This window comes from Castor canadensis, chromosome 14, assembly GCF_047511655.1.
Source record: "Castor canadensis chromosome 14, mCasCan1.hap1v2, whole genome shotgun sequence".
Lineage (NCBI taxonomy): Eukaryota > Metazoa > Chordata > Mammalia > Rodentia > Castoridae > Castor > Castor canadensis.
The window spans coordinates 16,484,035-16,589,755 of NC_133399.1; the positions used below are offsets into that span (position 1 = coordinate 16,484,035).

Here is a 105,721-nt window from a genome sequence, read left to right on the forward strand (position 1 = left end):
AAAGAAATACAACTGATTTCTGTGTTTCAATTTTGTATTGCTCAACTTTATTGAATTTATTAGCTTTAATAATTATGTGTGTATTCTTTAGGATTTCCTACCTATAAGATCATGTCATCTGTAAATAGTTTGGATGTCTTTTATATCTTTTTCTTGACTGATTGTTCTGGCTGGAACTTTCAGTACAATGTTGGCATCCTTGTAACATTTCTTTCCTTCCTTCCTCCCTTCCCTCCCTCCCTCTCTTTCCATTCCTGTATTCAAGCAATTAGCTTGGGAGGCACACACCACTGTACTTGACCCATAACTTTTTTGGGGGGGGTAGGGGGGAAGGGGTGAGATACTGGGGATTGAACCCAGGGCCTCACACATGGTATGCGAGTGCACTATAACTGAGCTATATCCCCAGCCCTCAACGTGTTTTCCTTTTGTTTTGTTTTGTGGTATTGGAGTTTGAACTCAGGGCCTCCTCCTTACTAGGAGGCACTCTACCACTTGAGCCACACCACCAGCCCAGCTTGCCTTTTTAAAGTATAAATTTACATCCCCAGTAATCTTTCTCCTGACTAAATCCCATTACGTTCGTGTGGAAGAACATTTATTCCTGAAAATACAATAATTGCAGCCATAGATTGAAGCTGGAGGTTTTGAATAAAGAACATAAAGTGCGGGGGGGGGGGGGGCGTAGCTCATTGGCACAGCACATTCGATCAGCATGAGTAAGGCCCTGGGTTCAGTCCCCACACCAAATAAATCAAGTAAATACTATGTCCTTTGGGTACTAAGGTTATGAGTCACAGCTCAGCATGGTGGGTATTTTAGTGCCTGTAGGGAACAGTCCACAGCTACTCACTCAGGACAAATCCTGAACTTGCCCTATGGGAAATGCCTGTAGATTTTAGCTTTTCAGATGCCAACAAGGACTTGGGAACATTTAAATAGATACGAAGATACAGAGTTCATAGATACATGCAAATTTCCCTTATTTGCTGCCAAGAAAAGATCTCTGAAAGAACTACTGAGTACAAGTGGTGTCATTTCTAGAGATAACCCTCATGGGCCAGTGACTAACTGTGAACTCCCTTTTGCATTGGTGTCCTAAAGGAAGTGTGGCCTCCTTAGAGAGACACAATTCCTCCCTGATAGCCCTCCACTAGAGGACAAGAATGATGGTTCTGGTGATTATCTCAAGTGAACTAAGACTACAACAGTTCAATTCCAGTGTTTGGAATACACTTTGTCTAGTTCAACAATGGCAAAAGCAAGACACTAAAGGATAGGGAAGAATGTTCTTGCTGCCATTCATCAACTCAACTTTGCTAAGGGAAGGGGGTATTTGATCCTAAGAAGTATGTCCTCCCCTCCTTCCTCTTTCCTCCCTTTCATTCTCTCCTTTCTATTCCTTTCTGCCTGCCCTCTTCTCTCCCTCCCTCCTTCCTTCTCTTCTACTTCTCCCCTCCCTCCCTCCCTCTCTCCCTTCCTTCCTTTCTTCTCTCCTTTCTATTCCTTCGTTCCCACCTCCTTCTTCGTTCTTCTTCTTGACAGAGCCCAAGATGTTCTTCTTCTTGACAGAGCCCAAGATGACCTCCTAACTCAGCCCCTTGAGTGTTGGGATTATAGATAGGAACCATGACCCCCAGTTATATTGTTAGTTTTCCATTGATGCTTAACAAGTTATTCCAAAAGTTTAAAATAATACACATTTATCACTCACTCTTTCTGTGGACAAAGAATCTGGGTACATCTTAGCTGGGTCCTTAGCTTTAATTACAAGGCTGCAATCAAAGTGTTGTTCAAAGTTGTGGTTTCATTTAAATGCTCAATTGTAGCCTCGAGTGGTGGTGCACACCTATAGTCCTAACACTGAGGCTGAGGCAGGAGGATCATGAGTTTAAGGCCAGCCTGGGCTACATAGGAATAGTCTGTCTTAAAATTTATAATAATAAGCAAATAAATGCTCAATTGTAGAAAGATCTATATTCCAAGGTTGCTCATATGGTTGTTGGCAGAACTAAGTTCCCTGCAGCTATTGGATCAGGGGCTTCCGTTCCGTAGCTATTGGTCAAAAGCCATCCTTGGTTCCTTGTCACATGTGCCTCCCGTACATGGCAGCTTTCTTCATCAAAATGCGCAAGCTGCCAGGCACCAGTGGCTCATGCCTGTAATCCTAGCTATTCAAGAGGCAGAGATCAGGAGGATCACAGTTTGAAGTCAGCCCTAGGCAAATAGTTCTAGAGACCTTAATCTCGAAAATACCAACACAATAAAAGGGGCCAGTGCCTGTAATCCTAGCTACTCAGTAGGCAGAGATCAGGAGGATCATGGTTCGAAGCCAGCAAGGGCAAATACTTCTCAAGACTAAATCTCAAAATACACATCACAAAAAGGGCTGGTGGAGTGGCTCATGGTGAAGGCCCTGAATTCAAGCCCTAGTACTGCACACACATAGAAGGCTGTGGAGTGGTTCAAATGGTAGAGCATCTGCTCTGAGATCAAACCTCAGTATCACTTAAAAAAAAAATGTGCAAGCTGACCTTGGATGTAGTGATCACATGTCTGTGATCACAGCACTCAGAAGGTTGAGACAAATGGATTTCAAGTTCAAAGCCAATCTGATTAAATTGTGGATGTTGATCAATGAGCAGAGTAAATGCTACCAAAAAGATGACTAGAGCAGGGCTTGGGGGTGTAACTCAAGTGGTAGAGCCTACCAAGTGTGAGCCCTTAGTTCAAACCCCAGTACTGAAAAAAAATCAAACTGGAGCAGTCTCCATCCTGGATGTGATACACTGAGGCTACTTCAGAGTGCTGGGGAAGGAAAAACCCCCAAGGCAGCCTGTCACCTTGAATACCAAATTTGTAGAAGAGATATGTAGAAGACAGCTGTCTCCTGGTGGCCTGAAGCCACATGGAGAGAGTTTCATTAAGCTCTAACAAATGCTTTAAAAGATGTGAGAGTAGGGCTGGGGGGAGTGACTCAAGTGGTAACACTCCTGCCTAGCAAATGTGAGGCCCTGGGTTCAAACCCCAATATCACCGCCAAAAAAAAGAAAAATTTTTAAATGAAAGTATAGCAAATGTGATGGGCTATTACTTTCATGATTAGGTTACTAAAGATTTGGCATGCATCCAGGGGTCTCTTTGTTTTCTTAATTTGCACATTTATTTATTTAGGTTTTTTAGAGATTGGGTTTTGTTGTGTATCACAGGCTGACTTTGTACCTGAAATCCACCTGTCTCAACCTCTTGAGTGCTGGAATTGAAGACAAATATCACTACATTCAACCTCAGCTTACACTTTTTTCTTTTTTGGTGGTACTGGAGTTTGGACTCAAGAGCCTCACACTTGCTAGGCAGGTGCTCTACCACATGAGTTACTTGGCCAGCCCTGTTTTGTGTTTGGTATTTCCAAGATAAGGTCTCTGGAACTATTTGCCCCAGGCTGGCTTCCAACCATGATCCTCCTGATCTCTGCCTCCTGAGTAGCTAGGATTACAGGAATGTACCCATGTTCTGGTTCCTTTTTAAATGATAATGTCTAAGCTGGGCATGGTGGCTCACACCTGTAATTCCAGCTCCTAGGGAGGTAGAGAGGATCATAGTATCACGGGTTCAAGGCCAGCCAAGACAAGAAGTTAGCAAGGCCCCATCTCAACAAATAAACTGTGTGTAGTGGGACATGCTTGTCATCCTAGCTACTCCAGAGGCCTAGGTAGGGCTGAGGCTGGTCCTGGGTTTTGAAAAAAAAAAAAAATGCGTGAAATCCTTTTCAAAAAATGACTAAAGCAAAAAAGGCTGAGAATATGGTTCAAGTGGGAGAGCACCTGCCTAACAAGTGTGAGATCCTGAGTTCAAATCCCAATACCAGCCCAAAAAAATGGTAATGCCTCATATTAGTTTACCAAAGTAACCTGGGTGACAACTTGTTGAAGTTGATTCTGTGGTGACAGATGTCACCAGCATTACCCTGGCCTCCTGGGTACTTCCAGTGCTTGGCATGTGGCCATGGGCATGGCTCATGTAGTTCTAAAGTTATGGTCTTCTGCTGTCCAGATAGCCTGAAACTGAAAAAGTGATTTTTGTATTTGAGACAGGAATGTATAGTCCAAGCGGGCCTCTAACTTTCCCTTCAGCCTCCCAAGCACTTGGATTAGAGATGAGGACCACTGCATCAGGGTACTTATCAGCACCTAGACTCCATTTGTCAGAAGCAAGTCACTATGTCAAGGCCATAGTCAAGGGAAGGAAAGCTAGGATTAGTTCAAACCCCAAGACCACACACACACACACACACAGCAAAATGAGTGTGTAAAGCAGGTGCTCTGCTGCTTGACCCAGAATTCCAGTCCATTTTCTTGTTGCTATTTTTGTTTTGAGACAGGGTTTCTCTATAAACTAGATGTTCATTTATTTTTTGGGCATTATGGAATTTGAACTCAGGGCCTCACACATGCTAGGCAGGCACTCTACCACTTGAGCCATTCTATCAGCCTTCTTTATGTGAGGTATTTTTGAGATAGAGTCACAGACTATTTTGCCTGGCCTGGTTTGGAACCACAATCCTCCTGATCTCTGTCTCCTGAGTAGGTAGGATTACAAGCGTGAGCCACTAGTACCCCGCTGCAGCCCGGATCTTGAGATTCTCCTGTTTCAGTCTCCTGAGTGCTGGGATTACAGATATGTACCACCATGCCCAGCTTGCTTGCTTTTAAAGTTTTACTTCCCTATTTTTGTCTGTTTTAGACATCAACACAAAAATGCAATCACCATATATGCACATGTGGCTTATTTATTTGGCCTCTCCTTGGGTGTGTAAGAATCCCCCATGGTGTGGTGTGTACCTGTGGTTTGTTCAGCTGCATTACAGTACAATTTATTCATGCTACCACAGATGGACATTTTGGGTAGATTCCAGTGTGCGTTCTTTTGCTTTTTTATTCTGTTGGGATTAGGGTTTGAATTTAGGGTTTTGCACTTGCAAAGCAGGTGCTCTTTTGCTTGAGCCACTCCTCCAGTCCATTTTGCTCTGGTTATTTTGGAGATGGGGGCTCTTGCTATTTGCCTGAGCTGGCCTTCAACAGCGATCCTCCTGATCTCATCCTCCCAAATATCTAGGATTACAGGCATGAATCAACAGTGTCTGACTGAAGGATATGTTTGTTCCTGGTAGTTCTAGTTTATAAATTAAAAATCAGCAAGCTGGAGGGCAGGGGTGAAGCCACTGGTAGAGCATGCGCAAAGCCCCGGGTTTGATCCCAGCACTGCCCAAAACAAACAAATGAACACAATAACCCAGTATATATAATACAAAGACTGAACCCTAATGTAAGCTATGGAACTTTGACTTATCAATATTGGCTATTCAAAAAAATTATTTTTTGGTGCAGCTGGGGTTTGGACTCAGCTTTGAGCTTCCTAGGCAAGTGCTCTACCACCTGAGCCATACCCCCAGCCTTTTTGTTTTGTTAGTTTTCAGATGGGGTTCTGAGTAGCTAGGATTACAGTTATGTACCACCATACTTCCACTTACTTTTATGTATATCTAAAACTGCTAAAAAAAGATGGCCCATTATATATGGCTGCCTTTGTGCTAACGAGGTAGAAAGTTTGGCACAGAGATCACATAGCCCACTAAGCCCAAGATTGACAATCTGGCTCTTTTAAAAGTTTTGTCAATCCCTGGGCTCTAAATTGTTATGGAATCAAGAGATTTGGGTTCCTAACTATAAATTCTAAAATGTAATTTCATGGGCAAGTTCCCTTTGTGAAATGGGCATTGATTCAGGCCACAAAAAATAAACACCTCCAGTTTTTCTATAGCTGGCCATGCTATATAAATTTATCCTTGCTTTTAAAAAAGCATACATTGTGTATATATGTATATGTTATAGGCACGAACTACTGGCACCTGAATTTTTTTTTTTAACTTGGAAAAACACTTGAAAATGTGAAATGAAAATAAGAAATGTTGGCCAGGTGCCAGTGGCTCACACCTGTAATCCTAGCTACTCAGAAAGCAGAGATCAGGAGGATGGTGGTTCAAGCCAGCCCAGGCAAATAGTGTGTGACTGTATTTTGAAAATACCCCACATAAAGAAAAAAGGCCAGTGGAATGGCTCAAGTGGAAGAGCACTTGCTTAGCAAGCGTGAGGCTCTCAGTTAAAAAACCAGAAACTCCCCCCAAAAAAGTGCAGATGAAAATGAGAAATGTTAAGGATAGTCATTATAATACTATTAGTATGATGAAAAAAGTGGGAAATAACTGTATATAATAGGAAAATAAGTAAGTCATATGCATTCCAGATAACATACCAAATGTTACCTCAATAAGGCAGATCTCAGATGGTATTACTCCCAATATGTATTTAATTCTTTTTTTGTTTTGGTGGGACTGAGGTTTGAATTCAGGGCTCTGTCTGCACTTATGAGTCAGGTACACTATGGCTTGAGCCATGCCCCTAGTCCCCAAGATGCATTTAAAGAAAAAAGCATGATACAATGTTATGAAACAAAAGGAAACTTTCTGTTTCTGTTACTTTGTAGCACACCTTTTTTTTTTTTTTTTTTTGTGGTACTTGGTTTTCAACTCAGGGCCTCACACTTGTTAAGGCAGGTGCTCTACCACTTGAGCTAGTCCAACAGCCCTTTTGTGTGTTGGGTTTTTTTCAAGATAGGGTCTCTTTTTGCCTGGGCCAGTCTTGAACCAGGATTGTGTAGATTCTCTGCCTCCTGAGTAGTATTACAGGTGTGCCACAGACACCAGGCCCACACTTTCTTTTTTAGATGCATTTATATGTAACATATTGATACCTATAGTAAAAAATTTAGGCCATCACTGCCCAGTAGGAATATAATGCAATGATTTAGGAGTGTAGCTCAGTCAGTGGTAGAATGCATGCTTAGCATGTATGATGTCCAGGGTTAAAAAAAGAAAAAGAGCTGGGTGCTGGCTCATGCCTATAATCCTAGATAGTTGGAACGCTGAGATTGGGAGGCTCTTGGTTGGAATCCAGTTCAGGAAAACAGTTCAAGATACCACCATCTTCAAAATAACCAGAGTAAAATGGGCTGGAGGTTTGATTTAAGCAGTACAGTGCCTACTTTGTAAGCACAAAACCCTGAGTTCAAAACCCAGTCCCATAAAAAAAAATTAAATGCATCTTGGACATCATACTATGTGAATACTTAGAGAGCTGCTTTATTGAGGTAACATTCGGCATGTTATCTGGAATGCATATGACTTATTTTCTGGTAGTCACATTAAAAAGTATTAAGTTTTAGAATATATTTTATTTAATCCAATATATAACAAAATCATTATTTCAACAGGTAATGAATATGAGAACTGCTAATGAGAGATTTTATATTTGTTTTTTCTCCTAAGTCTTTGAAAGAAAGTGTGTATTTTATATTCACAGCAATTCTCAACTTGAGGCACTCAGTGGCCTCCTGTATCCAGTAGCATATTAGCCAGCATAAGACTAAAAGTAAACATATCAAAGTCATAACCAGGGTTATTATGGTGGGGGAGGGGAAGAGAGATAGGAAACAATTTCTTTTTTTTTAGCAGTATAGGGGTTTGAACTCAGGGCTTTGCACTTGCAACACAGGCACTTTACCACCTGATCCATAACTCCAGTCCATGTATTACTTTATTAAAAATGAATAATAAACCCAGAAGCCAGTAGCTCAGGCCTGTAATAGTAGCCACTCAGGAGGCTGAGATCTGGAGGATCAAGGTTCGAGGCTGGCTGGGAAAATAGTTCATGAGACACCCATCTTCAAAATGACCAGAGCAAAATATTTGGACTGGAGGTATAACTTGAGCTATAGAGCAACTGCTTTGCAAGCATGAAGACCTGAGTTCAAACCCCACTTCTCCCCATACACAAAAATTGGTCAATGTACCTCTCAATAGCATACTATTTTCTTCAAATAATTCATTAAGAAATGACAGATTTTCTATGACTTGCAAACTGGCATCTCTGAATTACTTTCAAAGACATTAGTTGTATGTAACAATACATTAATTGGAAAATATAAGACAACTGGGGAAGGGTAGCTTAAAAATGGATACATTTTGTTTTCCTTAACAACTCAGTTGTTATTCTGTATTTACACAGAAAAAACCTTCCTAGTTTTCTCCATTTCTGATAGTCTTCTGCAAAACACTGAATGTGCAAAATTAAGAGCCAGAAGATATTCATAAGTTTCAATATTCTGCAGTACAAACTTAGAAGGAAGCTTTAAGGAATTAGTTACAATTACATCCTTTATTACTTGCAACGAAACATTTATCTCACACTTTGTTAAGATAAAGGATGAAGTTTAATTTTAACCTTGCTAGTCCATCAATGATGTATGATTGGTTAATCATGAGCAAATATGATAGGAAATAAATTCTTTTACTGTTGTCTAATTTTTATCGATGTATTCTGAAATAACGTGCCATCCAGAAGAAAAAATTCTCATCCTTGAAAACTCTGGATCATCCTACCTCAGCCTCCTGAATGATGGGATTACGGCATGCCCAGCATGAAATTATTCGGCAGTCCTGGGGTTTGAACTCAGGGCCTTGTGCTTGCTAGGCCTCTTGAACCACACCCCCAGTTCTGAGAGTTTTTTTGTTTTGTTTTGTTTTGTGGTACTGGGGTTTGAACCCAGGGCCTCATGCTTGCTAGGCGGTATTCTATCACTGGAACCACTCCTCCAGGCCTATTTTGTGTGTGTGCTTTTTTTTTCTTTCCGAGATCGGGTCTTTCAAACTATTAGCCAGAACAGGCCTAGAACCGTGATCCCCTGATCTTTGCCTCCGAAGTAGCTAGAATTATAGCCGTGAGCCACTGGCGCCCGGCACGTGCTCAGTCTTGGGGGTGAAAAGGAAGTTAATCAGGGAATATCAAGACAGAGGTGCCCCTAGGCCTGGAGACCTCTATGGAGGCCAGCCTAGAAAGATGCAACCTCAGCCTCGTGACAGCCTCTCTCACCTCCCTTCCTTCACTTCACCGGAGCCCCAGGATCCCCTTCACAGCTCTGGCGTACCGTCTCTGCATCATCCGACTCCAGCCCCCAACCTTCCCTGCTTCCTTTAGACAGGAGTCTCTCCGTGGCCTCTCCCATTAGTCCTTTTTTGGGGAGAGGGGTGTCACCCTTCTCAAGAGGGTCGATCGTCAGACCTTTCTCAAAATTTTGGTCAGCCTCAGCCTTTAGGTCTTTTTCTCTCACTCTGTATGGGTCTCCCTCGGTCCCTCGGCTTCGTCTGAGGGTCCCCTCTCTAATCCGCAAGGTCCACTCTCTCCAACTGTGGGGTTCCCTTTCTTTGCCTGAAAAGTACCCTCACTCAGTTATCCGGGTCCCCTCGGTCTCCTTCCTCGGTCTTGCAGATTCTCCCAGCCTCGCACGCCGGCCTCCGGCACTCACCGCACCTCCACCCGCCGGCTGTCTACAGCTCGCTCGCTCCGGGGGCGGGGGCGGAACGCGCACGCCGGGCGGCGGCGACGGCGAGGGGCCGCGCACGCTGCGTGCGCGGTGACGTCAGTGCGCTGGCGGCGGCGGCGGCAGGGCTGTTTGTTCTGCTCTCCCGCAGCCGAGGAGCTGAAGCAGTGGCGGCGGCGGCAGCTGCCGGCGGTGCCCGCAGGCGAGCGGGGCCTGTGTGCGCGGCGGAGCAGCGGGCACGGCGGGCGGGCCCCGACGCCGCGCAGGCAGCTCGGAGAGGGGGCGGCGGCAGCGGGCGACTGGCGGGGGCGGTGTGCGGCCTAGCGTCTCAGGTGAGGACTGGTGCCCTTCGGGGCGACGGGAGGCGCGGGGCGGGCAGCCGGAGCTCGCGGCGCGGTCCGCGTAATCTGCATTGCGTAATGGGGCCGGTGCGCCACCACCTACGCCATCGGCGCGGCGCGGGGGCGGGGAGGCCGGGACTACGCGGGCTCGGGCCTGCCGGCCGGCCGGCCACCCACCCGCCCGTCCGCCGCGCTGCTCGCTCCGGGCCGGGGGCGCTTGCGCCCTTGGCGTCCGGGTGGCTCGCTGGTGTTCCGGCGTTGGCGCCGCCGCTCCTCGGCTCGGACCGGCTGGCTGGGCGGGAGTGCGAACTGGGGGCGCGGGCGCCGCGGCGGGGCGGGCGGCTGGGGGCGGACGGGGGGCGGGCCGAGGCGCCCGGCACTTCCTGCCGCCGCCATTTTGTCAAGTGAGGAGGAGGAGGAGGAAGAGGAGGAAGCGGCTGCTGCCGCGGAAGCCGCGGCGCGCCCGGCCCGGGTAAGTCCAGGCCCGGGGTGGTGGCCGCGGGTACTGCTGTCCCCGACTGAGGTCTCCTGGGGCGGGCCGGGCCTGGGCGCGCTCACGTGGGCTGTGCCCCGCGCGCTCCTTCCGGCACCTGGATTCTGCACGGACTGGGGCAGAACGCCCCCGCCCCCATTTTCTCACCTTCCTGGCTATCCCGGAGCTCTGCGGACAGACGGGTTTTCTCTTGAGGAAGGGGATTGTCTCTTCTCGCCTGTCCGAAGATCGGACCCGAGAGACCGGAGCGGCGACCTGGGGGCAAGGGGGGCCCTCTTGACCCACCCATTCCTAGCCTGGAAGCCCCTCTCTGGGTGCTTTGTTTTGCTCGGTCTGTGCTCACTGGCGTCCTTGCAACTGCTCTTTTATTTGCGGCGTTGTGTGTGTGTGTGTGTGTGTGTGTGTTGGTTTGGGGTGGGGAGTTGTGATTCAGCGAAATAAAATGACCCCCCCCCCCTCAGCTACACACCCTACACATACACACGCGCACACAGGGAAATAACACAACTTCATTCGAGTGTAATGCTCTCCAGACCCAGCCTTGGGTGAAGATGGGAAATCCCAGTTCGGTATAGTGGACGGTGTAATACTTCTGTTCAGGACCGGGAATGAGTCATGTGCTTCTCCTGAGTAGCTGACCTCCCTTTTACTCAAGAAAACGCTTGTTCTTGTTTTTTTCTTTTTTAAAGTGTTATTTTAATCTGATTGTTTACTTGTTTGGGGTTTGTGCAATCTGATGAGGTTTATCGTCTGGATCCTTGGGTTTCCTTTCGTAAGTGTATGTTGGATGCAAGTGATCTCTTGGTCTCGTGAAAATTGAAATGTCTTTGCTTACTTTCGAGAGGCTCTATTTGTTCTTGGTTATAAACAAAAAAACCCAACCAAGTCGCAGTGTACCTCTAAGCCAGTGGCTCTTTGGTGCTGAACTAATGGTTGGGACGTTTTTATGAATGGAGCTGTCAAGTTTCCTAAATTGTTAGTCCTTGGAATTTGTAGACCTTGGAAGTTGTAAAGAAATCCATGCTCGAAAAGATTTATGAATGTGTTTCCAATTTCAAGGCGGCTTTGGATGGCACAGTCTGTTTCATAACCTTGCCAGTAATATGATAGAACATTCTTTTTGGTTTAATTTGGATAGGGATTATCTTTCCACCACAGTGTTGTAGATAACCAACCCCTTCTCCCACCAAAACTTCAACCAGAAGAAAAACGTTTCAAATGGTTTCCATTGCTCAAATGGACAAGGAAGAGTCTTAATCTGGTACAAAATACATTGCTGCCTGGTTAGCCACTGTAACTCTTACTTGGATAGGCAACATTGTATCTAAAGGCTCAAACTGGAGTAAATCAGTCTCTTAAGATGGTTTTAGTTGGTCTTAACTGGACAGAACCCACCTCCTTGTATCTTGCTAGCATTCTGCACATGCAAATTGCTGAAGATAAGGACCTGTCTACTGATGAAAATTAGAATACAAAAGTGGCAAAGGATAGTTTGGATGTTCTGGGGTGTTTATGTCTAGCTTGGAGGGCAGGGAGGGAAAAAAATAAGCTAAGAATTGTAGGACAGGCTTTGGCCACTTGGTAACATTTTCACCGAATTATTGAATTGTTTAAAGGAATTTAGACTTTGTTTCCAGAAGTCACCTTTTCAAGCCAGTTTTTGTGATCTTTGTACAAAATTGCAGTTTTGCTTTTGGAGGTGGGGGGAGAATGCAGTATTTTCAAGTTACACAATTCAGGTTATTGAATGACTTCGTATCTACAGATTCTGGAAAGATTAGAGCTGTTCTTTTTTTTAAACAAAAGCCATTTGATGTCTCAGTGATTTAAAGATCCTGGCTGTTAAATTTGCTTCCAGTAACTCACTGTAATCATGTGTCAACATTGTGTGGATGTAAAATATTTTGAGTTGTAATTTTGAATAATCTTGTTGTAGACTATTGGTTTTATAAAAAGGAAAGACGCTGTAATCCCAACACTTGGTAGGTGAAGGCAGGAGAATTATAAGTTGAAAGCCTTCCTGGGCTACATAGTAAGACACCCCCCCCCAAAAAAAAAAAAAAGTAAAGCTTGAAGCTTGTCATTGGAGACTGCTACTGATAAATCATGGTGATTTTTAGTGTTTAGAAAAGACTGGACACACTTGCAAGTGAGAATTGTGGGGAATTCCTTGCTGATAGCAGTATTTCATTTAGTACTTAAAGACATGCATTTCTAAAACATAAAATTTCCTTACTCTTATCTTTTTGGCATCAGTAGGGATTGAACTCTGGCCTTGCAAGCAGTTGTCCTACCACTTGAGCCAAGCCTCCATCCCTTAAAACCAGAATGTAAGTTCCACGGGTACAGTTTTGTTTGACTTTTCTTTATTAATGTGTGTCCTCATTGCCTCTTTAAATAAAGGCAATATCTCTGAATAAAGGCAGTATCTCTTTAAATAAAGAGATAATTGAGTTTGGTATGTCCATAATACTAAATGCAAATAACTCCTTTTAAAAAAGTAGTGTTAGCAGTGGACATAATTGGTCAGTAGTGACTTCTAAGAAATTTGAGTTTTAACAAGGTAACGTTGAGGTCCTTAGGAATTGTGGTAAACTTACTAATAGTTCTGGCAGCATGGCATATGATTGCTTCCATGCACTGTCTATTGTATGTTTTCCACTTAGTAGTTTGCAATATGGTGAGTAGATTTGGGCTGTGGTTCAACCCTGACCTGCAAGAAGTATTTTAAAATATACTTCTTAAGAAGGAGATGAAGTGGGTAATAAACACTTGGGTAGCATTTCTTAATGTAAAGCTCATGTTGTCAATAAAAACTTTCACTTAAAAAAATTAACACATTGTTTTGAATATTACAATTTCATGATCAGCTTGTCTATCTCTGTAATTTGTCCCTGACCTCTATGTATGAGAGAAGACAAAAATATTTTGTATAATGACTTTATTTTGGCATGTGTAGTCTTTATTAATATGTTTATTCCCAACATGTTTATTGACTGTTAATTACATACAGTTTGAGGATGACATTGTAAAATCCTATCTGGTATCTTTTTTGTGTTTTTAATAACAGCTTTGAGATACAGTGCACACATGACAGAATTATCAAGCACAGTCTCAAAATTGTGCCATCCATCACAATCACCAATTTTAGGACATTTTCATCCCCCCCCCCAAATCCTTGGAAACTGGTAATCTACTCTGTCAGTATAGATTTGTCATTACCTGTTATTTCAGTAAGTATATAGTATATGACCTTTTGAGATATATATATAGATATATATATATATATCTATATATATAGGCTTCTTTCACTCAGCATAATATTTTCAAAAGGTTCATGCTGTGTAGTATGAAGCAGTACTTTATTCCTTTTTGTGACTGAAAAATTATTATGGATATACTGTATTTTTTGTTTTTCCTTTTTGAAGGGATTGAACCCAGGGTCTCTTGCATGCTATGTAAGTTCTCCCACTTGATCCATGCCTCCAGCCCTGATACACATGCAGTTTATCCATTCATCAATGATGAATGTTTGGGCCGTTTTCATTTTTTGTCTGTTGTGAATAGTGCTGTTATAAATATTTGTATAGACATTATTAATTTTTCTGGAGCAGATATCTAGAAGTGGAATTGGCTAGATCATAGAGTGATTGTGTTTAATCTTTTGAGGATGCAGTGACTAACTGCATTGACTTTCTAGTGCTTTTACAGAGGGTTAAAAGGAAAGCTTGATGGAATGCAGGGTGACTATCCAAACAGATGAGGAAATGAAAGCCTAACAGTGTTAGCTTGCTGACATGTTGTAGTATGGCCTGCCTTTTGGGGGGGGGCGGGGCTGGGGAGGAGGGCAGTACTGGGATTTGATCTCAGGGCCTACACCTTGAGTCACTTCACCAGCCCTTTTTTGCCATGGGTCTTTTTCAAGATAGGGTCTCACAAACTATTTTGCATAGACTGACTTTAAACCTCTATCCTCCTGATTTCTGCCTCCTGGGTAGCTAGGATTAGAGGCGGAAGCTAACAGTGCCTATTGTTTTCTTTTTTTCTTGTGGTACTGGTTTTTGAACTCAGGGCCTCATGCTTGCTAGGCAGGTGCTCTACCACTTGAGCCACTCCACCAGCTGGCCTGCATGTTTTGATTCTTTTTTTTTATTGTTAGTGCTTACACAACAATTTGAAATGCTGGTGCATAGGAGACAGTCTGGTAGTTGTCCCTCAAATTTGTACTGCTGTTATTGTAAAGGGTGTTTTTAACCCCCCGCCCCTTTTTTTTTTCAGTCTGAATAGGCTGCTAACCTTCTATTAAAATTGCATGGAGGGGGACAGATGGAACAACATATAAACTGTATCCCTATGTTCTAGCAGAAGTCCTAGGATGATTTAATGTATTCCATTCAGAAGAAATGAAGAGTAAGACCAGTGTTGGAGTTAGGGCAAAGCAGCTATCTGTGCTACAAGTCCATCTTACCTACCTACTGCAACCCTCTCCCCCCAAAAGAAAAAAGGCCTCATTTGTGCTAGGCAAAAGAGCCTCTACTACTCAGGTACACATGCAGTCTTGACCTGTTCCATTTCTTGTATGTGCCCTGGAAGGAAACAGCATTAGCTGATCCATGTAGCTTGAAAATGAGATTGTAAGGGTTTGTTGGTGGTGGAGGTATGATGTTTGAACTTAGGGCCTGGTGTTTGCTAGGCAGGCACTCTACCACTTGAGCCTGCCATATCACCAGCCCTTTTTGTTTTAGTTATTTTTCACATAGAATCTTGTATTTTTTTGCCTGTTGACTGATCTCAGACTGAGGTCCTCCTACCTATGTCTCCCATGTAGTTGGGATTACAGGATTGCACCATCATGACCTGGCCTTTGTTTTTGTTTTCTCTCTCTTTAAACAAAAGTAATGTGGTTATTTATTGTAAAGAATTTGGAAAGTAAGCACAGAATGTTAAAATGATGTTAAAAGTTATCTCCGAATCCTGTTTATGATGCTTCTGTTTTATACTTTTGGTGAGTCTAAGGTTTGAATTTGGTGCTTTGCAAGGGCAAAGCAGAAGCTCTACTGCTTGAGCCACATCTCCAGTCAGTATGGCCTCAAACAGCGGTCCTCCTGATCTCAACCTCCCAAGTAGCTAGCATTTTTTTTTTTTCTTTTTCATAGTACTGAGGTTTGAACTCAGGGCCTCATGCTTGCTGTGCAGGTGCTTTACACTTGAGCCACTCTACCCTCTCTTTACCAGCTCTGTTTTATTAATATAGTGCATTATGAACATCTGTGCATTTCTGAAAGTGAATGCCCACCTATTATATGAGTGTACCATAATTTCTGTTTTTGGACATTAAATTGTCTCTCTTTTTCATCTCCAAAAAATAGACCATTAGATCAAAAGATGCGGTTTTCTTGTTTTTTGTTTTGTTTTTTTTTTTTTTTTTTGACAGTACTGGGGTTTGAATTCAAGCTCTACCACTTGAGTTACTCCACCAGCCCAAAAGATGGTATTTTGAAAGCTTGGTATAAATTGTTTTTTCTAGAATGATTGCATGAATTTCTGTTTCTTTATGTGCACTGTTTTTATTTTTTGGCAGTACTGGGGTTTGAACTCAGGGCCTCATGCTGGCAGGCGCTCTACCACTTGAGCAGAATTTCTGTTTCTTTAATCAGAGCTTAACAGTGTGTGGTTTTTATGGGTGGGGTTTTAACATTCCCCCCCACACACACACATGACTGTGTGAAAACAATTTTTTTTTTCCCTTGAATGTGTTTTGAAGAATTCTGAGAAGCAAGTGTTTCTGGAGCTTGATCTTTGACCTTTCTCTTCTCTCCTGCCCAGAGTTGGACTTTGTTTCCTGAAGTCAAGTCTTCTGGTGCTGGGATAGGAAGGAATCCAGTGTTATCTGAGTGCTCTAGGGAAGGTAACTGGAGGACCTGAGCAGCCTCTGAGCATCCAGTCTTGTCTCATTTTTACTAAAAAATCGATATTACTTCTCTGCACAGTCAGATCCCAGTTTGATTCCTATGACCTTTGGTCACTCTCTCATCCTTCCCTGAGCTTCGCTTGCTCCTCTTTCAGAAGAAGGTAGAATGAGTGTCTCAGAGGGCACACAGCACAGGTCTTGGCACCTGTGCAGTGCCCTCTCAAGGTTAAGTGTTTGTTGTCATTGTCCAGGGTGAAGAGTAGAAGTGGGAAGAGGATACCCAGGCATGAGAGTAGAGCCACTGTCAGCCAGGGATATGTACAGCTGATGTGGGGCTTGTTTTCCAAGCATATAACTGGGTACCTTCCAAGGATGTTTGTGTTCTTCTAAGCAGGTTGTGAGTAGAGTCCAGTAGAGCAGGTGATAATAAAGAAGGATTCCCTTTGCTTTATCTGATGAGATTAAAAGTGGTGATAATGGAATTAGTAGAAATGTGGTACCTCTGAGGGCATCCACCCTGGGATGTTTGCTGCAGAGTTTGGGAAAGTGATCTGGCAGGGGCAGGCCTAACATGTAATCCACTTTATGAAAACCTGGTTTTCAGAACATTGGTGTGACCAGGGAGCCAGCCAGTGCTGGTGGAATGAAGGTTAACTAGAGTACTGGTACAACATCGCTCTTGTACCTTCCTTGGCTCCCGCTTGAATTGTATTAACTAGGGTTGGTGAAGGTTTTCTGGTTCTTGGGAAGGGTTTGATAGGGTGAACCAGGCAGCTGGATGGAGCAGGGAAGTAGATTTCCTGACTGGGAGGCTGGGGATTGGATTTTGGGCCTTTTGACTGGAAGAGCCAGTTTGGTTCTGGTTCACTGTTACTAGGGACTTTTGGGATCCAGTTTCATTAGAGGTACATTTTGCTTATGAGAAGTACTGTAGGAATATGTATTTCTTTCAGAATTTTCAGATTATCATCTGAGCATTAACTGCAAATTAAGACAATTTGAATAAATTTGCCATTTATATTTGATCTATGACATAGATGTATTTTACTTTACCCTAGGTATAGGTTATTCTGTGATCTTTTCTTTGACATGTACTAGCCTGTTCTGCCTATTGTGGGAGGGCTCTGGGACTTTGGGCTGTAGTAAGCAGGGTTGATTGGACTTGGGTGGAGCTGTGCACCAGAAAGGAAGAGTTGTGGACTTCACTGTCAGGGTTGAGGTCCAGCCCCTCCCCCTTCTGTCTTTGACCTCAGGCAAGTTATGTAATCTTCATATCCCTTAGTTCTATCCTTTGTAAAATGAGATCAGTATTCCTAAGCATTAATGGTAGATAAAAGGTAGCATCTTGTGGGTGCTGATCTAGGCCACACTTCTTAATGTACTTACTAAGATGCCTTGGAAGTGGGAAAGGTAGAGACCAGGAGTGCTTGCTTTGCCGAAAGGACTGTGAGAACAGTTCTCCAGTCTCTTCCTACTTTGCAATGGCCACCCTTCTGGTCTCCGCTCAAGGCTGAAATTCCTTATTTGTTTCTAGCTTCTGTTTCATCAAGCCACATGGGCACAGTGTGGAGCCAGTGCCAAGGGAGAAGTGTTGTTGGGCTTGGTATTATGCAATTTCCAGAAACACCAATTAGTAATTCCTATGTTCTGACTATGGCTAATTCTCCCAGTTGCTGTACCTCAGGCAATAACATATACATGCCTGTGGGTGGTTTGGTCTTTGATGTTGTTTTGAGTGAAAGAATAGGAAGGTAAGTTAAATTCGAAGACTACATTTGAAATATTTTCCATACAGTTTGAGGAAATTTATATTTTGTGGGAGTAGATATTATGGTAAGGGTTGAAATAAAAGAACTACATGGAGTATAGAAGCAGTCAATGCTTAGTGGTAGGTATCAGCCTGAGCAGTTGCACTTAGGCTGCTGGGGGCAGACTTCATCTGCCTTGTGGCTTTGAACCAGAGCCTTGGTTCCTCATATGTAAAGTGAGGTAGATTTGAGTTCCAGAGAATTTTGGAGTGTGGATTTTAAGAGAAAATGTTTTTCAAATTGTGGATCATAAAATGAATTCAGTGGGTTGTAAGTGCTGTTCAGACAGATGTGGGGAAGTGGTTGAAGAAGCATATAGTGGTGAAGGTCTAGACATTGTTTTGGAGCAGGTATTCATTTTTAATTTTTTGGTGGTACTGGGGTTTTCACACAGGGCTTCACACTTGCTAAGCAGGCGCTCTGCCACTTGAGCCACTCTGCCAGCCCTGGGTATTTTCAAAATAGGGTCTTGAGTATTATTTGCCCGGGCTGGCTTTGGACTAAGATCCTCCTGATTTCTGTGTCCTGAGTAGTAGGATTACAGGCATGAGCCACTGGTGCCCAGATCTCAAACGAGTATATATATGAGTGTCTTGTTTGTGTGAGCCATGTGTGTTATGTGGTAAGGTATTTGTCCTTTATTTTCAGGCGCTTTCTTCCCACTTTTAAAAATTATTATTATTAAAACGACTGTTCTGGTAGGAAATGGCTACATTAGTTAGGGCTCTTGGGTGTAAGTAATGAACTAGTTATAGCAAAAGGAAATTTGTTAGTGTGGTGTGGTGGTGCTTACTTATAATCTCAGCACTCAGGAGGTTGAAACCTGAGGATTTCAGCATTAAGGCCAGCATGGACTAAATAGGAAGAACTTCCTTCCTCCCTCCTCCCCCCCAAAGGGGGGGGCACGTACGGGATGTGATTCTGGTGTGAGACTTAGACACACCTGAATCCGGGGGCTCAAATGGTGGCTTCAGAGCTTGTTCTCTATCTTGATAGACCTTGACCCTCAAAGTCAAGATTGTGTATACTCCCAGTAGAGTTCTCTGATGGTAGAGGATTCTGGGTTGGATAATTGCCCATTCCACTTTATAAGCTACCTTGGGTCAGGCAGGCACCTTTGGGTAGTCTTCTGTTCTCTACTCAGTCATCCCAAGTAGTAACTGTAGCCTGCGTTGGTGGTATAGTGGTGAGCATAGCTGCCTTCCAAGTAGTAACTGTGGCAACATATTTCTTCATTAGTCCTATGAGGCATACAAGATGGATACTTGTTGAACAGAGATTATGGAAGTACAGTGTATCTACCTCCTTGAAGCAAGAAATTTTGTATGGCTGAACAAGGGAAGCTCATTTTCCATACTAGATCACAAAGTAGAAGTAGTTGGAATCAGTTTTAAAATGAGTTGTTCATGAAGAGAGTAAAGTACACATCTGTAATTGCTGTGCTTGGGAGGCTGAGGCAGGATTGAGTTTGAGGCCAGCCTGGGCTATATAAGTGAGGCTTTGTCTCAAAAAAATAAATAAATAAAGTGAAGACAGTAATGGATCTGTATTCCAAATCTGGTAGAAGAAATGCAAGACATGGTTTATTTTGCCTTGTGTCCAGCACAGAAATATGCTGTAGGGGCTCTGGAAGGAGTCATTTGGGTGGGCAAGTGGACCTAGGCTGCCTTAGGACTCAGTTTGGCAGGAAATAGCACTGAGGGAGCACAAGGATGAGATTATCTAAGAAATTTCAGGAAAGTCTTGGATTAGAAGCCAGGTGGGTAAGAAGTTTCAGTAAAGGCTTCCATGAATGACAATGTAATGGAGGACGTTTCACTACACTACCTTCAGCTTTTTCCATGCTTTTGAAAGCTACAGTTGTAATTTTGCTATTTGTTGTTTCCATAGTCAAGACCTTGTAAAATCTGCTACTTGGCATTCCTTTAGTATTACGAAAGACCTACTTAGATTTCCATAATCAAAAACAAGTGTTAAAGTTCTGTTATAATTTTCCTAGAGTTCTATTAGAGTAATTTTCCTATGGGTCTCACTGTTGGAAATATTCAGTCTTTAAGGGGCTCAAAATTGAGAGTCCAATGGCCAAGAATGAGACTCAGCCCTGCTTCTCATTAGCGTATCAGTTCTTTTATTTTTTTGGTGGGACTGAGGTTTGAACTCGCCCTTTGTGAAGCAAGAGCATCAGTTCTTAACTTAAGGGGAGGTCATGGATCCCTTGAGAATGTGTAGAATGTTGTGGATCCTTTCCAGAAAAATGCACACATGCATGAACATTGAACCCTAAGTACCAAGGAGCATGTTTCTGAATTAATTTTCTGGATTTTACTCTTAGGTTTGGAGATTTGTGATGTTAATTAAGACTCTTGATTTTGAAGACTTTAACATGCATCCTGCTTTTGTAGATATTTACAAATTTATGACTCAAAACCAGTCTTTAGCACCTATTTGGCTTTGTCCTTATAAAACTTCACCAGAGATTTTTACAAATGTCCTCAGGTTACCTTTGTGTCAGTGTTGTAAACCTGCTCAGAGACCCTGTTTTTTTCCCCCACCTTTTCAGTTTATGCTCTTTCACGGGGATGAGGAATTTCAGAATGGGTGTATTGAAACTTCTGCGGATAAGAATGGTCTTTATTCTCAGACTCCTCCCTAAGCTGCTCTCTTCATAAAACTGTTCCCAGGATTTGGTGTCTACTGGAGCCTCTGCTGCACAGGTAACCCATTGGGCCCCTGACAGCCTGATCATGTATTTGCAGAGTTGCATGTGGGTAAGCCTAGAAACTAAGATTTACGGCCGTGGTCTCTTAGTTTGTTCAGCCATACAATTGAACTTGCAGGCTGAAGAAGACTGTTTATGGGAAAGTGTCGTTCTTTAGCATAACATGCCTACCTTCAGGAATATCAACATACTGCAGCAGGCCATGTGGGAAATGCCACTCTTCCTCCCCACATCCCTGCCTAGTAAGAGGAGTAGAAATATAATACCATAAATCTGAGTAATTTGTACTTCTGTAATTGGGGCAGAATGGAGTCAGGATGGAAAAGAACTCTATTACTCTAATAGTGCCTATTACAAACTCACTCACCTCTCCCTAATCTCTAATATTTGAAGATTAAATCTGTTTACACTAGTGGGTATCTCCCCTATTCATTGATGAGTTTTAATTAATCCCATTTCTCTACTCAGTTGAATTGTAGTCTTATTATACAAGCATGACTTCTGTTAACTTAAGCACTTTCCCCTTTCTGTTCTGTAATTAAGAGAGATCAAGTACATAACAGAGTTTTGTAAAAGGTGCTATCTGTGTGTAGGTTGCTTTCATTTATAATCTTTCATAAAAATTACTTGGCTTTGAAGCAGTGTTATATAAAGCTGCTAAATAATAAGAGTTGCGTATGTGACTCTTCATTTGTATCCCTTTGACACTTTGAGGGGAGAGGTTTTTTTTTTTGTCTTTTCTTTTTTGGTGCTGGGATCGAACCCAGGGCCTCACGCATGCTAGGCAAGCACTGTACCACCAAGCTACATCCCAGCCCTCCCTTTGACACTTTGAAACCATTGAGCTGACAGATTATCTGCCTGGAAATAACACCACCTTCATACTCATCTATTTCAAGACGATCACTTACATGCCTCCATAATTCCAGAAATGCATTTTGACTTACAGTGTTGGAGTAGATTTTTTGTTGGGCCATTTGGAGTTGTACCACATACTGCCTGCACCTTGCATATCCTTGTCTTCTCATAGGACATCTCCTGGCCTGTTTGCTCTGGTGACCGCATTCTCTCCTTTGTATGTCTGAGAGCCAGTTACCCCCTCTGGTTGGTTGTTCTTCCCCTCTGCCCCTAGTATTCACCTTAATGCAGGTTTGTCTTTAGGTATAGAGTTTGGGACTAGGGTTTAAATGGTAGAGTGCCTGCTTTGCAAGTCTGAAGTCCTGAGTTCAAACCCAGTCCCACCCAAAAAAAAAAAAAAAAAGCTGCTTTAGAAGTGCTTATCTTTGACTGTAGCCTTTGAAAAGTTCAGGGCTTAGAATGGACACCTCCCCCTCCCCAAAGTTTGGAGCTTCATTTTCCAAATGGATGCTTGATAACTCCCCTTATTCTTCTATTGCTTACTTCATGACTATTCTGAAATGGCAGTGCCAAGCATCAGACATTCTTCTGAGTTAGCCTTAATGTGTGGAGCTACAGTGCTTTCCCAAACTGCGAGCTTGAACACACCATTGCTGATTGCTCCATTTTAGTGAATATTTGAGTGATTACTGTGCCTATATTTGTAAGTTGCTGTATATCCCTTAAATCCTCAGTAGTATCATCCCCATGTCTGGAGAGCTCAGTCATTTGGAATGGTTTGTAAGGTTACAGATCTGGGTAGTGACAGCACCTGGTTCCAGAGTATACAAACTCAATTGCTGTTCTGCACACTGTGGCAGGAAGGAATCCATTACTGGCAGCTTTGTTCTTGGGGAACTCAGATGGTTTGGATGATACATAACATGAATGTCCTCAAGGTAGACCTCAGTCTGAGAAAGAAGAGAGACCTTGCAGCTCTGAATGGAGGAAAGGAGCTAGCTTATAAACTGGTCTTCTAGTGCTTACCAGGGAGAGGTCAGAAAAAGGATGACTAACTCTGTCTGGCAGATCTTTCATTCAGGCATCTGGTCAGTAAAAGCAGTGTCTTCCAGCTGAATGTCCCATGAAGACATTCATGTGAGTGGAACTTAACTCATCTTGAAAACGTTTGCACTGGTGCACCAGCCACCTTGATTTGGTTCCTTTCCATGTTTTCCTTTGATACTCTAGTGAAAGTCTGTGAGTAAAGATGGGATTTGGTGGAAGTCAGTAAACTAGAGGTGCCTAGGTATATTTAAATCAGGGGTGAACTGGATGATTTCTAAGGCTCCTGGGGAGCCTATTAGCCTCAAAACACTACTTGTTGTGGAGTGGAACTGAGTTTCACTTTGTGAGTGCTTTTTCCCCCCCCCACCTAGGGATTCCTATTCAAATGGAATTTCATGTCTAAGGACCTATGTCCAGTGTGTGTGTGTTGAATTTAGTAAGTAATTAGATACTGTGCTGTATTCTGCATATGCAGTGGATATTTGATGGTGAATAAAGTAGCTGTCTTTGTGTCTTGTGTATAGACTATTGGTAGAGTGAGGCAGGTGTTTCAGGGATCCTGACATCTAGAGATGGGCAGCTTCTCAAAGCTACATAGGTGTAATTCATTTTACAGCTATGCTGTAAAGACTTCTTTGACTTTGTAAAATGACAAATGATCTCATTCAGCAGGAATGTGATCTGAGTATGTGTGAGAATATACCATTCCATAGAAAATGAAAGGAATGGTTAAATAAGTTCTATACAAACTAATAAACTAGTTGAAAAGCTCGTGATCAAAATATAATAGGTTTATTGTTGCATAATTATTCTCTTGTTCTAAAACCTGGCACCCTGGGTTCTTGGGTTCTGTGACACACCTACTGTCTTATTTCACATCAGTGATTCCCAGTTTCTTCCACACACCTCACAGCCACATTTTCTTGCAGGATCTAGTTTGGGCCTAACTTACTTTGCAGTGACCTACCTCATTTCTGAAGCAGCTCTGGCTGGTCGGTGGTGGCTCATGCCTGTAATCCTAGCTGCTCAGACCGAGTTCCTAGGCAGAGATCAGTAGGATCATGGTTCAAAGCCAGCCTCCCGCAAATAGTTTGCAAGACCCTATCTCAAAAAAGCCCATTACAAAAAAAGGATGGTGGAGTGGCTCAAGTGATAAGAGTGCCTGTCTAGCAAGCTTGAGGCCCTAAGTTCAATCCCCCATGCTGCATCAATAAAGAAAGAAAGAAAGCAGTTCTGCCAGTGAAACTTCCTGCAGTGATGGAAACATTCTGCATCTAGTTAGTGGCATGGTAGCTGCTGCCCCATGTGGTAAGTTAACTTTTGAAGGGGACTGGAATGTTCAACAGTGCTGTTAGCAACTTGCTTTGATAGGTTTTAGAGAAAATGGGGTCACTTTAGTCCTGTGATAACACATTACTGTGTGACTTCCTGTGGAAGTATACAGTATCCTGTAGGCAGGATAGAGCTACATGTCCAGAATGCAAGGGCAGATCTAGTGCAGACTTGGGGGGTGTTGATTGAGCCTTGCCTAGAAGATGTGTGAACTGGGGGAGGGTCAAGCGTTTGGGATGACGAGATAGTCAAGGACTGAATCATGATGTTGACCTCCCAAAGGTTGGAAATGTGGTCCCAGCTCGAGAAGACCAGGCACCTGTAGGGGTGAGAACATTGGTGGTGATTTCTCCTTCATCAGGGGAAGTGCTTTCCTGGAATAAATGCCACGTACCTACGTAAGTATCACATTCTCTAGTTTTGTTCTCTCTCTCTCTCTCTCTCTCTCTCTCTCTCTCTCGTCTCTCGTCTCTCGTCTCTCATCTCTTGGTGGTGCTGGGGCTTGAACTCAGGGTCTACACCTTGAGCCACTCCACCAGCCCTATTTTTGTGATGGGTGTTTTTGAGATAGGATCTCGTGAACTGTTTGCCTGGGCTGGCTTTGAATGTCAATCCTCCTGATCTCTTCCTCCTGAGTAGCTAGGATTACAGGCATGTGCCACTGATGCCCAGCTAGTTTTATCCTTTATTTGGAAAAAATTTCTCACTTCTCTTTGGAATTTGCTTTATCTGATACCATTCCTTTCATTCTTTCCATGCCTACCCTATCCCCCGCCCACCACCATTTTACAAACAGCTTTGGCAGCAGGACTTGCCCATTTTGGCCCATTTTCTTAAAGGTTCAAGCACAGACTGAAGACTGAGCAATGGTTCTAAAAGATGCTGGTGATAGGTCCACCTGGAGTGAGCCACCTGGAGGTCAAGATGACACAAAAGTGTTAACCTGATGGTTCAGAGAGGATGGCTTCTGAGCTCCTAATGCAGAGGTTCAAATGTATTTGACCCTTGTACTTAGTCCTCTGTATCCTTTATTATGGGGTTTTTCCTAGTATAAACACTTGATCCTTCTCCCGACTGTTTAAAGTCCTGGGGACCCTCTGAATGCTGGATGTCATGTAAGCAAGTACAGAGCCTGCCTGTTCACTGAGCTCATTATGAAAAATAAAAAGTTATTTTACATAATTACTTTTAGTGGTACTAGAGTTTGGCAATGCTAGAGTTTTGTTTTTGTTTTTTCTTTGGCAGTACTGGGGTTTGAACTCCGCCTCATGCTTGCAAGGCAGATGCTCTACCACTTGACCCACTCCCATCAACCCTGGTGCTGGAGTTTGAACTCAGAGCCTCATGCTTGCTAAAAGGTGCTCTTGAGCCATGCCCCCCCGAAGCCCATTTTCTGTTGCTGTGTGTTTTGGGGGGGGGGGTCGTTTTGGCCACACTGGAGTTTACAATAGTCAGGGCTTCATGCTTGCAAAGCAGGTTTTTTGCCACTTGAGCCACTCCTCCATTCCATTTTGCCCTAGTTATTGTGGCGATGGGGTCTCTTGAAGTGTTTGCCTGGACTGGCCTCAAACCTGGATACTCCTTATCTCATTCTCCCAATTAGCTAGGATTATAGGTGTGAGCCAGCAGTGCCTGACATGCATTCGCAGTATGTATCCAAAGCTGGATGCCTCTGCCTCCCAAGTGCTGGGATTATAAATATTTTAAAGTTACTACAGGATTGTGACATTCATTGTTTTTAAATTTAGCTGTTTATTGAACATTTATTTTGTGTAGCATTTCCTTTGACCCAGCTCTGTGAGGGTCCTATCTTCATTTTAGAGTTGAGGAATCTGGGGTGAAGCTACATGTCTGTATATCCAGATACATGTAACATAAAATTTACCATCTTAAACAGTTGTAAATGTTGATGAGTTTTAACTATATGCACATTGTGCGGCAGATCTTGAACTTTTTCATCTTGTAAAACTGAAACTATCCATTGAACATCTCCTGTTCTCCCACCACATTGTGGTAATTACCCTTTTCCTTTCTGTTTTTGTGAATTTGACTGTTCTGATACCTCAAAGTGGAGTCAACAGTATTTTTTATTAGTGTATAGTATTTGTACAAAGGGGTTTCGTGGTGATAGTTCCATACATACAATGTACTTTGGTCAAATTCACTCCCTCTATTAATCTTTCATTTCTCCCCTTCTCCCTTTTAAAACAGTTAATAGGTTTCATTTTCTGTATTCATGCATGTGAAATACGCACGCACGCACACACACACGCACACACACACACACCCCTTAACCTTCTCCTTTCACCTCCCCTCCACTGGTCCCTATCCTCAAACAGTCCCCTCATTTTATGTAATCCTTCCCTTTTTTTTTTTTAGATGCTGGTACTCACGTTTGAACCAGGGCCTCAGGCTTGCTAGGTGGGCACTGAGAGATTAAGCCACTCCACCATCCTGAGAATTTTAGTCCTTTTATTTAAAAAACAAAAAAGATTGCATGTGTAACTGGGGTTTAGACTTAGGGCTTCATGCTTGCAAAGCAGGTGCTCTACCACTGAGCCATACCTCTCGTCCATTTTGTTCTGGTTATTTTGGAGATGTGGGTCTCATGAACTATTTGCCCTGTATGCCTTGAACCATAATCCTCCCTATCTCAGGCTCCCAAGTAGCTAGGAGTACAGTCTCTTCTGGCTTAATTTCATGCCTTTTAAAGGCTGACTAATGTTCCATTGTGTGACTGTAGACCACATTGTCTTTATCCACTGATCTGCTGGTGGACTCTTGGGTTGCTTCCACTTCTTGGCTGTTGTGAATAATGCTGCAGTGAACATGGGAAATAGTCTACTATGTGAACGCAGGCTGGAACTAAGAGCTTGATTGCAGAGACTACTGTGGCTACAAACCTTCCTGGCCCTTGGGTCCACTTTTCACAGGTGCCCAAATAAGATCTCCCAACCCCACATCAGTGTTGGGCAACATTTTTTTTTTTTTTTTTTGGAGCTGGGGTTTGAGCTTAGGGCTTTGGGCTTGCAAAGCAGGTGCTCTGTGTCTTAAGCTACATCTCCAGCCCCTGTTTTCATTTTTCTTGGGTATATACCTGGGGTGGAACATAGGTTATATGGTACCTATGTTTGAGCACCTTTCAAGGAACTGCCAGACTTTTCTAAAGTGACTGCTCCATTTTACATTCTCATCAGCAATGTATGAGGTTTCCAGTTTTTGCACATCTTTGCCAGTACTTGTCTTTTTGATCACAGTAGAAATTCTTTTTAAACCTGCCAAAAGATGAGGAGTCTCTGCTCAGACTTTTTGTGTTGGGATAGGGTCTTACTGTGTTGCCCAGGTAGGTTCCGTATTCCTGGGCTCAGGTGATCCTCTGGACTCAGCTTCTTAAGTGCACCACCACACCCAGCTAGTAGTTGTGATTTCTCAGTGTGAGAGGACACTTCTGCTCAGGAGAGTCTTGCCATGTGACTTACCAGTTGCTGCAAGGTGGGCCTGTGCAGCTTGAATGTGTGGTATAGTCAAAATGTTGAATTTTAAGTTTGTGTCATGTGATACACTTTTTTCTAATAATGTGTTAATCTTTTTAGGCATGTACTTCTAAACAGTACATCACTTAGTTTCTTTTGTGTTTGAACTTTGTATCAATGGTAGTTTACCATTTCCATACTTGTGCCACTTCCTTATTTTAAGGTTCAGCCATGTTTTGATACATATAACTCATTTGTTTTCATTGAAATGTGAGTGTAGCACAGTTTATTCATTTTTGTGTTAGTGGACGTTTGAGTAACTAGAGTTGTTTTTATTGGGGGGGGTGGACGAGGTACCATTATCAGAGCAGTATTGGTATGAGCAGTCTGTGTGCGTGTGTATGCGAGACATGCAACTTTCTTGGCAAATGTCCAGGAATGGCATTACTGGGCCAGCAGGGATGCTGTAACATCAAGTTACTTTCAAAACAGTTGTAGCAGTTTACTGTACCACATTCTAAAATGTTGAACTACATTTTCACTATCATTAGATTAATGGACTTAACTTTTTTGCTAGTCTTAATAGATACAAAGTGTCATTGTGAGTTAAGTTCTATGGAAATGCACATTAATGAGGCTGGGCATCTTTTTTTTTTTTTTGCTTGTGCCCACCTTTTGCTTATTTTAGGTTGTCTTTTTCTTTTTCTCCCCCCTCAATTCTGGAATTTGAACTCATGGCTTCGTGCTTGTGAGGAAGGTAGGTGCACTACTGCTTGAGTCACACCTCTAGCCCTGTCTTTTAAAACTGATTTGTAGTTACTTTGTACAATCTATGTACCAGATTTTTGTGGCTAATACATTTTACCAATACCTTCCCCTAGTTTGGTGTCATTTTCTCCTCCCCCCTTCCCCTTATGGTATTTTCTGATAAACAGAAGATAGGGTCTCTCCCAGGCTGGCCTGGAACTTGAGATCCTACTGCCTGGGCCTCCTGATTGCTGGGATTAAAGTTCTTAATTTTAATGTACGTGAATTCATGAATGTTTGCTTTGAGGTTGGTGAGAAGAATACTGCCTTGAAATCAAATTCAAATAATATTCTGTATTCTAAAAGTTGTAAAGTTTTGTCTTTCCACTTTATGCCCTTGATCCATCCAGAAATGATTTTAAAGTATAGGGGGAGGAGTCATTCAGACTCCCAAATCTCTTATGGACTTTGTGACCTCAGATAAATACTGTTTTCTTCTACATCCTCTTGCTAGGCTATAAAACCAAGATCCTAGACCCTACCTGTATGCTGAAATACAGCATACAAATACGTTGAGCATTGAGCTCCACCCTCAGAAGATAATAGTTTGCTCCTTGGTCTGAGTCCAACTGAGTTCCCTAAGCACTCAGGGACAGTTGGAGCTTAACTGGGAAAATTGCTGTTACTACATTGCCTGCCAATGACTATGGGAATCACTGCTAGACTGGTTTGGCTGCTTAGTGAATTCCCTGGCAGGACACTGGTAGTTTGGAGAATATATATGACTGCACGCAGAGCTTGCCTGATACAGGCAGGTGCTCACTCAGTCCTAGAGCTGATATCATGGAATAGGTGATGCGTTCTAGAAATGAAGCGCAAGAACATCTTCTGACTACTTCCAAGGCTAAATCCAGACACTGCTTACTTACTTACCATGTTACGGAGCTACAAAGCATTGAGTAGAGTTCAGCCTCCAGGGTGTGAACTGCCAGTTACCACATGTGCAGACACATAGGGTGTGCACCTGTGGGCAAACACAGATGGCTGGGGATCTGGTGGTTGTCTGGCATTTGTGTCACAGCATGTCTTCTCTGAACACTCATGAGGGGATAGAAAAGCTTGTGGTTGTGTGATAGGCTTAAAAATGTAGGCAATTAGAGAGGCTTTTGGTCTACGTCTGGAGGAGAGTAGTGACTATGAAGGATGAGAGGACATACTTTTGTGTACTTTGAGCTCTTTCATCCTACCCTTGGTAGTGAGATGTCAGAATGAGAGCTTCAGATGTCAAAAGGGCATCAACTGCAAGTGTCACTAACGGAGTCTTTTGTACTTGCTATTCTTGCTGGTATTTATTTATTTACCTATTTATTATTCAAGATGGACTCTTGCTGTGTTGCTCTGGTTGGTCTTGCAGTCATGATTTGTCTGCTTCAGCCTCCTGAATAGCTAGTACTACTGGTGTATGCCACTGTGCTTGAACTTGTGGTATTTTGATCAGGGACTTTGTTCAGTACCTTTCACAGTGGGGATTATTGAGGAGGACATGTAATAAGTAACCATCAAATGCTTGTCGGTCCCTTTCTTCTTCCTGTAATGAGCATTTCTGAAAAACTGGAAGCGTCCTGACAAAATAGTTGGGGTGTGGTTATGTGAGCTTCGGCCTTTAGCAGTGGGGTAGCAGCTATAACATCACAGTTAAAAGTGTCAGATGGGGTATCATACAGTGTCCCATCAGAAACAGAACACAGGCTATGAGGCGAATTTTGATTGTAATGACAACTGCACATTTTACAGGATCAATTCACAGGCAGAATTGTTATGCTTAAAGCTGCTTTTTTTACTCTGAACCTGAAGATGGTATATTGTTGAATCCCTGCAATTAAAAGTATCTTTGCTAATTCAGAGTTGATTTTTTTTTTTTTTTTTTTTTTTTGGCAGTACTGGGGTTTGAATTCAGGGCCTCATGCTTGCTAGGCAGGCTCTACTGCTTGAACCATTCCGCCAGCCTGGTAGTTCAAAATTTAATCAAAACTTAAAAATTGGATCAAGGTCTTCCAGGAAACATTAGTATGAAAAATATTCTAAACAGCAGCTTTGCTCTATCAATACAATTGAGCTTTGTCAAAGGATAGACTGTACATTAAACACTCTTGAATAGCTGTGTATCGCTTTCCCCTCCTCTGAGCCATTTCTCCAGCGAATATGAGGGTCATGCAGCTCATGCCGGGTTTTGGGTTTTTTTTTAATTACTCTCAAGATTTTGATGTTGCCACTTTGCTTTCTCAAGTGTAAAGCATAGTGTCACCAGGACCCATTCTTTACCTTAACAAGAGCCCTCCTTTCAGAAAAGCACTCTGTGATTTTTAGTTGTTCACCAAGAAGTGTTTCCATAGCTCTTGTTTGTTCATCTCCCCCCAACACACACACACACACACACACACACACAATTGAACCCAGGGTATGGTGCTAGATAGGCACCAAACCGCTAAGCTACAGTCCCAGTCCCCAGCGTTCTTGGAGGAGCTCCCAGTCTACACAGGGTAGATGGATCATTACAGAGAGAAGAATAGTTTGCGTTTTCCCCCCCTCAGTCTCTGATTGAACACGTGTTGAGCACTTCATATACATCAGGAACCATTTGTAAGCCTTGGCGTTTGGGAGTTTTTTGTATATTCTGGATACAAAGCTTTTGTTTGGTAATTTAAAAATATTTGCTCTCTCTCCCAGACATTTTTGTCTAACAAACTATAATTATCTTACTTTCTGTTTTTGCATTTGTTTGTGTGCATCTTTTTGTTTTGACTTCAGGTGATGCATCCCCTCTCCACACATGGATTTTTAAAATGAGCCCCCAAGTGATTCTCTGAAGCTAGGGATGAGAATTCTCTGAAGCAAGCTCTCTTTGTGTAGCAGCTAAGTCATCCTTTTTCCTTACAAGCCTTAAAAAGACCTGAGTGGGTAAGAAGCAAAAGCGGGTAGCCCCTTACTGTCAGACTAGAATGTCAGGCTCTGCTCCCAAGTGATGGGGGCTGATTGCTGCAGCCTTGCCCTGGGAGGAGGAATCAGGGACATTATGTCCCTCTTTTGTGGGCCTCTCAACAGTTGTTCATATTTGAGAGTTCTGCCCGAGACTGGAGAATCATAAACTGCAAATTGTGTGAACCAGCTTCTTAGCTGGAATTGGCAGCTAAGCTTGGACACCCTAGGTCTTAACCACATGCCTCTTCATCCCATCCCCCACCCCACCAAGGGGGACACATGTTGATTACTATGCTGACTGGGCACCTTTATTACCACAAAAGAATTATATGGCTTTCTGTGAAAGTGAAAGGACTCTATCAATTATTAGTCTGAATTAGGGGAGAATTCTTTTTAAAATGTGGGAATGGGGACTGGCTGGGTAGCTGAAGTGGTAGAGGACCTTTTTCCTAGCAAGCGTGAGGCGGAGAGTTCAAACCCAAATACCAAATAAACAAACAAATGTGGGAAGGGAACTATTCATTACATAGTGCTTGCCTTCTAATGCTGGATCACAAACAAGCAGTTTCTGACCAGAAGAGTTCCCTGCCTAGTATGGAAGGTACTGCCTATTTCTGTGAAGTGGGTGCCTACCACTTAGGCTGGCAATCATGATAACCTAGTATCCGCTTCTGCAAGTATTGATGCCCCTGAACTGGGGACGGGCTCTGGGCCAACAGAAGCAGACAATTGCTATAATGCTCTTAGGTCATGACCCTCAAAGATGATACCAGTTACCTAAGTTCTGGGATCCCAGGAAATAGGCTGCTTCAGGATCTAGTTGTGTGAAACCTATTTCTTTTTTTTTTTAGTTCGCAGATGGAGTTGGACTGATTATTTCAGTTATGAATGGTTGATTTTCTGATTGTAGGAAGTAGATTGTTGTAATTTTGGTTTTGTTAACAAGTTGTTAGGGAAGCTATTCTAGAAGTTCTTTAATTCCTTTTTAGGATGGGATGGGGACAGAAGCAGTGTGAATACAAGGAAAGCATTTTGCAGTTCTTTTTTTTTTTTTTTGGTGGGACTGGGGTTTGACCTCAGGGCCTCACATTTGCTAGGCAGGTGCTCTTACCACATGAGCCACTCTGCCAGCCCTTTTTGTGTTGGGTAGTTTCACAGTAGAGTCTCAAGAACTAGTTGTCCAGGCTGACTTTGAACCACGATCCTGATCGCTGCCTCAAGTAGCTAGGATTATAGGCGTGAGCCACTGGCTCCTGGCTTGAAGTTCTTTTCTTGAATGTCAGTTGACTTAACCCTAGGTTTTTTGGGGGGGGTTGTTGTTTTTTATTTATTTATTTATTTTAATTTTTATTTTATTCGTATGTGCATACAATGTTTGGGTCATTTCTCCCCCCTTCCCCCACCCCTTCAAACTTAGTTGTTTTTTTTGTGGGACTGCAGAACTCAAGGCCTCACACTTGCTAGGCAGGCGCTCTTGAGCCACTCTACCAGCCCTGCTCTGGTTATTTTGGAGGTGGGATCTCATGAACTATTTGCCTGGGCTGGGCTGGAGCAGTGATCCTTCCAAGTATCTAGGATTACAAGTATGTGCCGCCAGCTCCTGATTATTAACCTCAGTTTTGTACAGACTTAGTTGCAAATGCTTGGTTTAGGCTAAAACAAGCTAAATGTTCCAGCACTGGCTTACCGTTGGTGTTTCTGTTTATGGACAAATACCTGTTTGTGTCTTTTGCAGCGTCCGTCAATAAGCCACTCCTTGGTAATGAAGTCTGAGTTAAGTGGGTCTGCATGGGACAGGCACAGAGTGATCTTTCTCACAGATGTCTGTTGCATGACTTGATGTCAGACAGCCCATCCTGGGAGAACTTAGTGGTTCTCCCAGTCAGGGACATCTCTGGTAGTAACTGAACTTCCTCCAATGCTTCCCTTCTCCCTTGCAAGATAAGGAGTACAGAAATATCTGAGGTAGGGGATGGGAGCACACACAAGCAGCCCCTCTGACTCCTTGGTCCCTTGTGAGCCCAGGGTGCTTGGGTTACCTGGGCTGAGTCCTTGTATTTTACTGTTACCATTTCACCTGCTGCTTTCTTCCTCTTACATCATCTCTTGGTCTCAAACAGAGGAAACATGACTCCCCTAGCTGGAGTCTACAACTGCGTTCCCTTTGTGGGCAGATGGGTACCCCCCTACATCAGATGTGACCCCTGTACAAAGATAAATCCAAAGTAGACCAAATGTCAACATACTCTGAAACAGACCCATTAACTATGCAAATTTAAAGTTTCTTGTACTCATCCAGTAAACACAACAAAGAAAAGTATTAGGAATATGTTAGGCCTTGATGAATAAAAGACTTGAAAAGCAACTGAAGCTCTCCAAGGCAATTTAAAAACTTTGTGAAGGTACGTATGGTGACCCTTAGTGCTTCTCTTTCTAGTTTGTAGGTTGTTTATTCTGGAAGGTAAGGAAGCACTTTATCTGGTATTTTCTTAGCAGAGAGGGAAACTCTCAGTAAGTTTAGGCCTATAGAAAGAACAGCTTGGGAAGCTTTACAGTTTGTGCAGTCTGGTCAACAGGAGAGCTCAGATCTGCCAGGCCCTTCTGACATTTGAGGGGTGAGATAAAGGAGACCATGCTAGACCTGGTTGGCCTGCTGTTTCTATTGTCCAGATGGTGAAAATGCAGCTGAGGGCTGCTATTGTTTCACATCCTGTGATTACTTTTGTGTGTGTGTGTGTGTGTGTGTGTCTCTGCGGTTTGAACTCAGGGGTTTGCTCTGGCAAAGTAGACACTCTACTACTTAAGCCACACTTCCAGTTATTTTGTTCTGGTTATTTTGGAGATGAACTGTTTGCCCAGGCTGGCCTTGAACCAAAATCATCTCAGTCTGCCTCCCAAGTAGCTAGGATTATAAGCATGAGCCTCCAGCAACTAGCCTGTGATTACTTTTTTGTGTGTATGAGAGCAAGAGAGGGACTTTACATTTTGCTTTATATCATCTGCTAGAAGCTATGTTGACTGCTTTACATTTTTTTTTGTGTGTGTGTGAATTTAGTCTTTATAAAAATACAAGATAGAAGTTACAAAACGCCTCTTTGGACTGAGGTAACTGCCCAGGACCACAGGGTTGGCGTCTTAACCAGGGTTTTGTTGGTTCTGAAGTATGTTTCACCTGGGGGGAGGGGTCCACTGTCAGAGATCATCCTGACACAAGTGGGAGAGGGCGACTGCAGTAGGGTTAGATGCTTAGCAAACCAGAGAAACACATTGATCTTCAGAATAGAGACGTCTCCATTAATACCTTTGTTCATTAATACCTGTGTTAAGTAGATTTTCAGATGTTTTAGAGTTGATTTGTCTCCTTATATGCCTCAGAATTTTCACTCAAAGGTCTGTGCTTAAGCGGAATGGTGCTTCAGAAGTTAAGTGTGATTGGGAGACTTGGTACGTTAGGGTGCCATTCATACCTCATATTGGTACTCCACTCATTTTAGAAGTCATCACATACTGTGTCACTGCTGTTTAAAGACACTGGCTGGTCTGCAGACATCCTGTTCTAGGCATGGGGGGGCCTCTGTTCCATACTTTGGGCTTTGTGTGGCTGTCAGTTGTGATTAATTTCTTTAAACATACATTGGGGCCTTTCAGCCTGCCAGGCATTCACACAGTGCAGTCCATACCCATATGAACTTGGAAGAGGAGAGAGAGTAAACACTATCACAGGATCACAGTGTGAAATATACTCTAGTTGCTTTTAATTTCAAATTTTAATTGTTCACTCTTGTTATATAAGCAGCTAGCCTTTGTGAATTAACCTTGTATCTGTGACCTGCTTCTAGGATTTTGTTGTTGTTGCTGTTAGTTTTTTGGTATCCTCTACTTAGGTAATCATGTCCACTGTAAATAAAGATAGTTTTATTTCTTGACAAGTTGTATCCTTCTAATTTAATTTTGTTACTGCACTAGTTAGGACTTCTAGAATAATTTAAAGGACATCTTTGTATTGTTCCAGATCATAGGAGCAAAGCGTCTAATTTCTTAGTATTAAGTAGATGTTGTGATGACAGAACAGAATGTGGAACAGTTGGAATGGCCACTTAAGATGGGCAGATAGGGTGCATCCTTGTAATATAGGGTATTCTAGGGAGAGGAGGCCTAGTGTGTTCAAAGGAAGAGCCAGATGTGGTGACTCATGCCTGCATTCCCAGCTACTCATGAGGGGCAGGATTTGATGCCAGTCTAGGCAAAAAAGTGTGACATACTATCCAAAAATTAACTGAAGCAAAAAAGAAAGAAAGAGAAGTGGGCTACGGTGTGGCTTGTGGAGCACTTGCTTGTCAAGCTCAAGTTTGAGTTCAAACCCCTCTACAACCAAAATAAAATAATAATCAAAGAATACAGCCAGGGCTCAAGTCCTTGTGCTCCTGCCATGTGCTGGGTGCCCTGAGGTGCCAGGGATATAGTCTACAAAGACACTAGGCATGTGGCCTGACTGGCATCTTCAGGTTGCAGTGGAATGTTACATAGCTTCGTTCAGAAAGCTGGTTCTCTGGAGTGGACAGGCTCTATCAAGGTTCAACTTTAACCAAAGGGTTTACTCCCTGGGCTGCTGTCCCCTTTCATGGAACCTCTAATTGGTGGTAGACTATGAAATTATAAACAGCAGAAAGTAGTTATATGATATTGAGTGTTAAGGCAGTTGGGGGAACAATCATAGCTGAAGGATGATTTTACCTCCTTTTTGGAGCTAGGCATGCTAGTTTGCTCTCTGAATGACCTTTCAGGAATGGAGTTTAGACTGCCATGCCACTTTACTGCCCCAGGCCCCAAATGCCCAACAATGGCTCAGCCTCCCAGGGATCTTGGATGTCAACCAGACTCTAAGGGGATCAGTGAATCTGTTCATTTTGGGTTAGTTCTGGCACCCAGCCATCATTTGTAGCATTCTTCCCTGGGAACTCAGCAGAGAAGTTCCAAGAATTGGCTTAGTAAGCCTTTGGAAACATGAGCCTGCCCTTGGTTGCTTGCTGACTATGGTATATTGAGAAGAAGACTGCAAAAACAGTAGAAAAGGGGGAAGAGATTAGCTTTGGATTTCTAGGCCAATTCTTTCTATGTCATTTTGCCTGCCCCTGCCCCCAAATGACAAGTAGCCAAGTTTTAGTTATGTTCAGTGCTGGCAGCAAAAGTCACAGACCATCTTTCCTCTTCTTTTGCCCCTGGCTTTTAGAGGGGAGAGGAAATTTGCATGTGTGTTTCCACCTAGGTGCATAGTGATGGGGTCAAAGTCTAGCTCCTCCACTCTAAACTGTACATCCAGACCTTTATCATTTACAGCTGAAGAAATGCAGGGAACTAGAGCATTCTACTTTGGAATTTCCAATTACGTTTTACTTAATACAGAAATGTTTAGCTTCAGATTATGAGAAAATTGCTGAGTTATTCATGTGAAAATACATAGATTTCTTGTATGTCCTGCTAAGGCTCTCTGTTTCTTGATTGTGCAGGGTTCAAAATCATGGCTTGAATGTTAGGATTACCTGGGAGGACTTTTGAAAACTCCAGTACTTGGGCACCTCCCAGAGACCCATTTTGTTGCAGTCTCTGTGGTTAAGGGCTTGGGTGTTGATATTTTTTGAAGTTATCCATCCTGTATGTTGTCAGCTGTGTGGTTCTGCATATCACTCCTTTGTACCCTGGATCATGCATAGTCTTGTGAGAGCCATATACTGGGCAAGTTGCAGATTCATTTGGACTTGTTTGGTTAAATGCTTTTTTTTTTTTTTTTGCGGTGCTGATGTTTGAACTCAGGTCCTACACCTTGAGCCACTCCACCAGCCCCATTTTGTGTTGGATATTTTTGAGACAGGGTCTCTCGGTACTATTTGCCTCAGCTAGCTTTGAACCTCGATTCTCCTGAGTAGCTAGGGTTATAGGCGTGAGCCAGTGGTGCCTAGCTCAGTTAAATACTTTATACCTGCTCCTGGATTTTCTTCATTGTAAAGCACCTCCTGTTCATCTGAGGATGGAGAGAATGGTAGCCTGTTTTTTTATGGCCCATTTGACTCTTGGCAAATGGGCCATAAAATCTGGGATGTGGGATACTGACTGTGTCAAGTGCTGGAACTGTTTCTGCTAGTCATTTGAGATGGAAAATTTTCTGGAATGAATAAATGAATTGCCAGACTCTTTTTGCTTTAAGGTAAAAATGAGTGTGCCTTCACCAATACTGATAGTAGCACTGTTCACAGTGGCTGAAGGGAGGTGGGTATAGGTGGGCATTGTGGCGTACACCTGTAATCCCAGGTACTGGGAGGCCAGCCCTGGCAAAAGGAATGAAAGCGTGACTTAAGTCCCTGAGTCCAATCTCCAGTATTGCAAAACAGAAACAAAAACCCAAATGATAAACAACCCGAAATGCCCCTACAAAATGGGTGAATGAATAAGCAAGCCATAGTATATCCATACAGTAGAGTATTATTCACCCTTAAAAAGGAAGAAAACTGACATGTGGCTACAACAACTCAGATGAATTTTGAACACACTATGCCAAGTGAAAGTGGCTAGACACAAATAGATACACTTGCAGGAGATAATTGAAATAGTCAAATTCATAGAATAGAGACAGAAAATAGGATCATGGTTACCAAGATCAGGAGTGAGGAGTTACTGTTTCTGTTTGGAATGATGAAAAAGTTCTGGAGAAGAATAAGGGGTGATAATTGCACAATAGTGTAAATGTCAGACTGGAGGAGTGGCTCAAGATGTAGAACACCTGCTTTGCAAGCCTAAGTCAAACCCCTGTCCTACCAAAAACAAATAGTGTAAATGTCACTGATAGTACTGAATTTTGTACACTTAAAAATTGTTAAAATGGTAAATTTCATGTCCTCTATGTTTTGCCACGGGTTAAAAAAAATAATAAGCATTTTAAAAATGGGTGTGTCCCATTTCTTTGAGGATACTTTTCCTGGTCTCTGATCATACTCAGCAAAGACTAATAAGTGGTACCTGCATAGATTAGCTCAGCCTGTTGTCTTCTGCCATGGCAGTTAAATTTTTGGCTGGTTTTTCTTTCGTTGAAATGGCATAGCTGTCTCCTTGATGCTATCTAATTGCTGGCTGTTGCTTCCTCCTTCTATACCTTTAACAGCTTTATTCCCTCTCAATGAACTGCTTCTAATTTGGTATTCTGGGAAGTGAGATAAGTTTGCCTTCTCTGTGGTGTGGGGCTTTGTAGTGGTCTTACCTTATGCTACCTCCTGGGACCCCTGGTTTGGGGCTACATTGTGAGGCAAAAGTGGCCAGGAATTCCTTAACCACCCACTCTGGTGTAATTATCAAGTTAAACTGTACAGTTTCAGGTCTGCTTTTTAGTTTGTTTTGACATGGGCACCTGAGGGTTAGCTGGTCTCATTTTGAGGTAAAAATATCTATTATTTATTTTTTGTTTGATACAAGGGTTTTGCTAAATTGCCCAGGCTGGCCTCAAATTCTCAGTCTCCCTGTCTCGGCCTTCCAAGTAGCCAGGATTACAGGCATGTACCTCTGTGCTTGGCTTGGTCTTTCAGACTGTATGTCACTGTTTTTGTAGCTGCGCTGGGGCTCAAACCCAGGGCCTTAATATGCATAGCAAGCAGCTGTACCATTGGGCTACAGCCCCAGTCTAGCCTACATGTCACTGTTTTGAGTGTGCTTCTGTTGGCTTCCTTGACCTGTTAGCATTGATAGTAAACAGCTGATATGATGGGTTCCTAGGCTTGTACACAGCACAGGGGTCTTGGCTGGAGTCATCTCTGAGAGCACTTACCTTCAGGAGAGGGTCCTTGTCCTCGGATCTACCTAGTAATGAACTTTACCTGGAGTCCTCTCAGGTCCAAAGCTGAGGAACTCTACCTAGAACACTTTCAGGTTGGGGATGTTTGAGCTTCCAGAGAAACATTTATAGATATGTACTTACGGTGCCTTTTTAGGCAAAGCAGTTTTCTCCATAGTCCATTGTATAATCCAAATAATGCCAGTGGCTTCTGGGTCCAGCATTTCCAGCAACAAAGAGATCTTTTGGGATGTAGGTAAGTCATCCTGGAATCTGCAGCCATGGGAAGACACTGCCTCATGGTTATAAAGTGAAGCACTTGCCTTGGACTCCTAGTGTTACCCTGTGTACTGCCTCAGTGACCTATCTGAATTTCTGCCCACCCATATCTTGTTTTATCTTTGAGGACAGGATGCCTATAAGCCTGAGTGAGTCCCCACATAACCTCTATCTATCTTAAGTACAATCCCATCTGCATGCAAAATGAGACACTCTTCAGTGCCATGACAGTTGACAGTTGCCATGGTGACAACTGGAAAGAACCATAAAGGAGGTTCCCAAATTCCCAGAAAATTTATTTCCATTTCTAGAATAGACATGAATATTCCTCTCCCTTTACTTATCTCCCCCCCCCCCCCCAATTTCTTTTACTTTATATCTATAAGCTCTTGGGTACTACTGGTTTAAAAGTTGAGTTTCTCTCCCTCCTTGGTCAAGAATAAAAGCCCCCTGAACTGTGCAGTTGGTGTTCCCATCTTAATGGTTCCACAGTTTTGGGTGGATAAATGGACCCAGTTTGGAGTAAAAAACTGGTAACAATAGAACCTGTGAATCGTCTGAGAACTCCAGCCTAGAGAGGAAACCATATTAGGGTCTGTTGAAGCAGACTGGCTTGTTATAACCAGTTCTCTCTCTTTGGCTTGCTTTCCTGGTGAAAGATGGATCATATATGTGTGATAAATTCTGACTGGCTAGCTGAATAGCCATCACCTAGCAGTGCTTAAAATTGTTTATTTGGAAGATTCTTTGTTTGTTTTGGTTTAGTTCTTTGTGGTACTGGGGAGGAATTAACGTGTTTGTGACTGTGTAACAGTGTGCATCTAAGGGTTGCTGTTGCTGTAACATGGTCAGGATAATTGACTCGCACTTGACTGACAGAATAATCAATATTTAGGCAAAATAGCAAAGCATGGAAACCACTGAAGTAGTAATATGGGATTGGTTTAATGAGCTGCATTGTGTTATACATAAATGAAATCCCAAAGGTAAACAAATTCAGTACTCTTTCATTAGCCTTAAAGATGATAGTATAGCTATTAGAGAATGGAAGCTGTGATTTTAAGTAAGCCACAAATCCCAGTATTCAAAATAGATAGGTGTCTGTGAAACACTTTAGAATAATTTGTACCTGAATGAGATGTTCTAGTGGAAAAAGTTTCTTCTCTGGGTGGATTGTCACCCCCATTTAATGCCTAATACGGAGGAAATGAGAGGAGATCAGGTACCACAGAACTTCAATTACAAAAGTAGGAAGTACAAAAGCACTGTTCCACCTGGTCCCCTCCCTTTCCTTTTCTTTTCCTTCCTCCCCTTCCTTTCTTTTCCATTCTTCATCTTCCTCTCTCCCTCCCTTTCCTTCCTTCCCTTCCTTTTTTCTTTTTCATAGCATCAGTACATCATGTAATTTTAGGTGTTTTTTATTTTTTTTTTAAACCATACTGGGAATTTTAACTGAGGGCCTCATGCTTGCTAGGCAGGCATTGTATCACTTGAGTCACTTGCCAGCCCTTTTTTTGTATGTGTGTGTTGGGTATTTTTGAGATAAGGTCTTATAAACTATTTGCCCAGACTGGCCTCAAACTGCGGTCCTCCTGATCTCTGCCTCCCAGGTAGCTAGGATTACAGGTGTGATTACAGATGCCCAACATTTTTGTTTTTGATTGTCTGTTCCTGTGAACCTATGAGGGCAAGTGTCTTTGTGCTGAATGCCAAGAGCCTACAGTATAGCAAAACAGGTTGTTGGTTTATTGTTAATGAATCTGAAATCCTAAGTTTTCACTTACCTAGGAACAAGCAGAGAGGGTAACCTGTCATCTCCACGGAGGCAATTGCTGCTTGGCCAGAACTTGTTTGCTGCCTGTTTTTTACCTTTGTCTTTTTACCAAGTCCTTATAAGGGAGGAGGCATCAAAAGTCAGAGGCAGACCCAGTTAGATACATGGTTAGTGAGCAGGGGGTGGTAAACAGTAATTGGATCACAGGAGCAAAGTTAATGAAAGGAGGAAGCTGAGTCCTTATATAGCCCATTGATTTGGGATTTTGTAGGGTCTGAAATGCCATCTTGCCTACTTCACATGTGGGTCCTGCTGGGATCTATCAGTTAGGCTATCTACCTCTGTAACTCAGTAGACTTTTTTCTTTATAAAGAACACTTTATTTTTCAACTTAGTGAAAAATAAATTGCAGTACTGGGGGTAGAACCCAGGACCTTGTGCATAGATAAACACCCTACCCCGGAGCTGCATCCCTTGTCCAAGAACACATTAAAACCTCAAATCATACCCTGGGTTGAAATCAAATCTGTAATAGGGTGGTTCTCTATCATCATCAATTAGAGATAGTGAACCTAATCCATGAGGGAGTGGTGGGGGGAGCACACTTGTATTTTCAAAATATGGATTTGGATGAGAGTGGGACAAGCCAAAAACATGAAAACCTATAGACTTGGAGAGGGGAGGAGTGTGTGTGTGTGTTCTGTAGTTCAGTCTATCTGGGGCAGAGCAGAAGCCTGGAGGGGAGGGCAGCCCAGTGAGTCACTTGTTTGCCTAAAGACTTCCATGGGTTGTTGTTCTGTACATTAAGATGATTGGGTGAGATTCCTTTCTCTGCCAGACCTGGAACACCCATTTGGGTGGGTGTTACAGGTTGTATTTACACATATTTATTATTAAAAGAGTTTGAGTTTGTATTGAATTTGTTAAGGGTTTTCTTCCTCACACCCATGATGCCATTTCTGTGGCCACCATTGAATTCCAAGGGAACAAATTCTATTTTTGTGTCTAACATGGTAACAGGATTAGTGAAGATACATTGAAAATTACATTACCAGTCAGTGCTGCTTTTTGAAGAGAATTGAACTGGTCCAGTGCTGAATTTTTAATATTACTCCATTTGTGTACCTGTCTAGTAATCTACGTGTCCCTCAACTTAGTGTTGATTTTAAATGTCGTTAGGGTTTTGCCATGGTGGGAGAGTCTTTTTCATTTCAAATAGATAGTTAGTGAAGTCATTAGTGACTTTTCTGGGTTTCAAAAGCTTATACATCTCAGAGCATCAGAAGTGCTGATGCATGCCTATAATCCCAACACTCAAGATAGAGGTAGGGGGAGAGTTCCAGGCACAGGGGGCTGGGGATGTAGCTCATTGGTAGAACACTTGCCTAGCATGCACAAGACCCTGTATTCCATTCCCAACTCAGGAAGAAGAAAGAAAAAAAGTCACATACATCTCTGTCATTGTGGATTCATGTGCTCCTAAAGAAAACTCTGAAACTTTAGAGGTCGAGTGCCTGATGTTTTGGTTTATAAAGAGTCTCACTAAGAAGCTGAGACTGACCTAACTTGATATCCTCCTGCTTCAGCTTCAGGTGCTGAGATTATAGACTTGGCACCACCATGTCTGGCTCAAGAAGTCGGGTGATTTAAAATTTGTTTGTTTTGGTTTGTGAAACCAAACCTTTTCAAGAACTAAAACAAAAATGTGAGTTCCTTCTTGCCCTTCATTAACTTCATCAGGAAGCCTTCCCTGACCTGAGCAGTTTGTGCCTGTGGCACCCTTTGAGGAGGCCTCCTTTGCCTTCCTATCTATGCAGGCAGGGCCCCAGCTGTTGGTGGTGCTCTAGGAACTGGGGGCTTCATTATCCCTGTGTGGACCATACCTCACCTAGCTTCTGTCTCCCAAGCTCGTTAGATTTAGTTACAAGAGCGAATTTGAGTCAGCAAAGATGCTCATCTGTTTCCCAGTTTTAAGTATATAAGAATTACAGTTTGCTGCTGCAGTCATTTGGAGGTAACACCCAGTCTCTGCCTAGATTCTGTCTTTGGGGCCTCGCTGTCTTCAGGCTCAGGCACTAGTCATTCAAACCCAGAATGCAAGCAACAGAAGCATGGTGGGAGTGCTGGGGAGGCAAGGGATAGCTAAACAGAAGCAGCCTGAGGTAGAAGACAGGAAGCATTTCTGGTGTGGTTCTTCACTTTGCTTTCCCCCTGTTACGAACACAGGGACTGGGCTATAGATCAGTTTGTTTAGCTTCTCATGGGGAGCAGGGAAGCTTGCCTCCTGTTGCAGTGGCTTTGGCAAAGGTGGAACTTGGTCAGTTGCTTTTGTCTGGCTGTGAAGGCCCAGAGAGTCAGTGCCTATTTCTGTGACCCTTCCATCCCTCAGCAGATGGTGCTGGAGCGGGTTTCTCAGCAGTGAAAGAGCTCATTCATGCCATTCACGGAGCAGTGTGCTCAGCACTCTGCTCTCCTCCCATCTGCTGGGGAAGCACCCACCTCCCTGCTCTTTCTGGACGCCCTGGGATGTTGACTTCCTCCTGTCAGTGTGTCCTCCCTGTCATGACTCAGCACTGGTTTAGGGTACACTAGCTGCTTGGCTGCTGTGGCAAGAAGGAGATGCTATAAACTTGGGCTGTGCTTGGTACTCTGTAGGAAAAGTCATCCAAAGCATGGCAGGCTTAAAGCAGTGTCAGTAGTTCAGGTAAATTCTAGTTGTTGTCTCTCATAAACAGCTAGGGGGTACTTAAGTTTTGATTGGAGAAACCATCCAATTTGTAAGTGCATTCTGCATGCCAATCTCCTCCTTCTAGTAATGGGGAAACTGGGGGCCCAGCAACGTCTTTGTCCAGACTCTGAAATCTTTGGAGGCTAATTACTCATCTCTCTTCCTCCTCAGTGGATTTATCTTGGTCCAAAACCCTTCTTTAGTCGCTGATGTTTAAAAGCCTTTATGTACCTCCCTTTTAATATTTTATATTAATTGTGGCTTTTGGGAGAACAACCCCCCCCCTTTAAGTTCCAACAACCTGATGACACTTCTCAGCCTACCTCCCACCCAGCAGGCACTTCATTAAATATTTTTCTGGATGCTCTCCTCTCTGGGCTTGTATTTTCCTGGGTAGTCCCATTCAACCCCTTTATTCAGCTGCTACTCTGCTTTGTAAGAGCCCCAAATAACCAGCTTTCTACCAGAAACCCTAGAGAGACAGCTATTGCATGCAGTTGATGGACTCGAGGTCTCTTTGGGCTTGACAATTGCAAGTCCCATTAGTTCAGCCTGATCTCATCCTTTTATTTATTTATTTATTTATTTATTATTTATTTATTTATTTTAACCTAACCCGTGCACGTGCTTAAGTGCACACTCTTCTGCTAACCTTCACCTTCAGCCCATTCCTCCTTTTTTTGGTCTGGTTTTGTTCTTGCAGGAGCCTCCATGCTAAACTTGTTCTACATTTCCTTAGTGTTCATAAAGCATCTGATGCCTCACCCCTAAATAAGGTGACTTTAGTTCATATAAGACTGCCATCCCCATGAGAGCAGTCTTCTCTTTTTAGTTTTCTCACTTTTGAGGAGAAAGTCTCATCAGGTGCTGATCCCATTCCCTTTGTTCAAATCAAGTACAGCTCTCAGAACCTAGGGTCAGTGGCCAGGGCTGTTTTCGCTGTGGTGATTTTTATACTGGCTTTGTTCATAGCAACTGTTGTTGGATTTTAAGTTAGTTTTCAAATCCACAAAAAAGTAGATTCACCAGCTAAACTTTTGCACATTTGCTTTCTTCTCTTTTTTTTCCATACAGGGTTCCACTTTGTTGTCTAGGCTCGCCTTGAACTCTTGGGCTCAAATGATTCTCCTTCCTTAGCCTCTGGAGTAGCTGGGACTACAGATGTGCACCGCCATGCCTGGTTGCTTTATTTCTTTATTAGTGCAACTCCCTCCCTCACCCACTTTTTGGAAAGAAAGTTTTAAATGTGATATTTCATTTCTATGTACTTCAGCAAACATCTCTGTAAGAATAAAGGCATTCTCCATAAAAAATAGAATTATGTTGGGCTGGGGCATGGCTCAAGTGGTCTCTGAGTTCAAACTCTACTGCTACAAAAAGAAAAAAAAGATAAGAAATTATGTGGGTGTGGATGTGTGTGTGTTGCCGGGGGAAGAACATGAAAGTAAAAGGGGGAAGTATATGGAACCGAAAAAGGAAAGGGAGAATAAGGAAGGGTAATAGAGGGGCAAATACTGTCAACATACATTATATGCATGTATGGAAGTGTTAAAATGAAACCCATTACCTTATCCAAGTAATATATGCTAATAAGAAAATTTTAAACTGAATAAGAGCATTCTCTTGTAAGGAGGGAGCTGAACAAATATTTATATATCTATGTTCATACCAGCATAATTTATAATAACTGAGATACTGTAAGCAACTCAAGTATCTGGTAATGGATGAATGGGTAAGTAAAATGTGGTATATGCATACAATCAGACCTAAGAAAGAAAGGAATTCTGACACATGCTATAATGTGGATCAACCTTGAAGATACTATGGTACGTGAAATAAGCCAGTCTTAAAAGGACAAACACCATGGGTTCTACTGAAGTGCGTTCCCTAGAGTAGTCAAATTCATAGAAACAGAAAGGAGAATGGTGGTCATTAGGGGCTGGGAAGGGGAGAAATGGGTAATTAATGTCTAATGGACAAAATTACACAGTATCAATTTTGCAGGATAAAAGAAGTTCCAGAGATGTATGGTAGGGATGGTTATATAGTAACGTGAATATACCTAAAAGTTCTTAATGTTTCCTTAGAAAGAGGAGTGAAATGGGTATCCTGGCATAGGCCTAAAATCCTAGCATTTGAGAGGCTGAGGCCGTAGGATCACAAGTTAGAGGCTAACCTGAGCTACCAGGGGACACCCTGTCTCACAAAAAAGGTGGACGGTGCGGCATTGTTCTCTGAAACCACAGTGAACAGTTACATATGGGAAAATGTACATTAACTGTATTGCATATTGCCATAGCCTCATGTCGTCTTCAAAAATTTCTCCTTCATTTGCATAGTTCACATGTCATACGTGATATATTGATTTTTAAATTTTTATTTATTTCGCTGTGCTGGGACCTGAGCTCAGGCTCCAAGCTTGCTAGGCAGGCACTCTACTGCTTGAGCCATACTTCTGGTCCCTTAAGTTTAATATTTAAAACTGATGCCATTTCTGAGAGTTGGAAAACAGAAATGTATCAACTAGAAAAATAAAAATGAGCCAAAGATAAATACCTTTCACTTGCAGTGTGCATGTGCACGTATTTTTCTTTTTTAAGTCATTCTTTTATTCTAGGTAGGTGCTCTACCATTTGAGCCACACACCCCCAACTGTGGCCATCCTTTACTCTTAGACCCTGATCTAAAGCTTCACATGTGATGAATATTATTTCTACATATTTTTTGGTGAAACTGGGGTTTGAACTCAGAGTTTTGTGTTTGCAAAATAGGCAATCTACTACTTGAGCCACAGCTCCAGTCTATTTTGCTCTGTTTTTTGGTTTGTTGTTGTTGTTTGTTTTGGAGATGGGGGTCTTGCAAACTATTTGCCTGGACTGGTCTTGAACCACAATCCTCCCGATCTCAGCCTCCCACATAGCTAGGATTACAGGTTTGAGCCACCATGCTTTGGTAACAGTTTTTGAGTTTTTATTACAAAGGCAGTAAGGAGTTCTAGGGAATGCTGCAAGTTCAGTTGGAGTGTGATAGTCTGTACTGGGTTTTGGTTTTCTTTGAACCAAAATCTCCTATCAGTGAGTGAGTTACCTCCTAATTGGACAAGAAAGACAAGGGTAGTCTTGAAGGGAGTGTATTTAGGCTGTGTGATGGACTCTTGGGTCTGTGATATAGCAACCTGTCTGCCTCTGGAGCTCCCCTGGGGTATAGCATCTGAGAGACTGGCTGTGCCTCTGCCTGCATGCAAAAGTTGGAGACAGGAGGAAGAGGATGGAGGATAGTAAGTAAGCCCTGTGAAGAGGTGGAGACATGCTTTGTGACATTTTCCTTCTCTCTGGCCCCCCCATCCTTCTTCTTGTCAGTGTTAGAGTGCTTAACTTTTGTGGAAGGTACATGGGATTAGTGACAAACATCAACATCAGTTCTTTTCAACAGAATTCTGTTGAAAGAATGAATAGCCAGAAGTGTAGAAGACAGGTAAAGGAGTTGGGTAACATCTTCAAAAGAGACAACCAGAAGAAATTGTCACTCTTATCTGTGAAAGACACAATCGAAGACACACTCAGGACACAGCGTAAATCAGTGAGGATTCATTCAGTTTGAATTAATGACATTCTATTTCTACCAGCCTCTAATTTTGGATTTTAGCCAGACATAGCTGTCTTGAGAACCAGTGCCTGGAGGGCATCTCACTAGGTGGAGAGAACAGACAGGTGCCTGGTGGGAAGCTTATGAAAGAAGTCAGGTAGCAAAGAGGCTGGGCTGTTTATAAATATGTGTGTGGGGGTTGGATTTTCAATATAAATAGTTGTAGTCATTCACAGATCTGCCACTATATCCAACTTCATTCTGTGGTTCCATGCACTCACCCACATGAGCATCCTTACCTAATTTCACCTGATAGTTTACCTTTGTAATGTAATATTTTATTGTATACATTTTCCTGTCCTCCATAAAGTCTGGAAGTCTATGGAAAAGGGCCTGCTAACCATGACACTCAAGAATCAAAGTTTTATTGGCCTATAGCTAGACTTAACTGTTTTTGGTTGCTTTCATTTTGTGGTGACAACAGAATAGATTATTTTGACAGGCTGTATGTCCTGCACAGCTGACAGGATTTACTCTCTGGCCCTTTATAGGAAAAGCTAACCTACCTGTCCCTGCTAGAATATGTTTTAGCTCAACAGTCTTGATCTTGTCCACGTCAGTGTTTGGTTTGGTTTGGTTTTTACTGTATGTTCCTCATAGGAACATTTTAAATTCACAAACCCACCTGTCCACATTTAGCAGTCAGCCCTGCTGTGAGAATGAAGCCTGTATGTAATAGTGGAACCTTTGCCTGTATTTGAGCTGCTCATCCCTCCAGCTGCTGACATCTTCCACAGGGAAGAGGAGAAAAGTGCAGCATTCTCATACAAGCTCTGTAATTGACCTGCTGATTGCTTTCTAAATGAAAAGGACTGGAATTTTGGCTGGTGGAGTTGTGGCCAGTCCAGGCCTGGCTCCTGGTCTTCCTGGCTGCAAGATCCTTGTTGGCCTATTTTGGGGGGGGGGGGAGGGGCAGATACGTTGAGTATGTCTCACAGTGCCCGGCAGGAAGACCAGCTTATCTCCACCTTGGCTTATCTCCACCTTGGCTTATCTGGCTCAAGGCAAACTGCAGGGTCTATGACATTGAAGAGTCTGAGGTGATGGGGTCCCACTTGGCAGGCCCAGGAGGCGGGGTTGGGGGTGCAGGGTATGTACAAGCTGTTGGAGGATTAAGGCTTCTAAGAGCTGCCTCGGTGCATGGCCACTGGCCTGGCTCCAAGCAGTGCAGTCTGGCTGATGACATGAGCACTGTTCTCACCAGCTGCCTGAGCCAGTCAAATGGAAAAGTAATCCTGTTTATGCTTCCCCACTGACCAGATTGCACAATTAAACCGGGCCATCGTCATGAATGTGAAGTAGCCATTGCACTACAGACCAGGAAGGGAACAGGCCTTCTGATACTCGTGTTGTGTAACCAGTATTTCACAAAGATGTTTGTAGCACAGGATAAAATATGCTGCAAATTGACTAGTATTGAGAAATGACCAGGTTTTTAACCAATGTTAGAGTGCGGGCCCCCACCCCTATTCCTGACTCTCTACTCTTGGTCCTTGGGTAGAATTTCTTATTGCCCAAAATGTTTTTTTTGTTTTGTTTTGTTTGGTGGTGGTGGTGGTGGTTTTTTGGCATTACTGGGCATTGAACTCAGAGTCTTAAACTTGCTAGGTAGGTGCTCTACCACTTGAGCCACACCTGCAGCCCCCAAATGATTCTTTTATACAAGAACCTTGTGGGGGTGGGTATGGAATTCTCTCTGAAGGGTATGTGCAAATGTGATCTTGTATTTTACTGTGGGCTGGAGCCAGCCAACATTGATGCAGGAAACAACTTCAAGTCTCATCCTCCCAGTCCACTTCCTGCACCCCACAGCTTCAGGGATCTAACTGTGCTTCAGATTTCACCTGTGATGTGGGCCAAGTCTCACTGTAAACAGATGGCAGGTACTGCAAGAGTTGTCTCAGCTCTGATTTCTTTGTGCGAGTGAAATAACACTAGTAGAAATCTTACTTGAGCCTCAGCTCATGAGCCACGTGGCATTCAGATACCTCTGCAGTGAGGGCAGGTCTGCTGATGGATACACAAAAGTGTGGTGCCAGAGACCTACTGGGCCCAGAGGTGCTGGTCCATGGGCTCTCAGCCCCCTTTGTTGTTATACCTATGCCTGATGAGGAGGTAACTGGAGCACAGTGTACCAAGGACACCCTATTCAAGTGCCACCAGCCGACCAGACTATCATCTTCCTTCTGTATTGCCATGATGACAATAGTAAAAATGAAGATGATGATGCCACTGTCTGCTTTGTAGTGTTCCTGTGAGGGTTAGGCAGGTAGAGGCCAAGTGCTCAGTACTGGCTCAGGATGTGGCAGGTGAGCTTTCAAGGCACTTGTGCAGGTGTGTGTGCTGACGGCTTGCATAAGTCTCTGCTCAGCATGGCCACCATACTTGCGAGAGGATTCAGAAAACTTCCAGTTAACTAACTTTTTCTTTTTCTTTTTTGCATGGTACTGGGGATTGAACTGATGGCCTAGTGCTCAACTAGCGTTCATCATTACAACTGCTCCTGTCTTCCCTGGCATCTTGCCTGTGTGCTATCACTTGAGGAAGGAGGTGGGGTCACTGGCTTCAGTAGACCAGAGACTGGGACTTCAACTAGTACAAAGTGTACCTGGTCAAAACCTATTTGGCTAGGTGCTGGTGGCTCACGCCTGTAATCCTAGCTACCCTGGAGGTAGAGATCAGGAGAATCGAGGGTTGAAGCCAGTCTAAGACAAATAATTCAAGCTTGGAAATACCCAACACTAAAAAGGGGTGGTAGAGTGCCTGCCTAGCAAGCATGAAGCCCTGAATTCAAACCCCACTACCACCCCCAAAAAAAACAACCAGAACCGCTTGGATTGCTCTGCTTCTTGAAATGGATGAAACTAGGAACTGAATCTCCAGAAATCAGCTGATTTCTGGGCAGTTGGTGTGTGTTCTCTTTTCCTCTCTTGATTGCTTGCCCTCAACATCCCAGAACTAAGCTGGCCCTGCATATCTATTTATCTGTCTTGTACTCCTTTCCTCCCACTCCTTTTCTCAGAACAAAGCCTTCTAAAGTTCCTAAAAGTCCTGTCAAGGGATGAGAACAGGTGGTGATGGTGGTGGTGATGAGAGGGTAAGAACCATGAATCAATGGAGGAAGTCAGAGGAAAGAGCTCTCTGCCACCTAGTTTACAAGTAAGGATTGTATTGTGGAAAATATTCAAACTTTCTAAATTGTGTGCTTTTGGCTAGACTACAAATAAGATTTAACACTATCAGGGCTGGTGGAGTGGCACCTGCCTAGCAAGCATGAGGCCCTGAGTTCAAATCCCAGTGCTTCCCCCCCCCAAAAAAAATGCTCTGGAATAAGAGTATCAAAGAAAAATGTTTCCACATTTATGTTGTCCACTATTCTTAAAATAGTCTCATCACATAGATGAGCAAAGTATATCTTGAAAACAGGCATGCTTAATCAGAGGTCTGTGACATAAAATAGTTTTATTTTCATTAATAAATAAATAGTTTTATTTTCACTGATCCAGAGGTTCCCAGATTTTTCTGATTCACAGCATTCTTATGCATCTCAGTTTTTTCACAGTGTTCCTAGACCAAAGGAAATAGCAATAGTTCTATTTGGTAATTAAGGTAATTCTGTCCTTACAGAATTTACTTCCTAATGGGATGTGTGTGCTTTTTGAACACTACATAACACAACTTCACAAATCTTAGAACCAACTTGGACATGGTTCCCTGCATTCCCTGTTTACATTGATTTTTATATAGTATTTGCTCTTCATTACAGCAACTGCTAAACACAAAGCTTTATAAGCTATGGCATTGTTGAAAGGAATATAGTGGATTGTAACATTAAAATGATTGATTGCTTTATACTAATAATAGCTGCAGTGCCCCTCTGGGTTTACCATGGCATCCTGGGGCAGCTTGGCACTAATCACCACATGGTTACCCTTACACCCTCTTTTTCTTAATTCTCTAAATTGGGAACATGTGTTGTTGGATTTCTTTGGGAATAGATCCAGAAGTAGGACATCCAGTTGAGTCATGCAGCTTTTTGGATTGGAAACGATAAGGTGAAATTCTTCCTCTTTTTGGTGGGGGGTTCTGGGGTTTCAACTCAAGGCATCGAATTCTCTCTTGCAAGGCAGATGCCATACTGCTTGAGCTATTTTCGGCCCTTTTTGCTTTGTTTTTTCTGAAGATTAGAGTCTTGCTTTTTGCCCAGGCCAGCCTGGATCATGATCCTCCTGCCATCACTGGGATGACAGGCTTGTGCCACCACACCTGCCTTTTTTCCACTAATGGGGTCTCACAAACATTTTCTTTCTTTCTTTTTTTTTCCCCTCTGGAATCATGATCTTCAAAGCCTTCTGTGTAGCTTGGGGTGGCAGGCACACCACATCAACTATTGGTTGAGATGGGGTCTTGAGAACTTTTTTTTGCCTGACTGACCTTGAACTGTGATCCTCCCTATCGCAGCCTCCCAAGTAGCTAGGATTATGCACTTAGCTTTTACTCTTTTGGGGGGAGGGGCAGCACTTGATATTGGTGTTTGATCTCACGTTTGCATGCTTGCTAAGCAGGAACTCTACCTCTTGGCCACAGGTCAGAATGAACCTGGAAAGGAAGCAAGCAAGTATTTTAAAATCTTTTAGATGGAAAGCTTTGGTTGAAAACGTTGTCTTAACTGTGTGGAGAATACATTCTATCCTCCTGTCAGCTTCACATGCTGATAATCCTTCTTGCCTAGACTGTTGCCTGTGCTGTCACTGCTTTGTCTCACTACCAGTGCACGCACCATATTCCCTTCAGGTGAGCCTGGAACCCTCCCTCCTTAACCATGGACAGAGCAGCCCTGCCCTTGTTCATGGTATTGACCCAAGTATTGCTTAATCACTCAGGAGGCTGTCATGTCAACAACTGCTGAGTTCCCAGGGCTGACATGTAGCTATTGCTGGACGCATTGGATGCGCTGGTGACTGAACCTGGCAGTCACCACATTGTCCATGTGAGAACAGCTTTTCCAGTGTTGCGATTCACCTGGAAGCCCCAGTAACAATCTGGGTGTGGTTGCTACTATAGGGTACACTTGGTTGTGCTAGGAGGACATGAGAGAAGTCAGGATAGGCCTGCTTTCAGGTTCCCAGATGTGTGCACTTGGGGTTGACTGGAAGTCTCAAAGTGGAGAGCAGGGTGCTGGGTGGAGGTTGGCACCTACCTGTGTGTCCTAGCAGGGATAGCAAGTGAAAGGCTCAAAGGTGCTAGGTATAGCAGAGGCCATGTTCTTTGGAGCACAGATGAAAGGGCCTGGGGCAGTAGGGGGTAAGGGTGACCATTGTGGTAAAAAATTTACCCAAGGAGACTGTGCCTTAGAAAAGTTGTTTTGTGTCTTCCATAGAACTGCTCAGTAGGCTTTGCTCCCTTGCCCCATAACAGACAAGATGTTCTGGTTGATTATCCTCCTGTTACTTGTCACTGCAATAGGAGGGGGTTCTTAAAGTTTTCCGTACTTTACTCTCCTTTGGTTATATGCAAGAAGGTTGAGCCACAAAATTCAGCTGTCTGGGCATAGCAGCTTTATGATGGGTAAGAAGGTGGTCTCATGAGGTGTGGATGCTGCCTAGACTGGGAATGGGTGCAGAATAGGAGTACCAGCATCTTGTGGAGACCTTCTGGCTCAATCCTTATTATTTAGTGATCTCCCTCCCAGCAGCCATAACTATAACCTGTTGCTGATTCTAGCTCAGAGCATCCTAAAAAAAACTTTGAGGTATTTGTGGCTCTCAGGCTATCTAACTTGTTGAATGTCATACCATCACATTTGGATTGACAGCTTCCAGCAGTTTCTTTTCTTTTTTAAATCTTGATTGATTGATTGATTGATTGATTGATTGATTTTTATGTTATAACTGGGGTTTGAACTCAGGGTTTTACAATTGGTAGGCAGGAGCTTACTACTTGAACTATACTTCTAGCCCCTAGCAGTTTCTTTCCTTGTGGAGTTGACCTTAAACATTATGAGTGTGTAGCTCTTATAACTAGTTTTCATGTTAAAGAGATCTCAGCCTTTGCTGACCGTTTGTGTTTGACCCTCTGGGGTGTGTGTGCAACTCACCTGCAGGTACTTCTTTGGTTCAAAGGCCAGTTTAAACTGCCCAGGAGTCAGATGTCAGGTTCTGCTTGTTCAGATGTGATCACATCCTTGGTAAGTTAGTTAATTTATTCTTTCTGCCTCAGTTTCCATTTCTTTCCTGTGAAGTTGGAATGAGATCAGTAGTATTAAGAATCGTGAGGACTTAAGTGTTACTATGCATCAAATGTGAGTTACTTAGCTAGGATTGGTGCTTTGATTTTTGCTTTCTCTTAAAACACTAAAAGGCAACGTTCAGGTTTTCTGTATTTAAAAAAAGCTTCAGCTGGGCTGGGTGCTGGTGGCTCACACCTATAATCCTAACTACTCAGGAGGATCACAGTTCAAAGCCAGCCTGGGCAAATAGTTCACAGGATCCTGTCTCGAAAAAACCCCTCACAAAAATAGGACTGGTGGAATGGCTCAAGGTGAAGGCCCAGAGTTCCCAGTACTGCAAAAAAAAGAAAGAAAAAACTTCAGCCAGGTGACTTACACCTGTAGTCCTAGTTACTTGGATGGCAGAGAGATCCTGGAGCCTTGGGCAAATAGTTCTCAAGACCCCGTCTCCAAAATGGGCTGGAGATGTGACTCAGGCGGTAGAGTGCCTGCTTTCCTAGCAGGAAGCCCTGAGTTCAAACCCCAGTTTCGCCCAAAAAAAAAAAAAATTTTTTTTTTTTTTTAAACCATCTTGTAAACAGAAAATTAACTTCCTGGGCCTTTCTGGGCCTGGTGGGAAGATGATTTTGTTTTCTGAGACAGGGTCTCCCTATGTATCCCAAGCTTTCCTTGAACTTAAAATTCTCCTTCCTCACTTTTCCAAATGCTGAGTTTAAAGATGTGTGCCAGCCACCATGCCCAGCTCTCAGCTGTTTTTCCAGAGCTGCTCTGTGTCTTAGTTTTCTCTCCTACTTCATCCTTGGGCTACCTTGAGATTTGTATGCTTAGCAGTGTTTCTTCTTTAAATCAGTTTGCTTTTTTGCTTATAGTACATTTATTTTTAAAGGAAACTGAATTAAAGCCACACATGGAAATCAAATAAATTTAAATACCATGAGAACAAAATGGCATTGTTTAATACTGTTTGTATAAATAATTGTCTACTAACACCTCACTAAATCTGCTTCTTGTTTTTCTTCTCTGTCACCTCATGAGTGAGAATATGTCTTTTCTGTAAGGCTGCACACAGCTTCTGGGGGTGTTGCCTCCCTCCAACCATCCTGAGGCTGCCCCGTTGTGCTTTGGTCAGCAGTGTGATGTGCCAATGGCCAGATACACACACTATTTGCACTTGCAGTCTTCCATGTGTTTAGGCCCAGGCCCTAGAGCTCTCATCCCTCTGTATTTTCCTCTGAACAAGCTCTTCCTGACACTTCATACCTTACCCCAACCTTTGGGTGCACCTCTCTCTAGTTCTTACACTTGGGACTAACTGCTTCAGCAACCAGAATACCTAGGCATAAAGCTGCTGCTTTATGCTTGAAGTATGTTCCATAATGAAAGCCTCAAATCTCATCAGAACTACCCTCTGCCACTCTGTGGTCCTAAAACCCCTTTTCCTAAAGCTCTTGCCTAACTTTCTCAGTCAGAGGTTTTCTTGCCTTCACTGAACTCCCTGTTCTGACCTACAGATGTTTATTAGATGCAGGTAGCCCCTAGTTTAGAGTTTTACTATTGAAACTGGGATTAAAGATTGTGTGCCTTTTTCTTGCCAATAGAAAAGTGCCACAAACAGGCGAGGTATAGTGGTATGCGCCTGTCATCCCAGCTACTTGGGAGGTATAGGTAGGAGGATTGCAATCTGAGGCACTATCTGAAAAATAAAACAGAAAAGGGCTGGTGGTGTGGCTGAAGTGGTCGAGCACCCACCTGATAAGCATGAGGCTCTGAGTTCAGATCCCAGTAACCCTCTCCACTTTGCCAAAAAAAAAAAAAAAAGTCCATAAATAGGCAGTGCACAAAAAGGGTGCAAATGGTTACTCCACATTTGAGCAGATTTTTTTTTCTCATTAATGGCACAGGGACTCTCAGCATTGAGTAAGGGGCAGGTTGCTGTGTTTCTTGGGCATTTTGCAAAAAATAACATGTACCCCTGACCCGCGATTGTACATTTTGGAATTTGTTCCATTAGGATAACTGAACAGGGCACAAAGTCATGCTTTTGAGAATGCATGTGGCAGGATATGCAGAGTTGACATGCCTTTCAGCAGGGGTCATTTGGGGGGAGGGGACAGGAAGGTACCAGATGGGGTGCTTGTCCTGACAGCCAAGCAAGGAATTGTTACAGGAATGCTCCATTCTGGTGGGTCAGGAACAGATTTTTTTTTTTTTTTTAAACAAATAACCTTTTCTGGGATTTCTTTTATCATTAAACCTGCATTACTTGAGTTAACCTGGAAAATGTTTTGGGAATGAGGCTGTGCCCTGAGCACTCAGCACTGGGCTGTGTGGCCCATCCAGGGGCAGGTGGGCTGGCTTGGCCTTCTTGCTTATCTTTGCCCAGCCCTGGCTCACCAATTGGAATTACTGACTTGGCTTGATGCTTAATGAACCACAAATACTAACAAGAACTTGAATGTAAATGCCAAATTTGGGGCCTTGCAAATCATCCTCTTCTCCATTACAGGCAGCATCCTCTAAAAGCTTGCAGGTGGAAAGGGACCATGCAGGTTTGTAAAACATCTTTATTGAACCTTCTCTCCTGGGAACTCTAGTGCTCAGTGCCCCCACTGATTTCTGGCTTGTTATAACTCCATAGCTCTGCCCCTGGCTACTGGTAAGTGATTTCTCATTCCTTCTGGATGGTGAGTCTTGGAGGAAAGCAGACATTGGAACCCTTTTAGTCAGGGCATGGATTGCCTCTGCCAGCCGACCTAACTAGTTCCTACCAGGGGAGGTCAGTCCTTGAAGGCTACAGCCAAAGTGATGAGTCATTTTAAATGGTGCCCATGTGCTGCCTGTCTCTTATGGGACTTTTCTCTCCCCTTGTAGAGTGTCTGGTGAAGAATGTGATGGGATCACTAGTATGTCTGCGGAGAGCGGCCCTGGGACGAGATTGAGAAATCTGCCAGTAATGGGGGATGGACTTGAAACTTCCCAAATGTCTACAACACAGGCCCAGGCCCAACCCCAGCCAGCCAACACAGCCAGCACCAACCCCCCACCCCCAGAGACCTCCAACCCCAATAAGCCCAAGAGGCAGACCAACCAACTGCAATATCTGCTCAGAGTGGTGCTCAAGACATTATGGAAACACCAGTTTGCGTGGCCTTTCCAACAGCCTGTGGATGCCGTCAAGCTGAACCTTCCTGTGAGTAGCTTGGGCAGGGCCGGGGGTCATTGTCCACCCTCTCAGTCTCCTTTGTGTTTGCTAGTGAGATCATATTCTGAGGGAGGGAATAGAGGTGGTTTTGGAGTCATGGCTGAGCTTTGAACACTAGTACCTATGGGGCCTTTCAGTGTGTGATTTCAGCAGTCCTAATGAACCAAACTGGTAAAGGAGAAACAAGCTAACTGGCTTCAACACTTAGTTGGTTTTTCTTAGATATTAGGATCCTGGGGAAAGTTGTGTAGAAAGAGGTTGAAACAATGGGAAAAGGGTTGCTTACTGATTTCCTTCCAGTTCCAAAGTAAGTTCAAGTTGGATCACTTCCTGGTCCTGGCCTCCTTCCCCTCTCAACTGTTGTGGGCCAGGCCAGTAGAAATAAATGTGGTCTTTCAGACTATGCAAGAAAGGGACAGATTTTCTGTAGCAGCAGTCAATAGCATTGTCACCCAAGGCAGGTTGGAAAGCTAGGATGGGTAAGTACAGGGAGGTGGCCTCCAGGGGAGAGAGGTTTATAGTTGGAGCTCCATAGGCTGTGTCCTTCCTTCAGAAAGCAGTTTTGTCTCCCTTCTCTGTGTGGCCACAGTGCACTTGTTCTTGTTTTATTTTTTGTTTTTGTTGTTTTGGGGCTTTTATTTTATTTATTTATTGCATCACTGGGGTTAGCATTCAGAGCCTTACATTTGCTAGGTAGGGCTCTTGCTGCTTGAGTCACTCCATCAGTCCTGAACCTCAGGAGCTGGTCTCTAAATTGTCCTCTGTTTTGTGCCAAGTCCTATGCCCTCTTGCGAGTGGATTAGGTGAGTGACAGTGGTAACTGATGCAGGATGGGTCTGCAAGTGATGGAACTGCTCATGTGGAGGAGTGACCTTAGTCTGCCAGGGTGTACAGATTCTTGAAGGAGGGAAACCCCAGTCTAACCTGCCTGGCTTGAAAACTATGTGTGTATTACAGCTACCCCTTGCTTATGTGCCCAGCAAATACAGGTCCTTGGGAGGAAAGAGAGTTAAGAGGGGGCACCTCAGGTGTGGATCATGAACTGGCTCAGGAAAGTGGTAGAGGCAAGAAGGGGACCACACAAATCATTGATCAAGACAAGAAGTGGAGGCACTTGCTGTGATAGACTGCAAGTCACTCAGGGGAGGCTGTTGGGTGAGTTACTACACCAGTCTCTAGCTGGGCTCTGTAGGTCCACAGTTGAGGGTGGACATTTTTAGAGCAAAAGCAAAGAATCTTGGCACAGAAGGAGCTGCTAGGGGCGTCGAAGCCAGGGGCCTCTGAGGCTTTCCTGGGAGGAGGATGGCATGGAAGGTAGCAGATACAGAAAAGAGACAGGAAAATTACTGACAGATAGCAGTTCCCCAGATTTCCACATCAAAGGCTTCAAGGCTACAGGAGGTCAAGGACACAAGGATTCCAACGTGATCATCCTCTTGGCCTTTGACCTTAGGAAGATGTGGCACAGAAGTAGAAATCAGATTTGTAACAGACTGAATGAGAAGTTATGGGTATGAGGCCACCATTTGAAGAAACTTGGCTTCGAAAGGATGAGTCAAAGCCAGAATAGATGAGGGGTTAGTTTGTTACAGAAAAATGTAGTGAGAGTGTGGGAGAGGTGCAGGGGCATGGAGGGCTGAGAGGGTAAGGACCAAGAACAGGGAGGCCTGAGGTCTCTATAAAGAGGTAGCATCCCAGGTTACGCTGAGAGAACATAATGGTCAGTGGGACAAACAGGTGCATGTGGCCAGTGAGGCCACGGGGTCAGTTTCTGGAGACTGGACTCCTGAGAGTGGCCAAGATTCCCTTGCTCTGGAAACCTACCTCTGTGACTGTTGATGTCACTTTCAGCAGCTCTGATGTGGGAAAAAGTCTAATTGCTGGTGACACTGATCCAATGTCTTTAGAGATGGGAGAGTGAGGAGCCAAGAGGAAGGAGGTTGCTGGGTCAGCATGTGCTGACCCAGAGGGGCTAGTCTGCTGGCAGGATCATCACACTAACAGTATCTTTTGGAAACTGAAAAGAAGAGCTTCCTCTTCAGAAGCTATTGTATAGAGCCACCTTCCCCCAAATCTCCCCTCATTTCTGTTTTCTGATGCCATCCCTATCTTCACCTGTGTTTTGGCCTCTTATTGTGCTTTAAACCAAGTGCCCCAGCTGTCAGTCTCTCCCCTAGTTCTCTGTTCTCATCCTGCATCCTTCCTGCATGACCTTCTACTGTTGTCCTCTTTATCCTTGAGCCACTTGACTCTGTGTGGCCAATGCTCATAATGAACACTATTCTTGGAGACCTTTGGCCATAGACTAAAATCTAGATTTCCACTGAGCTTGATGTATTTGTGCTTGGTTCTCTTTGGGAAAGGAGGGCAGAGCAGAACAGAGCATAGCAAGTCTGGGGTTTGAGTGCCCCTCTTGGCTTCGAGCCTGGGTGTGTATATTGCAGTCCATAGCAAGGTAGGGCACGGATCTGTGTCAGCAAGCAGTAGCTTTTGTTCCTTTTTCAGTGTCAGAGAAACTCAAAACCCCACTGCACATCACTGTTTTTAGGTAAGACATTAACTAATGATCTGCGCTCTCCTCTCTGTAACAGACTCTTTGCCCCCAGCTGCCCCATTTGATACCCTACCCATGCCTAATGACTGGAGTGTTCATTCTTGGTGGGGGAGGTAGCCTTAGAATATGTGGCTCTTAATGGATCTAGCCAAGATGCTGTCTTGCCGTCTCTTAGCTCCCTGCCTGGCCTTCTCTGGTCATCCCTCCTGGAACCGCAGGCATTGCTTGTTTTGTTTCCAAATTCCTCATGTGTTTTTGAAAATCAGCTTTTGGTTTTAGAATAATTTAGATTCAGAAAAGCTGTGAGAGTAGCTCAGTTTGATTTTCAGGGCTTTAAGGCCCTCAAAGACTTGTCTGGCTTGTGTTTGGCACTTGAGACTAAGATCTGAAGGCATAAAGATTGGGTCCACTGAATTTTTTCATTGAGGATTGTGAAGGATGTCCAGACTCCTCATTTGGACAACTAATCTGGTTAGTTGCTCAACCACATCATGTACTAATGAATCCTTAATGGTATGCTGTGTGTAAGTGGAAGAGATGGAAGTCTGGTGCAGTTGATTGAGGGTGGAGGTTTGTGCCTCAGAGTTCTTCCAAATGACAGGAAGCTGGGAGTGCAGTTGTTAAGGGAGGGTTGTGACACTGGTGTAATGGGAATTTGGACTTTATGGGTGAGTAAAATCAATCACAAAGGAGAACCTACTGTGATTGTTTTTCTGGGTACAAACTACTTTTTAAAAGGCTATTTTCTCCCCTTAAACTGAAAGGATACTTTAACAACAAAAAAAAAAAGAAAAGAAAAAACATAAATTCCAGTAAGGAGCACCTGTTCCAAGATAGGGCAGTTGGCAGTCACACACATTTTTCTCTCCAAATTGCCACCCAACATTTTGGAATCCTACTCTGATCCACTTTATCATGGGTTTCCCTTGAGGTCACTCACTGACAGAATGGAAGAATTTCAGCTTTCCAGGAGTAAGACCCAGAGGCCAACACAAACACATACCCCACCCCCACTATTCCAGTGTGGGTACTCAATGTGACACTGGCCTTCTTTGCTTTTTCTGCTCCCTAGGATTACTATAAGATCATTAAAACACCTATGGATATGGGAACAATAAAGAAGCGCTTGGAAAACAACTATTACTGGAATGCTCAGGAATGTATCCAGGACTTCAACACTATGTTTACAAATTGTTACATCTACAACAAGGTGAGATGTGGGGACAGGTATCTACCTTCCCTGGAGGAGGGGGAGGAGTTTGAGGAGATAGGGGGCTTGGGTAAACCAGCTTGACAGCAGGAGACCACTGAAGGTAGAGGTGTTGGGACCTGTGGTTGTGCCTGGGATTGGGTGTGTTTGTTTCAGGGGGAGGAGGGCACTGGCCATGGTAAGCTATCCTTGTTAGCCTGAAGCATGTGCTTCTGGTGCCCTTGGGATTTTAGTTACTGAGCATGTCTAGGAAAAAAGGTATGAGGACAGTCCATTGGGATGGTATAAATTGTCAGGGATGTGACTACTCAAATGGAGTTGTGCAGAGGTGTGCTCAGACAGAAACCTCGGTTTGAGAGAGGGTACAAAGGGGCCGGCCGCAGAGCCCAACTATTCTGTGGGTCACAGTCTCCTGGAACTGTGGACATGACCATTGATAAATCCTGGCCATAATATTGAGTGTCCCCCTGATCTTACATGTAGATCCAAGGGTCACTTCCTAACCCCGTAGCCAAACCTTTCGGCTCGGCTGTGCCATGAAGCCAGATCATTTGTTTACAGTTCAGACCACAGATGTGATTAAAACCAACCCTTTCAAATAGAACGACTCTGGAGGGAGACACTATACAGAACTCAGCTTTTGACCTCTGCTGGTGTAGTGGGTAAAATTGCCCAGAAGAGATGGGTAGGTGAGTTTCTTGAAGTTTACTGTGTTTCGTAAAGTCTTAGCTCTCACTACCTAGGTGGAAGTGAAATGTTCAGATCAGGCCCTCAGTTTAGACTGAGTGGGTTCAGCATGTTCTGGACAAGGTGTCAGAGTGGGGACCCATAAGGCAGTGTGAGATGGGCCTTGTCCAAATCCCACCAAGCTGCCTTGGGGATATGTTGGGGAGCACTGTTGGAGCCCTGCTAAAGGGTTCATTGCAAGAAATTCTGTGTAATTTGAGTATTTCTAACGAATTCATTTGCATTCGAGGAGGCCATACTGCAAGGAGGGTCCCTGTCAGGGATTGGCTGAATTTGGTAGATGCTTAGGATCTAGAAAACTAAGGATGGTTTCTCAAACAGTGGAACTTAAACAATGAGAGAGGGAGGTGCAGATAGGCCCTGTAGGGACACCTTGTAGCATAATCCCTGAGGCCCCTTAGGATGCAGGTCAGGAAAGGAACCTGAATATGATGTTCCATTCATTGGGGCAGGGGGTGGACTAGGTGATCTGTCCACAGAGGCAGGGAGTGGTGGGCTTCCAGCTCTACCCCACCTGTCTTCTCATCCAGCCTGGAGATGACATCGTCTTAATGGCAGAAGCTCTGGAGAAGCTCTTCTTGCAAAAAATCAATGAACTGCCAACAGAAGAGACTGAAATCATGATAGTCCAAGCAAAAGGAAGAGGACGTGGGAGGAAAGAAGCAGGTAGAGTACTGAAATAGCAAGGAAATCAGCTTCATTTCTCCCTATTCTTTTACTCTCTGAGGTTAGTAGAAGACTCCAGATGGTGACGTAATGTACTGAAGTGCTGCCATTTGAATGGGGTGGTCAGTTTCAGTATTGGATCTCCCTCACAGGGTCCCATAACCCTGCAGCCTCTTTTAAGTAAAAATCGTTGGGCTATGGGTTGTTCATGAGCTTAGATGGAAAAGAATGTGTAGCTTTTTTAAGCACATTGACATTGTTTGACTTCTTGTAAGGGCTATAGATGTTTTTTATTCTTTTGGGGGTGTGTGTCTGTGTGAGTCTCTGGTGCTGGGGATTGAACCCAGCACACATACTGAGCAAGGGCTACACCCCCAGTTACGCTTTTCCATTTTTAGAGTAAAAAAATTAATCTGAGCAGAAACAATTCTAACCAGTGTCCCAGTCATAAAGCCTTGAGGTTTGTAATTTACCTTAATGCACTTGTGTCATAGCCCCCTTTGATGCTCAGTCAGTTCTGCCCTCATGTATCTCTGTGTCTTGTCCTTCGTGGCTCTGTGCTTCACAAGGGCAATGTTTTCGATGTGGCTCCTAGATATGAGAATGTTTGCTTATCTTGAGGAGAAATCTTCAGCCTGGCCTCCCACCCTGCTCTGAAGTGGCAGTGACACAGAGGGCAGCCAGTTCCCTTGTAGTGCCTGGAATAACCAAGGAAAACTTCATCTTGCTGGTCACCTTTTTGGCTTTGTACAACCCTTTGACTGTTGTACATACCAAGTCATGTCCTTTTCTTTAGAGGAGCCTGGTCCTTGCTTTCCAGGACCAGGGGATTGGTTTGTACACAGATCATAGTGACATCTTTTCTCTTCCAGTCCTGGGAGAAGCCCAAGCATGGTGCCTGGGGAAGAATTGGGAAAGTCCTCAGACCTTACCCTTATCCTTCACAGGAAGCCTGGACACTGCCCAAGAACAGCCTGAAGATCAAGGCTGTTATGTGCATGCAAAGATTGTGGCAATCTGAGCCATGCTTGTAGGCATGCTCCCTGGCCCACCTGCTCAAGTTAGAGCCCTGGTCATAATGACTTGGTTTTGGAGCAGATTGGGTATACTATGTGACTGTTTCATGTTTGGACTCACCTGCATAGCTGCAGGGAGGTAGCCTGATGGAGTCACAAAGGACAGAAGCTGTCCACCTATCCCTAGTGGTTTCCGGTAGGTGGGTTCATGCCAGTTTCCAGAAACCTTGGTGAGGGTGGCTACTGTTTGCTCCTGTCAGAAGCATTGGCACTTCTGGGAATGAGGACAGCTCCAGTTGAATGCTCCAAGGCACATTTCTTTTGATCTCTTGTCCATAGTCCTGGTGCTAGCACTTAGCATGGGTTTTCTGCTCCTTCTGCCCAAGCCTTTCTTCTCATAAAGGGGTCTTTGTGCCCAAGTGGGGAATTGCATCCAGGTGTATAGTATGATATGCTACTGCTTTCTGATCCCTGGGGACGGGGATGGTTTGACATGGATGGGTTTGACACAGTGATGTCTGGGGTGTGTGAAACACTGTCTTGGAGGCAAATACACCACATAGATATGTGGTGGTATCCTGGCAAGGTCAGCCAGCATGTGTCAGCACTTTTAACTCTATTCTTTTTATAATTGGTAGGGACATCAAAGCCTGGTGTCTCCACGGTACCAAATACAACTCAAGCATCAACTCCTCCACAGACCCAGACCCCTCAGCAGAACCCTCCGCCTGTGCAGGCCATGCCTCCCCCCTTCCCTGCTGTCACCCCAGACCTCATCGTCCAGACCCCTGTCATGACAGTGGTGCCCCCACAGCCACTGCAGACGCCCCCGCCGGTGCCCCCTCAGCCACCACCTCCACCTGTTCCAGCTCCCCAGCCTGTGCAGAGTCACCCACCCATCATCGCAGCCACCCCGCAGCCTGTGAAGGTAAGCATCTTGGGCACAGGCAGGCTGCTACCACCAGGGATGGAGCGTTGCAAGATACAGGTGGTCCGGGCCTTATTGGTGGTTTGTGTAGAGCCTGTCCTAGCTCCTGGGTACCGTCATGTGTTTCCTGGGATATCTTGGCACATCTGATTCATAGCCCAGAAGATGTTGACCCAAAGATTTCATATCCAAGTTACACCTTCCCATGATTCCTACTCCCTTCGTCTGTCTCTTAATTCGAATAGTGCCTGTTCTCAGGTGTTGTCTAAACAGTCCCTGAGTTGTTTCTCTCAGGGGCTCTGTGGGAGAAGTCTCTGGCATTAAGCAGGAAATGGTTTTGAATTCTCAGTAAGCAAATCCTGTGCTTTCTCCTGCTGTTGATGATTCTATCCCAGCTACAGAGCAGAGTACTGAGTCCGTCTCCCTTGCCTTGGTCCTTTGCCTGTGCAGTTACCTTTGGACCCAGTCCCAGGAGTTTTGGGACCCTAGACAGGGCCTGGTTTCATGTTGATCCTAAGAGCAGCTGTATTAGCTGGCGTCTCTGACCCAAGTCTGTTGTGCCTATGTTTCTGGCAGACAAAGAAGGGGGTGAAGAGGAAAGCTGACACCACCACCCCCACCACCATCGACCCCATTCACGAGCCACCTTCACTAGCCCCAGAACCCAAGGCCACCAAGCTGGGCCCCCGACGGGAGAGCAGCCGACCTGTGAAGCCCCCAAAGAAGGATGTGCCCGACTCACAGCAGCACCCAGTGCCAGAGAAGAGCAGCAAGGTCTCAGAGCAGCTTAAGTGCTGCAGTGGCATCCTCAAAGAGATGTTTGCCAAAAAGCACGCTGCCTATGCCTGGCCTTTCTACAAGCCCGTGGATGTGGAGGCGCTGGGCCTGCATGACTACTGTGACATCATCAAGCACCCCATGGACATGAGCACAATCAAGGTGGGGCAGGACCTCCCTTCCCATGTTTCTTCCTAGATCGATCCAAGAAGGCCCTGGCCTACTAGTCTTTGGACTTTCTCCACCAGTCCAAAGAAACCTCATGCCCCCTGCTGGGAGCTGTGTGCAATTAATGGGGGGGATGGACCATGTACTAACACAATGTACTTGGCCATTTTTGTTGTAGACAGCATTGCTGTGAGGCCTTCCCAATGACTTGGGGCACCTTATACCTGATAGATACTCGAAGAGAGCTTGGGGGTTGTTTTTCCTCTGCCAGGCTGTATGTGATGGAGAGGGTTTTACCATCTCCTCTTCACAGTGTAAATGCTGATGTTTTAAGATTTTTTGCATTTTTCTCTTTCTGGAAGTGAAATAAGGCTACCTAAACATGAAACAGGCAAAAGGGAGAACAGTGCTCTGTTCCTTTGACCAGTGTCCTGTTTTCTGTCCCCACGACAAATATGTGCAAGATCAGAACTGGACCTAACCTTACTTTTGTCTTCCCTTCTTCAGTTGTAGCTTCAGCTCTGCTTCCTGTGTCCTGTTGCTCTTTAGCCAGTCATAGTGCTCCCAGTGAATAAGCTTGGATGCTAACAGGATAGTTTCCAACACTGAAACTTGCTCCTTGTCCATCTCATGCTGAGAACTGGGGTGATTCTGTCCCATGTTTGTCCCCCGACCCCCCACTGCTGCCCCCCCTTAATTTAGGGTCTGGATTAAGCTAAGCCACTAAGAAGCCAACTTGCTCCTACAGGTAGCCCTCAGTACTGCCGCTGCCACTGTCATCCACCACCACCACCACTCCTTTAGAAAACAAGTAGCATAGTGAACTGGGACATGTTTTGTTTTTTCCAGTCTAAACTAGAGTCCCGTGAGTACCGAGATGCTCAGGAATTTGGTGCTGATGTCCGACTGATGTTCTCCAACTGCTATAAGTACAACCCTCCTGACCATGAAGTGGTTGCCATGGCCCGAAAACTCCAGGTGAGGATCTGGGTAGGGTAGGCCAGTGTATTTCTGTCACTGCCTTTGGGATAATGCCATGTGACTTTGAAGAGTGGAGTCTACTGAGGTTAATGCATTATTTAGGTTGGGGTTATTAAAGCTGGGTGGCCAGCTTTATTTTGAGGTATCCCACTGAAAGCCCCTCCCCTATTCCCTCATTCTCCATCTGCATTCTCTTGCCCTTTGCTAGAAGAGTGCACACGATGCAAGGGTCAGTCTCTTTTCCAAAGCACAAATGTTTCAAGTCAGTGGGGGACACACTTGTCAGAGAATTTTGTCACAGTGGTGAGCCAAAGTAACTGCTCACCTGTGGGTATTTCTTCACCAGAGCCTTGAAAGCCTTTGTTTACCTTCTGGCTGTCAGGGAGGAGGGATTTGTAGACATTTGATGTGACCATGATTCCTACTCTGATCCCTGATGGGTGGAGTTTGCAGCTCCTCTCCTTCAAGTTGAGAGTTCTGGGTGATCAACACTGTAAAATGCACATATGGAGGTGTGGTGGGGGGAGCCTTATAGCATGGATGTATACATTTAACTCCACTTTATTTTAAAGAAAGACGATTGTATATATAAATTTAAATGGGCTAAAGTGGTAGTAAGATCAGGGGTTTAAAAAGTCTGGAGAATAATAAAGTCAATATATAATACCTTGGTAATTTGCTTTTTTAAATTCTTTGAAAAGAAACGTAACATTATTAAAATTCCCAGCCAATTCTCCCCAAGGCCAGGAGTTGCTGCTTCTCTCAGGAGTCTGAGCAGGCTATGAGCTGAGCTACCTGCCTTCACAAGATGCAGGTGTCTTAATTGTGGGCCTCAAGGCTTCCTCGCACCTGGTTCTCACAGCAGGTACTTACAGGGCAGAGGTGAGGACTTGCAAAGATTTTGGTGACCCCTGGGTCTGTGCCACATTGAGGCCACATGAATCCTGTTGCCTACCTGTCTGCCTCCTAGTTCTGCTAGCTTCACACTTGTTCCATACTTAACACCATAACAGCTCCTCTCTAACTCCCCCTGTTTTGTCATTCAGCCTTTTGTGTGATTAGGAGCTGTCTTTGGTTCAAAGGACATGTCCTGAAATTTCTGGGGTAGAAGAAACACTTCCCTTATGAGATTGGGTGGACTCTTAGTGTGGGCATGGCTCTTGTTCACATGTATGCTCAGACTGAGCGTGGCTCAAATGGTATAGTGCATGCCTGAGACCCTGCATTTAATTCCCAGTACCTGCCTCCCCCCCAAAAAAAAAAAAAAAAACGAAAGAAAAAAGAAATAACCAATGCATGATCATACTTTCAAAGTTTTTATTTCTAGGACTTACTCATTTTCTGTAGTTTTGACTGGGGAAAGGGGCTCCCTCTTTAGTTTAGTATTACCTGATGTCTTCACAAAGACTACCCCTTCACCATTTATGTTTTCACCTTTCCCATCCTTAAAAAGTTCAAACTACAGTTTTACTGTAATTCTTGCATAGGGTCACTCGTGTTAGTAGTGCCTTCACATTTGTGCCTTAGATGCTTGCCTGCCACCATCCTTTCCTCCCATTCTCTAGAGAAGATGGGGTAGCTTTTGCCCCCACTCCCCAAGATTTGATACCCATGCACCTTATTTGCCTTCATGGAACTTGTGAAACCTAAACAAGTTCTTTGCAATGACCAAAGGATGCTTTTTTGCTCTTTTCTTTTTTCTTCCTTTTGTGGGACTGGGGTTTGAATTCAAGGTTTTATGCTTGCAAAGCAGGCAATCTACACTTGAGCTGCACCTCCAGTGCATTTTGCACTGGTTAATTAGGAGATGGGATCCTGCAAACTATTTGCCCATTCTAGCTTTGAACCACAATCCTCCCAATTTGAGCTATTTTCTTGAAGAAAGAAAAGAAGCACTCTCTACTCATTTTTGCATCTGATATTTCCTGTCCTTCCCTGGCACTCTGGAATCATTACCTCTTTACAACCTCTGCTTCTCCAACAAAGATTTTATAGTTTTATGTAAGATTTTTCTCTTTGCATCTTTCTCCTCATTGTAGGTGAACCTGCACAGACATGTCATTTTCACCCATAGCATGGTCACCGAGATGTTTGCCACACAGTAGTAGTTTTTTTTGGGAGGGAGGTTGTAGCTGTGGTTTGAACTCAGAGCCTACACCTTAAGCCACTTCACCAGCTCTTTTTTGTAATGGGTGTTTTCAAGATAGGGTCTCTTGCAGTATTTGCCCAGGACTTGATTTGAATGGTGATTCTCCTGATCTCTGCCCCCTGAGTAGCTAACAGTAATCTCTTAAACTGAGGAGTTCTCCTAGATGTTGACCTGGTGTCATGCTGGACTAGATGAGGCTTGCCCTTGAGGAGGGTACAGTTCAGGTAGAAGTGGAAGAGTGTATTGTGGGAGTGGGGGACTCTGCCTTCAGGTGTGGTCACCTGTCTTTGCCAGGGTAACTTCTCTTTTTCTGGAAGGCATTTGTGGTGATTGTTGCATCTTGTTTGTTTTTGTTTTGTTTTTCTCTCCAAGGTCTCCCACATCATTGTGGTTTGGCTACCTAGAATATTAATGGGGTGTCAACTCAAAGCCCTCAGCCTTGCTCACCTCTTTTAAGATGTGTTGGGACCTGCTTAGTTAAAATTAGGTTGTGCCCAAGGAATGGCATTTATCTGAATTCTAGTCTCTTGATTCCAGGCCTTTAGGAAATCTCCCTACAGCCTGAAGCCATGGTGGGGAGTTGGGGGAGTAGGGGCAACTGGCTGTAGGTTTGAAGTTTCCTCAGAAGCCCAAGGGTGGCTTGGACTGAAAGCCACCAGTATAGCTAGTGGGCCCCAAAACTGCTGATGGTCCTGCCCTCTCTCTTCTTTTGTTGTGAAATGTGGCTACCAGAGTTCTGTGGGGCAGGGGATTGGATCACATTCAAAGTGGTATGCAGTTGTTTTTACAGCAAGGAAAAATAAACTGAAAAATATGTTGGGATCCTGTGTTAGATCCCAGAGCCAGATAGGTTTCAAGATAGGTTGTGCATGTGTCTTTGTGTCTTCACTCAAGTTTCATCCAACACCTGGAACCTAGTGGGCCTCCCACTTCCTGTGTCCTACACCTCCACTGAGGATCTCTTACTCCTTGCCTCCAGGGACTGGTTCACCTAGGGATGTTTGGGCACTTTGGCCACCTAGCATGTGAGCATGTCTATTTCATTAGATGGAGGGACATGTTTTCTCTGCTGTTCAGATGCATACCACAGGTAAGTGAGGCTGATCAGCTTTGAAACCAGCACACTGGTGAGGTTGAGAAGCACACTGTGAAGCATATTCATAGAGGAGTAGGGAGGATATGGTATGGTGGGATGCTGTCAGCCCAGCAGCAGAAGGCTCAAGCCCCATTTTTCCCTGGTGAGTGCCAGTGTTGTCCTTGTAATCACTGTCTTCCCTCACAAGACGCTTGCCGTCAGTGCATCTTAGTTGGGTTTTCTTGGTCTTCTTGCTGGCCCCACAGCAGTCCTATCTACATTCTTGCTCCCTGCTCCTTTTTCTCCTTGGCATCATTCTCCCTGGTTTCTGCAGCAGCGTTTGTCTTCCGGCCTTGGCCTGGTTTACTCCTGAGGTCCAGCACACCCTTTCTGGTTACTCCTAGTTCATTGCAACTCCTTGCTCTTTCCTCCTTAGTGCTTTTTTAGAAAAGTTCACAGCTGCATTCACTCCTTCTGCTTCCTGCTAGACCCTGAATTCCTTAAAGGTAGGGAGAGCATCATTTCTCTTTAGCACACAATAGGATGTTAGTGGATATGTGCTGTCATAGCCACTCAGCAAGGTGTCCTCCTGCCCCTCACTCACACTCAAGCAGGGTTCAGGAGAAGGGGGGGGTCACATAGCTGGACACAGCCATGAATCCAGCAGCCCCAACCCTGCCTGATGTTAGTTTCTCATTCCAACTGACTTTCTGTATTATGCTTCTTGATCTTGGCTTCGGGTAAGCCAGGACCATGAGCACCAAGGGAATAGGAGGAGGCCACAGAGAGTGTCACCTTCCTCACCTCCATGGCCACAGTAGCCACAGTGGTCATGGAAGTAGCACAGGGAAGAGGAACAGGGATGTACTTTGGCAAGGATAGTGATGTGAATGCTGGACCAGGAAGGCTAGATACAGATAAGAGACCTGAAGCAGCTCTCTCTTTTGCTGGACTTTGCTTCTGTCCTAGGAAGGAGAGCTGGTCACCCCTTTTTAATGTCCTGACACTTCCCATTACCCTTCTCTCCCCTCTGTTATTCGGGTATAAACCTGGCTCTTACAGAAGCTAGCTGACTCTTTGGGAACCTAAGCCTACCCACATCTAAGGCACTGTGACTAGGTGGTCGGTGCTTCCAGCACGTGGCTAAGTGCTGGAAGTCTAGGGCTCTTGGTTGTTGCCTCGCTGTGAAGCCGTTTCTTTTCCTGCCTGGTTCTCTTTCAGTTCTCTTTTCTTGGGAGACTCTAGTTATCCCCTCCTGTGTATGTTTCTCCTTGTCATGATAACTGCTGAGGATTTATGTCTGAATAACTCAGAAAGTTATTGCCTATTTCGTATTGGCCAGTCAGAATCCCAGGGCAGGCCTTTGTAGAAAAATGAAGCTGTGCTGTAGGTGGTCGGAAGGGAAGGGAAGGGAAACCATACCACAGTTATGCAGGATGTATATCCTGCTGCAGAGGGCACTCCCTCCCCAGCTGCCTGGGTTTCCTGAGACTTCAGGAGAGGCTCCTGGGTCAGGCTCCATCCAGTATGCTGCGAATTGTTCAGCCCCTGCACTGCTGTCTGAAGCATCTACACACACTCAGGGGAAGTTACCTTTCGTTGTGTGAGTTGCTGCGTTGATGATTTTATTCCTTCTCCCTCTGTCCTTTGAGTCATCATTGGATTGATCATGGAGTACTCAGAGTAGAGGCCCTGCCATTTGGTTGACAGTGTGGCTTGACTCCCAGGAGCACAGGCAGGGTTGCTGTTCACTGAGTTCTGTGACCCCACATGGTTCCAGCTGATTCCTGGATCTTAGAGTTAAGAGGTATTGGGGTCTTCTAGGGTGGGTTCCTGTACCCAGAATCCTTGGAGCCTCTGCTCAACTCCGTAACTCACAAGGTGACTCCCTCCCTGAATCCTTAGCATCCCCCACATTCCTGACCTTGTTCCCTAGAGATGCCTTAGACTTGGGGCCTGTTCCAGTGCTGTTCCCTCTATCAGAAAGGTCTCAGACTGTTTGTGAGGCTCTTGCTTTCTTCCTGTCATTTGTGGAGCAGCCTCAGACTAATGTCAGTGATCACCTGCCTACCTGCTTTACTGTGTCCCTCTGGGAGTAAGTGCCCAGCTATGTCAGGACCACCTGGTTCTTCAAAGTGAGATTTGAAAGGCCTGTCAGAGGGCCTTATCTGGCCCCTTGCCACCCCTCCACCCTTCCTGTTAGTGACAGGGAGGGGTCTCCATCCTTACAGCACTCTTCAACCTCTTGCTTGCTTCCTGTTGATTTGGCTCCAGCAGCTGGTAAGGCCGAGGTGACCCTCAACGGGTACGGCTTTCCCTCCCCCAGGATGTATTTGAAATGCGTTTTGCCAAGATGCCGGACGAGCCTGAGGAGCCAGTGGTGGCTGTGTCCTCCCCAGCAGTACCACCCCCCACTAAGGTGGTGGCCCCGCCCTCATCCAGTGACAGCAGCAGCGATAGCTCCTCCGACAGTGACAGTTCCACTGACGACTCTGAGGAAGAGCGAGCCCAGCGGCTGGCTGAGCTCCAGGAGCAGGTGAGGGCACCCTTGGGCCAGGGCATTCTCCCCAGAGGTTTCAATAGATGTGCTTGCTCTACCTTCCTGTTGGGTCCTTTGTGTCCTTTCCCCTCTTGTCAGGTCTAGTGCATGTTGATCATATACACATACATATGTATGTGTTGTATATATGTATATATTGTTGTGTGTAGGGTGGGGGACCTGGTCATTTTCTGAGGCTCAGTATCTAGAAGAGGCTGAGCCAGATGTCCCTCTCCTGGGGCTGCCTGCTTGCTCCTCTTCTTCCAAGCTAGTCTTCGGGCACTTACTGCCCAGTGTCTGTACACTTTTACCAAGATTCTTAAGAACCCTTCTTAAGAATATCCTGGGACCAGGGTGACCAAGGGCTTAGCAACTGTCAGCTTACGCACTTTCTCTGGTCTGGAGGATGCTGACAATCTTTGGAGTTAGGGAACAAGTGTGTGCGGTTACTTTGGGTCTGTGGCTAATGTGGGAGGTCAGTGGCCTTCCCTCTACCTCCTCCTCAGCCAGGCCCTGATGCCTGGGCTTGGTGCTGAGCCAATACCCAGGTCTGGTGATAGGGACATTCCCCAGGATGTATATCTTGCCTGTCTTTTACACAGCTTAAAGCCGTGCATGAGCAGCTTGCAGCCCTCTCACAGCCCCAGCAGAACAAACCAAAGAAAAAGGAGAAAGACAAGAAGGAAAAAAAAAAGGAAAAGCACAAAAAGAAAGAGGAAGTGGAGGAGAACAAGAAAAGCAAAGCCAAGGAGCTTCCTCCCAAAAAGACAAAGAAGAACAACAGCACTAACAGCAGTGCGAGGTCTGTGTTTTAGATTTTGCCGTGGGTGGGGAGGGAGGAGACTGTGCTGCCACAGCTGGCAGGCCAGGTCAGTGGGCCGCTACAGCACTCTGCCTCCTCACCTTTGCTGAGCTCTGGGAGCCCACCGCGTGTGCTTGATTCTGGCAGAGCTCCAGCTCTCATAGCGCCTTGCGTGTTACCGTCCATCTCTTTGTAGTGCGTCTGGGGAATGGGTTGCCTTGAGTACCCATGTTATCTGAAGGCCAACTGGGCTTTTCCTTCCATACACACACACACACAAATGTACATGGAGGAATGAGTAAGTGCTAGCTTCCTCAGGGCACCCGTTCTTGACAGTGCATCATCCCTTCATAGCAAGAAGGAGCCAGCACCCATGAAGAGCAAGCCACCTCCCACGTATGAGTCGGAGGAAGAGGACAAATGCAAGCCCATGTCCTATGAGGAGAAGCGGCAACTGAGCCTGGACATCAACAAGCTTCCTGGGGAGAAGTTGGGCCGCGTGGTGCACATCATCCAATCACGGGAGCCCTCACTCAAGAACTCCAACCCTGATGAGATCGAGATTGACTTTGAGACCTTGAAGCCGTCCACACTGCGCGAGTTGGAGCGCTACGTCACCTCCTGTTTGCGAAAGAAAAGGAAACCTCAAGGTTCGCCTGGACCCTCTTGTTGCAGAGGTCCTTCCTTTGGACACCCTCAGTTAATTTTCCCTTCCTAGCTCAACCCTTTTCTTCTTTAGGCTTCTTCCCCTCAATTATAAAATCCATGTCTTTGACTTAGAAACCCTCAGAAATATATGACCCTGATTGTCACTGCCTTTCTAAACCTCTCTGGCTGGTGACTGGCCGGGCCCACCTGCACCTGTGCTTTGAACCTTGCTTTAAACAGCAGCTGCTTTCCTCCTCAGCTGCTTGCTAGGGAGTGAGGACAGGAGGAAAAGTCTGATCTTGCAGGGTCCTGGGGCACTGATGTTAGGTCACAACTAAGCCTACCCCTGTCCTTCTCTAGTAGGGGTGGTGAGGTCCCCTCTGGTGACAGTCTCCCCAGGCATCTCTTTTGTGTTACATGCCTCACCGTGGAGCATGACTTTGCTCTTAGGAGCGTGGGACTTAGGATCTATGTCAGAATATTTTTGCACATTGCCTTTTTTCTAGCCCAGGCTGGTTCCTGGGGTTCTGAGCCCCAAGTTAAGGTATGCTGTGGTAGTAATCCACTTGGGCTTTAGTCTGCATACTTAGCAAGAGTGCTGGGAGACCCTTGGGTCTCTTTCCTTGTCTGGGTTCATCTCTGGATATAATGTCCCCTTCATGCAAGGCCAGCAGTACTTCATGCTGGGAAATTAGTCTGTGCTGGTCTCTTGAGTTGTTGAGAAAACCCTTGAAAAGGTGTTCTGAGAGACTGGAGGGGTCTTAAAATTCCAGTATGAGCCATGTTTTGTCCTGAGCACAGGTTTACAGTTGGTCCTTCCTCCAGGCATTTGGGGTGCCTCCTGAGTTGGGGTCTTGCCTGACACAGTTTCTGTTGCTTGGTTATAGCGGAGAAAGTTGATGTGATTGCTGGCTCCTCCAAGATGAAGGGCTTCTCATCTTCTGAGTCGGAGAGTACCAGTGAGTCCAGCTCCTCTGACAGCGAAGACTCCGAAACAGGTTAGGTGACTCATGTTTAAGGTCTTATCTATCAGACTCCAATCTGTGCCTGGCACCAGCTTAGTCCTTTGCCCAGGCTGCTCAAGAGTCCAAAGACTTGAGAATTTCCTGGGCCCTCTTTTGTCTGCTCACCTGCAGTGTTACCTTTTTCTTGGGGACAGTAAGTAGTCCTGTGTAGCAGTAGTACATTCTCTCCATGTGACTCTCACATTGTCACCACTAAGCCCTGGGCTGGGGAGGCTGAGTGGCTATGGGCAGTGACACTGCAAAGCCCCAGGTGGGAGGCAGCCTAGTAGCTGAGAGCCTTGAGAAATGCCATTGACCTTAGTGTGACCCCATCTAGCCTCTAGGGAGATTCTGCATCCCCTTGGTCTTACCCACACCACAGTCAAATGCAGAGCCATGTTTCAGGGAGCTGCTTGGCTGGCTCACTCCATGAGAGTGTTGTTGAGCCTCCTGCAGCTGTTATCCTGCATAGCCTATTTGCTGTTGAGCCTACCATCCATCACCTGGGCTCAGAACTATGGCAACTGCCTGTTCCTTCTCAGAGTGTGCTCATTGCTGTGCTGGCTGCTCCTGCCTCTGCTTTTACTGTGCATATACCTGGACATACGGGACCTGGACTGGTGCTCCATTAGGGCCCAACTTCTAAGCAGCAGTTGCAGAGCTGGAGGGTGGTCCAGGTGGGGGGGAGGGGTTCCCCAGGTGTGCACTTTTCTTCATTGTTCCCAGGAGAGCAAGTGCTCAGACTGGCCTGAAGAGGAGGATAGGGAAAAGGCCTAGCATACTGCTCATGCATATGGGATTGCCACTGGGCAGGTCAGGCTCCCATCAACTGAGGAGACAAGCTGCAGACCACCTGGGAGCCAGCCCTGGGATCTTAGACCCAATCTACCAGGTGGGCTGGGGTGTGCCAGATCCATAGTGGGAAATACCTGTTTGGGCAGAATAATTCCTGGTATATTCTTCACTGGATCTCTCCCACTTTCCGGATTTTATTCTAACTAGAAATAAATTTCCACATGATAGTGTATGGAAGAAATGGCCTAATGGTTCCAAGAAGGGTTGCAGCAGCTGGGAAAGAACCATGTTGCTCTGGGTGTACACCCCATCTCTTTCCAGGAAACTTGGGTTGAGAGGAGAAGCACTTCTGCTATATCCTTTTTTTTTTTTTTTTTTTTAATTTTTTGGCAGTACTGGGATTTGGACTAGAGTCTCCACATTGCCAGGCAGGCACTCTGCCACCTGAGCCTTCCCCCCAGCCCAAAGAAGAAGCACTTTTGGACCTTGGGAGGGCCGGGGCTTCTCCAGATCTCTAGTGCCTTGACTGCCTTTCTCCCTCCCCTCAGTATCGGGTTTTGAACTCAGAGCCTCATGCTTGCTGGATAGGTGCTCTGCCTCTTGAGCCACACCTCCAATCCATTTTGCTCTTGTTATTTTAGAGGTGGTTAGCCTTGAACCACCATCCTCCCAATCTCAGCCTCCCAAGTAGCTAGGATTATAGGCATGAGCCACTGATACCCAGCTTGTTTTCATTATTTTTGAGATAGGGTTTCACATTTTTGCCCCAGTCAGCCTGGATTGCAATATTCATATTTACAATTCTGTAGCAGGGATGACAGGTGTGGATCACCACTCCTAGTTTTTATTGGTTGAGACAGGGTCTTGAACTTTCTGCGCAGACTGGCCTCGATCTGTGATCCTCCTGCTCTCAGCCTCCCAAATTGCTAGGATCACAGGCATGAGCCACCACGTCCCGCAACTGCCTAGATTTTGATGGGTCCAAATGAGATGCACGTTTATTCTCCATTTTCTCAGCAGTCTCACTCAGAGACTACAGGAGGCAGTTTGCTGGTCTCCCTGTCTCTCCTGTCTCCTGTCCTTTTCCCCTTTCTAACCTGTACACACCGCCTTGCTTTTTTAATTCTATCAACCAGCAGGGGGTGCTGCACACTAGGCTTGCCAGGAAGGGCTGGCCCTGAGCCTTGGTTAGCTGGGGCCCCGCCCTCAGCAGGGTGAATTGGGTGAATAGCTGTATTCTTGGCCCCATTAGCATTCCTGGTGGCCATTGACTTTTCACTTGCACTGCCAGCCAAGTTTCAGATTTGCCTTTCCTCTGGGTTTTTGCACCTCCTGTGTTCTGGAGCAGATTGCTCCTACTGGGGTTTTGTAACTTTTTTTTCTAAGGATCCAAGTGACCAAAACAAAACCACAGAAACTGACCTGGGTAAGGGGACCTGATCACTTAAGCAGCTTGGCTTGGTTATGGGGAGTTGGTGGGGGAGGGAAGGCTGCTCTGGCCCTTATGCAGTATCTTAGGTGCCTGAGACTTTTACCCTTGACTGTGAATCCGTGGCTGTGGCCTTTGTCGCTGGCCCCACAGCCCTCTTCTAGCACATTTACTGTAGGCAGGAAACCACTTGAGTGCCTCCAAACCCTCCCTGCCTGCCACTGTGACAGCATTTCCAGCAGCTCTGTGCTGCTGCTTCTGTTGCTGCCACTGAGAGATTTTTAGGGTTTTTTTTATGCGCACATACCCCCTTTTTTAAAAAGTGGAAAGATTGTGCAACAAGTAATCTGAGAATCCTGGGAACAGCTGTCCTGGCGGGAAGGAGGATGAGATTTACAGTCTCAGAGCTGCCAGCTCCCAGGCTCCCAGGCTCCTGTAATCCAGCATTGGCTACTCGCTCAGCTGCCAAGGCTCAGGCTTGTCTCTTCCCAGATGCCCTCCTTACCTTGGGTTTTGCCTGGTTCCAATTTGCCTTCGTACTGGCTGGCCACCAGTGCTGTCCATGAAGCTGTGGCTTTTGGGTATGTGCTGGTAGGCTCGGTTGTGAGATAGCTGGGCACTTCTGCTTGGGAAGGGCCTACTAAAAGGGGGTTTTACTGCAGATCCCTAAGTGGGAACCCACATGTACACCACTGAATGTGCTGCCTCCTCTTCCTGGTAGGTGGGGGAGTTGCAGGATGGGCTGCTCTTCTGGGTCCAGAAAGCCTTGCAGCCTCAGTTTCTGTATCAGGTTTCAGACAGGTTCTGCCTTAGAGTGGGGGGGTAGGCACTGAGTTAGGGGCATATTTCCCTTTGGTCTTTTGGGGCTTAATTGTTTTGCCTTCCTTGTTCTTATGTTTCCACTTGAATCGGAGCCGACATTCCTCAAAGGGCCTATTTTTGTTCCTTGTACTAAGAGTTAGTTCTGCTGACAAGGCCCCAGGACATGAATCACCAAAAGAAATTGAAGAGATGCACTAAATTGGGGTTGAAAGGATGATAGAAGAAGCCCTCCTGGCAGCCATACATGATGAGAATGCCAAGAGCCATTCAGGGCACAGGACTGGACCTCTGGACCTCTGGGACCAAGGTGCAGTTTAGGGAGGCTGTGCCCAGATAAGGGGATGAAGGGCTGCTTTCCCAGTTGGGTCCTAGCTATTATGTATTCTCCATGCCCTCCAGCACTCAGTGTTGATGGTGGTCCCACCACTTCCTCTGAGCACGACTATTACTTGGGTTGTGTGATCTTTCATTGAACTTCCATTCCAGCCAGAGTGTAGAACTGCTCAAGGGTTGTATGTTGGGACAGGCAACAGCCCAGGTGCCACCTTTCCCCCACCACTAGTGCATCTGCAGACCTGGGCTGGACAGGCTGAGGAGGGCGCCATGGTTCTCTCCTTCTCACTGCTGTCACGAGTGCAGCGCTGTGGCCTGTCACCGGCACTTGGGAATGGATCTGTCTGGCGTGTGGTGTAGGGGATGTCCTAGGACGTCCTTCGCTTCTGAACTTTCTTGCAGTTCTATCCTCACATTGCTGATGTCTGGCTCTTCCCAAATGCCATTTGCAGGTTTTTGTGGTCAAGGATGCCCACACAGCTTATAGGAGTCAAGCTCCTTCCCCCATCTTCCCCTCCTCAGCTGCATGGGCTGCTGAGGGAGGTATGAGGAGGTTCTCTCAGATTTTGGCCCGCTCTTCTATTCACACAGAAGCACAGTCCAGCTATTTCAGTCTCCTGTTTCCTTTTCCCAGGATTGGAGCCTGTGGGCGTTCCTTAATTGCTCCAGGGGAAAGAGGAATGCTTCATGTTTTGGAAGGATTTGGGCTGGGAAGTGCAAATAGAGGCCATGGGATGATGCTGTAACCATGCAGCCAGCCTCAGCTCCCTGGCCTCCCTGGGTCTTTAATGGGACTCACTTCAGTCCCATCTCAGGGTTATGGCTTGACTGCTCCTGTAGTGTAGCATGCCCTTGAGAAGGTGTGTGATCCCTGGAGGGAGTGGGGATCTGCACAGCCAGGTGACACACCCAGGAGTTAGATTGGAGGAATTGGGGCTTTCCTGGGGCTAGAGCCAGCCTTGTGGAATGTGGCCCACAGTAAGAGGAGGGGTGGGTGGATTTTTCCCAGGCATGTTCTAGGGGCCAGAGTAAATTACATCTGTGACTCCAGCAGAGACACTGCTCTTCTACATGGGAATGAGCTCAACACCCCTCCCTAATCCATAAGCCATGTTGGATGCCCTCAAAAAGGAAGGAAAAAACACAACTTGCCCCCTTGGCCTCTTTTTTCTTTTTGTTCCTCTTTCCTCAATAACTTTGTATGTCAGTGATTCCTCCTTTTGCAGTATATGTTTTTTGTTTGGGGGTGTGAAAGAATGCAGAGGCTCTGCTCTGCTTTTTGCCTCCTTCTGCAGAAGTCCTCCATTCCATCACCTGCTTTGTCAGAGGCCTTTGTTCCCCTACCATCCGATGAGGAAGGGCTGGCATTGCCTCTTTGACACCAGAGTCAGCAGGCAGACCTGAGGAGCTTGGCGTATCTGGCTGGTGTGACTGGGCAAGGGAGAGAAGGAGGGACTTGAGTGGTAAAGAAAACACCAGTGAACTCGGGTAGCGCACACATGGATCTCGTTAGTAGAAGCAGTTATTCTGTCTAGAAGTGTGAACAGGCTCGAGGAAGTTTTGGAGATGTCTGCACATGCTGGATTCACAGCCTTTCTAAGGGGAAGGTGGGTCTATCCCCTCCTGAGGCAGACCAGGCAAGGGCAGAACTCCTGATCTCCAGTGCCATTCTCATGTCCTTTGGGCCACCAAGGCACAGAAGCTGACTCAGTCTGCAATTCTTCTGTTCTTGTGACTTGAATGGTACATTCCACACCATTTCTCTCACACTGGTTTCTCTCTCCCTCTATGTAGGTCCTGCCTAATCATTGGACACGGACTCTTAATAAAACGGTCTTCAGTTCCAGATTCCTTCCCAGCAAGCTATAGCTTAAGTTCATTTTCTTCTGTGAAAGGGACAGGACTCCATCAAGTTATGGAATTTCTCAGAGCCCTGGGCCTGTCCCCGGGGGTGGATTAGTCATATCCAGCAGCACACGCCTAGTCCCGCCTTTGGGAAGGCTGCCTGCCTGGCCGGCTGCCTGGGCCTCTCTGTGCAAAGACTGCCTGGCTGTTCCACCCAGCCTTCCTGGTCGCCTGGGGTCCTCTGGGTGGGTGACATCTCCTAGAGGGTGACGACAATCCTATCACACACACACACACACACACACACACACACACACACACTTACATGTGGTGCTGCTTGGTGTGCAAAGCCCAATCAGTGTATTTCCTCTCTTGGTCCCTTCCCTCTTTTTCTGAGACTCCGGACCCTAACTGTGCTTCCCTTTGGGACCTCATGGTGGTTTTAGCCCAGGAAAGATTCTGATTCAGCCTAAGGAAGAGTGCTCTGACCTCTTGAACGTTCCCAAATGAGGATTGGGAGCTTTAGAAGTGAGGCCAATTGGACCCTTGAAGGCTCAGTGGTGCCATCCTTGCTGACTTGATTAGCTGGAGGCTATTACCAGCCACAGCTGCTGTCAGCCTCCTGAAGTCCTGCTTCTGTCCCCATTGTTCCCTACGTTTCTGAATGCTTAATTTACCCTGGTGCACATTTTACCAACTTCTTTGGCTTCTTCCTTCAAGTCACATAAGAAATGTACCTTTCCTTGCTGCTGTCAAGGGGCACTTAGGCCCATCAGCCCCACTCCCAGCAGGGTTAGGATCTGGGGATTGAGCAAGAGAGTGTCACAGTCCCTTGTGGACCACCACAGTGCACCTCTGAGGGCATAATCAGCATGGACATCCTGTGTGTCTCCAGTCCTCCAGATGACGTCAGCAGCTGGGGCTGGGGCAGGCAGGGGTGGCCACATTGTCCAAGTCCTTCCAGAGGCACCAAATAGGCTTTTTTTGCTCTAAAAATAAGCATCAGCCCTTTTTTGGTCATGAATCCAGCATCTCAGCAGAAAACTGCCTGGTGTGAAAAGAAAGTCTCCTGAGGAACTGCATCTGCAATTCAGGAGGGTTCTCGCCCTCTCCCCCCAACCCTTTTAATGTATTTTATATGTACTACTGAGAGGCCTGTGTCTCTCAGGCCTGGCACCTTGGTGTCTTATCCTGAGGCTGCCACCACCTCTCCTGCCTGAGGAAGCCCAATAATCTCCCTAATGTCTTGAGTCTCTGAACCAGACCTGCTGTGGTCCCAGCCTTCCCAGAACTTCACAGGACCCTGCAGTGATGTTCCTGAGTTTGTAGGCTGCTCCTGATCCTCTCTCTGGGTATCCAGCTTCCAGTCAGCTCCATTTGCCAAACAGACTATTTTGAGCTGCCCTTTGCCCTGCGCCCAATGTGATCCCAGTGAACTTGGCTTGGCTGGGATGTGGGGGACTGGGGGAGACTTTCATGCCCAGAGATTCCTATAGGACAGTTGGGAAGCTGCTGGCATTGTCTTTCTGGTAAGATTCTGGTATCTTGAACCAAATGGCAGCCGAGATTCCCACAGTATCTCAGCCACATGTTACCCCTGCTCCTGCCCCTCCCCCCCACACAGGCATGCACACGGGCTGTGGCCACATGCCAGCTCTTCTGCAGGGGCCTCTGATTTTTGCTATTCAGGGAACCCATCCTTATTGCCAGTGGGGCTTCCATCTGGTACAGAATGCTCAAGACCTGTTGAACTTGAAAACTCTTTAGACTTAAATTGTCATTTATACTTGGTGCCCTGGAAACACATCAGAAAGGACAGTGGCCACCCACTCTTCCTTGTCAACAACCTCCTGGGCAACAGGAGGTGCCATTTGAGGGCCTCAGTACACCAGCTGGCTGTGGGTCCTGTGGAGGAGCTGGCCAGGGCAGTGGAGGGCTCCTCCCCTTCCCTCCTGCCTTCTTCCCATCCCCTCTCCTTTGCACCACACTGCCCTGCCTTTAACTCACCTTTCTGCCTCCTTCACTGGAGTGGGGCCAGGTGGCGGGGGGAGGGTGGAAGAAATCAGTGTTTAATCAGATTTTACAAAAAACATTTTATTTCTTTGTACAATTTCTATCCTATGTAAAGATGAAATTTGTGTTGAGTTAAAGATTGTCATGGAATAAAGATCTCACAGTATTTGAGGCCATCTCCATGTAACCCTTTCTAGAGAGTTTTGTGTGGGGGTGTCTGGGTCTGGTGTATTGTAAAGCTGTGCACTTCCTGTCTTGTCTTCTCACCGGTAACTCCAGCACAGGGTATGGGCCACAGGAGCCTGATGGGGCTGTCCCCCAACACACTCAAGCTGCCTGTCTGGGCCCAGGGACCTGCCTTGTGGTTGCACCTTCTCTCCTCTGGAGACAAGTTCCAGGATACTCCTCATGATCTTTCCAAAATGGCAGAGACTTACTCCCTGGAACCCCACAGGCCCACTGCACTTGATCTCATGCCTGTTCTTGTGGGCTTCTGCTCACAGCCTCCAGGGAGACAGTGAGTAGCTGGAGCCACTATCCCTCTTATGTAAGTGGAAAAAGCAATTCTCTGTTCAAGGTTGCCAGACAACAGGCCACCCCAGCCTCACGTAGACACCTTACCACCACTCCGCTCAGCATCTGGGCATGCCCCTTAGGCTTCTCCAATCCAGACTTCACATGACCTGGCTGCTTTCCCTAGCTTCCCTTCTCAGTGCCCACCCACGTCCCCTCAAAGGTGCACCCAGCATTTGAGCAGCCACCCTGGTATGCCACTTCTTACACTAGAAGCCCTGGCCTCTTCCTCCCACTCCCTTGACTCAGTGGCCTCTACTGCTGAAACATCAGGTCTCTGCAAGACCTCACCTCCTCTGCCATGCAGGGCCCTCTGGTTTTCAGCTATTCCACAGCAGCCAGATGCCCTGTTGACCTGATCCACAAATCTTCCCAAACCATCCCCTTTTGCATCTCACCCACAAGAGCGTTCTCTCACCAGGTTTCTTACTGAGTCTTGGCATCCACATCTCAGGCCTTGTCTTTGGTTCACATATCCTAGATATCCTCACTTTCAGTACTTGGCCATTTGTATGAGGATGTGTGTCTGCTGCTGAGGTCTCTGTCTGTGTCTTGTCTCTTGCATGGAGTGGTGAGCTCTTGCAGGGTACAAGGTCTCTTCTCATCCTGTTGGTGCATGCTGCACCTCAAGGACTACGCATCTCACTGGAGCTTAGCATGGCTCTCATAAAGCAGCTTTAAGCAGAGAGGTAGCCTTGCCTTGGGCAAAACATTGTCCTCTTGACACCAGTGGCAAAGAGCTCAAGGGAAGCCAGGCAAAGCCACAAGGTGCCTCTTGATGACAGAATCAGAAAGGCCTTACATCATGTGTGCAACCTTCCACCTGTTGATTGCAAGCCCTGGAACACTGGTTAGAGTCGTCTCCTCTAGGGCTTGTACACCATCCATATTTGTCCAGGTGCCATCCAGCTGGCAAAAGATATTCATTGGCCTAAACCTCTGGAATGGTAGCACAGGTGAACACCTCGTGGAGTCAGGCACACCCTGGCCACAACACATATGTAGCACTAAGCCTTTGGCCCCTGAGCAGCCAGGGCACTGCCTTGTCTCTGCAGCATGTTGACTGACCTGGAGAGGGGACTTCACTGAGATCTGTCTCCCCAAGGAAGGGGAAGGCCTGTGTCCTCTGATGGCAGTGAGCACTTGTCCCATTTAATCCTGGTCACTCTGGGGGAGCCAACCCACTTCCTTCCCTCACACTGGGAGTCCTCTGCATTCCCACTTGCCCATCCATCCCATAGCTCAGTGGCCAAGGTATTCCCCGTGCCAACTGCATTGGTGTTACTCAGTCCCAACCTGAGCCACTCTGTTTTCCCTAGGAGGATGGAAAGGCAGGGTGTGGGGCGGGTTCTGAGAACTGTGCTTGAAGACGCCCAGGTTGCTGTGTCTGAGTTTTGTGACCATGAACAAGTCCCCTCACTTCTCAAGAGTTCTGCTTTTTTGAACTTTCCAATAAATGGGATCATTTCAAATATTCCAGGTTTCACAACAGCAGGTTGGAGTCCAGACTGTGCTGACACTTGTTCACACCAAAGTTTTACCATGAAATGGGGAGGTGTCTCAATAGCTTAGCTTCCCAGGTATCCAGAGGATTATACTTTAATGGCATCCGTGGTCTGAAGCTTGGCAGGGGAGGCTTTTTTCAGTCACAGCCCCCTGAAAAAGAAGCAGGCAGTGGGGTAGGTGACACCCCACGTATCATTCCCTCCCCATGGTGACCAACTTGGTCCTGGACCCAACCTGGATGTCGTTGGTCAGTGTCACTGGCCCTTGTCCTTAACACTCTCGTGCCTTCTTTTTTTCTCTTCTGCTTCCAAGACCAGGTCGTTAGCTCCCTCAGAGCCTCACTACCTTCTCTTTTCTCTGCAGAGATGGCTCCGAAGTCAAAAAAGAAGGGGCACCCTGGGAGGGACCAGAAGAAGGTATGTGGCTTGGGTGTGTCCCTCTTTAGGTGAAAACTGACCACTCAGCTCTGGGGGGCCCTGGGTCTGTCTCAGGCTGGTTCTGCCTTCTTGGCATCAGCCTGTGTGTCTTTCTGTCTGCCTGCAGCACCATCACCACCACCATCAGCCGATGCAGCCAGCCCCAGCTCCTGTGACCCAGCAGCCACCCCCACCACCCCAACAGCCTCCGCCACCCCCACCTCCGCAGCAGCAACAGCAACAGCAGCCCCCGCCCCCGCCGCCCCCACCCTCCATGCCGCAGCAGGCTGCCCCAGCTATGAAGTCCTCACCCCCACCCTTCATCGCCGCCCAGGTGCCTGTCCTAGAGCCGCAGCTCCCAGGCAGCGTCTTTGACCCCATCGGCCACTTCACCCAGCCCATCCTGCACCTGCCGCAGCCTGAGCTGCCCCCTCACCTGCCCCAGCCACCCGAGCACAGCACTCCGCCCCATCTCAACCAGCACGCAGTAGTCTCGCCTCCAGGTGAGCCGTGGCTACCGACCCCTTTCCCACCTTGGTTCTACCATACCAGACTGGGTGCTCTGGTCAACTGCTGAGGTCAGCAGCTTCTTGGGGCCATCTAGGAAATGAAAGCTGTTCGGGAGCATGGCTGGCATGGAGTTAACACTTTGGGTCAGAAGATACCAATCTGACTTTGGGTCAGGGCCAGGCATGTTAGATCAAAAGGATGGGACACCTCTACAGGTGGTGGGAGCACACTAGTCCTAAAGGATTTAGTCCTGTGGAGCCAGTATGTAGCATACAGGGCTGCTCACCCTCTTGGTGGGCTGGCAAAGATCTGTGAATTAGTAATTGAGGCCTGCAGTGAGACTTCAAGGGCTGTTTGAGAATAACTGAGATTGTGGCAGAGCACGACCAGGATAATGAGCAAGGAGCCTGCTTCTGTAGGCCTCACTAGTAGCTGTCTATATACTGAAATTTGTGAAAGGCCAAGAAGGTAGCCAGGTCACTGAAGCCAGCCAGACAAGGTCAGGGTGGAGCAGAAAGGGCAGGCCAAGGCTTTAGGACACTCAGGCCTCATGACCACACTGTTGTGTTTTTCCAGCTTTGCACAATGCGCTGCCCCAGCAGCCGTCTCGGCCCAGCAACAGAGCTGCTGCCCTGCCCCCCAAGCCTGCCCGGCCCCCAGCAGTATCTCCTGCCCTGGCCCAGCCACCCCTGCTCCCACAGCCCCCCATGGCTCAGCCCCCCCAAGTGCTGCTGGAAGATGAAGAGCCACCTGCCCCACCCCTCACCTCCATGCAGATGCAGCTGTACCTGCAGCAGCTGCAGAAGGTACAGCCCCCCACACCACTACTCCCTTCCGTGAAGGTGCAGTCCCAGCCCCCTCCTCCCCTGCCACCCCCGCCCCATCCCTCCGTGCAGCAGCAGCAGCTCCAGCAGCAGCCTCCACCGCCCCCACCACCCCAGCCCCAGCCACCACCCCAGCAGCAGCACCAGCCACCACCCCGGCCTGTGCACTTGCAGCCCATGCAGTTCTCCGCCCACATCCAGCAGCCCCCACCAGCCCCTGGCCAACAGCCTCCCCATCCAGCCCCAGGCCAGCAGCCACCCCCACCACAGCCCGCCAAGCCACAGCAGGTCATCCAGCATCACCCCTCACCCCGGCATCACAAGTCGGATCCCTACTCAACAAGTAAGTGGGAAAAGCCATGTGATTAGCTGTGCTTCAGGCTGCGGTGGACTCAGCTGAGTCCCAAAAGCCCTGGGTAGTTGGTGAGAAGGGCTGCACCCAGGGAACATTGGCACTCCCTGTAGTAACTTTATTATGAGTCAGGCTTGTAAGCAGAGATTACTCAAGAGTAAGGCTTTTCTTGACCTTCTCTTAGACTGTGTAGTCAGTAGCCTCATAGTACATCTTTATTCGTGCTAGATGGAGAAGCCCAGAACTGGGGGAGGCTCCCAGGTTACCTCCAAAATTTTGGTTACCCCAAAAATTGAGTGACAAATAGGGCCATGACTGCCCTAAACCCAGCACAAACTGCCAGGTGCTGTGGATTCCTGCATACCCTGAGCTGAGAGCAGCTGTCTGTCCTCCCTGGAAAAAGCTGGAGTTGGGCCCGGCCACCGCACAGCTGTGCTGGTCTCGCCCCAGAGCACACTGAGCTTCCCTGTGTGGGAGGAAGGTGATGAACAGGTGATGGAAGAGCTGGTGCTCAGCAGCCTGTGCCAGCAGCCCAGGGAGGGCCTCAGGCCTCCTCTGCTTCAAGTTCTCAGGCTCTGCCCAAGCTCCTGACGCCTAGGGCATGAGGAGCCCTATGGGTTGGAACCCTGCTGGAGTCTTTGAGACACCTCAGGCATCCCTGGGGACCCAACTAGCTTTTCACTGTCGGCCCTGAGCCGCTGGGCCATGAGGGCTACCCAACAAGCAGACAGTTCTGAAGCCACAAGCCTGAGAGCCTTCTGTTGTCTAGCTCAGCCTCAGCAGGTGCTCCTGAGTGCATGGCCCCAGACAGATGCTGTAATAGTTGTGTGCCTGTGGACCACTGGCAAGCTGGAACAAAGGCCAGTGCAACAAGATGGCAGTGTCCGTGGGAGTCCTGATAAGCTGGCATGAGAGCAAAGTTTGTGCCAGCAAAACCCACTCCATCCTTTAGGCCCCAAGAAGCTGTGGTGTCTTTTGGGGTTAGTCTTGACTCTAAATGATGGATAGAAGGATCTGCCACACTTGGGACATTATAGTCTGCTTCAGGCCCACCAAAATTGGTACCTCCAGCCTGGGGGGCCCATGGAGAACCCAAAGGGGCCTGTGCTGCAGACAGTTTGTACATGGAAGGCTGGGACATGGGAACCAAGTTAGGTTGCTCAGCATGAAGGAAGAGGCAAGGCCTGGAGCAAAGGTGCTGTGAAGAGGTACTTTCTTGTGGACAGCATTTTGTCCGCAAGAGAAAGCTAGCTGAACTAGCTAGCAGGAAGTGGACTGTCTGTGAACCCCACTACCTGCTCTGCCCAGTCAGTCCTAAGCATCCCTGCGTCCTGCAGGATGAGCAGACAGAGTTAGGGAACAAGACTGTGGGGAGGACTCCAAGGATCCTCACTCTCGCCCCCAGGTACTGGCCCTACTTCCTTTTCAAAGGGAGAACCTGGAATGTCTTTTTCTTTCTGTTTTTGCTTTTTTATTGCGGTACTGGCATTTGAACTCAGAGCCTCACACTTGCTGGGCAGATGCTCTAGCACTTGAGCCACTCCACCAGCCTAGAATGTCTTAAGGTTCTGTTGGTGTCCCTTGCATTTAAATCAGGTCACACTTCAGGAGCTTCGGGAGATGTTCCAATCCCACCCGAGACCCCTATATCTATACGTGTGTTTTTCAAAGCTTTCCAGATAATTCTGATATGTAGAAGCGTGACATGGGACTCCAGAAAGCCCTGTGCATACCCATCTTGGTGGCATGACTGAGCAGGCCCCATATGCAGGGGGTTAGGGGACACTTAACCCTAACCAGGCCCAGGAGATTCTGTGGATCTTTAGTCTTTAAAGCCTAGCTGGGGCACATGCTGGCTCTGCATTCAGTCTGTCCCTTCCCCCATTACAATTCTCTCAAGTCCTAAGTAATCCAGTCCTTGTGGCCTCCACAACAGCTCCCTGACACCATCCTTGTCCCTTCTCCTAGGTCACCTCCGTGAAGCCCCCTCCCCGCTTATGATACATTCCCCTCAGATGTCACAGTTCCAGAGCCTGACCCACCAGTCTCCACCACAGCAAAATGTCCAGCCTAAGAAGCAGGTAAAGGCCAGGGCTGGGCCATGGACCCCAGGGCCAAGTGTGGGCCAAGGCCCAGGCTGCCTGCCCACCTCACCAGCCACTGTGCCTATGCCATCCCAGGAGCTGCGCCCGCCCTCAGTGGTCCAGCCCCAGCCTCTGGTGGTGGTGAAGGAGGAGAAGATCCACTCACCCATCATCCGCAGCGAGCCCTTCAGCCCCTCACTGCGGCCGGAACCCCCCAAGCACTCGGAGAGCATCAAGGCCCCAGTCCACCTGCCCCAGCGTGAGTGGCCTCCCTGCCCACAGCTGGGGCTTGGGCTCCAGGCCAGTGCTGGCCATGAGCATGACCTGTGCCATGGACCATGCCCCACCAAGGCAAGGCATGCCCAGGCCCACAGGCTCTTTGTTTCCCAGGGCCCGAGATGAAGCCTGTGGATGTTGGGAGGCCTGTGATCCGGCCTCCTGAGCAAAATGCACCTCCACCAGGGACCGCTGACAAAGACAAGCAGAAACAGGAGCCGAAGACACCAGTGGCACCCAAAAAGGTAGAGCCCATGAGTACCCTGCAGCCCTCACCCCAATGGGGTACCTTGTTGGGCATGAGCTCCCTGTAATGCATGGCAAGTGCAGTAGGCTCTTCACTTGTCCCCTGCCTTCTGCCCTCTGCCGTACAGGACCTGAAAATCAAGAATATGGGTTCCTGGGCCAGCCTGGTACAGAAGCATCCGACCACCCCATCCTCCACAGCGAAGTCATCAAGTGACAGCTTTGAGCAGTTCCGCCGTGCTGCTCGAGAGAAGGAGGAGAGGGAGAAGGCCCTGAAGGCACAGGCTGAGCATGCAGAGAAGGAGAAGGAGCGGCTTCGCCAGGAGCGCATGAGGTGGGCTGGGATCTGGGTGGGGCACAGGGGCCCTCAGGGACACATCAGGCTTTAGGCTTACCCGGGGCCCTGCTGTGCCCAGGAGCAGAGAGGATGAGGATGCCATGGAGCAGGCACGACGAGTCCACGAGGAGGCCCGGCGACGCCAGGAGCAGCAGCAGCAGCAGCAGGCAGCCGCTGTCGCCGCTGCCACCGCCCCCCAGGCCCAGAGCTCCCAGCCCCAATCCATGCTGGACCAACAGAGGGAGTTGGCCCGGAAACGGGAGCAGGAGCGAAGGCGCCGGGAAGCGGTGAGTGTTGTGCAGAAATCCATCTGGGGACCTAGCAAAGGGGTCCTCGAATCAGCAGAGGGAAGGACAGACAGTGAGCCCAGGCCTGCTGCTCTGCACCCAGCTGGCCTCTGAGCTTTCAGGTGGCTTATTTCCAGCATAAATGGCCCAGGTGATCTGACGCCCCAGGGCAGGCAACTGAGGGAATCAACCTCGGGAGCTGAGCGCAGGCCTTGTGAGCAGAGGGTGAAGGAGGTCTTGAAGGCACAGCTGGTAGGGGCAGAGCAGCCCAGCTCACTCCCACCCATGTTTCTTTTCTCTTACAGATGGCAGCTACGATTGACATGAATTTTCAGAGTGATCTATTGTCAATATTTGAAGAAAATCTTTTCTGAGAGCACCTATGTGACTTCTGACTTTGATTTTCTGGCAAAACATTGACTCTCCATAGTGTTAAGGGGCGGCAGCGGAGGCGGTAGTAGCAGCCAGGGGTGTCTCCAGGCCTGGTCCTCCTGCATGCTATGCCCGAGGCAGGCCTGACGGGCAGCTGAGGATCGCAGAGCCCATCTGCCTTACAGCCAGCCGGAGGGATGTCCTGCCAACCCACCACCCCCTCATAGGACGTCAACTCAGAGCACGGCTCGCAAGTGCCGGCTGGACCCAAAGCCTGTGTCCCCGCGTGCGGGGCAGAGGCCCTTCTCTCCGCCAAATGTCTACACAGTATACACAGGACATTGTTGCCGCCACCGTGACTGGTTTTCTGTCCCTGAGAACGTGACGTTTGTGACGTCCTACCGGTTGGGAGTGCTTCCCCACACCCCAGCCATTGCCGCCTGCTCCCAGGAGGCTAGGGCAGGCCTGTGTGGGCTGGAGCAGCAAGGCGCCAGCCCACCCCCTTGCTGGCACTGACTTTGCCTTGAACAGACCCCCCTCCCCTCCCCCACAAGCCTTTAATTGAGAGCCACTCTCTATAAGTGTTCGCTTGTGCAAAAGGGAATAGTGCCGTGGAGGTGTGTGTGTGTCCATGGCAATTCAGATCCAAGTGACCGTCCACGTGTGTGGGCGGGCCTTGCCTGGGGAGTGAGGCCACCAACCAAAGTCAGTCCCTTCCCACCTGTGTTTCTGGGGTTTTTTTGTTTGTTTGTTTTTTTCTATATATATATTTTTTGTTGAATTCTATTTTATTTTTAATTTTCTCTTCTCCAGACACAATGGCACTGCTTATCTCTGAAATGGTGTGATCGTCTCCTCATTGAGCGGCGGCTCCCACCGCACTGTGGGTAGTGTGTGACCGTGGCTGTACTGTATAGTGAAACATAGTTGGCATATCTTTGTTTGAAGTTTGTTGGTGACTCCACCAAACTGGTGTAAAAAAAAATCAAAAACTCCACAAAAAAAACAAAACACAAAACACAAAAAAATCCTGCCTATATTTTATTCAGTTTCAAACTTTTATTAGTCTATTTTTAATTATAAAACCAGAAAGCTGCAATTTCTTTTCCTCCCTCCCATTCGTTGGCTTGTTTTTTTAATGTCAAATCTGTTGTGGGTTTTTTTTTTTTTTTTTTAAACCATGAAAGGAAAAGCCTGGGGACTGGTGGGCCTGGGGGGCTACTGACGGGGGCAGAGGCTCCCCCACTCAGTGCCCAGTGACTGGTCTGACCAGCCAGCTGCTCCTTTCCATCCTTTTTTTTTTTCCTTTATTTTTATAGTCAGAGCCCTTGGTGAGGTTATGCGTGCCATGAGTTCCCACTCTACACCACAACGCTGGTGCCTCGGTGTTGGCCAAACTCTGGAGTCACTGACTGGTTTGACTTTCATACGGTGAATATGCATTTGGTCTGTACTGATCATGGAATAAACACATCTCTCTTTTTTAATGCTGGCGTCTCCCTGACATTTCTTTGTGAATCAACTGTTGCCTAGACTAGGCATAGGACCCCAGACCATCTCTGCACAAAAACTATGGACAGTGGCCATGGAGCGCCTGTCCCATGAACAGGGGACCTGCCTTTTCCGGGCAGGAGCCATTCTGACTCATGGCTGCCACCCCAAGCTATAGGTGTGACAGGGAACCCTGTGACCCTGGCCTAGGTGGGTGACATGCCCCAGCAGAACCCTGACCAAACTCCGGACCATGTTCTTCCTGTTAATCCTCCTCCACCTTGGTCCTCCACTCACCAAAGGATTTGGGACACTTAATCCCATCTCGCTTGCCCCTACCTAGCCCCTTATTTCATTTAAGCTCAGGGTTAACCAGATATTCTTAGGTAAGTGTGCATTCCCCTAAATGGGATCCTCGCCGCCCCCCTCGCACACACACATTTCCACAGAGAAAACCTGCAGGGAGCTTCCCTGTCTGTGTACCCTCCTGTACACACTTGCCCTAGCCACAGGCATGGGTGGTACCCAAGAACAGCCACTAGGATGTAACATAACAAGTATATAATGTATATGTATGCAGAGACAAACTGAAACCTTTCTAGCACTGTTTTATTAACCCACATCCCCCTTTTTCAACCATAAAGGCCCTTTACTGTCTTGTGTTTAGGATTTGCCAAGCCTCCCAGAGGGTATAGTTAAGGCACCCAGCCAGTGCCCTCCCACGTCCTGAAGTCCCAGCCCACTCTAGATACTTTCAGTATACCACTGTGCAGGAACAATGTGACATGTTTGGGTTTTTGTTTTTGTTTTTTAGGGGGGTGGGGAGGATTTTCTTTGGTCTCATCCTACCCTCTCATTTTTGCTCCTTTTGTTCAGAAATTTACCTGGGCTGGTCTGACAGACTGGAGATGGTTTTGTCTGCACTTTCCTCCTAAAGACTTAATTCTGCCATGGCCTTCTCCACACCTGATAGGTGTTTCTGTAATTGGGTTGTAATTAGAACAGAATCTTTTTCATTTCTCTGGCCATTTCCAAGTTCCTCCCACAGTACTAGAACCCTTAGTCCTATACAAGAGTAAGAGGTGTGTACAAGCCCCCACTGTACTGTATGCACGGATCGCTTGGCCAATAATTATGTCAGTGAATCTGAGACTTGTATTAAAACACTTTAGATATTTGTAGAAGGGAATTCATAGACTTTTCACTTATATACTAAAGGTTCTTTTTTTTGTGCAGTTCTCATTGCAAAAATAAACATTTGTATTGAATATAAAGTTACCTCCTGTGACGACTGTTGTCTTTTTGAGGGTTGAGTTGAAAGGGGGGAGGGTTGGGGGCAGTGTTACGTACTGGAGTTCAAAGAAGGGCAATTCCCAGGCACCCTGTGCAGCCAAACTAGAACACTGAGAAATCCCGGGAACAAAGCGTTATTATACCGGTCAATCATGCAAAAACAGACAGATGGTTACATCTAGGGAGAACAAAAGTTAGTACAATACAGGCAATGGTAATCATAGTCCAATCATGTAATTTTGACTCAGGCATTGTTTACTGAGGCAGACCCCGTGGGCTTAAGTACTAACCTGAGAGTATAATACAAGGCACATATAGAACAGTGAAAGGACAGGTGGGAGGTGACGGAGATGAGTCTTAGAAGGGCACTGGTGGCTCATGCCTGTAATCCTAGCTACTCGGGAGGCAGAGATCAGGAGGATCCCTGTTGGAAGGCAGCCCGGGCAAAAAGCGAGACCCAGTCGAGAAAATACTCAAAAAGCTGGCGAAGTGTCTCAAGTGGTAAGAGCTCCTGCCTAGCAAGCATGAGGTCCTGAGTTCAAACCCCAGTACCGCAAAAATAAAAAATAGCTACAGAAGCACATTTAGATAGACCTATACCTAGGTAACCAGCTGAAAGCTTCCAGGGGCTGCGGTTAGGGGCAGAGGTGCAGGGGGGAGGGGGGCAAAGAGCGAGAGAGAAGCCACTGATGGCTGTTTTTTTCAGTAAATCCTCCTAGATTGCTGATCAGCCAGATGTAGGATTTCAGATGAATGACTTCATCCCTGAAATTCAGGTTCATGTCTGTAATAGAAGGATGTATGCTACCTACACTTAATAAGGTTGCTATAATGACAGGTGTCTCTAAAATGGTCAAGGATCTTGGCGGAAGATTGCAAAATAGGGAGCTGGCTCCTTGCAGAGACCGGGATCTATGACTCAGTGCCCCACCATGCCCGGCCCTGCCCTGCTTCCTCTTTCAGCTAGAGCCCCAGTGATTCCATCTGCGGGGTCCTCCTGCTACTCCCAAATCGGGCCAACCCTCCAGGAGTCAGGATCTCCCTTACAGTTTGCAGTCACCCGCGAAGCCCGGCCTCAACACTTGCCAATGCGCTTCCCCGTGGGATCTGTCGTTTGGCCATCAATGGCCGCCGCTGTCCAATCATAGACTTGAAGGGCGGGCCGACGGGCCCATTAGGCCAACCAACGGGAAGACCCCGCGGGGCCAAAACCTCTGGACTCGCCGTTGGAAGCAGGGCTGGGTAAAGGGTGCTGCTGCGTCTCACGGAGCCAGGCTGAAGGGAGGGTCGCGCGCTCCAGAACGGGAGGCACTAAAAGGCGGGAGGGTGGACAGGACTCCGGAAGTCTCCTTGGGCCGCTGCGACTGACCTCGCCTCTTCCAGGTCCCAACGGTAACATTGTCTGTCCTTCCGCTTCCGGGCCCGTCCGACCCTCCATATTAGGTTCCGGCCCCGCCCCTTTATCATTGGCCCGGCCTCAGTTTTCTCCGCCCAATGCTCCGCCCACTCCCCCCTCCGTCTGGCTGCATAAGCCACGCCCCCATCCCAAATGATCCTCCTGGACCAAGTTGGGTCCACCGTTCCGGCTCGCGGGCCACACACACCCTGCGTATGTCCCTGCCTTGAGGCTCCTCCCACTTCCCACCTAAGCACGCTGTCCTTCGATTTGTCTCGGCTCCACATCTCCCGCTTGTCTTTATTTATTGTTGGTGGTATTAGAGTTCGAACTCATGCTTGCAAAGCAGGCTCTCTCCTGCTTGAGCCACCCCTCCAATTCATTTTGTGCTCCAGTTATTTTGGAGATGGGGGGAGGTCTCGCGAACTATTTGCCCCGGCTGGTCTTGAACCTCGATCTTCCCGATCTCAGCTTCCCAAGTGGCTAGGATTACAGACGTGAGCCACTGGCGCCCGGCTCCCTTTTGTCTTTACAGCTTTCCTGCTGCAGGTGTCCTGTTGGGCCCAGGTCCTCGTTTTCAGCTCCGCCCGTGCCTTTCTAGGCCCCACCCTCTATTCCTTTTTCCCCAAGCCCTTTTCCAGCCGCAGAAGCCAGGTAGTCTCAAGCTCCGCCCCCTCCCCCCTGGATTTATATTCCCCGTCCCTGTCGCGCCCAGGTGTTTACCTGTCACTTTAAGTGAGTCATGTGCGCTGGCAGTTTCTGTCTGAGCCGCCCATCTGTTCCCTCAGCGCGTCCCGCGAGCCCCGACAGCACGGAGGGCCACCAGGCCAAAGGTGGCGGTGGGCTCCCGGGGACGGATCCCGTCTCGCCGCTGCAGCCACCGCCCCCGGTGCACTCTCCCGACCACAGCGCTGTCATTGTCCCGGAACGCCGAGGCGACATGCCCGAGTTGGTGGTGACTGCGCTGCTGGCGCCATCGCGCCTCACGCTGAAGTTGCTGCGCGCCTTCATGTGGAGCTTCGTGTACTGCGCCGCGGGGCTGACCGCGGCCGTCTATGGCTGCATCGCACTCACCAATGTGCTGTGCCGGCCTCGGCGGGGCTGCTGCGGGCAGCCCCGGTGCGCGGCTCCCGCCTGCCTAAAAGACCCCACGCTGGGCGAGCACGACTTCTTGAGCCTCAGGGTGAGCGCGCTGGGGCAGCATCCAGGCTGCTGGGGGTTTCATATGGTTGTGGGTGGGATAAGCCAAGAGGAGATGGTTGAATCCAAATCCCGGCTGGCACAGAACCCTAGGGCTGCAAGCTAGGCAAGAAGGGTTCCCAGGCCTTACATAAACTCTACCCTCCTGCAGAGTTCCGGCCTGCGTCTGCACAGTGTCTCTGCTGGTCGTGGCAATGGGCCTCTCATGCTGTTCCTGCATGGCTTCCCTGAGAACTGGTAGGTCTGGGATCCAGGGGCTGTCCAGGAGATGGAGACAGGGCTGAGTAGTCCTGAGGGTGCAGAGCATATAGGGCCCAGATAGTGTGCAAAGTGGGCAGGGAGACTGAACCAGGAGACTGGAATCTGTAGGGACAGGATGTGGGTATTTAGGTAGAGCCTGCCCTGGATTCCCTTCCCTCTCCTCCCTCCCCTCCTCCCGGGTACATCCGCGCCCTGCCCGGTATTCCCCCGTCCTCTCTTCTGGGAAGTCCAGAGCAAGAAGGTGGGGTAGCCAAAGGTCTCTGCAGGGCGTAGGTTGGAGGCGCAGCCTGGGGGCTCTGACTCAACTTCCCCCCACACTCCTACCCACTGGGCAGGTTCTCCTGGCGCTACCAGCTGCGGGAGTTCCAGACCCGTTTCCATGTTGTCGCTGTGGATCTGCGTGGCTATGGCCCCTCCGATGCTCCAAAGGATGTGGACTGCTACACCACTGACCTGTTGATGGCCGACATCCAGGATATCATCCTGGGCTTGGGTACAAAGCAACCCCCCCCCAACCCTGGCGAGGCCTCCACCATGTGCACACTCCCCATGTCTTCACTCACTTCCCCCACCTCAGCCTCACCCCTCCCTGGCATCTTAGCTCAGCACATCTGTCTCCCAGGTTATTCCAAGTGCATCCTTGTGGGCCACGACTGGGGCGCCGTCCTCGCCTGGAATTTCTCCATCTACTTTCCATCTCTGGTTGAGCGGATGGTTGTGGTCAGCGGTCCCCCCATGTCTGTGTACCAAGGTGTGTTGGGGATGCTGGGATGTTTCTGGGTGCAGGCGCAGGCATCTGTGTTTTCATGTGGACGGGTTGTCAACATGCCAGGAGCAAAGCAGTGAACTTGGAGCTCTTCCCTTAGTGGCGCTCAATCTAAAATAAATGACAAAGCCAGGTGCTGGTTAGTTCATGCCTGTGATCCTAACTACTTGGGAGGCTGCGATCAGGAGGATGGAGGTTCAAAGCCAGTCTAGGCAAATAGTTCAAGAGACCCCCCCCCATCTCCAAGATAACCAGAGCAAAAATGGACCCAGTAGTGTAGCTCAAGCAGTGGAGCACCTGTTTTGCAAGTGCGAATCCATGAGTTCAAACCCTAGTCCCATCAAAAAGAAAAGCCAGGCACCATTGTCTCAAGCCTGTACTCCTAGCTACTCAGGAGGATCACAGGTTCCAGCCAGCCCAGGCAAATAGTTCGCAGAACCCCATCTCGAAAAACCCACCACAAAAAATGGACTGGTGGAGTGGCTCAAGGTGTAGGCCCTGAGTTCAAGCCTCCATACTTCAAAAAAAAAAAGAACAATTGGGATGAGGGATGCTCAGCCTGTGACGATCACCTCTAACAAGGAGCCTCATGTTCCAATTGGGGGAAACTGAGGTAAGGGAGGTAAAATGGTTTTCTTTTGACAGCAAAGATGTAAACAGTTAAGCCACCACAAACTTCAGTAGAATCAGTTGCCGTCTCTGGCATCCAGTTTCTATTATATCACTTGACTTGTACGTTTTTGTTTTTGGCAGTAGTGGGATTCAAACTCAGGGCTATGTGCTTTCCAGGCAGGCAGTCTACCTCTTGAGCCATGCCTGCAGCCCTTTTTGCTCTGGTTTTGGAGATAGAATCTCACTTTTTGCCTGGACTAGCCTGGGATCCTACTAATCTCAGCCTCCCACGTGGTATAGGATGACAGGCATAAGCCACCATTTTCCAACTGTATGTTTTTGGGTGCTGGGGATGGAATTCAAAGCCTCAAGCAAGCTAAGTACCTGTTCTACCACTGAGCTATATCCCCATCCTCACCTGATACCTTACATTTATCTCCAGTATTGTAATCACAATTGTGTTCTCTCTTTGTGTTCATTCTCTCTCTCTCTCTCTCTCTCTCTCTCTTTCTCTCTCTCTCAGCTGTCTCTCCCTCTAGACTATCAGCTCCATGAGGTCAGGGTTCACCCATTCTCCAGGGTCTACAACAGGGCCTAGGACAAAATACTTGCTCAATAAATGTTTGTTGAATGAAGCAGAGAAAATGCATCCAGACCTGGGCAGGGGAAACTCATCACTGGCTGTGGGGGCTCTCAGGAGCTGCAGAGGGAGGCACCCCCCATCCTATGGATACAGTGACCACCCAGCAGTGAGGGACACTTAGGGAGTTGAGTGTCTTCACAGACAGACAGGGGGCAGTAGCGTTCCTGAGGCCTGTGTGCCTGACCTGGCTGCAGGGTCAACACAGACCCAGGCCTCACTTCTACTTCCTCTCACCCCACCCCTCCCAAGACTACTCAATTCGCCACATCGGACAGTTCTTCCGCTCGAACTACATGTTCCTGTTCCAGCTTCCCTGGCTGCCGGAGAAGCTGCTGTCCATGTCTGACTTCCAGGTATATTGAGGTGAAGAGCCAGGGGTGGGGGTTAGTGGTGGGGGCTGGGCAGGCTGGACACTGAAGCCAGAGCCCTACTGTGTGCCCAGATCCTGAAGACCACTCTCACACATCGCAAGAGGGGCATCCCACACCTGACCCCTGATGAGCTTGAGGCTTTCCTTTATGACTTCTCACAGCCCAGGGGCCTCTCCGGGCCCATCAACTACTATCGGAACATCTTCAGGTGAGAGCAGATCTAGGAGAGTTTGCAGGGGTAGGGAATGAGAGGGCCGTCCTTCTGCCTGTCTGACTTTCTTTCTGTCTTGGCCACAGGAACTTTCCCCTGGAGCCCCAGGAGCTGGCCACACCCACGTTGCTGTTATGGGGGGAGAAGGACCCCTACTTCGAGCTAGGGCTGGTGAGAGCCATCGGCAGCCGCTTTGTGCCAGGCCGACTGGAGACCCACATCCTGCCTGATGCAGGGCACTGGATCCCACAGACTCACCCCAAGGAGATGCACCAGTACATGTGGGCTTTCTTGCAGGACCTGCTGGACTAGTGGTCCTGGCTTTCCTGCCTACACAGGTGCACGGATACTCAGGGACACACATCCGCCGTCTGCATGTGCCTGGGAGTCCATACAGACACCTACATGGATGGACTCCTGGATGGCACACAGATGCATCTGGGGATGTTCTAAGGCACACCATCCCCTAAGCTCACACACAAGTCTGTGTGTGCAGATGTGACTAAGCACTCTGACCTTGGGAACCAAGTATGCCTCTCTGTGGTGGAGCTAAGTGCTAGGACTAAGTGTTTTACCCCTCCTTGTCAGAGTTGCTCTCCTCCCCATCCAACCCCCGTGTCTACACAATCATAACTCTGACCTTCCTGGCTTTGGTTTCCACCTCCAGTGTGCATCTTAAGTCTTCTCTGATATCAAAGCCAATATGGTATTGCTAGCCACCTGTGGCTGCTTTGATTTAAATGTGAATTAATTAAAATGAAATACAATGTAAAATGCACTGCTTCTGTCACAGTAGCTGTATTTAAAGTGTTCAATTGTCATATCAGTACAGGAAGTTCCAGTAGTATTCTTAATTTAAGAGTGGGAGGCCTTGCTGGGCATGGTAGTGCACGCCTGTAATTCCAGCAATTGGGAAGCTGAAGCAAAGGGGGATTGACAGTTCAAGACCATCCTGGGTTACATAGGAAGACCCTATCTCAAAATAATAATTATAATAATAAAAGTAAAAAATTAAAGCCAAGTGCTGGTGGCTCATGCCTGAAATTGTAGCTAATTTGGGAGGCTGAGATTGGAAGAATTGTGGTTCAAGACCATCTGGGGCAAACAGTTTTTGAGACCCCATCTCCAAAATAACTAGAACAAAATGAACTGGAGGTGTGGCTCAAGCAGTAGAGAGCCTGCTTTGCAAGTGCAAAGCCTGAGTTCAAACCCCAGTCCCAAAAAAAAAAAAAAAAGAGGAAGGGGTCTCCTGCCTGCCTCCTGGCCAATTCATTAAGGCAGGACCCTTGTGGGAAGGCAGAGCAGGTGTTCAGATTCCTCTCCTGCCTGGCTCAGGGCAGCTACCATAACTCCCATCCCCATCACGACCAAGTTCAAGTCAAGGTGAGGTTCTCACTGCAGCCTGGGCTGGCCTGTCTCAGGTCCTTGAGTAAACAGCTCTGGGCTCTGTTAGGATCCATGAAATTCTGGACTCAGCACAGGAAGGGACCAGCTTCCTGAATGGCTATCTGGGGTCTAAGGCCTGCCCCTCTGGCTTCTAAACTTTTCTCTTTTTGGCAGTACTGAGATTTGAACTCAGGGCCTCATGCTTGCTAGGCAGGTGCTCTACTACTTGAGCCACTCCACCAGCCCTTCCACTGGCTTCTAGGATTTTCTGCTTCAAATTATCCAGAGTTTCTGCTGACTCTTTCTGGAGGCTCTGAATCCAGCCTCTAAACAAGGGGGTTACATGTGGTGGGTGGAAGCCTGTAAATCCCAGCACTCGGGAGGCTGAGGCAGGAGGATCTTGATTTTGAGGCCAGCCTGGGCTACATTGTGAGAACATGTCTCAAAAAAACATTGTGAGAACATGGCCCAAACAAAGCTGTTCACAACATTAACGTCTACCTCTATGGATCTTACTCGACCTGTAACATGAGGACTCAGGGGTCCTGAGAAACACATTGTAATTTTGGGAGGGTCTTCCTGGCCAAAGCCTGCTCTTTGGACCAACCCTCTCTGTCTTCCCTTGTCCCCAGAGGTACATGCTTTCACTCAACAGAAGTGCCAGCCATTGTCCTAAGTCCTGGATAGAGCACAAACCAGGAGGCAGTCTTGGAGCTGCGGAGTTCAGAGAGAACAGCAAAGGCTAGGCAAGCGAGTGACAGAGCTCGGATAAGGTGGGACCTTGGGGTGGGCTATTTCCCGGGCTCTGGCTATTGGAATAATAACTTGGAGGCCAGTGGCTGCGAGGAGTTTGCATTCGGGTTTTCAAGGGAAGCCAGGGTTGGTTTTCAGCAGGGGAGGGACATGGCTTGCATTTTGAAGAGCTCCCTGTAGTGGTTGGACAGTCCCATGCAAGAGTGCGAGTGGAGAGACAGGCACGGGACGGTCCCTTAGCCTCCACAGCACAGGGACCTCCCGGGTCCCCCTGCATGGAAGGAGCAAGGCCTGGCTCCCTAGGGTCTAGGAGAAGGGAGCCCCAGGACCTCAGAGCCTGGGGTGGAGGGTTTGGGGCGAGAAAGCCTTGCGAGCAGGATGAAGACGGTGTCCAGGGGCCTGTGGGTCTGGAGATGGTTGCCAGGGTGATGGAGGAAGGGTTGATGGTTGACCAGAACGGGTATCTGTTGTCTGGGCGACTGGAGGGGCCCAGGCAAAGGCTGACGGGAGGACAGTTGCCCGGGGCGACTCGGGTCGCTGACGGTTGCCTGGGTAACCAGGAGGCGCCTTCTTCCGCCTTCTGGGTCACGAGCTGGAGGAAAGCGAGAGGGAGGGGGCCTTGAAGGAAGCGTTACCGCTGATTGGACAGAGTCCTGGCGAGTCAGCCATCAGGAACTCGGAGTTAGGGATAGGCCCGCCCCCCCACACACCCTGAACCAATCAGGATTCGCCTTTCTTCAACCCTAAGGGCTGGGGGTGTATCACTTTGGGCCAGAGTGGGGACCTTGCGGTTTCTGGTTGGGGTCTTCTCAGGCTCGCCCTCACGCGCTCCCTTCTCAAAACTCCCACCTCCAGACCGCTTTCCATTATCCACTCGTTCATTCATTTCCTCCCTCATCCATCCATTCATTCATTTACTACTCGCCCATTCTTCATTCCCTCCCTCACCCATTCATTCATTCCCTCCTTCATTCATTCGCCACTCCTTCATCCACAGCATTCATTCATTCATTCACTCATCATCCATTCATTCATTCACCACTCATCTATGGGAGCCACCCACTCTACTACATCGCTGGCCCAGCACTAAGGAAGGGCGGAGGAGACAGAGACAGATACAGGGACTGAGACACTGCCAGCCCCTGGGGTGTGCTCAGTCCTGGGTGGAATGAGGAACTGGAGAGGGGCAGTAACCTGGAAGGAAGAAGGGAGGGGGAAGACGGGAGGGAAGGCTGCCTGGAAGAGGCAGTCTTGGAGGTGAACCTTTGGGAAAAAAAAATGTGCTGTAACCTATAGAAGCCGCCTAGACATGGATGATTTATCATTTCCTGAGACTGGAAGAAAAGGATGGGATAGTAAAGATGTGGGATTGTAAAGAATTCAAATGCCAGCGAGGGAGGGTCCTGAACAAATCTGTGTATCTGGAATATTACTTGGGGGCTAGTGAGGGGGCCGAACCAGGAGGGGAAGGCCTGGAAGGAGGGAGACATTGAAGCTGGGAGAGAGGTGAAGTCTACCCAGAACAGAGTGGAGACTGAGGCCCCGGGGACCCCCAGCATCTGAGGGACAAGCAGAAGAGAGAGGCCTTAGAAGTTGGAGGTGAAGCTGGCAAGTGTAGCACCCCAGCAACAGAAAAAGGGGAAGCATCAAGGAGCAGGGTATAGACCATGGTTTCAAAACCTGCTGAGAGAGGGCTGGTGGAGGGGCTCCAGTGGTAGGGCACCTGCCTAGGAAGCAGGAGGCCTTGAGTTCAAACCCCTGTATCTCATAAAGAAAGAGAAGAGGAAGAGGAGGAGGAGCAGAAGAAGAAGGAAGAAGAAGGAGGAAGAAGGAGGAGAAAGAAGGAGGAAGAAGAAAGAAGAAGAAGAAGCAGCTGAGAAGTCAGAAAGGCAGATGTTGGGAGGATCAAGGTTCAAGACCAGCCCAGGCAAAAAAGTTAGCAGGACTCCATCTCAATCAGTGGGCTGGGCATGGTGGCACATACCTATTATCCCAGCTATAGTGGGAGGCCTTAGGTAGGAGAATTCCAGTCTGAGGCCTGTCCTGGGAAAAATTGCAAGACCCTACCTGAAAAAATATCTCCTGAGAGATCAAGTATGAGGACTGAGCCATGCAGACCCAGGAGAGATGTTTCCCTGAAAATAACAAGGGAGGAAAGTAGGGAGAAGGGGTTGAGGACAGAAGGCTTGGCTGCTGTTCTGAGTGTGGTTAAGCAAGGATGAGGGAAGGGGAGATAGGGAACCTGGTTGGGGACACAACTGATTCCTTCAAACTGGAATTTTTTTGTTTTTTCATAGACTGGGGTTTGGACTCAGTGCCTACACCTTAAGCCACTCCACTAGCCCTTTTTTGTGATGGGTTTTTTCAAGATAGGCTCTCATGAACTATTTGCCTAGGCTGGATTGGAACCTGGGATCCTCCTCCTGATCTCTGCCTCCTGAGTAGCTAGGATTACAGGCATGAGCCACCAGTGCCTGGCTTACTTGTTTATTTACTCATTCATTTATTTCTGTGTAGTACTGGGGGGTTTAACTCAGGGGCCTCATGCTTGCTAGGCACACCCTAGTCCTTTGGCTTTTTTTTTTTTTCAGATAGCATCTTGTACTAACTTTGCCCAGGCTGGTCTTGAACTTAGATCTTCCTACCTCTGTCTCCTGAATAAGTGGGATTACAGGTGTGCACCACCATGTCAGGCTTAGGTGCTCAATTGAAGTGAGTTCACTTCCCTCCACTTCCTTTTTTCCCCCACATACTCTTAAATTCCCTCCATCAGAAATCCCTGCCAGCCCCTATCTGACCCAGCCCCTGATGTGATGGGGCTGAATGTGTCTGCACCCAGAGGGATCTGGGATCTGTGGGGGTTGGGGGGAAGATGGCCCTAGACACATTCAGGTCTCAACTCCTGTTTCATTCATTCAAGTAACAGTTATCTCAGTGGTGGAGCACTTGCCTAGCACGTGTGTTGTCCTGAGTTCCATCCCCAGCACCGCAAAAAAAAAAAAAAAAAAAAAGACAATTATTTCACCTCCTGTACACCAGGCTTGATGCTAGGCATTGAGGATTCAGCATTGAGCCAGGCAGGATCACAGGAGTGGTTCAGAGCCCCACTAAAGGAGGCTGTGGGAGCCCAGAGGAGGCTTGGCAGTGAGGCCCCAGAGACAGGAAGGCAGGACATTTTTAGAGTGATCGTTTACAAACTAATCAGATCAGCTTCCTCTGCTAGCATTCTCCAGTGGCTTCCACTGCCCTTGGGATAAAATCCCAGACCCTTTGGGCCCGTGGGACTCAACTGGCCAGCTTTCCCTGACCTCTTCTTTTTTTTTTTGGCAGGACCAGGGTTTGAATTCAGGGCTTCACATTTTCAGCCCTTTTTATTTTAGTTTGAAAAAGGGTCTCACTAAGTTTTCCAGGTTGGTCTTGAACTCTCCACCCTACTGCTTCAACCCCCTATTGAATTATAGGCAGGCCTGGTCTCAATAGTTCTTGTATCATTGTCTTCTTTCTTTCTTTCTTTTTTTTTTTTTTTTTTTTTAGTGGTACTGGGGTTTGAACTTCTTGCTAGGCAGGTGCTCTGTCTTGGGTCACCTCTCTCTACCACAGAGCATGACACTGAGTACATATTCAATGTTTGTTGAATGAATGAAGATGAGAAGAGTTGCAGAGTTAGAATGAGCGGCCAGGCAACAAAGAGCCTTTTGGGGTATGAGAACCCTGCTTCTGGTGGTGGGAACAGCTCTGGGGTCACTCTGGACAGTAGGGAGTCACAGAGGGTTCACGCATAGAAGAGTGCAACAGATCTACTAGGACCCCAGACTACATGCCCCAGGGTCCAGCCTCCCCATATATGTCCAGACAGCTCTTGCCCTGGCGGATCCCAATGGACTCCCACGGCCCAGTGCCTGGACGACAGGACCCAGCCCCAGCTTCCGCACAGAGGGTGGGATTGCGGTCCTGGGAGGGCACGTTCTCAGGTTCCTGGTCAGCGTGCTGGCAGCTGCGTCTTGGCCAGACCCCAGGTCCTGCATCCCCAGGGACTGAGCTCATAGAGGACAAATGTCATCCTTGGCCAAGGCGGCCAGTAGAAGCAGGGGAGGGGGCTTTCGCCCGTCCCTACCACATGGGGAACGTGGGAACGGCTGTTCTGACTGACTGTCCTGTCCCCTGGGGATCTGGACACCTTGGCCAGACCCTCCACCAGGGCTGAGGGCAGCAGCAGGAACCTGGAGCCGGGTGGGACTCCACCTTCTGCTGAGTAAGCACTTTATAGATCTTTCTTTAGTCTTTCCTTCCTTCCTTCCTTCCTTCCTTCCTTCCTTCCTTCCTTCCTTCCTTCCTTCCTTCCTTCCTTCCTCCCTCCCTCCCTTCCTCCTTCCTTTCCTTTCTTCCTCCCCTTCCTGCCTCCCTCTCTTCCCTCCCTCCCTCCTTCTGTCCTCACTCTTCTCTCTCTCTCTTTCTTCTTTCTATTTTTTATTTTTTGGCAGTACTGGAGATGGAACCCAGGGCCTCTTACATGCTAGGCAAGCTTTCTACCACTTCAGTCATGCCCTCAGCCCTTCTGTTTCAATTTTCTTTTTGAGATAGTCTCCCTAACTTTGTCTGGGTGGCCTCAGACTTGTGATCCTCCTGCCTCTGCTTCCCGAGTAGCTGTGATTACAGATGTGCACAGCCACGTTCGCTCAGCTTGTGTTTTCCTCATTACTGTTTCCTCTCCTAGAAGCCATGGGTGGTGGCCTCTTCAACAGTCACAGACTCTGGACTTCCTACCTGGGGAAATGTGTGTTCAGGCTGTTGGTTGCTTCTTGTTGATGGGGAGCTCAGTGCCACTTAGAGTTCTGGAAGAAAGTCCCTTCTCAGATAGCTCAGAGGAGGATCTAGCCTTCCCTGGGAGCTCTAGATTGCTCCCTCCAGCCACAGATCCTTTTCTGGACCCCAGAATGGTGTGAACTCCAGCAAATAGTACCTGAGACCCTATCTCGAAAATACCCAACACAAAAAAGGGCTGGTGGTGTGGCTCAAGTGATAGAGCATCTGCCTAGCAAGCATGAAGCCCTGAGTTCAAACCCCAGTGCTGCTTAAAAAAACCCCTCAAAACCAGAATGGTAAAGAAAACAAAACCAGAATGGTGCTGAAAGAGGCTCCCTAAGGCAATTGCTCTGGGGTGGGCATCCCAACTCTTCCAGTTATTTTGTGAGTTACCAAATCCTGCCATATTGACCCCTCTGTGCCCATTCCATGCTGGGGGATCCTGGGACTTCCTCTTCCATCTGGTTCTCAAGGAACCCCCAGTTTCCCTGGGGGAGGGGAATGACAGAACAGAATTAGACACCTCCAACAAGGCTGAGAAGGAGGCACTGGGAGAGCCCTGGTGTGGGGGAGAGCAGGCAGAGGGCTTGGCCTCCAGGGTGGGAGTGCTTCCTGGGATAGGACCCTTGATAAAAGAATAGGTACAGGAATGGGGGGACATACAGCACTTGCTAGGCAGGTGCTCTGTCACTTGAACCATGCTCCCAGTCCTGAAAGTGTATTTTTTTTTTTTTTGTGGGACTGGGGTTTGAAGTCAAGGCTTTTGCACTTGCAAAGCAGGAGCTCTACCACTGAGCCACCCCTCCAGTCCATTTTGCTCTGGTTATTTTGGAGATGGGGATCTTATGAACTATTTGCCCAGGCTGGCCTTGAACCTCAGTCTTCCAGGTCTGTCTCCCAAGTAGGATTACAGGAGCGAGCCACTGGCGCCCAGGTGAAAGTGCATTTTTGAAGAGAATACATCTGCAGTCAGTGGGGGGGGGGACACCAAAAGGAAGGGGTAAACCTGGCAAAGGCTGTGAAATCACAGGCCTGCTAGGTGAAGATAGAGCTTGATACACGGTGATGATAGCGGGCTATAAGAGCCTAGAGAGGGGCCCTTCCATGCCCAAGGAGCCTGAGAGCCAGGCTTGCAGGAATGGGGTGGGGGGTGACTTGGATTTCCTCCTGGGGTGATGGACTTTACAGCCTGTCTGATGGCCAGTTGACTCAGCACACTCACAGTGAATCAGTCCCCCTTCTTATGCAACTTTGTCTTTTTTTTTTCTCTGCCCAACCTTTACCCTCCTTCTCCACCCTCCCTGCACTCCACATGGCTTAGAGTCACTTGCCTAGCATGCATGAGGCCCTGGGTTCCATCTTCAACACTGCAAAACCAACCAAACCAACCAACTCCCTGCTCTGCTGGGACCAGTGGTTCAGGCCTGTAATCCTA

General features: G+C 46.9%; 2 protein-coding genes and 1 long non-coding RNA gene across 6 annotated transcripts; 2 read left to right on the forward strand and 1 right to left on the reverse strand.

Annotated features, from left to right (window-relative positions):
• The first annotated feature begins 10,149 nt into the window (after nt 1–10,149).
• Nucleotides 10,150–90,587, forward strand: Brd4 (bromodomain containing 4). 3 transcript variants are annotated; one of them, XM_020156128.2, is made up of 19 exons: nt 10,150–10,248; nt 56,486–56,804; nt 60,443–60,580; nt 61,858–61,993; nt 63,648–63,937; nt 64,514–64,876; nt 65,732–65,860; nt 71,414–71,623; nt 72,229–72,428; nt 72,783–73,078; nt 73,964–74,074; nt 83,760–83,812; nt 83,940–84,315; nt 84,899–85,489; nt 87,467–87,841; nt 87,973–88,103; nt 88,233–88,438; nt 88,521–88,728; nt 89,034–90,587. In XM_020156128.2, exons 2-19 carry the CDS (start codon nt 56,520–56,522, stop codon nt 89,100–89,102), a joined length of 4,167 nt encoding a protein of 1,388 aa, XP_020011717.2. In that variant the 5' UTR covers nt 10,150–10,248; nt 56,486–56,519; the 3' UTR covers nt 89,103–90,587. The 3 variants fall into 3 exon arrangements, with proteins under 3 accessions (XP_020011717.2, XP_020011719.2, XP_020011720.2); XM_020156130.2 differs by lacking the exons at nt 10,150–10,248; nt 56,486–56,804 and adding an exon at nt 61,142–61,269; XM_020156131.2 differs by lacking the exons at nt 10,150–10,248; nt 56,486–56,804 and adding an exon at nt 61,183–61,269.
• A 798-nt stretch (nt 90,588–91,385) lies between these two features.
• Nucleotides 91,386–94,129, reverse strand: LOC141416690 (uncharacterized). The gene is made up of 2 exons (XR_012441303.1): nt 94,004–94,129; nt 91,386–93,834 (listed from the first exon to the last, which is right to left on the reverse strand). It is a non-coding gene; the product is annotated as an uncharacterized lncRNA (long non-coding RNA).
• On the forward strand, nt 93,089–98,118 carry Ephx3 (epoxide hydrolase 3). 2 transcript variants are annotated; one of them, XM_074053893.1, is made up of 8 exons: nt 93,089–93,276; nt 94,069–94,463; nt 94,632–94,717; nt 95,077–95,234; nt 95,364–95,492; nt 97,012–97,115; nt 97,205–97,341; nt 97,431–98,118. In XM_074053893.1, the coding sequence occupies exons 2-8, from the start codon at nt 94,221–94,223 to the stop codon at nt 97,654–97,656; spliced, it is 1,083 nt and encodes a 360-aa protein (XP_073909994.1). In that variant the 5' UTR covers nt 93,089–93,276; nt 94,069–94,220; the 3' UTR covers nt 97,657–98,118. The 2 variants fall into 2 exon arrangements, with proteins under 2 accessions (XP_073909994.1, XP_020011702.2); XM_020156113.2 differs by lacking the exon at nt 93,089–93,276 and having other exon boundaries at nt 93,824–94,463.
• Nucleotides 98,119–105,721: the final 7,603 nt, after the last annotated feature.

Coding starts and splice junctions, on each gene's coding strand:
- Brd4 (XM_020156128.2), top strand. CDS start 56,520: ATGTCTGCGGAGAGCGGCCCTGGGACGAGATTGAGAAATCTGCCAGTA. Junction 85,490..87,466: donor GTCGGATCCCTACTCAACAA/GTAAGTGGGAAA, acceptor CCCTTCTCCTAG/GTCACCTCCGTGAAGCCCCC. Junction 87,842..87,972: donor CCCAGTCCACCTGCCCCAGC/GTGAGTGGCCTC, acceptor TTTGTTTCCCAG/GGCCCGAGATGAAGCCTGTG.
- Ephx3 (XM_020156113.2), top strand. CDS start 94,023: ATGTGCGCTGGCAGTTTCTGTCTGAGCCGCCCATCTGTTCCCTCAGCG. Junction 94,464..94,631: donor ACGACTTCTTGAGCCTCAGG/GTGAGCGCGCTG, acceptor ACCCTCCTGCAG/AGTTCCGGCCTGCGTCTGCA. Junction 95,235..95,363: donor GGATATCATCCTGGGCTTGG/GTACAAAGCAAC, acceptor TCTGTCTCCCAG/GTTATTCCAAGTGCATCCTT.